Source organism: Phaethon aethereus (assembly GCF_964289735.1).
Source record: "Phaethon aethereus genome assembly, chromosome: 1".
Taxonomy (NCBI): Eukaryota; Metazoa; Chordata; class Aves; order Phaethontiformes; family Phaethontidae; genus Phaethon; species Phaethon aethereus.
In genome coordinates, this window is record NC_138575.1 from 7,013,257 (window position 1) to 7,135,349 (window position 122,093).

At 39.6% G+C, this 122,093-nt stretch overlaps 3 protein-coding genes across 4 annotated transcripts; 2 read left to right on the top strand and 1 right to left on the bottom strand.

The window, feature by feature from the left end:
- Positions 1-16,296: 16,296 nt before the first annotated feature.
- On the bottom strand, positions 16,297-70,101 carry UPF2 (UPF2 regulator of nonsense mediated mRNA decay; the record flags this gene model as incomplete). Its single annotated transcript, XM_082014146.1, has 20 exons — positions 69,461-70,101; positions 67,618-68,397; positions 63,931-64,091; positions 62,740-62,937; positions 60,726-60,875; positions 54,013-54,116; positions 53,413-53,498; positions 46,958-47,066; positions 45,545-45,658; positions 44,230-44,346; positions 38,241-38,426; positions 37,505-37,708; positions 36,600-36,875; positions 34,603-34,786; positions 30,709-30,848; positions 27,075-27,179; positions 26,044-26,142; positions 25,143-25,310; positions 20,108-20,249; positions 16,297-16,421 (listed from the first exon to the last, which is right to left on the bottom strand). Exons 1-20 carry the CDS (start codon positions 69,820-69,822, stop codon positions 16,297-16,299), a joined length of 3,810 nt encoding a protein of 1,269 aa, XP_081870272.1. The 5' UTR covers positions 69,823-70,101.
- Positions 70,102-81,051: 10,950 nt separating this feature from the next.
- DHTKD1 (dehydrogenase E1 and transketolase domain containing 1) lies at positions 81,052-101,144 on the top strand (the record flags this gene model as incomplete). Of its 2 annotated transcripts, none has more annotated exons than XM_082009250.1 (17): positions 81,052-81,274; positions 83,103-83,258; positions 84,004-84,215; positions 86,015-86,209; positions 86,530-86,799; positions 89,925-90,096; positions 91,665-91,863; positions 92,708-93,020; positions 94,108-94,192; positions 95,081-95,220; positions 95,472-95,622; positions 96,845-96,951; positions 98,041-98,205; positions 98,590-98,672; positions 99,799-99,968; positions 100,488-100,573; positions 101,043-101,144. In XM_082009250.1, exons 1-17 carry the CDS (start codon positions 81,109-81,111, stop codon positions 101,142-101,144), a joined length of 2,772 nt encoding a protein of 923 aa, XP_081865376.1. In that variant the 5' UTR covers positions 81,052-81,108. The 2 variants fall into 2 exon arrangements, with proteins under 2 accessions (XP_081865376.1, XP_081865377.1); XM_082009251.1 differs by having other exon boundaries at positions 81,052-81,265.
- A 4,652-nt stretch (positions 101,145-105,796) lies between these two features.
- Positions 105,797-120,121, top strand: SEC61A2 (SEC61 translocon subunit alpha 2; the record flags this gene model as incomplete). The annotated part of the gene is given in 11 exon segments (XM_081997562.1): positions 105,797-105,859; positions 109,556-109,621; positions 111,008-111,086; positions 114,456-114,587; positions 114,733-114,842; positions 115,478-115,636; positions 117,204-117,356; positions 118,394-118,591; positions 118,812-119,003; positions 119,154-119,230; positions 119,935-120,121. Coding segments are annotated over 9 exon segments (1,269 nt in total). The 5' UTR covers positions 105,797-105,859; positions 109,556-109,621; positions 111,008-111,025.
- Positions 120,122-122,093: the final 1,972 nt, after the last annotated feature.

The following is a 122,093-nucleotide window of genomic DNA, read 5'->3' on the forward strand; positions in this document are numbered from 1 at the left end:
CAACGTGTCATGATCAGATACCATGTTGTGTGGACACACCACAGAAATGATCTGAGGGCTGGGACACCTCTCTTCTGAGGACAGGCTGAGAGAGTTGGCATTGTTCAAGCCTGGAGAAGAGAAGGCTCCGGGGAGATCTTATTACAGCCTGCCAGGACTTAAAGGGGGCTTACGAGAATCACAGAACTCAGCAGGAGTTGGAAGGGACAAGAATATCATCTGGTTCAACCCCCCTGCCCAGGTAGGATCACCCAGGGCAGGTTGCACAGGAACACGTCCAGTCGGGTTTGGAAGGTCTCCAGAGAAGGAGACTCCACAACCTCTCTGGGCAGCCTCTTCCAGTGCTCCATCACCCTCACAATAAAGAAGTTTCTCCTCATCTTGAGGTGGAACTTCCTGTGCTGCAGTTTGTGCCCATTGCCCCTCGTCCTACCACTGGGCACTACTGAAGAGACGGGCTCCATCCTCCTGACAGCCACCCTTCAGATATTTATAGGCATTGATGAGGTCCCCTCTCAGCCTTCTCCAGACTAAGCAGCCCCAGCTCTCTCAGCCTTTCCTCATACAAGAGACATTCCAGTCCTTAATCATGCTCGTAGCCCTCCCTTGGACTCTCTCCCAAAGTTTTCTGCCTCTCTTGAACTGGGGAGCCCGGAACTGGACACAGTACTCCAGATGAGACCTCACCAGCGCAGAATAGAGGGGGACGATAACGTTTCTCGACCTGCTGGTCACACTCTTCTTAATGCACCCCAGGATACCATTGGCCCTTTTGGCCTTCAGGGCACATTGCTGTCCCATGGAGAACTTACTGTCTACCAAGAAAAAGAGAAAGAAAGAAGAAAAGAAAAAGAGAGAAAGATGGGGACAGACATTTTAGCAGGGCCTGTTGCCATAGGACAAGGGATAATTGTTTTAAACTAGAAGAGGCAAGATTTAGACTAGATAGAAGGAAGAAATTTTTCACAATGAGGGTGGTGAAACCCTGGCCCAGGTTGCCCAGAGAGGTGGTAGATGCCCCATCCCTGGGGACATCCCAGGTCAGGCTGGACGGGGCTCTGAGCAACCTGCTCTAGTTGCAGATGTCCCTGCTCATTGCGGGGGGCGGGGGGGTGTTGGACTAGATGACCCTTGAAGGTCCCTTCCAACCCAAACAGTTCTGTGATTCTATGATTCTATCACTCTTCACAGCATCACTCCCTTTGGTGGTGGTTCCATATAGCTTCTTGCATTTTAAGGTCTTCTTCCAGTTCGGATTCCTATTTTGAGGAAGAGCGGTACACAGGGGGAGTCCCCTCCTGCGCGTAAAGCTCAAATTCCCACATCTGGGAGAAGAATCTGCTGTCTGGAATAAACAAGTGAGATGCAAACTCCTACAATAAGCTCTGTCTACCCCGAAATGAGGCTCCTCACTGTATCACTGCAGGATGCCGATACCGAGAGAGGAGTGGGGACGGCCGAACAGCCACCGGGTGAGACGGGGCTTGCCTAGCGCCGGGCAGCACTGACAGCTTTAGCAACGCCGCTTCCTCGATGCGAAGCCAACACCCTGCAGCAGCGCCTGGACGGCGAGCGATAAAAATGCGTTCAGGAGATCAGCACACTGGAACGGCGCTTGGCCGCGCAGAGAAGCGACGGTCCGTTGGGACAAGCTGCCTCAAAAATTGTTGCCGTGTTATCAGGGGGCTCCAGTAGCAAGAGGAAAACTGTCCAGAAGTATTTTCTGCAAATAGAGCCGAGTGATGTAACCAGCCTTAAAGTACTGGATAATTTATCAAGAGCAGGCCAGTGGTGTTATTCCTCAGGGACAAATGTAGCCCCAAGGATTTCACACCATGTAGATAAACTCAAAGTTAGTATTTTCCCCAAAATTTCAATAACTTACATCAAACGGATGGAGCAGAGCACGCAGCCAGGTACCCACCACAATCACGCGACCCAAAATACAGACGCCCGCTGACTTTCTCATCGCGCCGCCAGCTCCAGAGCTGGAGCATCAGCGGCATCCGAGATCACTTCCCAGCTCCCACTCGCGCTAAGGGCTGTTAGAAGACATTAATGAGTGTGACAGGAGTGACCTCGCCAAGGCAACCCTGAAGTACTACCAAAAAAATTGCAAAAAGAAAAAAAATAAAGAAGTAAATACAACAAAGTTTTCAAGTTTTTGGGCTGTCAACCATGACTTGTTTCCAGCAGAAAAGGTTGCTGCCCTTTATCCCATGGACAGCAGAAACTTTTTTCCCCTGCAGGTAAATGTCAAAGAACAAATAAACATCAACAAAATCCAAATTTCTTCCTCCTTTTTAAGTGTCTCGACCATTTTTTTTATTTGCCCGATGGCTTGGATCCAGGTAATGGAGGGAAGGGAGGAAGGAGTCTTTTTAACAAAACACTGTTTGTTCTTCTAACAACAATCATAAACACCAAGTGTTTTAATGGCACAATCATACCCTGACAACAATAACTTAAAAGCGAAGTTTGTAATTCAAACAATACAAGTAAATGTTTTGACATTTACTCATTTGTTTGATTCCTTCCCAAATAGTTTCCTACTCCCAGTACGCTTAGAGTGGTTGGAAAAAAACTATTTATAGTTGAGTTCTGAGAAGAGACAGCAAAGCGTCGTCTCAGACGAGCATCTTCAGCGGGGCAGAATGGCACGCGGCCGAGGAAAAACCTTGGTGCGGAAAAAATTAGTGAAGCTCAAAAAAAAAAGGGAAAAAAAATTAATGTATTTATCAGGGAACAACAGCATGCTCATGGTGTCATTATTATTGTGCTTATTTTGAAAACATTTGCTTACCTGGCTGGAATAAATGGTCTTAATACGACAGCACCGCTTTTTGGGGATAGTAACGATTAGCAAGTTTGTTTACTTGCTTTTTCATTTGTCTCTATTTATACCTCCCGACAGAAAAGCGCGATGACCGTTGCGGTGACGGGGCCGTAGCCGACAGCGGTTCAGTGACCCTGCTGGGGCAGCGCGGTGCCTCCGGCAGCACCGGCACCGCTGCCGGTCCCGCCAGCGTCGGACGTCCTCCAGGTCGAACGCGCATGGACTATTAACTGCGGCCGTTCCGAGTCGGCGCTGATGCGTGGGACGGGCTGGAGAAGCCGCGCTGCCAGCCCGCGACGGCCCTCCTGGGTTATTTCCCTGAGTCAGCACTTTTCAACAGCGTTCCCCGAAGTCGAAGGCATTCCCGTGCGAAGTCAAGAGACGGCGGCATCAGCAAACTGCCGGAGCCCAACGCTCCCGGCGGCTCCCGCCGTGCTGCCCTGCCAAGCGCCCAGTGACTGCTTTGCCACGAAGGGCAAATAAAAAAACCCCACAAAACCTGAAAATGTGAGCAAATCAGGCAGCCTCCACGACACGAGGTGGTTTTCTATGCATTTTTCTAAGCGCTATGTATACATTTTTAATGTATATGTAAAATTACATTATGTGGGTGTGCTGCAGTGTATGTGCATCGATGTGTTTGTATACAGTATTTTTATCTCCTTAACAGAAACGGAACAACGGACTTTTTTCTCTGGAGGCCTGGAAAGTTAATAAAATTATAGCAAGCCTGAAAACTCAGCAATTCATGAAAAAAGAGATTTATACCTTTTCTTAATTTTATCACATTACAGCATTGCAGGGCAGCGAAAGAGGGCCGGTACCACCGCCTGGAGTTCCAGGTGTTGCCTGTGAGCCCCAGCATTCCTGGGTGAACCCGGCACTTCCGATTTCAGAGCTTCCCAGCCACCTTGGCTCCATCCTGGAGCAAGGACTCACACAGCACCTCACCTCAGACAGGCTTTCAAGTGATGTGCCATAAATCGTAGAATCATGGAACAGTTTGAGCTGGAAAGGACCTTTAAAGGCCATCCAGTCCAACCCCCTGCCATGAGCAGGGACATCTTAAACTAGAGCAGGTTGCTCAGAGCCCCGTCCAGCCTGACCTGGGATGTTCCCAGGGATGGGGCATCTACCACCTCTCTGGGCAACCTGGGCCAGGGTTTCACCGCCCTCATGGTGAAGCATTTCTTCCTTATCTCTAGTCTAAATCTCCCCTCTTCTAGTTTAAAACCATCACCCCTTGTCCTATGGCAACAGGCCCTGCTAAAAAGTCTGTCCCCATCTTTCTCACAAGCCCCTTTCAGTCCTGGCAGCTGCAGTAAGGTCTCCCTGGAGCCTTCTCTGCTCCAGGCTGAACCCCCCCAGCTCTCCCAGCCTGTCCTCCCAGCAGAGGGGTTCCACCCCTCTGATACCCTTGGGTGCATCTTACCAGGTCCTATGGACTTATCTATGTTCAGGTTCCTCAGGTGGTCACAAACCCGGTCTCCTACAACAGGAAGGACTTCATTCCTCCAGTCCCTGCCTTGAGTTTTGGGGGCTTGAGAAGTGGGAAGAGAGATTACTATTGAAAACGGAGGCAAAAGAATTGTTGAGTACAATCATGCAGTGCATTTTGGGGCTGCCAGCAAGCCAGCTCAATGAGCCTCACATCACAGTGAAGACGCAACGTCAAATGCCTGGACCTGACCCGAGTCCAAATTCTTTCCAAAGAACGATAAGATAACAGAAATCTTTTACGCAATCAAGGACGTGAAACAATTTCTCCTTCATCTATGTAGGTTTTCCCAGATTTAACCTCTTCCACGCACGCTCAGGAACACTGCTTTAGAAACACCCTTCACAAGAGCACCTTCGACCTGCACCCCTTGAGACACGCTCCCAGAGGAACACCCTCTCTCCCATGAAACGCTGCTGTGGCTTGAATTTGGCGTGATCTCCCCAGTGACCTGTCACACCCGTGGGTCGCTGTGCTGTAGGAAAAGAGGAGCAATGATATTAGACATAACTTGATTAATAAACATCCTGAATCTGGGTAAAGCAGCAATATCCATAGGTAACAGACCAGGCTGCTCACCTGACTATTGTAATTAAATACTCTTTAGGATGCTTCGTCTTCCTTTAACGACACAAACGGAAAGGAAGCCGCACACAATCCCTATAGCAACAAACTGTACATGCATCAGTCGTCAAAACTGCTCCGCAAGCAGCAGGACGGCAGCCAGGCACTCCCCGAGGCCGGGGGGGCTGGCAAACAGAAAAACAAAGGAAAAACAGGATGCGAACATTTTTTCGCTGTATACGTTCAACCCCGATTGTTTCGCTCGTGATAATTTTTGACATCAGATTTCTATTCAGCATAGCACTAAAATAATTTATTTTAAAGTTAAATCTCAAAAGGTTTCTCTGAATTGTGGTTTTTTTAATCTCAGCCTGAAGTCAGAGTAATCCCCAGCTGACCCCAAACTATTTTCAGCAAATAATTTTATAAAGAAATTTCCATTGATCCAAATTCCATCCGAGGCATTAGATCAACACATGCAAAATAGAGCAAATGTGAATTCACATTTTATTTTCATGCAGTTATTCAATTTGGAGAAATTAAATGCTTTTGAAACTACGCAGCATGTTGAGAAAAGGAAGCTGACTTTAGTTTGAACCACAATTAGATGTTTAATTTGCTATTAGGAATTGGCAGGCATTTTTCATCAGGGAAGTGGAAATTAGATTTGACCAATGGACAGGGTCATGTTGCTGTAGAAGACATTCCTGGAAGAGCTCAGAGTTACAAATGTGATTAATAAACGTACCCATAATTTATGGGGGGGGGGGAGGAATCAGTCTGAAAAGAATCTCAAGACTTGAAATGAAAACCTGGTCTTCCTACAACATCCTCCTCCTTACAGAACACGTACAGCCCACAGCTGCGTGGAAACCCACATGGAAAGTGCCACCTCCGAGCGTGGAGATGGCCATGGAATCGTGGGGTTTTGCGGCGACAGCACTCTTTCAGGATGCTTGCCTCCTTACAAAGCGAGATCTGGCAGAAATTTAGAGAAATGCATCTACATGTGATGTTATAAAAACTTGAAGCCACATTCTGCAAGTTGGAAGTTGTCTACCACCACCCTGAGCAGCGACGTCCTCGGGGAAAAGGTGCCCTCATCATCGCAGCACTTCAACCCCCAAACCGCTGTTACCGCGCGTGCGTGCAAAGGAGCGGCAGACCTAAAGCCGCGCTTGCAGTTTTTCCACTCTCGATGCTCGACTCTGTGACTAAAGAATGTAACTTTTAAGTAGGTTTATTTTAAAAACCTTGATTTCTTCTCACCAAAGCACCACTGGCAAATGTACACATTTCAAAATTCACCGTAGCTGCTTCAGCTAACAGTGTAACGAGCCAAAGGAGAAGGCTGCCGTCTTTATTTCAGGACTGCCTGCTGACAGCAACAGAAACACTATTCATCCACAATTTCACTTATGTTTTCAAGCAAATTATCACCAAGAGGAGTTCTGCTCCCCTCTTGTGTTGGTCCATGTATGGTCCACCACAGTGTTCCACCCTTTCATCTGACAGCACATGGATTCAGATGCCAATGCAACGAGCCACAAGAAGGAATTTCATTATTATTAATCCAGCCAAAACCACCTTAATTTAACTCAGTTTAAATTAAATGCTTATGACACCTTATGTGAAATGATCTCTGTTTCATAACCCCTTGCTAAGAAAATCTTGCATTTTACTAAGTGTGATTCAAGTAAGTTTCTTGAGGCAGGAATCCTCCTGCTTTGGTAATTTACGTTGCTTGTATGAAGCACTGCCCGAGTCCCATGATATACACCAAACCCTTCAAAACATTATTTCAGGAGAAGCAAAGTCAATGTAAGGAGACAGACATCAATTCTAAATTACAACACTTTATTGCAGCATTGGCAAAGGTCAGATTTCTGAAGCTGGTGAAGATCGGGCGGCATTTCGGTATGAAATGTTACAATTTTACAAGTCTCTCTTCCTACATGCAGAAACCAAAAACAGTGGTAAAAAGGATTTTTAAAAGAGCTAGAAAAAAGAATTAGTAGTAACGTACAGATGAGCTCCTTAACTCAATTAACTACCTCTACCTGAAAGCAAACAAAAACTATGCTAATAAATAACAGATTGTCAGAAACAGACCAAGAAACCTCATTTCTACCTAGAAAAAAAATAAAAATTCTACTTGTTTCCAGACTTAATTTTTTTTTTTTAAACTTTTTTTTGTTTGTTTCAATAGACACAGAGGCTTATCAACCCATGAAAAATCAACAAAATATTTGGATCCACTCCTTGACATCCTCCTGTTACGCTGACTGGCACATTTTGGTTTTCAATGATACATACAATGGGCTCAACTACATCCCCGTCCTTAGGCTGGTGTCAGGCTGTTCCAAGCAGTACGAGTCAACACCCCGTCTTAATCAACTTCACATTATATTTTAAACCCTAACAGACATTTTACCTCCTTGGCTTTTATGTATTTCACCCCTCCCCACTCCCCACCCCCTCCTCCTCCTCACTCCTCTGGCAGTAAAAGGCTATTCCTTAAGCAGAAACTTTCTCCCTGAGGAGTGTTTGATAACAAGTTATCCTACTTGTCAGGGTTTTCTTTCAGATTTCACCATTTGCTCTACATTTTTCTACTGTAGGTTTGCAGCCCCCAAAGAATATTCTTCCAACACAAAGCGCTCCATTCGGAGACATCGCAACTTGCGTCACATTTACAACTTTGTTCTCCCACATACTGAGCTGCCAAAGACCTTTTCCGTTCCAGTGTAATCCATCTGAATTTCAGGTTGATCTTTGTTTTCACAGAGCTGCTCACTGGTCAAGTTAACCATCTTATCCATTTACTTCTGCTCTTATGAGAAAATTAACCCTCAATGTGGTTCCCATAACAAAAAGCTTTTTTTTTTCTTTTTTTTTTTTCTTTTTTTTTGGTAGGCCATGACTGGAAGCTTCCACTTGTTCTGTGTGGGGTTGGGGGGAAGAGGGGAGGCTGTTGTTTCTGCCCCACGGCCCCAGCCTGTCCCAGGTTTTGATTCTGAACGCTCTAGACTGACATGCTGAGATGTGTCCACTGCTCTCATTTAATCGCTGGAGGACTCCACTATCCACAACATCAGAGATACAGGACCTAATGAAATGACACTTGCTGCTGGATCAACGTCTCCTAAGAAAAGAAAGAAAAAAATTATTTAATATGAGATATCCAATACTTGTATGGGTTAGCAACCAGTGGAATCAACTGCTAGTGATTCTGATATTATTTTAGCCTCTATGTATTAAAGTTACATACTTCTATCATCTGCACAAATTTCTCAAAAGACCACATCAGACAAGAGAAGGCAGATAACTTGTATTGGGGAAAAAAAAAGTCCCCTACACAATTTCAGCAGACAAGACTAAAATTAGTCAGAAGCAAACAGCTGCCTTATCCTCCCAGATGAGACACTAAACTACTGAAGTGCACAGCTGATTTGTGAGTTTGTTGAAATACAAGTTATTTTAAATAGTTTTCATCTTTTTGTGCACTTTCTTGAAGTTTAGAAGTACTGCAGAAGTGTTGAGAGGTCTTTCTAGAGTCAAATAATTGTTTAGAACATTTTTAGAGAGACAATAGTTATATTAAAAAATCATCCTGTCTTCATGAAAAACATGTCCCTACCCAGAAAAAGTCATATTTAATTCCCTCAAGAACGTAAATATGCACTGAAAAGTTATGCCAGTTGGCAGGCATGTGATACAAGACGACCAGAGTAGCCTAGCAGTAACACTAATCTAGTATCACCATCTTCAGCACAACCGTCAGTTACGGTATCTGGGCTGGTTGTTAGTTGACTTCTAGACTGTAAATTAAAATTTAGCAGTACAAAGCAAACTAAAAATAGACATTTACAATTACAAAAAAGCTCCAGGGCTACACACCAAAGTCTTTTACTTTTATGACAACAAAAAAGTTCACGTTCTTCACAGCAGTGCGTAAGCCTCAGGCATTTGTTGAACAGTAAATTAATCTTAATCTAGTTTTTACTGAAAAACTTGCAAGAAAAATGCCACAAGTATGTTTAACTGGCCATAGTAACTTCTGCATTTCTCATAACAGACAAAGCTTTCACAGTAATTCAGTATTCTTACACATTGCTTTATTATGATTTCAGTTACTCGGTATTGGTGTGTTTTATTTAAACATGCTGTTTATTTTTTACACACATTTAAACTATGTGTGTAAAATCAATGAATTTTTTGCAACCTACTCCCCCAACTCCCTTCCCTGCTACCAAAACAGTTATTAATTTGTATAAAAATCATACAGCCATCTTTTCAACACCACTGCGTAAGTATTAGTACTGCCCAAATACTCCACATAAGAGAAGCACACAGATACACTTCTACCTAACCCCTGCTGGAGTAGAAAACCAGAGCTTGTAAAAAGGCACAGAAGCATTACACCACAGTATAGGCTAGGAAATAATCACAAATACGTTGCACATGTGAAGTTGGCAGAATTTTAAGTCAGCAAGACAACATTATGGCTTAAGTTGAAACGTGCCCAGGAAAATATATGCAACTTATGAAATCAAGTCATTTTTGCAGACATCACAAGATCACAAAAAATTCTTGTTATTTCTTAACATGTGAGAACTTTGAGATGGAGTTGCACACTTGTCCCTTCCTGTCCTACATCAGCCCACAACGTTTTATGCATTTCCAGAGTACTGTATGTATTCGCAGATTTGAGGCGCCTTCCTTCTCCTCCAAACACCTCGTCTCAAACCTCACTTGCTGCTTTGCTTTTCACGACTAATCTCAGCTTTGGTGCTCTGTGTTTTCTCTCCCCCCTAATCACATTAGCCAAAACCAGGAACACACAATGAATGCCTGAAATGTATTTCTCCGTTTTAAACATAACGCTCTTTCATGAATGGTTCTTTTCTTTGTGTGCCTTATTCTGCTGAACACATTTTCTTGCTTTCAGATGCATGAGCTTTAGAAAGAAGGACAGTTGTTAAAGAGGGAAACGGCACCTGAAGTTCAGACTCCTGCTCTGGACTGTGGCCTGTATGGACAGCAGAGATAACTTATGGAGACTGATCTTTGCTTTCAGCTCTCCTCCCACAAAACTGGCCTTTGAGAATAAACAGTATGTGCACATTCCTGTATTCTGGCAAGAGAAGAAAACTACTGAAGGGTACTAACTTAAGTCCTGGGAAACTTAAATTCAAGTACCTATCATGCCGCAGTCAGCTTCTTTCCTGTCTCACAGATCTCTGGAACTGCACAAAACACCATCTGTCTTCCACATGGGAGTGTGTGTGTTCACACATCAGACCGTGAGGTGACTTGATTCCACAGGAATGAATGCAGTAACAGAGATTACAGACATATTGTACCTTCATATGGGCTGGAGAGAAGTTTTGGCAAAAGTAAAGGTGTTTAGACTCATTCTAAACACATTACTACTGCTGGTGTGACTAAGTTCTCAACAGCAAAATTGGAAATTACATGCTGTAGAATGTTAACTAGCAATTTTGTACTGAAAAAATTGAGCACTGGATTTTAAATAATGTATCAATTTAGCTGTGCAAGAATATGTTCTCTGGAACAACCATATTTCAGAGTGTGTGTTTCTGGACTAATAAAAAAATACTAAGGTGCACTGGTCATTTCCTACCAAATCTGAGTTACCAACTTCCTCACTGTAAACATCACAGATTCAAATAATCCACAGAAGCTAGACTCAAGTAAGTAAGAGAATCTTAAGCTGTGCAAGTTATTTTATATTCTTATCTGTTCAACAAAAATAAAATACTGTGACAAAATAACTCAAAGTCATAGTATGCAGAGCAGGCTATTATCAGGGAGGTGTTTTGAGGATTGGTAATTAGTTTCCAGAAGGCCACAAAGCTGCGGGGTTTTTTGCTTAGTTTGTTATTAATTTATATTGAAACATCTTTTTTTAAAACAAAGACTTTAAAATAAATGAGTATGTTAAGAAATAAAATCTTGCCTTCCTTTCCCTCTAAACTATAGTTGTGATCAGGTCTCTCTTAACCTTTACTATATGGATTAAACATTTGCAGAGCCCACCAAGCACAACATTGTGAAAACAAAAACCTCGCTTTTCTTATTTTTTCCCGTTCAAGACCAGTGCAGTCCACCAAAAAATGCTGCAGGATTTGGAAACCTGGGCTTTCCTCCCATAAACAGCTGAAAAAGGAGGTAGGAATTTCTCTGCTGAGTTTGAAGGCTTTCATGGAAAGCTACAGCAGCCTGCGTATGTATTAGGGAAAAGGATGTAGTACAGGATCAAGAATGGTAACTGAGAAAAGGAGAGGATTAAAATACTGGTGAAAAAGAAGGCAAAGAATAAGGTGAACTGAGCTAGCACACAAGTAAATAGAGTACTGAATTTTTTAGAATTTATGATATCTATAATGTGAAAGTGGGAGCCATTTCATCATTAAAATCTCTGAAACGAGCAAAATACTACTGCTAGAGTGATTACCTCTTTCTTTTTTTAAAGAATACAAGAGATCATTCAAAATGACAACTAAAGATTTCAAAAGCAGCGTGATATACCAAGGGACAGATGTGTTAGTTCAAGACAACACCCAAGAGTTTGTCTAGTTTGAGATGATGACAGTCTGTGACAATTAGCTATACTGAAGCTAACAGAGAAATTGGATTTAGGCTGCCCAAGACTTGTGGTATATGTCAATAAAGTGAATTCAAAGGTTTGAAACGCAATATTGGTCAATACATCAACTACACAGTGGGTGAGGTATGAAGCATGTTTGTTTAGTAGCTGAAACAGGAAATTACATTAAATTCACATTTTTCCTTATTATGTACACTCTGATTTTTCAGCATTAATGAAATATTCTTTAATACAAGAATACTTAGCTAATAAAATCTTAGCATCCTGTTGTTACCGTTATGCTTCATTTTTCTTTATTTAAATGGGTTAAAGAGAAATAAGAGTCAGATGCAAATAAGAGTCCTGAAATTACCAATTAACTTGAATATGATTTAGTTTGGTCACCTTACACCTGCAACCTAATGGACCTTTTGACACAGGTCCTCTTTCTTTACTATACTTTCAAAACAGTAGTGAGTTTTGAGATTACTGCTTTTAATAAGGAGAGGTTTAGCAAGTTTAAAAACTTCTTGGTAAGGCTCACTTTATAGTGAAATTTGTCACTGCAATTCTGTTTTTCTTTCTTGGTAATCAATATTTTTTAATAGATTTCATAAAATGTGGTTATTTACATTTCACTTTAAGCAAGCCATTTTATGGATCTCAAGCCTCTTTAAACAAAGGAAAAATACTTTTTTGAAGTGAGAGGCTGTTCTCCAGAACTGTAAAGAGTATTTTCATTATAATCCCATCACTGAAAAAAAAACACTTTTGTAAATTTTATGTTTCCTGAAGGTATCAGTTTAACAGCTTGATAGCCAAAGTTTTCTTTTAATACACAAATGCTACAGAACTGGAAGCCAAGAGTGAAAATTGTTGTCTTCAGAGTTCTGCTGAAGCAAGTCAAGGAACTATACTTTTAATGGAGTCACAGTAAGTTATCTTCAAAGCCAGCCACCCTTAAATGTACAAGTCCCAGAAAGAATCTCCTCCTTACAGGATTAGTAAGTCTTAAAACCTGAGGCTACAGAAGCAGGTGATTACAAATAAACAGCAATAAACTATCACAAAGGAGGTGTCACATTTATGGGTGGTTTTGGGGTTTTTTTTGGTTTAGCACCACACTAAACCGTAAGAGAAGCAAATTTAGGTTCCAAGGGCCCTCTGGAGGTCATCTAGTCCAAATCCTGCTGTCACAGCAAGGCTAATTGCAAAGCTAGATCCAGTTGTTCAAGGTCAAAAACATGTGAGAGAACCCAGTGCTGCCCTCATTAGTTTTTGAATCACCTATTATGATAAGTAGATTTGGATTTAACTTACTAAAAGATGTTTGAAACATGGTGCTTAGACCCTATTTAGCAACACAGAAGTTAAGGTAAACACCAATCAGTTTCTCTACTCTTAGCACTACTTGAAATGCAAGAAAGCCCTCATCCCAACCTTAGCCAGCACAACCTGTCGGATTGTGCATTACAATGGAACCAAGCAGGAGATTTAATTGTTCAGACTATCCCTAACCTCAGGAAATCTAAAATAAAAAGTTGGATACCTTAAAGAAAGTAACATGTTATTTCCAATAAATTTGAGTTACTATGCAAGAAAATATATCAGTCTTCATATACGAAGAAGAAACAACCCAACACAGCTCACGCAGCATGACAGTGATAACATCTTTAATTGTACAAATTGGTCCTATCACGTAGGAAAGCGAGAACTTCTCCAAACAGATACTAAAATTAATAGCTTAGTTCCTATTTGCTCTCAGCAGCTTTTTAACTAAAACTAGATAACTTCTTAACTAAAACATGAGGGTAGTCTGGACAAAGAGATTGCAGTTCACCCTTCAAAGTCTGAAGACAATCTTCCATATATGCTGTAAATCAGAAGCTTTAAAAAGGTAGGCAACAGGCAGTCGATACTAGGAGTGGTAAACCATCGGAGGACCCACAGCCTCCAATAAATCCTGCTTACGTATCTTTCCATGGGGGTTAAGAAAGGTAGCGCTCCCTTACTACAAACTAAGATGGTTCAACTGATGCATGACTGCAAGCCTGAGCATTGCACTATACAACAAATAAAATACGCCTGCTAAAACAAACTTCCTGGTCCCTGCTTTAAGGAGCTTACAGATTAAAAGGAACAAAGAGTAAGTTACATAATACAAAACTACATCAGAATTGCAAGCGCATGGCACAGCTATTTGAACAAGCAAACGCTACTTAAACTGTTTGCTGGATGATGCCTGACCTAGTTTACAGTGAAGTCCTAAACTGTATTTTCCCCAGAACATTTGAAAACAAAAAGCCTTCAGAGGAACCACATTAAAAAAATCTGCACATTTCACATTTACTCGTCTGGCTGCTTTATTTAAAGAATAAACACATTGTGCTCCTCATAGGTTGCGAGGCATTCGGGAGAGATCACCAAAAGAAGAAAATACTGCACAGTTATTTATAAAACACCTGCAAGTATTATGGCAATTCAGTGTAACCAAATAGCTTGTATTTCTATGACAGTATTAGTTCATACTGATATGAAAAAGCTAAATAGACAGCACTGCTCATTTTAAAGGGTTAAATCTGGTTCATTTTTTAAAAAATATGTATTTTAAATCAGTCTGTTTTCAAAAGAGAGTAGGGGTTTGGTTTTGTGTTGTTTTTAATACAAGCAGTATCTATATAGGGTCTCGGTGGATAAGTGATCATCAAGAAGTCATAAAATGCTGGTAAAACATACTGGAAAGAAGTTAGCAATGTTGCTGTAAAGTAGGATTACTACATTACATTACCCTATTTGTAGTTCACAAAGACAGAGCCACTAGTAGGTAAACTCTCCCCTCTCACTTGCTTCTCCCATCTATCCACCTCCAAAATTTACTTGCAGAGAGAAGAGAAACACGAAAGCAGTCTGTGTTTCACCTGAAACTCTGTCTATTCAAATCTGTGCTGCAGGGTTAATTTAATGGTTTATTCTCAAGCTTACTCCGAGTGAGAAGAGACATACGGAGATATATTAGAGATGTAGAATGACTATTAGGCAATCCAGAAGAGCTCTTTTCATGTTAATACTGTTCTCAGTATGCTTTTGCACACCGTAAATCAAAGGTTCTGCCCCGCTTCCTGCCTTTATTATATTTTCTTTCCATTCAGGGCTGAGAGATATAGCTCACAAATTCACAGAATTGAAAAAGCACAACAGGAATTCCTCTATATATTTTTGAGCAGTCTTTTCCTCCCGCTCACTGAGAGAGCAGACTTGCATCTTAGGACAACCAAGGGATCAGGCCCAGCCAGCACATGTTCATGAAAGGCAGGTCCTGCTTAACCAACCTGATCTCCTTCTACGACCAGGTCACCCACCTAGTGGATGAGGGAAAGGCTGTGGATGTTGTCTACCTGGACTTTAGCAAAGCCTTTGACACAGCATTCTCCTACAGAAATTGGCAGCTCATGGCTTAGGCAGGTGCACTTTTCACCTTCTTCTTTACTCAGGTAAAGAACTGGCTGGCTGGCCGAGCCCAGAGAGTTGTAGTAAACGGTGTTAAATCCAGTTGGCGGCCGGTCACAAGTGGTGTTCCCAGGACTCGGTTCTGGGGCCGGTCTTGTTCAATATCTTTATAGATGATCTAGATGAGGGGATCAAGTGCTCCCTCAGTAAGTTTGCAGATGACACCAAGTTGGGTGGGAGTGTTGATCTGCTGGAGGGCAGGAGGGCTCTGCAGAGGGATGCGGACAGGCTGGATCGATGGGCAGAGGTCAGCTGTATGAGGTTTAATAAGGCCAAGTGCTGGGTCCTGCACTTTGGCCACAACAACCCCATGCAATGCTACATGCTTGGGGAGGAGTGGCTGAAGAGCTGCCTGGTGGAAAAGCACCTGGGGGTGCTGGTTGACAGCCGGCTGAACATGAGCCAGCAGTGTGCCCAGGTGGCCAAGAAGGCCAACAGCGTCCTGGCCTGTATCAGGAATAGTGTGGCCAGCAGGAGTAGGGAAGTGATCGTGCCCCTGTACTCGGCACTGGTGAGGCCGCACCTTGAATCCTGTGTTCAGTTTTGGGCCCCTCACTACAAGAAGGATGTTGAGGTGCTGGAGCGTGTCTAGAGAAGGGCAACGAAGCTGGTGAGGGGTCTGGAGCACAAGTCTTATGGGGAGCGGCTGAGGGAACTGGGGTTGTTTAGTCTGGAGAAGAGGAGGCTGGGGGGAGACCTTATCACTCTCTACAACTACCTGAAAGGGGGTTGTGGTGAGGTGGGTGTTGGTCTCTTCTCCCAAGTAACCAGTGATAGGACGAGAGGAAATGGCCTCAAGTTGTGCCAGGGGAGGTTTAGATTGGATATGAGGAAAAATTTCTTCACCGAGAGAGTGATCAAGCATTGGAACAGGCTGCCGAGGGAGGTGGTTCACCATCACTGGGAGTGTTCAAAAAACATGTGGATGTGGCACTTTGGGATATGGTTTAGTGGGTATGGTGGTGGACTTGATGATCTTGAAGGTCCTTTCCAACCTTAATGATTTTGTGATTCTGTGATCTTTTCCCCTATAAAAAGAGGCTCAGGTTCTACCAGCCATTTCACAACTGAAAAATAATCCTCTGGTTTCCAAACCTCTGTCAAGGACATATTTACAGACAGTGTTAGAAGCACAGAATGCTGCTCAGTATTTTAACAATGCTTTAGAATGTAAACAGCTAACAAATGCACTTGAACTGCACAGATTATTATCTGTTTCAATTATGGAAGTAATTATTTGCCTAGAACCAGAGTTACCACATTTAAAGGAAGACCGTCCTACCTCCCACCAGTTTTAAAGATTAGATCTGCATTAGGTGCTCCCTTCGGATGCTGGTAACGAGGCCGCCGTTCACGATTAGTATTTGCTGGAGCTGGACGCTGTGCCAGAGACTGCAACATTTCTGCAATTTCATACAGAAGAAAGTTAAATACATTTTCTATGCATCTTTTTAGAGAGGAATTTACACAAGCACATTTCACTGCCATGTAGTAAAAAAAGACACCTTATTTACGCTTTGCTATACTTTAGAGTTAACACTACTCATGTTATACCACAACAGCTAATTTTTTTAAAAAAATTATGAAAATTGCATAGACAGCTTTGACAAACCCAAGCTATCCCATAATATGAACTTGCATTTCCAGATGTTATTACAGAAGGAACTGCCAGCAATGGTTTTTATCACAGGTGCTTAAGAAAGGGGCTGTGATCCTTCCTTTCTAAACATATCAGCCACCACTTCATCAATGATCAGGGACTGAGGTTCACAGCAGTATGAGAAACCACAACATTAAACTACCCTGAAATAGTAACAACTGGACAATGTTCTGCCAATTAAAGACTCAGCAAGAAACCTGTCCTAAAATTAGGCATTGTGAAGTCAGGTATTTAAGTCTAAGCTAGCCATAATAGGATCCTTTTACAGAGAAGCCAGGCACCTGAAGAGGGTGACTCAGCTGACCTATATTACACCAGCTGTCCCACGGATGGAGTTTGTCACTTTATGATCAGTGGGAAGAAATAGGCAGGTGCAGAAAGAAACCCACACTACCCAGTTTTAGCCTGGGGCATCCAATCTTTGGGCAGTTTAAGCTAGCTAAGTACTGTGTTTTAGTATTTGGTAAAACTTAATTTCTAAAATTTCATTTCGTATTTTTTTAATGATTAAAAAAGCCTCTTTACCAGGCTAAGTTAGTGTTATTAAGTACCTAATATAATTATGAATACATCACAGGAATCTTCACTTAACCTCTGCCTATATGTTAGTGCATCTAATGGAAAGTATTTCTGACAGTCTACCTGTGCAAGAATCTACATTGCTCAGCAAATAGACAGATGGAATAAATGAAGGGGAAAAGTGGAATAAGCTGTTAAACAGATTATGTTTGAAAAATCTGCTGTCTGGTTCTCTAATCTCCAGTAATCTCATTGGAGACACATACCCATCACCTGCTAGAAAAAAAGACTACTCTCATGATGACTTGCACAGGGCAAAACTGGAGATTGAGATTCTCTTGCCATTTACAAAATGCACACAAAACTTTCAGTATGTTATCTACCCAGTCTCTGAGAAACTAGGACACTATGAATGATTTAATATACAATATTGGTGTCAACAGTCAGTAAGCCATGTATTCACATTCTGTATACTTCCCTATAAACACCTGGAAAAGGCAAAGAAAGCCATTCAACACACTGACAGTCCATTTTTGTAAGCATCATGAAATAACATCCTTCAAAGCAATTCAGTATGCCAGGAGAGATCCCTGTTGGCAATGATGAGACCCAGGAAGAAAATAAGATATTATGGTACACTGCCAGCCAAGTGCTAGAAGCAATGAACGAGCAAGTGTGTGCATGCCTGTCTTCTGTTTTCTACACTGTAGGTGAAAGAAAATATCGGGGTTTGTGGAACGTCAGTAACTGAGAAGTCAAGTAATTGAGAAGATAACAGAAGGAAGAAATGGCAAAGGAGCACAATGTATTAGCTAGGCTGAAGGCATTTCACCCATCTTTGGGTTTAGTGAAGGAAAAAAAAATCTACACAGAAAAACACTAGTCTAAAATAGAGAGTCACCCAGTTCCTAATAACTATTACAAATATTTTTAATTTAAAGAAACATTGCTGGAGTATTAATTATCTGATGCTACTCTGAAGCACATTGGTGAATTTTCACCTGTTCACTACCCTGTGCGGATTAAAAAAAAAAACAAAACCAGAACAAATGTATGTGCAAATGTCAGGACACCCCTCAGGCATTCTTCCAGAAATTTTGAGATTTCTTCCTCCCTTGGTAACTTCAAAGCTTGAAACAGAAATTTAAAACCAACTCTTTCAATGTATATGTAACAACTTGTTACAGGCAAGCCGACTCTTCAGAAGTAACAATCAACTGCACAAAATCTCAATAAAAAAACAGTTCCAAAGCGGAATGTAATTTGGCCTGTTTAATTCAAACTGATTAAAATGTCCCTTTTAGTTTGGTTTTATTGTATTACCCAGGTTAATAAAAAAGAAACAAACAGTAGTTTTCAAAAATTTATGTCAATTATGAAAAATTCTATTTCTTCTATGCTGATTTCCCTCCTATATTAAATGCTTTATACAGGGCACCTAGAAAATCTATGAGAAAGTTGAAAAAATGCCTATTACTGGTTATCAACTGTTATCAGTTGTCTGATTGACTTCTCGGACAAAAATCAATGTGGTCCTTTTTTGGATAACAAGCACAGTTGCTCACAATAAAATCCTAGATTAAACAGACTGATTTTAAAGATACCAACAAAGTCATACGACAAGGCATAAAAACCCAAATGCCCTGACCAGTAAAAAAATATCGGAAGTGTCATTGAGGAAATGCCCACAAAAAGTTTGAGAAAAGTACTTAAATGTCTAATTCTAGAGTCTACTGTTTCTCTTCCTTTTTCAGGAGTGGGCTTTGTAAGAAGTGAGCGTCTCAGAAAAGAGGTTTTTAAGCTGATTACAGTGTTTAATACTAAGAATATATTGTGTTACCATTTGAGCTCTGTAGACATTCACTTTGGGGAAAAAATACTCCTCCTTATGGTTACAAGTTTAGTCCTTGTACTATCAAAGTTCTGAAAAGTGTTAGATTCCATAGTGTTTTTACAGTTAGAGATGCTTTAATTTACACTTCCCATTTCTTGATGAATAATGACCTTTCACGACATACCTTAAATATTTCCTGCTAATTAACTACTTCCACTGTGATTACCACCAACCTGCAACACCTTTACAAAAAGGTAGAGCAAGAACTTTGGAGATGTTAAATGGAAACACTGGCATAAGAACTAAACACCATTGGTATTGTTGGTCTGGCTTTGTTTACTGAGTAAGCCAAGGAAAGTTGAGTCTGAAAAAACCCAAAACAAACCACCCAATAAGCAAACACATCAAGTGCACCAGTTTAGGGCCTATATGATCTGCTGTAGTAACTGTTTGCTTCAATCTGTCCAGGTTCCAAAATGCCTGATGTACCTATCTTCAAAAAAAACAAATCAGATCATATAATTTGTATGAAACCTTCATTCTGTTAACATATTCTTATATTTGACATCTGTAGCACTTCCAGAACCTTTAGCAATATGAAGACACAGCGGGTTTTTTTTCCTCAGGTGAAGGCTACCTCTTAGTATTTGCAGGTCTTAGCAAGAGTAATGAGGATTCTAAATGCCTTGGCCTATCGACATCTAAAAGCAGAGTTTAAGTTGCAGAGATTTAATTCCTTTTGTATCGAACTCAATTGTCTTACAGTAATGGAGACAATGCCACAAACAGATTAATTTATGTTACCTTTTCTGAATCTCAGTTCTTCGCCTTTCCCAAAATAAACTGAAATCCTGAGATTTATTGAAAACTCCCGTTCATGGAAGAGCTAGAAAAATTTCTTCAAGCACTGAGGCCAGGGAGTAAGTAATGCATGACTGGAACTAAAATATGGGTTTCCCATTAAGTATTACAAATTAATATTCAGAACTTAAGTTGCTAATTATAACAAACAATAATTTCTGTAGATCCATTAAAGTTCCTTTGAAATTAAGAATTAAATACTTGTGATTTCTTACCCTGGTAGTCCTCTTGTTCTTGCCGTTCATTGATATCCAAAGTGAGTTTTTTCATCCTCATTCTTTCCTCCTGTTCAGCTTGCTGTTGGTTCCAATGGTTTGCAGCAAGTTGGGAAGACATTGGTACATTTAGGATCTTGAACTGCAAAAGAAAATAAGTTTTTAAGTCCCTATCACAGGAAAAAAAACCCACACCACAAAACAATCCAAAATATAGAAGGGTTTTGGTTATTTCCAGGTTATTGTGATGAGATAATTTCCACAGAAGCTTCTACTGGAAAGTGTGTTGTTTGTTACTTGGATTTTTTTAAACTCTACTTCACATAAGGAAGCATGAGAAAATAGAAGGTATTCAGACCCCCTTAAGACACACAGAATGTATGAAAAAGGCTGATACACTGCTAAGGCAAAAGACTACTACACACGGTATTTTTGGGAACAAAATTGATTAACTTTCACCAGGAACAGACAGCTATATGCTTTATTTCTTATTTTCATACAAGCTGATACCCCCCCAATGAATTAAACTGGCCTTGAAATAAAGCCACCACAGCTAGCTCAGAAAGCTGCATCTCCCTCCAGATGTCTCTGCCTTCCAAAGAAATGAAGCCCCCGAGCAGAATTTCTACTGTTATCCCTTGTGGTAACAGAAGAGAAAGGCTCTAAGGGTTTCAGATATCTGCTGGCATTCTTGACTGGTACTTTTCCTTTTACAAATGACTCTAGCTTCACAGTGCTTCTTGTAAGTCTGGAAACAACTGTGGTATCAAATTTAACCTTTCCCCCCTCTCCTGTACACAAACATCCACACTATACATTCAACACATTATCTGTTTTGCCATAAGCTACATTAAAGGTAAGCTTGGTACTACTCCTACAGAAGTACCCTCTCTCTGAAAAATACAGCTGAGATTTTTAGAGATACATAGGGAAGATGCTTTTTCCCCAGACTCAGAAAATCCAAGATTTTATTCCCACAATTTTTTACAGTTGTTTCAAAACAGAGAAGTGATTCTTAATCTGATCTACAACTGAAACAACAGTTTTCATAAATCCCTTAATGCTAAAGTTTGTCAACATATTTGGAAAAAATTCACTTCCCCCTTCAACTGCATGTCCATTAGAAATAAATACTTCTGTGCTGTAAGTAGGGTAACGCATTTAAGGATAACCACTCTCAGTATTCCAGGAACTATTCTGAATCTTGCTGCTTGTTCTTGTCATCTGAGATCTATTTCCACAGAAACAGAAGCAGGGGCAAATTTCTAGTGTTTCTAGTGTTCTTTCCTACTACACTGTCAAAAACTGCAGACAGAAAGATACGTTATAAAGACATCTGTTGAGAAGGTATGTAGTAAAAGCAAAATCCTCACTGCATATGGTTAGCATTTAATGCAATAATTACTACGAAATCTCAAGGTATCTATTAAATGGTAGTGCCCCACTAACAGTAGATAAATTATGAGTGTGAAAAGACACCAAGTACTCAGATGCAGTGTTTGAAAAGAAACTGTTTGAAACCGTTAAGACAGACTCTTGCAAAGACTTGAGAAAACCCTGGGTACAGTGAAACCCTACCAAACAGAAGATTTATTTATTTGAGACAAGTCAAGCAAAAGATCTTTCCTGGGAGGGAAGGGTAATAGCATATTATGTTTAACATAAATACAAGCTGCTTGTTAAGGTGCGCAAGAAACATAAAAATGAAAGTTCTTGAAATTCCAACAGAAAAGTAAGCTTTGGTTAATTATTGCTGAGCAGACTATGCATGTTCCCAGATATTGTCAAATGAGCTTTACGCAAACTATACAAATAACTAACCCATTAGCAGCACTTCATGATAAAAATCGTTCCTTAGCTTCACCATTAAGCTCCTCATCCATCTCAGTATGTCCTTTATATTTTGTCTGTTCTATGGATCTATCAGCCTAATGGGATTGGTAAGTGTTTTCAGACAGGATGCTTCAAGTAGAAAAAAGAGAACTGAAATATTGAAGAGTGCAAATCAAAGAAACGGATATAAAAAACCCAACAGACTGGTAATTAACAAAATATCACCGAGTCAGCATCTCGAGGCAATCAGATGGTTGCCATCTGAAATCAAATCACTGACGACAATTACTAAAGGATACAATGATTACTGAGCAAATGAAACATTTCCGATTTGCGAACACTGAAGAGGTATATTGAAAACCTCTTATAAAATCTGTGAGATGGGGACAGATGTAAGGATTTCGAAGATGGCAAACTGAAGACAGACCTGAAAAATCATCATTCAGCATACTAGATTACAGATTTGATAAAAATGTCATTGAGATAAAGGACTTCACATTCAAAGACAGGCTTGACGATTCTATGGATATTACAATTCTTTTATGCAATCCTACTAAAAATTTTTCAGATGAAGGGAAATATTTTGTTTTAGGAATTAACCAAATTTCTTTCTACTATGTGACTTTCTTTTTACTATCTAAATCTCACCTTGGTTCACACCCACCTGGTACAAAACTTCTCAGACAATTTCAAAAACATCAAACAGTATTAGACAGATCTCAGATCTGATGTCTTGTGATGACGTCAGTATTTCTTTATCTACCCTTGTTCCCCCATGGCTTGTGAATAAATCATGATGCCATAGTCTGATTTCCAACAACCATGTTCAGTTCTACTGCTCCTAGTTTTGTAAGTTTTGTCAAGCAACTTCTTTGCTACAACTGACAGGTGAAAAAAACATCCAGTCATCTGTTGCAAGACATTGGTCTATCTGATATCCTTGCTATTGCCTGCTTTTGTAAATCAGTGTGACAAAAAGGATACTATCAGCCTAAAGTGACTATTCAGTTGTTTATGCACTGTTTAAAAAAAGAAAAATAATAGTTGCCAACACCCCACTAAAATCTGGCTGAACACTGGCATGTGAACTGAGCATTAAGCGACTGGACCTTGACTACCAAATATTAACCCCTGGAAGGAAGCACAGCACATTCAGTTTTCATCAGTAAGCACTTTCTTGCACAGAAGATTTCTGGTTTCAGCAGCACTGTTGACAAAGAGCACAGAGACCAAACCAACTGCTAATGTAGCAAGCGATTAGGTCGGTGTCGTAGTGAGGTGGCAATGCTTATCGTCCCAGTGACTGTACGGATGAGAAGTTACTTAGAGCCTTCCAGGTCACCTGCAAGCTCCTTTTGACTGTTTTTTTTTTAAAAGTTGAAAAGTTTACGGCTATAACTTAATAGTAAAGTATGCTTCAAAATACTCTTCATCACTTCAAAACATGGTACACATTCTGCTAATGCACATTTAAAATAAAGTACTCTAAGAAGGAATAATTATTTTCTTTTCAACTCCACCTCTTCTTTCCTGCTTATTTTCCTATTAAAACTGACTACTAAGCCTTTTTTTTGTTTTCTGAATACAGAACTATGGACAAAGACGCCTTTCATTAACTCAAGAACTGAAGTAGTCTATAAAGCAACTGTTTTCTACATTTCTAGAAACATTGAGAGGAGTTTTGGCAGGAAGAGCCTACTCCCAAAAGCAAATATTGGGGGAAGAGCAGGGAAAGCTCCTGAACAAGTTCTGCTTTCTTTTTCAAGCCACACGTCGGCGATATTTTCCCCTCGCACAGAATATGAAGATCCTAAAATTCTTCGTAACTACAGATAATTCCAGTAAGTTATCCTGAAAAAAATTAAACACAACTTTTTTAATAGAGTTCCCTTAAATCACTCTCAGCCCAATGACAACAGTTACAATCCCCACTGAAAACTTCTGTAGAACATTGTTTACAACATTCAAGGTCCAGGAAAACAGAATAACCAAATGTAGGAATGAAATCAGTTAATCATCACTATTAAATGCAAGCATTTATGTGCCCACTCAAATAGGTATCACCACTTACATTTTCAGTGTGCTTACATAGCACAGCATTTTCTTAACGGACTAACAAGGCTTAAACAGAATTGGAATCATATGCTCATTAGAACTAGTGTTTTATGAAAACAGACCTCACGTTCTACACAATTTTTAAACTTTCACATGGAGAATGAAAAAGATTCTACTGCAGCTTTATACACCTCAACTGTTATACTACTGTCACAATTCAGGTAACAGAAATCAAAACAAAGTAATGGCATGGATGATATAGATCTGAATACTTGAAAGGTACAGATGCATTGAATAAAACAATGCTTTTGTTTTGCTTTCCACAAAGTCAAGAGTCATTCACTTTCAATCATCAATTTATACAACCAAAATGAAAGGGTTTCTTTAAAGGATCTAAACCATAATGAGAAATGTATGTGGAATGTGTTAGGTATCGATTTGTATACTATGCATTCGCTGACCCATGAAAATTCAAACATATACTGGAGAACAGAACCAAGACAAATGTATAGCTTGGCTGCATGAAGCAAGGGGTTTATTTGTTTTATCAACATGATTTCCATTTAAGTTTCTGTCAGAGATTCACTCAGCACATTCTGGAAGAGTCTCCTAAAAAGCCTTTCGAGATAATGACTTTTTTCCAAGTGGAACAAATTCAACCAAGTGACAGTTACTTAGGAAATGGAATTCAGCAAACACAATATATCTTGATTTGAAGCAGAATGTTTTCAGAAAAGTCTGTGTAGAATCATGAATATTCTGGAATATTCTTGCTCGTTTTCTTTTCCATTCCTTTTAACTTCCAGTGGCAGTCTACCAACCACAGACATTCATCTTCAACAACTACGTTTAAAATACACATAAAACATTCACCTGTCCCACTGGTATGATCACAAAACATAATTAGTAATGGTATAATTTAACCACAGAATTTTCCTACATGATTTCTATTAACAACCAAGAATTCCAAGAAACTACATACGGTATTTTCTATTTATCAAACTTAAGATGCCTGCATCCTAATCTGGTAAAAGGATGAAGAAACAAGAAATTCTGTGACTTGAAGTCACAGAGTGTGACTTCCAGAAAAGTAAAAGGAATTTATTTAAGTATTTCAGCAATATCTATGCCTTATGTGAACTCTCACCTGCTGTTTGTTGCCTTTTCGTGTTAACATGACAAATGGCATCGTGTCTCCAGACTCTGACTCTCCTTCTCCACCTCCAAGCGGGGGACCCTTCTTGAGCTGACTTTTGAGATGTAGAGGAATAGCAACATCCAACTGATGTACTTTAACAGATTCTCCACTCCGTTGCTATTTAAAAAAAAGGAAATTCTATAAATGATCAGATGCTAAACATGTCAGTCAGTCTGGCAACGTTCATATTTTCATGACTGAGAAAAGTTTTAACCTTCCAAGAAAACAGAGTAATATATAAATAAATGTATTAAGCTTTATTACATTTTCCTTTGATTTCCTTACTGATGAAGAAGAAAGTTACAGGGACGGAATACTTCAAATTTCAAAGGAATTTTAGATAACTTTTAGATAACTATTTTAGATAACCTTGTAAGGAAAGAAATCTAGAGATTTTATTAACTACACTTCAGAATGGACATTCTACATTCAAGATTTTTTTGTAGGATGTTATTAATGTATTCCTCACACAGGGCTTGCAATACTCAATACTTAAATGTGACTGAAAAAATTTGACTTAGAAATTATGTAAATTTAAATGTAGCTGCACTTTTAACATATTAAAACCTAGGCTTGGATAGTCTAGGATAAAGTCAGAAGCATTGCATAGTATCCGATGCAAAGTATCTGTCAGCACGTCATATTCACTGGGCAAACAATAAAGTTAACAGCTATTTTACTAAAAGTTACTTATCCAAACATGTCAATTGCAGAAATGAGGCCACAACTAAGAAAAAAATCCACATTCTTTAGTATGGTAAGCTATGGATTAATCTTTTATTTACTTTAAAAAAAAATACAGTTAGCTGTACAGCAAATTACATTAATTTAAGAAAATAAATATTTATACCTGAAGATTCTCCAGCATCATTTTATCCAATGCCTGAATGAAGTCCTCATCTTCTGCACAAGGGACATGCTTAAGTCCTCCTCCTTTAATCATTACTTCCTATTGCAATGGGAAAAAACCCCTTCTATTACATTAGATTCAGAAATATGAGTACTCAGTCTAGAAATAAGGGGGAAAATTATCCTTATTGCTTCCGTATCACAGATAATCAAAAGCCTAAAAAATAAATTGTTAAAAGTTTTCAGGATTATTTTCTTGAAGAAGTATTTACTGACATTTATTGAACCAATTGTTATGAAGGTTGGCCACTCATAATATTCTGACATAGTAGCATATGTGTACAGATGCATACATACACATTCTAGACATGGAAACACCACAAAGAAAAGTCTCTATCCCTACCACATCTAATTTAACTAAATTTTCCATTAAGACCACAAAGTTAAATGGTCTTTTCAAGAGCAATACTATCTTTCAGTGTTTGTAAAGCACAACATGACAACAGAAATGCTGGAAGTCAGCACCCCAACACATTGTTGTATAATGATCACTACTTTCCTTACTACATAAGTGTAACTCAGGCTCAACCAGATGGGTTCTTCTGCTACAGGTGTTATAATCTGCCAGTCTCAAATCTGTATTTTAGGAATTTTGAACTTCTTTGTTTGCCTCCTTTTCAGTTTTGAGATCTAGTGAAGATTAACTAGTTTACCTTGTACATGGTATCAGTTTGCTACCATTGCTGGCATTGCAAAACCATCACTTACACAATCTTTTCCAGTCTAGCTACCTGTGAAAGTGCACAGTCCTGTGAAAACATGTTGTAGTAAAGTTGACAGCACAAATATTTTCAGAAGGTAATAACAGAAGTTTGCAAACACAAAAGTAAGCTCTAAAATGTATTTGAAAGAATAGCAAAGAGCGTTCTTGCCATGTTTCCCCAGATACGTTATGAGCAGTATTGGCAAAAAAACCCCAGTGAGAAAACCAAAGATGCAAAAGTCAATTCACTTTGAAGTAACAATACATACTGTATTCTCCTCATCGGTTTCATTTTCTTTATTGGAGTCTGTAAGATAATCTGTGTTTTCTTCCTCCTCTTCTTCACCTTCTTCTTCCTCATTGTCAGAGCCCTCCTGAAATATTCAGTTTTAAAATTTGAGAATAGAGTAACTTCTGACTGTTTTAAATCAAAAAAAGACCACTTGCACTTGATTCCTCATACATATTTTCTGTACCTTTCCTACTCTCTCCCCACCCAAACACCTTGTTTACAGAATCACAGAATCACTAGATTGGAAAGGATCTTCAAGATCATCAAGTCCAACCATTAATCCAGCACCACCATGTCCCCTAAACCATGTCCTGAAGTGCCACATCCACGCGTTTTTTGAACACTTCCAGAGATGGCGACTCCACCACCTCCCTGGGCAGCCTGTTCCAATGCCTGACCACTCTCTCAGTGAAGAAATTTTTCCTAATATCTAATCTAAACCTCCCCTGGCGCAACTTGAGGCCATTTCCTCTTGTCCTATCACTAGTTACTTGGGAGAAGAGGCCAACACCCTCATCGCCACAACCCCCTTTCAAGTAGTTGTAGAGAGCAATAAGGTCTCCCCTCAGCCTCCTCTTCTCCAGACTAAACAACCCCAGTTCCCTCAGCCGCTCCCCATAAGACTTGTGCTCCAGACCCTTCACCAGCTTCGTTGCCCTTCTCTGGACACGCTCCAGCACCTCAGCGTCCTTCTTGTAGTGAGGGGCCCAAAACTGAACACAGGATTCAAGGTGCGGCCTCACCAGTGCCGAGTACAGGGGCACGATCACTTCCCTACTCCTGCTGGCCACACTATTCCTGATACAGGCCAGGATGCTGTTGGCCTTCTTGGCCACCTGGGCACACTGCTGGCTCATGTTCAGCCAGCTGTCAACCAGCACCCCCAGGTGCTTTTCCACCAGGCAGCTCTTCAGCCACTCCTCCCCAAGCCTGTAGCATTGCATGGGGTTGTTGTGACCGAACTGCAGGACCCAGCACTTGGCCTTATTAAACCTCATACAGTTGACCTCTGCCCATCGACCCAGCCTGTCCAAATCCCTCTGCAGAGCCCTCCTACCCTCCAGCAGATCAACACTCCCACCCAACTTGGTGTCATCTGCAAACTTACTGAGGGAGCACTCGATTCCCTCATCCAGATCATCTATAAAGATATTGAACAAGACCGGCCCCAGAACCGAGCCCTGGGAACACCACTTGTGACCGGCCGTCAGCCGGATTTAACACCGTTCACCACAACTCTCTGGGCTCGGCCATCCAGCCAGTTCCTCACCCAGCAAAGAGTAAACCTGTCTAAGCCACAAGCCGCCAGTTTCTCCAGGAGAATGCTGTGGGAGACGCTGTCAAAGGCTTTGCTAAAGTCCAGGTAGACAACATCCACAGCCTTTCCTTCATCCACTAGGCGGGTCACCTGGTCATAGAAGGAGATCAGGTTGGTCAAGCAGGACCTGCCCTTCATGAACCCATGCTGGCTGGGCCTGATCCCCTGGTTGTCCTGCAGATGCCTTGTGAGCACTCTCAAGACCAACCGCTCCATAATCTTCCCCCATACAGAGGTCAGGCTGACAGGCCTGTAGTTCCCAGGATCCTCCTTCTGGCCTTTCTTGTAGACGGGTGTCACATTGGCAAGCCTCCAGTCTTCTGGGACCTCCCCTGTTAACCAGGACTGCTGATAAATGATGAAGAGTGGCTTGGCAAGCTCCTCCGCCAGCTCTCTCAGTACTCTAACTCTACTGTTTACTGCAGTTGAGTCTCAGTAAATTTGTTTACATTCTGTATTTAATGTTTCAGTCTGAACTCACTCACTTTATTTGACATTTTCAGAAACGTACAGCAGAAAACTGGGAGTAGCAGCTGGTATATGAGGTGGCTGTGCTGCCACTCCAAGGGAACTCAACAAGCTGGAGGAATGCACTGACAAGAACTCATAAAGTTCAACAAAGTGAAATGCAAAGTCCTGCACCTGAGGAGCAAGAACCTCATTCACTCAGGCTGGAGGCTGCCCATCTGGAAAGCAGCTCAGCAGAGAAGGACCCAGGGTCCTGGTAGACAAACTGACCAAGAACCAGCAATGCACCCTTGCAGCAAAGCCAGCTGGCTGCACTAGGAAACGGTGTTGTCAACAAGTCAAAGCACGTGATCCTGCCTGCCTACTCAGCACTGGTAAGATATCTGGAGTGCTGCTGGGTTCTCCAGTACAAGAGAGACATGGACATACTGCAGGAAGTCCAGCAATAGGCTGTGAAGATGATTAAGGGATTGGAGCACCTGTCATAGGAGGGGAAGCTGAGAGAGTTAGCATTTAGTCTGGGGAACTGGTGGGAGATCTTCTCATTGTGTACAAATACCTGAAGAGAGGGAGCAAATAAGCGAGTCAGACTCTTCTTAGTGGCGCCCAGTGACAGACCTGGACGCAATGGGCCCAAGTTGAAAGATTTAATTTAAACGTAAGAAAAAAAGTCTTCTTTACTGTGGTGGTGTATAAACACTAGAACAGATTGCCCAAAGAGGTTGTGGAGCCTTTCTCCTTGGAGATATTCAAACCTGACTGGACATTGCCTCAGGCAACCTGCTGTAAGTGACCCTGCTTTGAGCAAGGGAGGCTGGACAAGAACATCTCCAGAGGTCCTTTCCCCAACCCTCCAACCATTTATGACTCTAATAATATTATTAATTCGTGGGTAAAGGCACAAACCCAGCCAAATTTCAGGAATTTTAATGCTGAGAGGCACAGCCTGGAAGAATCATAAAGGTTGGAAAAGACCTCTAAGATAATCAAATCCAACCGTCAACTTGACATCACCATGCCCACTAAACCATGTCCTGAAGTGACACGTCTACACATTTTTTGAACACCTCCAGGGATGGTGACTCCAACACCTCACTGGGCAGCCTGCTCCAGTGTTTGACCACACTCTCAGTGAAGAAATTTTTCCTAATATCCAGTCTGCACCTGCCTTGGAGGTAAGAAATCTTGCTAGTAAACCAACCAAGCCAAGCATAAGGACAAAAAGTGTTTATTTCCTTGATGAACTCATTTTCCCAGAACACTACCATCATCATGTCAACTTTACTGTGTCATAGTGACAAATCAGAATTTCTATGTACACATCTGATTTTTTTATTGGCTCCGCCATTTTTGTTTCAAAAGATTACCAGCACAGTAAACAAGGAAGGTTGTTATGCTCCATAAATCTTTCATTTATTCATATTATACAGACATACTCTGAACACCTGTTATTTTTCCTACATGACTGCTTTGACATCTAGTCAATACATTTGCTTCTACACCAGCTAAAAAAAATTATCTGAAAGTGTTTTCATGCCAAAAATCTAACGGCATCTTTTTGCTGAGAAGCAGCACACACCCTGAGCAAAGTTGTCAGGTTCAAGTTTCTGTGATAATTTCTCTGGAATAAGCCTCAGAGTCTGTATTCAGCTTTCCACATGTACAAAACTGGGATGGAAATACTCTCAGGGTACCGACTGGGTTGTGCATACCCACATTTCACCTGCTACGTCTGTGACACAGAAAGGTTTCAGAAGATAATGAGTAATCAAAATATCGATTACTCATTCTGTTTATGCAAGGCAAGGTAAATTATTAACTTCACCTCTTCTTCTGGCTCATTTACTTCACTTTCATTTCCAGATTGTTCCTCTGTCTCTGCTCCACCTTCCTCCTCTTCTTCATCCTCTTCTAGGTTCTCTCCTTCCGTAATGGAATCTTTGGAATCTTTGTCATTCACAATTCCTCAAATTTGGAAAAAGAGAAATAATTAGAACAAGGTACTAGAACAGAATTAGAACATTAGAACACAGATAACCACTCAAGTTACATGTGATAGATCACTTCAATAATCCATTGTTACTGAATACTAAAACTTCCAGTGGTTCATGCATATTCAACTTCCGAATGAAACATTTTCTATATACAGTTGCCTTACTCATAAAGGGTAACAATTTCCCTATCAGAAAAGGAGGAAAACGTGGAGCATGTTTAAAATCTCCCACAGAACAGCAATCAAGAAGCTGCACTGTGCAAACTACTTCAGAATATCCTCAAACTAAACATGCAACCTTACTGAAACATGCACTGAAATATGAGGCCTAAATTACAGATGTTCTGGGTTCTGCTGGTTTTTTAGAAGACATCAAGCCTCTGGAGTCTTAGTTCCAATACTTCACACTGCTGTCAATCAATAGTTTTGAAAAAACGATTTTCTCAGCCTGTAATAAATCTTTCTGACTATTTGCTAATGCTCTGAGGCTACACTTGAACCTATGAAGATATAACAGCCTATATGAAGTCTGGAAGAGACTGATTTCCGAAAGAAGTATTATCTAGTGTGCTCATCCTACCTGCAGACAGGACTGACAGTTCTTTCACTGTGTTTTAGCTCATCTTGCAGTTTTCTTTACTGACTTGATTGCCACCTCTAGCCCTCAAGACACTTTAGTTTGTGTGTAAGGTATCAAGCATAGCTCCCTAAACCTCTGCTTTCTTTCAATAAGGTATCTTTCCATGCAATACCCTCATCTATACCATCCCCACAGTAGTGAAAAACAAGTTTTAGCTTCTTCCAGTGCTTCAGTGCCCAATTTAGTCTTAGTTATAGTTTTTAATCAGGATTGTTTTCAGACAAAATATTTGAGAATTGAGCATGGTTCTGATTCAGGAGAAAATGAAGATCTGTTTTTAGAGAACAGCTATTGCAAAAATTAAATCATTAAATGCAAAAAAGAACAAACTTCCAGCATACACTATTGTTCTTATACATTCCTTTGAATTTTTTCCATTAATTTACTAAGCCACTTAATCCTCCAGAAGATCGTGGTTTGAGCTAGCAGAAAGCAACACTGATGCCAGCCTTCTGCAACACAGCAGATCTAAGCCAGTAATTTTTCAAAGATTTTTACTAATGGGTCAATACAGTTACTGTGCAGTTTGTCATTTATGTTTTGACATTATACCAACCATACTTCGGGTCAGCCGCTATCTTAAAGTCTTCTGGACAGCAAATGAACACATCAGTTCTGTGCTTGCGGCACTCCTTGTTTGCTCTTTGCCGTATGCAAAAGACCAAAGGCAGAAGTACGCAATTCTTAAGCAGAAGTCTAGATTCTCAATATACAAGTGGTTTGGGGCACCTGAGATCTATTTTTGTTTTTCCTCCACCTCCAGATACCTTTAATACGTGCAATATGCAGACACACGCAGCCAGATCTCTACAAAAATTTAAATAAGACCACAAAGATCAGCTTTAGGAGGAAGAGAATTTAGAGCCATGCTTAAATTACACAAAGCTCAGAAATAAAATAAATGGTATATATGGTTGTACGGTAGTTATGGTAGTATGGTAGGGGATTCCAGTTCTGTGTGAACACACACACTTCCTCCTTCATATTCCAGAGGTTTAAAGCATTCTCCCCCACCCCCCGCCCCATTTGTAAACACTGTGCTCTTCAAAATACGTGCTGCTCTGTAATGATGCAAGCATTTCTTTTGAATCACTCCATATTCCCACCAGCACAAAATCACCAGCGCAGCACAGGAACCAAATCAGTCCCCAACTCAAGGTCTGCAGGCAACAAGACACCCCACTCTTCTGCCTACACTGCAGACTGACAAAGAGCAAAGGACGTCACCGTCTTTAGCATGGTACCTTCTCGGTGGTTTTGTCCATTGGCCGAGGAACTATGGGGACTAATTGATCAAGAACGACAGTTTTACTAGAGCTTTTGTTAAAGTAGCAAACAACTCGTTTTCTTCAGATATGCTGGCACCTATCATCATAACCTACAAAGATCAGAAAGGCAGACGACAACCATCCTGAGATCACCTTCAAACAGTCCTAATAGGAGGACTGGGAACTATCGCACCCTATACTCATGTTTAATTTAACAGCAAAGCAAAGAAATATCGGTATCAAGAAAGGCAACACAGTTGGCAGGGACATACAACACAACACCCTTTTTAAAGGATGGGCTTTACTGCTGCCAAAACACACACAATAAAGTGTCTCCAACACTTGCTCATATTCAGTGACCACCTATCCCCCCTTAACCACACCGAATCCAACTGTTTATAGTGGTGGTGATTCAGAGAACAGAAGTTCTTATGATTTGTAGGAAGGAAGTGCCAAGTACCTTTCAAACACATATTACAGTTTATGTAAGTAGTTGTAAATTACTTCTCAGTTATCATTTTGAGAGCATAAAAGCTAGTAAGTTTAGATCATGCCATAAGGAAATTTTTGTCTGCATTTCAGTTACTACATAGGTAACTTTACGGCATGTCAATTAAATGAACAGCATATTTAAAATACAAATTCCTCCCAAAACATAAGTTGCAACATTTTACCTGGCAATTACACATACTGATCCCACTGGATTAAAGGACTATTATTAAAAATTGAACTTGTCTAACTAGATGAAGTGCTATTAAGGCTACAATTAACAGTTAGAAAGTGTAAAATTTACATATAAAAGCTTTTCATGAACAAACTTGTCTTCAAATAAAAATGGAAGATTAGAAGACAACTCAATTTAATAAGAAATGAGCACAGTAGTATCCAATAACTAGCAAGAACGGATATGTACAAAAGGTTTAAAGGTTAACATGTTGATAGCAGTTTTAGATACATGCTAACCAATATTTTGTCAACTGAGCTGTGCTGCAAGACCAACTTTTTCTACTGAAATTAATTTTTTTTTAACACATCAAGATTTATAAATATATGTCACTGCAGTCTTAGCAGGAACTACAAGGTAGCACACAACCCAGCCAAAAGATACAGTTTAAGAAAAAACCTTTAATAATCCAACCAAAGCTCTAACAGAGGATGAAAAGGAAATAATCTTCTGGCCTCTACCAAAATGTAAAGCCCATTCAAAATTATTCCAAAGGAAGGGTAAGATTCAAAGTACCTGACAGTGTGTTAAAAGCAAAATGTGTTCTTTTTTTGTAGTCTTACACTAATGCTTATTTTGACACAGCAGCTCTAGTCAACTCCAGAACTGGGGAATGAACAGAGCTGCAAGCAACCAATCTACCAAAATGACAAAGCTGGTTTTCATCAGTGCTCACCAACCAACAAGCTGCACTAATTGAGTGCACAGGTACTCCTTGCTTTTTGTAGTAGTGTGCTTCCTAAATTTTTCTGATTGAATTCATAGTTTGCTTCCTCATCATTTGCACCATAGTACTCCATATACTCATATATATACACACACACTCCCTCTCTCCAAATACTACTGTATTAATAGTATTCATATTGACCTTTTTCTTTTAAACACTCAACCACTTTAGAGTTATGGAGAGTCTATATAATCTCTACAGTGATCACAAAAACGCAGAGAAATTACAAAAATATTTCTATCATGAGAATAAAAAGATCATATAATAAGGACAGCAATAGTTACCTATCATTTTCATACACAAAAGAAAATTTTAAGAAATACAGGAACTGTCAAGACAACCCCATTTCCCTTGCACATTTTCTTACCTAATTTTATTAAGAATTCTCGTTCCAAGTCTTGCACCTGTCTGATAGCTTCTTCCAGAGAATTGCAGAGTTTTATCTTTGGTCTCAGCAGTTCCAGTGTATCACTGATCATATAGTCTATGTCTATAGGAAATGGGTGGTCTTTTGTCCAAACATCCAGACTTTTTTTCCACCAAACATACCTCTAGAATACAAAAATATTTGAATAAATTATATGCACACTGGCATTTATAAACTATTTAACTTACGAAGTTTGTAATGCCTAGACTTGTTTGTACAGTAGAAAGTACAAAAGATTTCATATCACTACTCTCTTATTTCACATGACTATTAGATATTCTGATGTCACTAAACATTGTTGGTAACCATGGATACCATCACAAACATTAAGAATATGCTCCTTTTAGTGTAACAACTGTTAAAAGTATGAAGACCAAGCAAAAAAGTACTGGAAAGAAAGTGCCTTCTAAGGGTAGATTCTTTCAATAAGAGATGAGCAACATCTCAGCCAGCTTTCAATTCCTTCCAGATATCTTCAACAAAAGTACTTCCCCCAAAGGCATATTATGTGGAGAAAGGGGGAAAAGTCACAAAAAGTTTTAAGACTGCAGCAAGCATGGTGACTTACTTACCCAGTTTGCTTTATAACAAATTAGCATACATCCTTCACAATAAATCTGTAAAAAATAAATGCTGATCTTAAGTGAACCTAACAGCAGAATCTGAGAAAAAAGGTGTTGCAAAAATTGCATCTGAAAATGAAGTATGAGTAACAATGTTTATCTAAAAGGTGACATGGTCAAAGGAACACTTGTTGAAATTGTAAGGTGTAACAAAAGCATGCCTTCTTCACTGACAAGTTTATTTTGGATTTAAAAATAGGACCATGCTGTACTTCAAAAAAAATCATTTTACATGTCAGATACAGATGCAGGATATGCATCCTGAAGGCTTGAAGTAAGTTGTTAACACTTTAATTTTTAATATCCTTGTTTTAGTACAATTTAAAGAGAGAACCAGAAAGAAAAAAGAAATTAAGTCCAAAGAGTTTTAGCATGAATTCCATGGACTGGAATTCCACATTTGCTCAGAGGAACCCATTTCAGTGTTTAAACACTGCCGTTATGAAATCTTCCCCCCACCCTCCTTACATCTACTGAATCAGAACTTTCCTTGCTGCAACTTGTGACCATTACTTCTCATCCTTTCACTGTGCACACCTGGTAAGTATCTGACTCCTCCTCTACAAACACTATTAGCCAAGGACAGCAACCTAATTAGCATTCTCCTCCCCAAGCTGAGCAAACCCACAATGTGAGAACTGAAAGCTTCCTCATCATTTTGGTGACCCTCCTCTGGACTCAGCCCAGTTTGCTGATGTCTCTCATCTGCCAGGGAGCCCTGAACTGGAAACAGCGCTCCAGATGTGGCCTCGTAAGTGCCAAGCAGGAGAGAAGTGAGAAAAAAAAATAGTAAAAAAGAAATCACTTTCCTCAAATACACTGGCTACATCCTTGCCAATACAACATCATATGCTTTTGGCCTTCATCACCCTAACAGTGCAGAACTTAATGTCATGTTCATATAGCCCAGGAGTCCCAGCTCTGCTCCTGCAAAGCTGCCTTCTAGATAGGCAGTGCCAGGCTGTATTGTTGCATGGAGCTATTCCATCCCAACCGGAAAACTTGATACTTACCTTTGCTGGAATTCACAAAGTTTCTGTCAGCCCATTTTTCCACTTGCCAAAACCCCCTAAAGGAGGGAACCTAAACCCTTCACTGAATCAACCGCTACCTCAGTGTTCTGCAAGTTTGTTGGAACAGTAATATCTACATATAACTGAACATACATGTCACTTCTAAATAAAACTGCTATCAGGCAGACAGAATTCTAAAAATTACAGTGCTAGAGAAGAACGAGAGAAACACGTAACAGACTGACCTACATTCGCTTGTTAAAGATACCTACAAAGCTATACAAAATTTAGTTTACAATACCTGAAAATATACAAGGAAGCAATCAAGTTTCCGTTTGCTGGATCCTCTGTCAAAATACTGCCCACAGGTATCAAGGATTGTACAGACTAGTCTGATTCTGAAAAGATGCTCTGGAGGGTCCAGGGGACTAGGACTGCCATCAGGGTTCACACCAAATGATGTGAAAGAATACAGAGTTCGAAATATTACAGCTGATTCCACCATTCGATAATTGTAAAGTTCCCCCAAAAACTTGGCACTGCTGATGCGCCGCTGGTTAAACTTTGGTTGGTTAACCTTTATCAAAGAACAACAGCAACAAAAAAAGAATCACTTAATCACGCAGATACAATAGAATCTTTGTTAAAGGTTGTGGGTTTGGGGGCTTTTTTTTTTTATTTAAATTGAACAAATTCATTACAATAAAAGATGGTTATTTATGGTTACGTACATTACACAAAATTAAACATTTAAAAGTACTGAAGGTATTTATGAAAGCTAGTCAACTAGTAATTATTATAAAGTTCAAATACATTTAACAAACTCTCTCTTCAATCTAGGATGATTTTTCATTGCCCAGAGAATTCTTTTAACTATAACCCCTATGAAAATACGGGCTAGTCTCCGAAGTTACTTGAAGTTTCATGAATCTGGCTACACTGTGCTAGAATAAATTGTATCCCCTTCCTATAATAAGGGGGCCAAAATAACTGTCCTACTTTTACAGTTTGTTCATTTTCTGGGGGGAAGTTCATTTTTTAAATTCAAATATACCTACATAAAGCAAACAACTGAGACTTTTCTAACAAAGTCGTCAGACAAAAATCCAGAATCCAAGGATTCTTTTCTTTAAGCATGATTATTTTATTGTTTTCCTTTCAACATAAGTGGAAGAGTACAGCTTAATAAAAACGTTGGCTGTTTACCTCCATTCCCAGTCGAATATCCTCTAGCACTCCATCCACAACATGGATTCCGACATCTTCCTGGTAAAGGACCAACCCTGCTAAGAGGTTGGCTACGCAGTGAATACTATTATATTTCACATTCCAGATGTTGATCATACAGCATATAACATAGTCTTTTACTTCTGCATCCTGCCAAGGCAGCTTGCGCATCTGTCTCAGGACCTAAACCAAGTTTTAAGATAAGCTTAACATTTTAGCAGGCAAAATATCAAGATATTCACTATCATGTCCTCTGTCTCACACTGGGATGAAATCCCTGAAAGCAACTGCAAGCAATCTCACTCTTTTTCAAGCATCCTGCAGATCTGCAGTAGTTACAGAAAAGTTTACAGATGTAACCCAACTGCTGTCCTCTAACTATTAATCAAGCTGTCCAAACCTGTTCCATAATTTCCTTGCTCTTAAAGTCTGTATTTAACTTTAGTCTTCTACTCTGAATGTTAGATATTTTGTACAAAGATTCTTATTTCATTCTCTATTTGTTCAGCACTTAATGACTGTGGAGAATGAAGGTCTGTGATTGGAGCTTCCATGCATTACAATAAAAGAAATTAAACTATCTTAATCAGGGATAGAAACACAATCCCTCTTCCTTGCAATTAAAAAAAAAATTATAACCCTCCCCAAGCTCTTTGAAAGTTAATACTGCATCACTTCCAGTAAAATCTATATAAAAGATTTCAAAAGGATTTACCTTCTCTGTGGTGACCTTGGACAGATCCTTGTAGAGAAGCTTACGAATATATTCCTGCAAAGGGGGACGTTTCTTCTTCACAGTTTTTTCAGCTGGAGGAGGATTACAGTAGTAATAGGCATTTTCTACCATTGTAACATAGCGTGCATCTAGATGCATTGCTTGTTTTTTTCTCATCATTTGTTCCTGCAAACAAATGCAAGTAATCAGTGAAAGATGTTGACATACTACATTTTCAAGCCAAAGGCTTTTACAGTTAAGTCTGGTATAAAAGAAACATGAAAGTTTGCAGAAAAGGAAGTTAAAAGCTTGCGTACAGACAAGAAAGGACAAAGCATACAGATGGCTCTGTGTTGCTGTTTCCAAGGTAATTTTTCTTTATAATCCCAATTTTTATAATGGTTCAACTGGGGTGAAAAAAAAAAAGTTTCAGAAAAGTATTTGAAGTTTAACTTGAAGTCTAAATGTTACTGTTCAGATAAATGGTTAATAAGATTATTAGCCACTCTACTAAAAACATGATTTTATTTAACTAAAGTAGCTGAAATACCGATTTCTTGACATAACCATAGTGAATCATTGTAAGAGTGGCAATCTGATTTTTACATCAATATGCAACTCCAGAAAGTTTATATTCCTGGTTTCACATGAATGTTCAGTGGTTTAGGCAATGGCATTTTTCTTATTACATGCTCCATTGTTGTTGCTTACCCAAGCAGAATAGACTGCAAGGAAAACAGTATCTACCATAAAGGATTATTTCAGGAAAAATCAGATAAGTTGAATGTTAATACATCAACAGTAATCACTGTGCTTAATTGTGAGGACTGTGCTAATTTTCTTCACAGAATACAATCTCTTCTCCATACTTAATTTTGATATGTACTTTAAGATTTATTTTGTGGGTTTTAAAAATTTCTTGGATCTAAAAATTCAATACAAGTACAAAAGTAGTAGTTCTAAGCTGCTGATTTCTAGAGTTAGAGATGAGGATGAGCTTAATTCCAGTATAAAATATTTTATATGTCTACACATGTATAATTCTAAAAATTGTGTGTAATTCTGTAAGTTGCATTAAATTTTTTATGTACATATGATCCCATCTATTCTAAATCACTCTAAGGTGGTTCAACAGGAAAAGAAAATGCATTGGTTTAAATAGAGGTTGGCTACAGAGTAATTTACCGCATCAAACAGATAAACAAAACTAACGTGCAAGTACTGTTTTATCACCACATGCAAATACTAGTGCATATTAGTCCAGTAAACTAATGAAAAGAGTTTAAACCTTCTTTGATCCTTGGCAAAGCAGCACAATTTTTCATGCTGGTGGACTTTCCACTAAACTTGAATAAGTTTCTTTTATAAGGCAGTGGTTCAGTTCAACTGAAATGTAAATGTACTCAAACAGCTCCTTAACCTTGAGTTTCAGCTGCTAATTCAGTGAGGAAGAGTAGCTTTGTGTAACATAGTAACCCAACAAATAACATAATTTTGCTCCTAGGTTGTATGCATCTGTTGCCAGGATGGTCTCAATCTGACAGCAGCCCTGAAGCATTTCATTTTTAACCTTTCCCATGACACAAATGGCCTCCCCTTTGACTCCCTGAGACCGTTCTTTTCCAAATAGGAAATTTCTATCAAGTAGTAGCAAATTTACCTACAGGTGCTTAGAAGATGCACAGCACTTTTAACAATTGAGTACATAAATTGTTTTATGTGGGGGGAAAAAAAAACAGTATAAAGTTCCAAAACCTTACTGTATTATATATGATAATATTGCCTTTGTACACTTTTCACCATTTCTAGATGCATCAGGAGAAAACATCTTTGCTGCCTGAATGACATTTATCATGTTTTACTATAAACTGAAAAACTAAGTAGGGCAAAGTAAAGCATAACAGAGAAAATGGCCGAAGGGCTTGCAAATAAAACCTAAAAACCCCTAAAACTACATAATTTGTATATTTTCGTGTTATAAAAAGTTGCACATTATACCTGTAAATAATAGGTTACAATTAAAATGTTTCTTCCCAGGAGAGATGATATGCACTAGCCCAAGTCTTAAATTCACTGTAATTTATCATTTTTTTGAGCAATCTCAAGCATGTATTCTAACTCTAGGCAGATGGTCTTAGTCTTAATCTCTATTAAAAGTCATCACCATTTTAAGCAACAGTGTGTTTCAATCCTTTTTCACTGGAGGCATCAAGTCAGCTGGACAGGCAGGAAAGAGACCATAGCAATACACTGCTGACAATAACAACCACCTTGACACATTTCAGAAGGAAAAAGCAAGATACGCAGTCTAAAGTGCTTTAAGCTAATTAACTACTTTGGGTCTTCATTTTATTAGGCTAAAATGAAGAACTACAAAGGTAAAGCACTACATTTGAAGATTAGGTTTCTGTTTTTCCTTTGATAAAAAGGGATCACAAACAACATTAAAATGTTCAAGTTAAAACAGTAAAAGCGTTTGTTTGGGGTTTTTTTTCTTGACAAGTAACAAAACCTCTCTGCATGTAACATTATATGGCAGACCCATTTCAAATGAAAATCTGGTGAGAATTAGGAGGTGCTTCTCTGGTTAATAGCCTTGCCCCTAGCCCCAACCTGGTAATACCAGTTTGCATTGCAAGAAACAGAATGAATTTTTGCAAAGCAGCATGCAAAAAAAAGAGAAGTCACCAAATAAAACCTAAGCAGCAGGAAAAGCCCAATTCAGAAAGCATTTCAACATGACTGACAGTTAAATGATCGCATTGTAGTAAGATACTGAAACTGCTTAGCTCCTCCTTCCCTTTACTACCTACACTGCTCTGCCCTGGTACTTGTTCAAACAGTTCAAAACCAACATTTTAAATTTCCTGGAAGCGCACTATAGTTACAATGAATTAGCAGAGTCTGATTCTAACTGCAATTACTTTGTCACAGCCTCTGTCTGTACAATGTTCTTCCAGTTTCAACTCCATCTGTAAAAAGTCACCCCAAGAAACAAGCCACCATGTAGCTTAACATCTGTATGTTTATAAATACAAGTGACCTTGCTCTAAAGCTTAAAAAGACCATTTAACACAATTGTCTAAGTTAAAAGTTTAAAAATACATCAGAAGGCTTTTAATACCAAAACTTCACATTTTCTTTTAACAAGGCCACAACAGCATAACACAAGAATTTGACATTTCAACATGATTACATTACAGAAATAGATCAAGATAATGCTGATCTTCCTTCCAAAGCACCAATTCAAATAATCCAATTCAAATAATCCATTTATCAACAGACCAATCCTAAAGCCAAGTTAGTTTTACATTAATATTTTGAATTACATAAAAGGACATTGAATTTGAAAGACTTGCCAAGAATAATAATTAAGAGGAATAAACACAGCCCTGATAAAAAAAGAAGATTCTTTAAATAATTTGTAAAACGTGACAGTAGTTCCACAAAACCAGAATGTGATCATTAAATGTTTCTATAGAATAAGTCACATAGTGCTGCTTAAGTTTGCGGCACTTATGTAACACTTTACTTTAAAAGTAATTAAGGGAAAATTAAGGAATAACCCCCCCCCCCCCCCCTCTTAACTATGACTTTCTTCCACACCAGGACAACGCAATATCATTTTTAACAGGAGACATACAGCCTGTTTGGCATCTTATTACATAATACATCATCAGCAGTAAAGATTAAGACCAATAAATGCTGGAAAGATCAACAGGCCTTAATTCTATCCATAAGAGTCATTGATAAGATCAGCTTTACATTTATTTAGACTTTTACCATAAGGTCCTAATTAGCTTGCTTTGGGAATAATCTTTTCTGTAGTTCAGACTAACTGGTACCATAAGACTATGACCCAATTTGCATAATACCATTTAAGTCAAAATTAATCTCTATAGTTTCTATAGGGCAACATTAAAAGATGCAGCTATTAAGATGATTGTAGAACAGAAGTCTATTTAGCCTATTTTACATCTCAACCAATGGATATTCCAAACTTATTTGCCATCTCTCTCTTCTCCTGGTTCCTAAATGCATAAGAAAAGACAACTTAACTGAAACCTTGTGAGGCTTTAAGCCTCAGTGACTGAGAAACAGTGTTTGTGGTTTGTCCTACACTTCAGTTAAGTCATGCTTCGCATTCATCCAGCTCATTTCAGCAATACAGCTAACAATCAGTAGTTCTTTTCGCACTTTGTGATGCGTTAAGACTAAAAGCAGACAGTTACAGAAAGTAGCTCTGGGAAAGCTATCTAATTTTTCCTGACTTCTAAAATTTTTAACTACAAAAAAAAAATAGTAGCAGTGAGTAAAGCGTCTTTTAAAAATAACGGAACATCATTTCCAGGGGAAAAATACTTCATTATGGAAATGAATATATTTAGCAATAAAACACATCGGCTGGCAAACCTTTAGAAAATTGAGATATTCAAACCTTTCAAGATAAAATACACTCGGCAACAAAAGGCCTGAGCCAAGAACTTGCAGATAATTTGTCCATCTCTTTCCTCTTGTGACTACACCACTACAACAAATGCTATGACAGTCAAAGAACTTCAGAAACAGCATTTTGTGGAAACAAAATTGTACAACAATATACCCACATATGCAACAACTGCTCCTACATTAACTCTACAGACTAAGAAAAGAGGCTATAGATTCAAGAGAAAGACCTGTCAAGTGCAAGCCTGTGCTTTGATAAGAAAGGAGATAGATACAGAAGACACAGTGGTATTTCACAGCTTAAGAACTGTATCTCTAGAAAGACATTCCAAACACTTATACTGCTGCCTTCCCAATGGGTAAACTATGTACACCTTCTCCCCCAAACGCAGCAAGTACTTTCTTTACTGCAGATACATGTCTATATTCTTCCTGAAGTGCATGGATTTGAAGTGAACATTAAAACATCCTGTCATGCTTCTAATACAACATGGTCTATTAGTTGGTCTGTATCTGCTTAAGCTGCTTTTAACTTAATGCAATTTGCTATTGCCAGTATCCATCTTCGAAGGACTTTTTCAACCATGTTTGACTTGGTCTCTTGCCTTGGACACAGTTTTAGGATTGTCTCAAGCCAGTAACACATTATTCAGGGCTCAAAATTCATACACTAAAAAAGAACCAAAGCTAATCCTTGTTATTTTTAAATCTTTGCCAGTACCTAGCCAGACTTACAGATACCACTTCTACTCTTAATTATCAATTTCTGCTTCTAAAACTCCTTCCTCTAGTGTCTTCATAAACTTGTTCTTCAAACTGAGAACCTCAGATTGCTACACAGGGCACATATACCACCTCTTTCACAACTGTCTTCACCTCCAGTTGGAATATCTTATCTCCAGTTCTGTTCATTACCATTTTTCCTCTCAAATAGAATCTCAGACATGTTCAGGTACAGCCTCTCTATTCTTTCAACCTCACTCTGTTTTTGCCCTACCTCTGAATTATTTGCAGTTCAAAAGCAATAGCTTTTTGCTTCAGAAGTTTAAGTCTTAATTGACATTTAAATCATTAACAGATTTATAAGTCAACTGGAGTTCTCCACAACACTTTCAGAAAGCTATTCTCACAGGAAGTGCAATCTCAGAGCTGAAACTACACTGGGCAGGCTATAAATAACAAGATCATAAAAGTCCATAGGACCACAAAAAAAGGCTGACAGTGCCAAAGCAGCCTAGGACTTGAAAATATCTAACACCAGTCCATCTCAACCTCATTCCACAATGAGGAGATTTCAGGAAAACAGATTCATTCTCCCTCCATACCCATCTCTGTTTCTATTAAAGAATCAAGAAAGTTATTCCCCTGTTATTCAAGACAAGTCTTCACTTACTAGTGCTTGAACATTGTAACTGATAATTAACATATTAATCACAATCATCATTATGGTCAGACTGCATCACAAAGTCAGAAAATAAAAGAAGTCATTAGTTTAATTCAGTACATGACACCCTTCACCATAAAACAATGAGTTTTCTCTTACCAAAAGAACACTGGTTCTTAAGTGAGATTCTGGTGATCTAAACAGGAATCTTCCACAGGTTTCCAGCAGAGTACATGCCATTTCAATATGGTGATGAGAAAAGTCTGACAGAAGCATCTGATATATATTTACATAAAAACACAACCACGTTAAACATCATCTTCAACTGCAGAAGACAGTAAGTTATATCTACTAGACTTTACACTATTGTGGTGGTCCATATTCTTTAAGAAAGAAAAAGCAAACTGATTTCACTGATTATCAGTGAATGAGATCAAAATATTCATCTCATTTAAAAAGTATTTAAGAACAGCCTAGACTCCATATTTAGACTACAGAAAGCTAAAAACAGGATACTTCCTAAGCCTAGCATAAAAAGACTAAAATATTAAAACAAGCACTATAATTTCTCCCATACCCCTTCCAGCTCTGTTCCATCTGCTTTAAAATTCCTGCTGCTAGACTGGAAAACCACCAAATAACCTTGCACAGGGATGCAATAACTTCAAAGCACATAAAATTTAATTGTATTGTGTAAGTTAAGCAACAACTAAAAATTAATAGAGCTTTGCATTCTACAGTATTTTATAGATGAGAGAGGAAAAATGATGAGCAAGTATAACTTTTTAAGAATTGACCTTCAATACCTCATGAGTCATGAACAGAAACTATTCCTAGAGGAAGCGATCTTAACCCATGTGAGTCTTCAACCACCTTTATAAAGGCACTTTTATTTGTAAAATCCATTTTCAATTTGGGACTTGACATCAAAGATAAGTTTGAATGTTTATCAGCATGCAAATTGAGATAATATGGCCAGAGATTAATGCTTTCCAAAGATTTATTTTTGTTCCTCAATAAACAAAAGCATGCTAAAATGGCATATAAGTCTCTTCTTGCATCATTGAGAAGCTATCTGCCTCTAACCACTCTCCCTTACTGTTATTTTATCTGTAAAAACATTAAAAACATTAATTGAAATCAACATAATAGAAAGAAAAGCTCACTTTGTTTTGCAAGACACAGCAAATGAGTAAGTAGTTATGTCTACCATTCCTTTACAAAGAAAATTATTAGTAATTTGGTTATGTCCAAAGGTGAAAGTTTAATATACTCCTACCATCAGAAAAATTAAGACATTCTAACTTCTAGAACAGCTATAAAAGTCTCCTCATACACAGGAGCAACAGCCATCAGGGTTTAAGACATTGTATGCAATGAATTAATGGGTAACATCAGCAATAGATATGAAGGGGAATAGCATGGGGATACATTATCAGCAAATGCAGTAGTACAGGACTATCACAACGCTAACCTTTAAACAGTGAAGAGTATCATTTTTGGAGAACATCTTAAACTTGGTAAGCTCACCAATAAACCTCACAGTTTTATTCTTTGTTTCAATGTTGATCTGGTCCTTTTTTCTTACCTGAAGAAGAAACACATTTTATTTTAGGCCCTCAAAAATACTTACCTCTTACAAATTACTTTGACCCAAGTGTGCTTAATAAGCTTGAGAATTCAGAAGTATTTGACACTTGTTCGGTTACTTATGCTCTACCTTTATCTATCACAGTTTCCTAAAAGCCCTTCTACAATCTTGTTCCTTCAGGAGCTTTTGAATTTTCACCCACACCCCTGCCCCCTCAAAAAATAAAGTCCTCTAATATACCTACAGTTATAGACACACATCAACCTGGCCACCCTGTTTTGCTGTGGTGAAGTAGTGGTTTAGAATTCTAGAGTCTATGTTTTTAGAATCAATAAGTAGTGTTTATATGACTAGGACCACTGGTATAGTCCCTCAGGAAATAATAAATATTGATAGCTTTTTCAAATCAGGTTTAACAGAGTGCAGACTTTTTTCTTTTCTTTTTCTCTTTTCAAAAATCACTGACATCCAGCATAATTGTATTGACAAACTACAAATTTAACTCTGTTTCTAAACATATGCATGTTCAGCAAAATACAGAATTTTATTTCTCCACAACAGAAATAACTTCTTCTGACAGTTAATTTCAGATAGTTAAGACTTAATTTAAGTCTGAGTAATTAATACACATTTTTAGTGTTGATAATGGGAAAAAAAATTTTTTAATACCTGTGCCATAAAATTCAGAAAACAGTGAAGGAGTCATCACTGTACACCACAACCAATTCTACTACAAAACTTTAGAACAAAGTGAAAGAAACACCACTGAAAAAAAATTTGAGGTATTGAAAATTTTGATTGATGAAAACTGCAAAGAATACTATTTTTTAGAATCAAGCACTACATTACAATAGTAACCACTGTATTACAATAGTAACCTTGTAGTAGGGATCTGCTATTAGAATAGGTGAGTTCTTGTTTTAAATGTAAGTTATTAATTAACAGAACACTCTAACACTTACAGTTGGCGCACAGTTTCTCATTTTTGCAACTTTTGTTGCAACTGTTAAACAGTGATTAAAGTGAACTGTGTAACACTGGAAATTAAGGATGACACCACAAACAATACAACTTACCATACCTGTCTACATAAAGAATTTTTTTTTTAACATATAAAAACATACAAACCTAGTATTACAGAACAAATCTGCTCAGATGACAGAAAAATATTCCAAATTGAGTCACTAGATTTTATAATTATCATCTGCATAATATCAAACATTATTTTTTCTCCAAAAGATGACAATTATCAGATTGGCTAATTGGAATGCAAAAAACTAAACCAACAGAACATACATGAAACCTGAAATCCCCTTTCAGCATGGAACAAAGATCCTCTGCTACATCAGACATACAGGGATGCAATGTGGCAACCAGCCTTGCATAAAATGGTAGCAAATCCAACCTGCAAACAAAGGACATGATAAAATAGACAACTAATTTACAATATAGTCAAAAACGTATTTATGTCTACACTTACGAATACCATTTTGCTTGTGAAAAGAATTGATGTACATGTACTCACAGAACTACGTACATGCAATTTTATGGGCTCACACTTCAGATTGCAATGTCATCTAAAAATAACGATACAAAAAGGTATACTACCACCTCCTATTGGAATTCTTCACAGTTAACTTCCTTTCAAAACTGCTGCCTTAGCTGAAATGCCAAACACAATCGTAACTACAGAATTCGACCTTTAAGAAATTACCAGACACAAACAAAATTCAGATCCACCTCAATAAGGAAAACAAAAACTTCTTACAGACAACTCCATTTGTTATTGCAATTTTTTTTTTTTTTAGAGTAGCAGCAGACATAATCAGAAAGAACATCTTTATTTTTAAGGCAGTGAACTTCTAAATGAAGGTAGTAGTGTTACTCCGTAAAATAAAGCTCAGCAGATGTGATGTGGTAACCCTTTTCCCCAAAACTCTGCTAGTACTGCCATAAATGGTAATACTTCAAAAGTTTCAATAGAACTTTCCTTATTTTCTTTTATGTTTCCTTGATTACATGCCTTCATACCCATTTCTTAGTATCACGTTTCCCATAGGGAATTTTGGAGGGCAATCTGTGTTATCTTTAGTTTGTACTTTGTTTCTTTCCATCAAAGACTATCTGGTTGTAAAAATGGGATAAATGCCCTTAAGCCTGGTTTGTGGCATCGTGCAACAGGACACAGAACATAACACAGCTGTTCTGCACAAAAGTGCATGTATGATTTAAACGCAGAGAAACCAACTGCACTCTGAGGCCTCATAATATCATTTAACAAGCTGAAGAAAGAAATTTTATTTCCAGAACCCAAGGTAATGCTGTAAAGAGATGAACTGTAGAACAAGCACACTGTTTTAAGTGGAGAGAAACATCTTAAATTTGCATGCTTCAAGTGAGAATTGCCTGTAAGGGAAAAATGGATCTTGAGTTTACACTTTATGAAGGATTAAGGTTTTCCCTACTCCTATGCCAAAAATATCTAAAAGCACAGTCGATACATAGAGCTTGCCCTGGCACAAAGTAAAACTGGAAGAGCGTCAAGACAAAAAACCCAAAACAAAGCACACATGACTGCCTCCCCTCTCCTTTCTACTGCTATGTCACTAGACCACATTTCCAAGACCTTTAATATCCACACAGAAAAAGACGGGTATGTATTTAAATCGTGGACTAGAAGCATCAGAATATACTACCTGAAAGAGGCATAGGTAAGCAGCCTCCTGATAATACATACTCCTGGTGAAACATTGCAGGTATCCCAGTTACCTATTTAACAGTTTTTATGCTCTCTTGTTAATCAATAACTGAAGCAGTATTTACAGTTTTCAAGCTTGTTTGAACACACAGTCAAGGATGACTAGCCACAGCAAATTACTATGATGTTATTAAGCATTTAGCCATTAACTCTCAGAGAAGTAAAAGTCTCCTTACTTCACACACAAATAAACACACAAGCTAAACTAAAAAAGGACGTGAATTGAGGGGGTGTGTTTTAACTTAAAAGAGATGCTGTACAGAAATCCCCTAAGACAAACAGCAGAAAGTTTTATTCCGCTCTGAACAATTACCTGCCTGCTGAGAGCTAATAATTTCATCTCTGTAAACTAAACATACCTTGGGGAAAATTAAAGTCTTAGAGCACACTGTTGTTATTCCCTCACAGAACACAAAAGGTTTCTTCACGGGGAAGAATACCAAGACTGGGTATTTCTAAATAGGTGAAATATAATAAGGAAAAGCCTTGGGTCAATTACTGTGAATTGGCAATCAGAGATTGAATCTGTTCCCTTTCTCACAGGGGAGACAAAAATTAATGTTCAGAAGTGGAGAGACTGCGGTATCAGTGGCACCATCTACTGGTACCTGCACTAACGCTAGTCTAACTAGGTTTTTTGTTCTCTCCGAAAGCATCTTCTTCTTGACAAGGGGGCAGATAACTAAAAACCCACAGTATTGATTTTGCTTCCTGCTCTTCTACATTATGAAGCAAGATCGTCAGGGATGACTCAGTTACTCTCTGAAGTTAAGCACCCTGAATATAAACTACCGTAGTAAAAAACCCACTACTTCTTACCACTGTCATTTTGATCACATATCTTGGATTGAAATTTAGTCAGCTCTGGATCTCTGGATCACATGGACTGCACTTCAGTGAACTATCTAAGAGCACATCTTCATTTGTAGCATTTCAAATGTTAGTTTATTAAAAAAAGAATTTGCTCAATTAAAGTCCTAATTACAATCTCTCTGGAACAGATGCAACCCAAATTTTAGACCCAGAAAGAGTGAAGGAGGCATTTTGTACCTTTATTAACTGGGATTCTACCAGAAAGACAGCTTAAAGAATGAAGCAACAGAGCAATAAAACTCTGCCTCACAACCATAATCATAATCCAGATAAATGCAGTGTATTCACAGGACCTGAATAGGAACAAACTGCCACCCACACTGCTTGGTGGGACGAGAATGATGCTGTGGAATTTGCATGCTATCAGATAGCATGCAAATGCAGATTTTTGCTTTGGTTTCTTAGCTGTGGCATAAACTCCTTATCTCGATTTTATCCTCAAATGAGGGAGGCCACTGAAACACTGATAACAAATAGGACCTTGCTACTGAGGATTCTCAGGATAAGAAGCTGAAAGAAGGTATATATACAGGAGGTTTACATCTTTCGAGTTAAAATGCTCAGAACTATTTAACACAAAAGCAGCAACTACCTTCTGAATTAAGAATAGCCAATGACAATGCTAAAAATTTCCATATGCTGAACAACAGATCTCTTGCTTAGTAAACTTGCAACTTCATAGATCACCACAGATGAGAATGGAAAAAACCCCTATAAAATCAGAAGCCGCAACGGCCCCTATTTATTATTTAGCATTTACCTAGAATAATTTAGAATTTAAGGCCTAAAAAGAGCTTTTAAGCTTCTCATATTGAACAAATTCAACAAAATTGCAGTATGCAATTAAACATAAATAATTATGTGTATCTGTACAGGAAGAGAATTCATTTAAACAGTGAAGTATTACACATAAATGCCTTAAAGCTGCGAGCAGTATGGGTTAAATCACTGTGCTGTCACTTTACTGCAAACTACATAGTCCTAAATTAAAAGGCTGTTTAGTTTTAAACCAATCCTCCAATGCAAATCTGAAAGTCGCTTGTATACTAGCATTGAAAAATCTTTTTAAAAGGCTTTCTATTCAGTTAGGTTGGAGGTTCAAATCACAGTTGAAAATGTAAATGTGATCCATTCATAAGTATTCAACAGAGCAGTGCAATGATGTTGTGTTCTAACACTAATCTACTGTTAGTTGAGGGAAAACTGTCCTTTTTTGTCAAATTAAGTTTTCTGTCTTAAAGAATTCTGCATTTGTCCCAATCTACCCAATCCTAGTGGGAGCAAGAAAGCTCCCTGGCAATACTGCATAGTGACTTTGACTCTACAGTGTCTGCATTACCCCTCAAACACGAAACCAGTTTTGTACTTTCTTGGCAAAGTTGTTGTGTCTGCACATTTTCTAAAAATGACCTCTCAAGAGAAAAAAACAGAACTTATTCTGTTATTGAAATATCTTATTATGGCTGCCAACATAATAACTACACTTAGACAACATTATCTGGTAAGCTTGGAGACTAAACAATTTTGGAAAATATACTGCTTTATCTACATCCTATAAAGGACACTGCTCCTCTGAACCTTTCACAAAAAAACAAAAAGTACTCCTCAGGAACATAACCACAACAAGCTTCCTTCTCCTATGGAGAGAAATTTCAGAAACTCCAGGAATTAGTAAAAACTAGTATGCAACAACAGTAACAGAAGGTAAAGATATATCATTATGGGTCAGCAAAGAGATACGCAAAGCAAAAACACTGTTAACTGTGTCCTGTTTCTGCTGCTTAGTAGTCCAGAGGTGGGCATTGCTAGTGCAGGCAAAAGAACAGACAGATATATACAACTGAACTTAACATCTTAAAATTGGAAGCTGCAGTATTCATTAGTCCAGTAGGTCTCGGAACAGAAGCAGAAAGTTATTAAAAAAGGACTGTACATGCAATATTAGTATTTTTCGACATTAATCATAAAAATCAATTATTCTTAAAGAACAACATGGATCAGCTGAGACATTCGCTTCAGTACTAGTTCCAACTATTAGAGAACAGAACTGTCACAAAGCTCCTTAAGCCACCCACATCATCTACACTAGTCTATTGAGTTCCTACAGAAAAATGAATCTTTCAAAAATGGTAGTTATTTTTATAACAAATTTGTGGGATAATGGAACTACCATTGCGATGAGAATGAATCAGTGGCAGTGTGGAGACTTCCTACATTTCCAGCAATTTACCAGCTTCCTAATACAGCCTGAGATCAAAACCACATCTCCTTTTTTTTTAATGTCACAATACACTAGGAACTCAACTTTTGCTTTCATGGTATCTATGAAACCACATCACTGAATTTACAAGCCATCATATTGTTTTGTCTGAAACTATCTCTTTTGCTTTGCATAATATCAACAAGTTCTTTCAGGTCATTATCATCTAGCACACTTTGGTGTATTATGCAAAGAAAATCATGCATCTTCAAAGAGGTTCCAAGAGTTAATGATTAATTTGAGCAATCTGGAATCTACAGCACCAGGAGGAAATACAGGACAGTGGTACAAATATTGCTGTATGTTCACAGATGAGCAAACCACCCACTTCCATTTTGCAAACATGCAAAATTCTCTATTACGGTACAGCTGAAGACAGAAGTCTAAGTCATCCCGCAGATTTACATAGCTGTAGATGTTCCAGGCCATGAAAAAGTTCTGCTCCACTTGAGTTTTGATGCATTTCATGATCACCCACAGGCTGATAAATAGAAATGTTATTTCCTCTACATCATAAATTTGGGCTGAATAGCACCTCGTTACATCTAACATGGAAGATATTCAACTGCCTGCCGACTCTGTCAGTAATTCATATTTCAGGCACAATCAGGGCTCTCTATCAAAGTCTCCAAAGACTGAGGTGTCAAAACCATAATTTTTAGAGAGAAGAATACATAACAGAATGAAAGATTATGTGCACTTCTAATTGCAAAAACTAGTATCAACATAGTCAGGTCAGTGCATACAGTCAGCAAACAAACCATTGGTTTGTATACGGCTAGGAGAGTAGTGTTAGCACAGAAGATGCTTATTAGAGATGGGATGTAGAAATAGGCTCAAATTAAGGTTGAAAACATAGTGCAAGAAGTGATTAAAAGCAAGGAAAAGAAAACACCAAAGTTTGTTTATCCAAAGCAGTAGCCTACATAAGTCTTGAGACAAAATGGACACTGGAACCATGTTTTTTCCCCCCAGTGTTTAAAGGGAATGGAATCAAAGTGGTGTGAACTCTAACATGAAATCCAAGATGATGATGAAACATCTAAAACTAAAAGCAGCATCAAAACAACCTCTCAGGACAAACAGGGCAAGGTGGAGCAAGAAAAGTGACTCCTTCACAACTGCACCTCTTTAAGGTACAAGTTCACCAGAGGGCAGAGAAATATCTTATTCTTCCAGTGAGTTTAACATTTTTATTATAATATTTGCAATCATTTCTGTACGCAAGGCTCTTCCTGTAAGTGCAGGGACCTTGCTTACACAGCAAGAACGAGAAATAGCAAAACTCTACATGGACAGAAGAGGCCAGGCTCACACTCTTATACTTGCTTTCTCCAAACTGGCCAGCCTAGAACCAGCTCTCTTCCAGAAGATACAAGGCTATTATAATGGCTATGTACTGTATCAGAATTAACATATCACAAGAAATTCTCCTTCCTAAACTACATTATGCTCTAACTATTCACAGGTTTTTAGATAAAGTTAAGTTTAGGTAAGTACAAGTTCTCCTGAATGAAATATATCCTCCTTTTTTGATAGACGGTAAGTTCTGCTGTTGTTCTCATGATTAAAGAAAGTCATTAAAAGATCCACTATAAACACACAAGTACCAGAAAAGAGAAATTAGTTATTAAAAACTTTACACTGCTAAAGGAAAATATTGTGGTGAATTGCTTGACCATTAATCCTAAATATTTCTTTGATGCTCTAACATAAATCACTTAAGTGTGCATCAGGAATAAACAAATGCAACTTGGAATACGCACTGGTTTTCAGTAATTTAAACAGTTTAAAAAAATATACACATGTTAAGTTAAATAACCAAAGGGTGGATCCAGCTTGGTCCCCTTCAGTTCTTACCTTTGTCTAGGAACTATGAAAAGTGCTCGCACTAGTTTTCTTCTGTTGGCTTTAGTATTCATATTCATGCAAAAATCCATGGCTGCCTATAAAGAGAAAATTCAATACAATACTTCACCTTTAATGCAGCAGTTTTGTATCTAAAGCAATATAGCATACTTTTCAAAAGCATGTTTTACAGAGCTATTTTTTTTTAAAGCAGCTGCATGTAACAGAAAGTAGGGAAAAATCCTTTTTGTCTAGAACTGACATAGTTGGAAAACATGTCCTTTTACAGGAATACAGACTGATTCTTTGGATCAACACAAGGAAGAAAGCAGCTTTAGGTAGACAGGGAGTAATTTGTCAGGGTGTGATGGGAGGAAAAAATGAAAGTCAAGTCTACTTCTAAAACAACTATGTAAGAAAACATGCAGACGAAACCAGTATCACATGGTATTTGGGCAAGGGATGACTAAGTGAGAAAAAAAAATATTTCCTCCAGGTTAAAAATTAATTCAGCTACTGCTAGACTCCAGAGCTTCAAATCTTTATTTCCGATCTATTTGATCCAGCGTTATAGCTTTTAAGAGTGGAAAAAAATGAAAACCATCACTATACCTTGTCTATGAGGTCTCTGTTGACACAATTCGGAAGCTGCTGAAGAAAAGCATCTACTATAAGTTTTAAATGAGATCCAGTACTGGCTTCTTCATCCTCTTGTTCTAACAGAGTAAAATAAACAAGCAGCACACATCTTTAAGCTACAAAATATAATGATTTACTATCACATTCCCCAAACACAGTGCATTTGTAATGTTTAGTTGCTAAATACTCATCTACAGAGTCAAAAAAATAACAAAGATAAAAATAAAATTTCATTTTTTAAACGCAAAAAAAATCCACTTATTGTCTATGCTGACGGAAGTCAAAAGTATCACCTTTAAAATTTATCGTCCTATTCATGAAGTTCCCTACCTCCTAATTTATACTGTCAGGAGCAACAAGAAATATATATTCCTAGAAAACTATGGGAATTTCTTTAGGTGATAAAAGGAGGACCACAAGAAGGTCCAAACATGGGAGAAAACAATATGGAAAAAAAAAAACCCACACAAAACACCTTAATGCAATTGTGGATTCTACGTTATGTATGTTCGTCCTGCAGGAGAAATAGAATTTTTGATAAAAAAATGTCCATTAAGGCCATTCTTTCATCCGGTATGTTCTTGACATCTTTTCACTTGAGGCTCTAAAAGCTAGAGGCCAACTTAGTGCCTTCAACTGTACAGAAACCAGAGTACAGAACCATAAAGCAACAAGGATGAAGGGTTGATCACACAGCAATTGCGAGGCAAGTGACAACTTGTTTTTCAAGCAAATGGTTCTGTGTAATTTGCAACATAGGAAAAAAGTGACAGTGACCTCTATCTATGAATCAAGTCAATAACACTACTCAAGTAGAAGACTGTGGGACAACTGTACCACTGAAATTCAGATTTTTTGACATCAGCTATGAAAATCTCACCAGACCACTCCCCCTACAGTTACCCTCTAATTGCAAAATTTGGGTATGCTTCAAAAAATTTCCAGATTTTACTCAGTCCTAGAGAAGAGTTTAGTTTGCTCTACAGCACAACATGAGCCAAAACAGTGAGTTATAACACAAACACTTGGAAAGAACCCTTCCTTGGCCAAAGCAACACAAAAGAACACTGCTTCCTGAAAAAGGAACATGAGGAAGCTTGGTTTTCTTTCAGTTCAAGGATGTTCAATGGTAACAAGAATGCCTAAGAGGTATTTGAAAGGAAAACAGAGATAGACAGACTTCAAAGAAGAGAATATGGTGATGGAAGTCACACCCAAGTAAACTACAAAATGCCCAACAACTGGTAAAGTGACTATGTCTTTACAGGCTACATGGTAAGATAAATCAACATGGAAGACTCAAGTTCCTTTTTCAAGTTACTGAAAGGCAAAGAGATAAAAAAGATGCTACATTGTAGGACTTCTTTTTCTTGTTTTTGAAAACTGCTAGGGGCAGGGGTTGAACTTAGGTAGAGAAACACTAAGAATTGCTCCAAGGAACACTGTGAGCTACCCAGTCTTGAAGGTGCTAAAGATTAAAGCAGATGACATCACCTCCTCTCTTGCACAGGCAACTAATAGTCAGAAGAACAAAAGAGAAGGGTTCATTAAGAAAAGAGAAAGAAGAAAAGGAAGATGTTCCAGATGCTCAGACAAGGGAGGACCATAAAGTTTTAAATGCTTAATGGAACACTGACTCCCTCATCACCCATATATTCAGAGTCAGAGTTCACTAGGATGCACACAATAGCCTTAAACCAGACAATTTTTACTAGCAAATAATGTTTTAATGCATTTTTCCATTTAGATATGTACAGCCACACCTTCCTGTCTCTCCTTCTGATGTTCTTTTATCTTCCTCTTTTTCCCTTACAGCAATTAGTTGTATTACCTCAGTCTTCTATTCAAACTGACTCAATGCTCGTGAAATAAATTTTAAAAAGTAAGTCTTTCACAGTTCAGTCACTTTTCAAGAGGCCCTGGTATCACATTCAATTTCAACAGTTCCCAAAAATATCTCTCTTCTTTCACTTGTCCTCTCCTTCACTGGAGGGCTACAGATATTCTCACACTGTATTTCTAGGTACTTTTTTCTCATCACAGTATGTGGATCCTTTCTAAGTGGAACGGTTCTTTTGTAGTACCTGAAGCAAGTTTGGGACTTAAGACAGAAAATTAAGAATTTTACAGTGACAGGAATTGAAACAGTCAGAGCTTCTTTCTCTAAGGCAAACAACAACTCCAAGTATGCAATATATGCGAAAACTAAGTTCACTTCTTGCTTTTCACTTTGATCCTCTTGAGTCCCAGTCTTCAACCATCACCATATTTTAAAACGGCATTACCTGTTTTAAAAAATTTATTAGGAGTAGCAATGTATAACAATTACGGCTAGACTATTTGTAATAGTATATCTGGGTGTAGATCAAATCACGCCATATGATCGTTGTAGAGACTGAAAGAAAAACTATTTTTTTCTTTTTAAACACCTTTATATTTAACCAGAAATGCATGCAATCGTGAAATTTTCAGGGAGTAGAACTGAGAAAGCATGAGAAGACACTAAGGACTTAAAGTCATTCTTCTGCAACAATTGGTGCCAAACAATCTTCTACTTGAGCAACAAGAGTTATTTGCCTTCCCCTCTCCCTACATACTTTCTGAGAAAGTCCTTATTGTCAACACCTTTTTCAATTTTTACAAAACCAGAACCTTACAGAGGGCTCTCTCCTAAAAACTCTACTCTGCCTGAAAGCTTCAGTATGCATTGTATAGCATCATGCAGACAGTGGAAGTAACAAAATTGCTTTTGTAATGCTAGCAGCTACTCCTGTGAGACAAGTTTCTGTAATTAATTTGATCATGCAGGAGACCTTACATTCAGATGGTATGTATCAGTATCATCAGCAAATTGTTGGCTGGATCCCTGTCTCTGCATATCACTTAGGCATAAGCATCACGTTAAGCATCTTGCTGAATCAAAGCAAGGAGGAACACGTTCGCCGAAGAATGTGTTCACAACCTAATCTCACAAGTTATCGAAGTCCAAAAAAATGTTTCTTAATAAATATTTTTAGATCTTTTTAAAATTCCTGCTCTTCTGATAGGAACTTTGCTAGCTCTTTAAACAGTGCATCAAAATTAACAGGGTTGACTTAATACTCACTTCTAGACATCATCTCTGCTGCTGACCAACCTTACAAAAACTGGCCCTAGATATATATTAACATCATACTCTTCCTGCCCCCAGTACCCTTGATGGCTTCCACCCTGGCCATTCCTTATTTAACGCCTTTGTCTCCATTCATGCAGCTCCATTTTTAACATTTTATCTTCTCTTTTATAAACAACCTCAAAACTCACTTCTTTCAGCATGTTTTCCGTCACTATTTTCAGCTCCGGTGCTATCTGCTCCCTTTCTCTTGCCTGAGCATATTGAAAATAAGAAAATTAAGATTCACTCAAAGTTAACACAATAGAGAAACAAAATAAATTAGCTGATTTCCTGGTAAACAAATCTCTTCAACTAACTGCATCAACTTTCCTTTCGTATGTTGTATCTTAAACTTAGCTGACTATAGACTCCAACCTTTAGGAAAAAGGTGCAGAAGCAGGCACTGCAATGCTGTGAAGGATGCTATACCAGGGCAGGTCTGCTTTAAAAACACACACTTTGGAAAACTGCCTTGTCTCCTTCGTATTTGGACAGGAGAGAAAAGACTGAAGAGAAGTGACAGAAGGAGATGCAGAAGTAACAAAAGATATGCAGTACGCACCGTCTGACTGGGCTGTCTACCCTGTTTATCCTGTTTTCCCCTCTATAATTTACTTATTCCCTCTGCCAGTGAAATCCACCCCCCAGAGTATCACAATGACTAAAACTACTTTTCTTCTTCATCTTGGACTGTAACATCTAAGACTCTGCTATACCTCATGCATTCTCCCTTTGTATATTAAAGGGCCATAAAAGAGAGTATTCCTAGGTTATGTTTATAATTGCGTCATAAAACAGTGGTTTCATTCTTTGCTGGGTTTGTACAAAACATTGCTACTAACTTACCTCCAGTACAGATGCACAAAAATTCAGTACATACGAAGAAAAGTTAAAGCTTTATTTTGCAGCTGAAGGACACCTGATTTTCCTAACTTCATATCTAATTGAATTTTACTTAAGAGAAAGGCTGAAAAAAATCTGCCAGTTCACTAGATGGAAATACATCACAAAAATTAAAACATCTAAATTCAGATTTTGGTTAACTCTGTATATTTGGTGCTACTAACTGAGTGTGTTCAGAATTCCACATCACACCCCCCCAAAAACAAACCAAATCATTGTGTTTCTCTATACAGTTCAAGTAAAGTAACACTTACATGCTGCTAATTTACAGCTCAGTTTTCTAGCAGAACAAGGATTTGTCAATCATATATATTTTAATTTCCATCATTAATTTACAAAGCTATTTGTCAGTGTCAAAGAAATTTGACAAAGGTATAGAATTTGCAAAGACACTAAGTTTCTGCATGTTTTGCAAAAAATAAACTAATGAGCAAAGACAATCATGAAGTGATAGTTCTTCACTAAGAAAAAGCCTACACAGTAAGCCAAATGACATTACCTTCACAAGGTAGAAATTAAAAGGCTTTCTTTAAAGGCTGGGTATTTAATGATAAAAACAAAACCCATTCTGACACATTTTAGATTAGCCTTTCAGATGGGAATATGTTTAATGCTCAGTCAACAGCTCTTCAAAAACAAACTAGTATTGATGGTTAATATTTTATATTATAAAACATGCATCACCTTCCTCTTACAATCAAAAGCATGATCATCAATCCCTTCTGTGCCATTGTACATGCTCAACCTGGCATTGCCTCCCAGTGAGCTAGAACTACACAGAGACTGCATCTTCTATTTCTGATCTCATCTCCTTTTATTCCTTCCTCACTTCAACAGGATCTCACTCATGTTATTTGGCTTTGTCTTTATATTTGGAGTAATGCTCATCCTTCTATCAAGTCATGAATCCCTTCAAAAAAAGACAAGAAGGAAAGGTCTACATTCCTTTAGACATCTATTGACAAAGTATTTTGGGCCTACCTAGTAGGCTGACCAATCCAGAACAAACCGCTCTTTTTCCTTTTGATTCCAAGAGAATACGTATGCATACCTCCCTTATAGATAGCTGGAACCAAGCTCGTCACTATTTTGTTTGAGATCTGACTAGAGGATAACAACTCACTAAAGGTGAACATTCTGCAATTAAAACTTATTAAAAGTTACTTAAAATTAAACTTACTAAAACTTAACATCTTAACCAGCTTCATGAGCTGATGAGTACTCAGAAGAAAATAAATAAAAGAGTAAATTTATTCAAAAGAGGGTATGGCTTTTTCCAACTTGTCTGGGTAAGGAAAAACCTAAGGAAATATTACACAGAATTCTCCTGACAGGTTTCCTTTCAGGAGGGGTCTGAAACAGTCTGACTCTGGAGCTGTCCAATTTCTTTGAATTTACGAGGTGTCACAGACCAGCATAGTCCCAAGATTAGTTTCAGCTCAACTGGCTTTAGGTACACAGAGAGTCATCCAGTTTAAAGATCCATACGCCATAACCCATCCCTACTGTCAGCTCAGAGTGACTGGCACTTTGAGGAGTTGTTCAAGGTACTAAATACCCAAACCTATAGATCCATGCATCAGCCTGGTTACATGAACCTAAGCTTTAAGCACCAATACAGTCTTTGCCAGGGCCTGAACTTTTTTGCGTTGATGTCAACTCCACAGCTTGAAGTTTTGGCTTTAACTCCTTAGCTTTTAAAGCCTAATGCAGTTTCAAGCAAGAGGATGATTAGATTATAAATTCACTAAATCAGGTAGGATTTTTACTTTTAAGCCACAGAATCTCCAGCCAATGTACTTTAGATATGATTTCCCCTCTGCACCTCCCCACCGCCCCGCTTCTAGACACAGAGTAATTTTTCTGCTTCAGAAATTAAAGAAAAGAATCTGCATTGGTCCTTGAAAACCCAAAGCAGCAAGACTGATGTGTCTGACAAACCGGACTCAAAGAAAACACCTGACTTGCTCCTCTATGAATTTGACTCTTAATAACTAAGGTAGCTTTTCCCACTGTTCAGTACCACTGAAAGAACAACCTGTAACTCATAATAAAAATTCTTAAGAAACATTTTGATGCTGTTTCCCCTAGCAAAAGTAACACAGATTTTCACAGGTGCTATTTGCAGCCCTTTACCCATAATTAGAAGTTAGAATTCTTAAATCCTGCTATGTTAAGCCATAACATCAAAAGAAAAGTCTTTAATGATTAACAAGACTGAAATGCAGAGCTGAATCTTAGATGTCAACTGAAGTTTAAAAAACAAAATATTTTATTAGGACTCTAAGCCCATGTGATGAGAAAAGTAATTTATGCACTAAAGTCTACATACTTTTCTAGTCACTTCAAGAGAACTGCCTTCACATTTGATTATTTTTAAAAGCTGTATGAAGGAATCGGTAACTTTCACTACATAAACCTCTATATAATACTTTTCATTTGTATCTGAATGTCTTGTTATGAATGCATTTTTTACCACAACCCTAACAGTTTCTAGCTACTAAAGTTTAATAAATACAGAAATAAATAGTTCTCCCTGAAGTCACTCTGTCTAAAAACCATTAGGCTCAAAAAAAAAAAAAAAAAAATCAGGAAAAAACAAAGAATTCCTAAAACCAATTCTTTTTACCTTGCTCATCAAGAAGCTTTTTTGTAAGATCTTCTGCCTCATCTCCACAGTCTAATTCCAGAGGATCATCATTAATATCCAGGTTTTCCAGTTCCAACTCCAAATCCTCACTCCCAGGTGCTTCCTTATTATCTTTGGCATCTTTTGAATCTATTTAAAAGTTAAGTAGCAATATTAAATACACACAGTCATGATTAGAATATAGTAAGACTCATGTTGCTAAACCTATGTCTCTAGCATCTTAGTCTTGTTAAAAGGGAATGAGGAAAAGAGTAGCTACTTCTTGAGATTATACTGCCTCATCTGTTAGGTCTCAGCAGTTTGTTATCCTTCATATAGCTTTACCCATATGCCTGAGAACTGCAAACATTTACCTACATTGGGGTCTGCTAAGGATTGCCAACAGTTTTTAGTGCTTTGGTTTGTTCTGAACTATACCTGGTACACCTTCATCAGAAGACATGCATACATTCAAACGGAACAAAATATTCAGAAATATAGTAATCTAAGGTCAGAAGTGCCTAAATGGATTACCAAGCCAACATGTGGAAAGTGCAAGCAAAAAAAACTTGCATACTGGGAAGGTCAGGTAGAAAAACAGTATCCTCCAAAACCCCAGTGAATGAGTATCACAAACATTTTTCAAAAAGACGCAGATTCAAAAGTACAAATTCTAAGTTAATGTTTACACAGCATATTCTTCCTACTTCAACTGATAACAAAATTGACAAAGCAAGGTAAAGTATTTTAGACAAGACCAAGAAAAAAAAAAAGGGCAAAAACCAGAACAGGAGGAAGATACTGAAGAAATAGTACGCTATGTAGAAGGTCAAATAAAAATTGTATTTCCCTTGAAAACAAGTAATCTATCAGTCTCTAGATGAAGATTCAGAAATGAATAGCTAATATTTTTCTTGGACAACTACACTGGTCCAGCATAGAGCATTTTTCTAAGAGGTTACTATTTTCAACATTTTCCTATGCTTTTAGGCCTCCTTCAAGCCTCATTTGCAGACTATGCTTCATTAAAAATAATTCAAGGCAAATAACCTTATTAAAATACTTACATTTTTTCAAACAAAAATGTGACAACCAAACAGTGTACATGTCAAATGGAAAACAGACTTGCAAAGCAAGCAAACTGTTTAAAATCACATACTAATTTAGTCTGGAATGGACCTTGGTGAGGTCTTTACCTCAACCTTCTGGTCAAAATTGATGAGTACTGTATTCAGACCAGATTTCTCAGGGCCTTTTTCCAGTTGTCCTGAAAAATCTCTTAAAGCAGAGGTTCCAGTCTCCCTGGGCAAGCTGATCCAATACCTAATTATCCTCACTGGGGAATTTCAGAATTTAGAAATCAGCTCATGGCCTTCTTTCTATAAAGTTGACATGCCATTAATATTCAACACTGACTTACTGCATGTGTATTAGAAAATCATGTAGTCCATGTCTTTGTTGGCATTTCCTCAATGCCATAACACTGCTCTTACCCAAAGAGGCATCTTCTGTTACACTTTGGGCCCATGATGGTGAATGCCATTTTTAAAACATTGTAATTAAAAGTCTACCAATGCCTGGTTGTGAACCTAGGGCTGCCTCATAAGTGAGGAACCATCCAGTTGTTTTAATCTGCTGGAATTTTATACCAAGACAGTTAGCTATCATTGACAATTTAGTGGAAAAAAACAGAACAAACACTAACATCTTTCAAAGAAGGTAAACTTATGTTTGTCACAGAAAAGCTAACATTTACTCACATTGGTTAATCTCCAATTATTTTAAACTTGAAATTCTATCAATATTAAAATGCACTTTTTTTCTTCCTTAAATGCCATTCCCAGATACAATCCCCTTCCCACATAGTTTCTTCCCTAAAAATTCATCCAAACTGGTGTACTATTCTGATCACCACAAATTATTTTGGTAGAGACTCATTACTTCCCTCAAATTTGCCTATATATTTGCCTATTGGACAAAATATGTTAAGAAAATACTCATCTAAGCATTCTACCTCTTGATTCATCTTTGCTGGAATCCTTGTTCTGGGAACATTTTTCATTATCTTTAAACAAAATTGCTGGCACAAAAGCCTTTAAGTCAATGAGATTCTCATAGAAGTTTCTAGCATCTTCATCTTCCCAGATACCCCCCTCCAGGTCATATTCTCCAGGCTTTCCTGGTGTGAAAATATCAATACCAGGTCCATGTTCTGCAAAAATAGTGAAACCACAAGAAAGTTATTCACACAGATGTTTCACCTTCTAAATGGAGGCATCTTTAAAGACTAAAAAAATACTTTTAGAAACGTGTTAACCTATTTATTACTACCACTGTTTTCACTTAAATATTGCACCATATAAAGTGCTTTTAACAATCCAATCTTAGTAATAGATATATCAATAAACTACATGAAAATTGTAAATTTGGCATTGATGGAAAACAGACAGTATCAAGAGTGAAAGTCAATCAAATAAAATCAAGCAGCACATTATGCGGTATTAGAAAGAAAGCTGTAACAGACTTTAACCACATTAGCATAAAAAGTAATTGCTTCGAGCATGATGAACTGTACTTCACTGTATTTTAAGAATAGAAGTTTAAAGAATAATTTTAAACTTAGGGGTATTAAAAAAATACAGCTTTTTTAAGCTCAAGATCACTTCAGACAAAAAGTACAGTCATGATTTCAACATCTTGAAACCTAAAATTAGAGATTCATTAAGGCATTGAACAGCTCTGCGAGTAAAATGATGACTTCTCAGGAGGTCAGAGAGCCATCTAGTGACTTACCTGGCTTAAGAATATGTTCCTGCTCATAACATCATAACCCAAAATATACTTCAAATTTGTTTTTTAACAATGTCAGCTTTTAAAACTCTAACATATACAGTTTTTTAAATATGAAAAAAAATGCATTACATTGATTAGGTTAAACACATTTTTAATTCTCCATTTACTCCTGTATTACCTGAAACAGGTCTAAATAGGTATTCTTAAGTTACTGTAACTACACAGCATATACAATAGTTACAGTTACATGAATTACTTTAATAAAAACCTATGTATTATTCATTCTTTGATATCCTTAAGGGGGAAAGCATAAAAAACCCAAAATCAATGGGAAGAATGCATCAGTAAGAGGGTTTGGAACACATCCAAGCCAAGTCCAGCATACTGTTTACTTGCTTTAGAAGATGCCTACCCTCAGGTGTTGGTTTCTCTTGGGGAAGGTCAGGCATATTTTCATCCAAAAGATCAGCAAGAGATTGAGAATTTGCCAACAACTTCTGATAGGACATTGCAAATTCCTCATATTGCTTGTGTCGATCTTCACTCAGTTCTCCTTTGGAGTGAAGAATGCGCCTACAAAAAACAAAGTTACAGTAAGACGACCTTTTTTCCTTAAAATATATTTGAGCTGTGCTGAACCACTACCAATTTCTCTGAGCAAAGCTAACCTTCCCACTTTGAGGGAACTGTGACAATTCTAGTTTAGACTGCAATAGCAAAAATTTGAACAATGCTATTTTTTTTCCAAACAACCGTACTGAATTACCAACTTCAGTATCATTGCAGGTAGTACAGTCACAAAAACTTCCATGTCCAAAGAAAAAGGACAACTTTTTTTGCCATGATTATCTTGTAACAGTCCTGCACTATGAAAAGACTTTTGTAGTAAATTCAAACATTCAACTTACATGTAAGTTGGATAAAAGTTGCTTTGCATCTGTAACAGTACATTTCCATGGTGTTCAAAATGATTAAATGGGCAATCATCACCCGGAGACTCAAAAAAAAGTTGCACAATAAGACCAGACCATTAATTATCCAAACCAAGTTATTTCAAGGCTATCAGCGCAAATTAAGAGCTGTTATATTTGGGGCTTTTTCCACTTGCTCTTTGTTTTCTTTTATGAAACTATCCATACTTATTTTAAATTCTCATTTTAGAAACTGAAATCCATTGTCAAAAGTGACTTGCATTTGAAGGAACCTAATCACCGCTTACAAGTGTGCAGTAAAGCAGTTTCAGGATTACATGCAGAACAGTACAATCCAATTTTTTTACCAAACTACAATTAAGGCCATCTTGGATTTTAGACAGAAGAATTTCAAGAACTTTCAGTAGTTTCAACCAAACATACAGAAAAAGGTAATCTCTGCTAGTACAAAGATTGCCACAGAAGACTGATGAAAGACTGTCATCCTTGATTTTGGGTTAACTGAGAGTGAGCTGGTTGCTCATTAGCAATGTTCTAGTTTGCCCTCAACTAGGGCTCCCAAGAAGTATATTTTCCTATCCATGGTATGATCTACTCTGCATGAGCAGTTCTTACATGGATGAGGCACAATCAGTTCAGTTCTTTACTACTAAAGGACACTGTGGGCTGGCTGAGCTGTCTGGGGGCCTACTACAGCAGAAGTACAAATGGGCTTAGATCAAACACAGACTTTTCAAAGGGAAGCTGACAGAATGAGCTTGCCTAGCAAGTTTCCAATTTGTTTTACAGTACCTTGAATAATGCTAGTAACATTGGACTAACTAGCTGTAATCACTGACAATGCATCCTGCACCAAGATGAAAGCATTCAGAAGATAAAGTTTGAAATAAGGTATGGATGCCGTCATTCCTAAAGCAGGTCGCATAATTACATTATCATTATGCTTTTTTTAACCAGTAAGTATACAATCACATTCTTGCCAGAAGACCCAAACATTTTACAAAAATACACTTATAGGATGTGTTACCTGCTCCTGCAAAGCAGAGCAAGAAAAATTAACAAATTAGATAACCATTGACAATTTCTGAAGTGCAGTAGTTCAGCTTGCATTCAGGAAATATGTTAAGTGCCAATTCATAGCCTTTCCAAGGAGACAGGTACCCATTAGGTACATATTTTAAGTTTAAAATATACCAGCAGCCTCATAAGCGTGAACACTGAAGCTCTGTGTGATTATTAAAAAAAGCAAAACAGCAAAACACTGTAACAACAGTATAAGAGTTTCAGTTCTCAGTTTCTGTTCCCAAAAGACAAGTGTTAACAAACTCAAGCAAGCTCAAGCAAACTAAAAAGCACAATTCATTTCTGAATACAATTAAAACTGAAGCATACAGTACTTATCTTACTTTGTCTCTTCAGAATTTCACTAAGTTCCACAAAACAGGTTCAGCTGATCTTAAAAATGTCCTTAATTTAGACAAAAGAAGTTTCTTCCATAGCTAACACTGATTTTTGGAAACTTGCACCAGAATCTGGGAATCAAGCTGTTTCCTTCCAGCGGCACAGCCTGCACAGATTTTGCTGTGCCCTTAGCTGCATAACTGAACCACCATGAGGTTCTACTGTCAAAGCATAACTCAAGGTACTTTTCCTAATTATCCACTTGCAGAAACCCTTGTGCCTAATAATGCTTTAATTTTCCCTAAATGATTCAGCAGGTAACACAGTATTAAAGCATTGTTAAGGTTAGCATATTAATTTTCAATTAACTCAGGGATAATTCAGATAAGGTGCATAAAGAGGTCTCTAGTCTGATCTACTCAAAGCAGGCTCAATGATGAGATCAGACCAGGCTGCTCAAGGCTCTATCCAGTCATTTTTGCAAGTTGTGCAAGCAAACATTAAAGTATACCTCCCTCTCACAGATCACTTATGTTCTTTCTTCTTCGTGGTTTCTTAACATTCTTCATATCTCTTGGAAAATGTTTTCCATTTCATTTCCTATCATACAGACTTGTATAACACTCACTCATTGAAATCTCAGCCTGAACCAATGTGCCCAGAACCAATTATAATTGTGAAAGTGTAAACGTTTATATTTATTAACTTAAAAAAAATGACAACTAAGTCAATAACACACTCTATAGGTTGTTGTTATTATTATTATTTCTCCAAGTAGCTTATTATAAGCAATAATAAGTAATAAGCTACTCGGAGGAATAATCCTAGCTCAGAAGTCAGTTTATGGTCCTCTGAAATACAACATTTAGCTAACTGAGACCAGAGAGGACTGCAGTGCAATACCCACCAGCACAATGGATCCAAGTTTAAAGCCTTGGTTTGGGAACATCAAACTTTAATGTATTCCAAGCATACATTTGGCTCTGGACTGATGTTCAGCTTTTTGACTAAAGCCTGTGCCTACACACAGTAACGCATTCATTTCTGTCTGCCTGGGATGCTTCCAAAAGGATTTAAGAATGACCATGTTTTAAGACCAGCAGTTAGGTTTAGGCTGGCTCCAATAATGACAATTCAGGATGCTTTAAAGAAAAGCAAACAATTATTAAACAACATGGTCATGGCAGAAATTATTCAGATTGCAAAGGTGTATATATTCATAATCTTCAATATTAGTATTTTACACAGACATCTAAGAGGCTTTGAATCAAAATGTCTATACTCTCCAACATTTTAATATATAAAATTTGCCCCCATTAAAGTGTAAAGTATACCTCGCTAATCTAACCTAATTTTTCCTCCATACTGGCATGCTAAAAAAAGGTAAACAAGCCAAAGCCATTGTGGCATATGCTCTGTTAGCTACGTGTGGGTGAAAGGGAGAAATCACACTATGCCAACTGGAAAAGGACAGTACCAGCTGGGAAAGAAGCATTACTCTCAAACTGCTACGGGAGCAGCATCAAACTAATAGAGTTAAGGAATTAAAGCTAAGGGTCAACCTCCGTTTTCTTTAAAGATATTTAAAGAGTCTGTTTTTTTGCTTTAAGTATTCAGAGTAAATTTATAAATTTTTTTGGATATATTGCAGAATACACTTATCTTCTACACACCGCTAAGACTTTGCTTACAAATATCGCAACAAATCTAGGCATTTCATAACCTATTTTTTTCTCCATTAAAAAAAAGCAACATTCAAGTGTCACCTGTTTTGTCTTTCAATATTTTGTAGCTCCCTGTGGTCCCTTTTCAGGTGTTTGGTCAAAGACGTAAAGTATTCCTTCAACAAATTCTGGAAGGGCTGTTGTTTCTCTGGGCTAATTATTTCACTAGGAGGAAAGCTCAAGTTAAACTTCTCTGCAACAGTTTTTACTTTCCTTGGTACCAAACCAGCAATGTCATCTCCACAGTGCCGACAAAAGCTGATAACCACAGAAACATGAGTGTGGGATTCTCGATCAGCATTAATAATATTTTTAAGCTGCTCATAGATTAAAGACAGACCTTCCTTGTCAGTGAAAATCCCAACTATTGTCAATTCTGCAATGAAACGCAAATCAGTTCTTAACTTGGTAATGTTCGGAGTCTTCTCTTCTTTCCTTGCTTCAAAATGTTTTTTCCAAGCCTGAAGTAACGAAGGAGCAAAATCAGCATAGCGCTGGTGAAAGAGGGAACACAAGTGCACAGCGCAGTTCACATCTGATATTTTGAGTTTGGCTTCCACAATAGAAGCTACTGCTTCTGCAATGTATTTGCTTAAGTTCAGACTATTAAAGTCATGGGACAAGGAGTCCCTTTGTTGCTCTGTAATGGTTTTTAGCTTCTTAACAAAAGCTGTGTTCTTCTTCAGACTGGAATCTAGTCTGCTGAAGAAGTTTTCCTCAGGGCGATTGTCCGGTGCATTCTGGTTTTTGCTGCGAAGTTCTTTTCTTGCCTGATGGCGCTCCCAAGCCTCCTGATGGAGCTGATGTGCTTCCTCTTTTTCTCTAAGAGAAATAAAAATTTGTCATTTTCATTACAGAACCTTACTTTCAGGATAACAGTTCAAAGGAAAAAAAAAGCCATAGTTGGAAACCCTCCTATAGCTCTAAACATTATTTCCCCTTAATATTTTTTTTAAATATTTAGAAGTTAATTCTAGAAAGCTAAAGCATCTGCTTCATAAACTACTCCGTTCAATTTTTTGCTGCAAAAGGTAAGCACTACTTGTTAAAAAATGGAATTTCTCAAATATTTCTATGCAGAACATATTAATCCCAACAGACTTAGAAAATATGAACATAAGACTCCATTTACTCCAGACAGAGATGAAGTTCCTACAGAAGAGGGCAACAACTTTTCAACAGGTTACTGTATTACACGGTTAAGGCAAGTCTTTTATTCCCAGGCTACTGAAATCACATAGAAAATTTTAAATAGGTGAAGTACACCCGTCCCAGCTAGAATTCAGCTATGATATTGCCTCAGTTTTAGAAAGTGACATATTCCAAACACACAAATGTCTGAAATCTTGGCTTTATTGGTCTAAAGATGCTACCTTCAACACTGTAGTATCTTCTGATAACAAACTAAGAAACGCTGCCTTGGTAATATCACATATCAAACTGCCAGGTTACACTCCGTGTTTGCCATCCAAGTATCAATTGTCTGGTTGATTAAAAGAAATGACAGCCATCCCTCACAGTAGATTTGCTCCTACTATGGTCTGTGGACCTGTTAGAGCCTGTATTCCCAATTTTATGGCACTAACACTTCTCCATCTTACAAGAAACTGTACTTCTTAATTCAAGCATAATTGTGCATTATGTGGTCATCACATGGAGAAGAGTATCAAAACCCCATATTAGACTAAAGTACCAGAGGTTAGAGGTGAGAACTCAAAACCATGTACAAGTCATAAAACACACTATGAATTTTATATGGCTGGTTGGCTGCGTTGTATGTAGTGTTATAAGTAACTCAAACAGTTCATCTTTTATAATTCTGCTCACAATCCTGACTGCAAGACTACAGCATTTGGCACAATTAAACCATCAAAAGACAACCTACTTCAGTTGAGCAGCTGCTTCTTCTTGTTTCTTTTTCTCTTCCTCCTCTTGTTTCTTTTTCTCCTCTTCTTCAAGTTTCTTTTTTTCCTCCTCTTCTTTCTTCTTTTGCTCTTCTTCTGCCTTTACTTTATCCTCTTCTTTTTTCTTCCGCTCCTTGTCTTCCTTTTTTCTTTTATCCTCTTCCAGTTTTTTCTTTTTATCATCAGGAACCTTTAAAGTCTCTCTCTTCATGCCAACCTTGACATCTTCTTTTGGCTTGTCCCTGGTGCTCACAGGTCGCCTTTCACTAAGTTCTTTTTCTTTATTATTTAACGGAGATTCTTTTTCTTCCATATTTGCTGGCTTTTTGCGCTCAGCTGGCATTGTGTTACCCAGGCAAGTCTGCAGAATCACAGGAAAATAAGTACTTTTAACTTGTTAATATATTAAAGTCACTTTCATAGCTCACCCATATTTACTTAGTTCTTAACTAAGTAAGATAATTCACAGATGCCTGACTCATCAGAATAAAATAGAGGTTTAAGGTAAGCTTCCTTGAACTAAAGAATGGACTTAACAACAGGTTAAAAACTAATCATTTTGTTGTATAGCGTTAAACTGCAAAGTTGTCTTCAGCATGAATGGTGAAATAAAAGCATTTCATGTTTCTACAACTTGAGGAATACACGTTCTTGGAATATAAACAGAAGTCCATCTAAATCCAAGATTGATGAAAGCAGAGTAGCCCCAACTTAAAGATTAATAAAAGTATTCGATTCATCAGCATGCACCTGTACCGCACTGACCTTTCCATACATCATCTAATAATACTCCCCCTTCCACTACCTCTGCTTAGGATCATAGGATAATGCAGGTTAGACAGGACCTCCAGGGGTTCAACCTCCTGCTCAAAGCAGGGTCAACTATGAGGCAGCCTAGACCACCCTAGACTCCAGTCTTGAAAGCTGCTCAGGAAGGAGACTGCACAGCCTCTCCAGCCACCCTGCTCCAATGCCCAACTGTCATTGTTAAAAGGCAGCATCTTGCTCCCATCTTTCCTTACCCCTCCCAGTATCTCCCCAGTTATCTCAAGGACTCTTCTGTATAGCACAAGTACCAGCTGGAAAAGCGTGCTGTGCTGACTGAGATGTATGCACAAACTTCCCTGCCACCAGAACAAATGGAAATGATAGCGGAAACGCTTAGATTATCAAGACTTATCAAAGGCTCCAATTTCTATCTCTTTCTACTCAACCAATGTTTTTCTGGTGACTTGTAAGAGCTTTAGCATCTTTGGGGTTTTCAGCTCTTGAAGGGGTTCATTTGGCTAAGGATCAACCTTCATTTGGCTAAGGATCCAAAAGATAACAAATATTAAAAAAAAAAAGGATAGAATCACAGAATAATTTAAATTGGAAGGAAACTCTGGAGGTCATTCCCTTGCTCAAAGCAGGTTAAATCAGATGAGGAACTTGGCTAGCTAAGTTTTGAGTATCTCTAAGGATGGAGATGTAACAGTCCCCTCCAGGCCCCCGTTCCACTACCTGAATAACCACACTCTGAAAAAGCTTTTCCTAATATCATCCTAGAACTTGCTATGCCTCATCATCTTCTGTCCACTTCTTCTCATCCTATCCCTGTACAGTTTTGAGAAGAACCCAGTTCCGTCTTCTCTACACTCTCTTGTTAGGTTGTTGCAGACAGTAGTAAGACCTCACCTTCTCACAGATGAAGAAACCCAGTTCTCTCGGCCTCTCTTCAGATATCATGTCCTCCGGCCTCCTAATGATCTTGGTGGCCCTGCACTGGACTTGCTCCAGCATGTCAATGCCTTTCTTTCTAACTGGATGTGGTATCTAGATGTGGTCTTGTAAGTACCAAATAGAGGGGAAGACTCACCTTCCTCAACCTGCCAGATAACTGTTGTTACTACTGTGTAGAATGCAGCTGGCCTTAATGCAGGGGCATTCTGCCAACTCACATTTGGGATGAGAGAGGGCCAGACAGGACTGAAAGAGGCAATTAGGACCACCTAAGACTTATTTACTTCAGGCTAAATTGACTTCTTAAAACAAACAAAAAAAATTTCACATATTCATGTGCTTCAAATTAAATTAATATAGAGGTGGGACTGATGAAACATGATGGTATGTGATGCCTCCTAAAGAACAGTCACTTGGTTTTTATTAGTAACACCAGTTTGATTCCCAATTATGGAATTTTTTTTTTTTTGCCTTTCTAACATTTCACTCAGGCTGTATGATGAAAATATGCTAGATTCACATATTTCCTACATCTACCCAACAAAATGGATGAGACACTTGCATTCCAACCTGATGTAGAGTGCTTCTAGTATCATTTTAAACAATTTTGAAAGATATTTATAAATAAGACATCACCCTAAAGAAAATTTCTGTTTCTAACTAAGTATTCCACATTCCCTTCCCCATTTCCCAAACAGTAAGATGACAGACTCAGATAGTGACTATCCCATATGGAATTGTTTGCAAAAATTCACAGTATATTCAGATATGGGCAGAGACAACCTACCAGTGGAGAACCTATTCAGGACTTGGCCTCCGATAGCAACTGGCAACAGCACAAATGAAAAAATGTTTCTGACACTGATTTATGGAAGTGAGACCAATCAAATCAGCATTGCTTAAATGAGTACTAGCAAATTTGGCTCCCTAATGCATGTCTACAACTAAATGGTTTCGAAGCTCAACATCTCAGAACTACTTGGATCTTAAAACACTGATCTACATCATATTAAAACAATATTACTATTAAATCAGTACTTAACCATAGGGGAGAAAACAAAACAAAACCAAACCCAAACAACTAAGCAGCCCCCCAAACGCCTTCATATTAAAGGTCTGAACTAATTTTTCCATCTCTGTGGGCTGGTTAAGTAGGACCTGTTGTTCACAGATCCATCTGGAAGGTGCAAATCCTCTATGTCTATGTCTGTTTCAAATGCAACAATAACAGTTTATTAATCAAAATTTTCTCACTACAAATCCACATTGGAAATTCCATCAGAGACAGATAAACTCTCCCACCATTTCTAACAAAAGGGGTTTAAAAAGGAAGCTTTTAGCATTTAAACATCACTGTAATATCTTACTAGTAAGATTAGGTCCATTAGAACATTGCATGAAACTCTCCAATAATTGTATTAAAAAATGTTTTTCAGTCTATTAAACAAAAAAATAGAGTAACAAATTCATTAAAAAGAAGTGTTAGATTCTGAAAGATAATAAATTGGGAGCTAAGTTTAAAAGGAAAACATTGGGAAAAAAAGGGTTGTTTGATTAAAGAAATGCTGGAAAGACATGTCACATTTCCAGTACTCCAGCTTTTATCTTTGTCCCCCCACCTGTTGTTAGTAGGGTAACCAATTACAACTGGAAGACAAACCCCAGCAAAATAAAATATCCAGCTACACATGTAGCTCTCAACAACACGGTCACTTACCAAAATCATTACAGTACTCAAACTTTTATTCAATTTAGGAACTCAGAATTCTGTTTTAAAGACTTATCTGACATTTGCTTTTAGAAAAGCAAAATAGAGAAGATGGGATAAAAAGAAAGGGGATGGAGCATAATTGGGTACATTGTGATTTTGACCACAAGGCAGTATTATCCACTTTTTCCCCATGAACACTGGTGACAAACCACCCACCCCATCTCATTTATAATAGATTTCTGTGCTGGATGACAGAACAAGTATGTTACAATACCCCTCACTACCTGCTACATATACAGCTCCTTATCTCACGAACCCTTCTGATCCCACTGCCAGCTCGTTTATGCCTACCAGCCACTGATGGCAGGAGGCAGACAGCATGGTCACTGCCTCCAAGCTATACACAGCCTGATTCATCAGTCGGCACTGGAGCGTCAGCTAACAGCACAGACAAAACAGAACTGAGCAGACACTACAGCCCTTCCCTCAGCAAGAATGTTTAAGCCTTGTTACTTTTCCTCAGCTGCCAGTTATCACAAGATCTGTAGAAAGTTTATACCTTCAAACATCTGCCTAAATTTGATGAAAACTGGCAGAAAGGTTCAAAAGCTGTGGGAGGCAGAGAAAAATGGAAATGGGCAGCAGGCTTGCTGGTCTCATTTCCATAGAAGTAGGGCTGAAGATACACAGTTTGGTCCAGATTAAGGGAATGGTAACAAAACATTAAGAGAAGCTTAATGATGAAGAGACCTTCTAATTAATACCTAATGTTTATACTTGATGAAAAGGCAAAATAATGACATGAACTTCATAAGCCAATAGACAGGAAGAACTGGCACTCACCACTGAAAATTAGAAAGGACAGAGAAAACAGATACAAGACAAGCATTCCATACACTTGTGGACTCTTGGCAGTACATTTCTATAGTGACAATTACATGCTTTAACACTCTATCTTCTTAGTTTTATCACTTACAGATGCTATTTTTACAGAGAAAACTATTTCTCTTAATTTTTCCACTATTTGACGTACCTTAACTCAACCTTGGTTAAGAAATTTTTTATTGTACCTGAATTTCTACTTTTTTTTTTCCCCTGTACCAATCTCAGAATTTGAAAAACTGATGGGATTAGGTTCATGATACACTAGGCTCAGAAACTGAAGAAACAGGTCTTGAAATACAGAGGCAACATTTAAGAAAAAGCATCCATGTACTTACTCTCAAGGAAACCAAAGAATCATAAAAGGTATTCACCATCATTACTCTAGTCACCATTCAGAATAAAACGATAAACATCAACACCTTGGTCTCTATGCTTGAATCGTCCAAGTCAATAAAAACAGCTGATTGTCAGAAACTGCAATACCATGAACCAGAATCTCAATCCTTGCAAACACAAGTATGGGGGGGGGAAGAAGTATGGCTTTATTAAACTAAGAATACTGACATTTCTCACAGTCTTTTTTACCGCTACTGGAAATTAAATTGATCACATAAAACAATCCTTTATGCAACTCTATTAAAAAAGAGGTAAGTGAGATAAAGAATGTGTGCAAGATGTCCCACTTCTGCTGAAAAACCTCAAAGAGCAAGCAACAAACTTCTTCATGATTAGAAGTCACACCACTAGATCAAAAGTTTCAAGAACTGAAATGCAACTAAGGTTTCTCTTAAAGTAAGGGAAGGTACATAAGAAAAATACCACAGTCAATCAGAAAAAAATAAACTTAGCCGCAAGTTTTGAAAGACGAGACACAGAGCAGACAGGAAATTATAGCACAGAGAAAGAAGCCCCCTCTACACACTGGCAGGGAAGGCAGGCCTGCCTAACCAGCCGGGCACTTTTACTTTCGATTCCATACGTCTCGGAGAAAATGTTTTGCTGTCAGCTCTGCAGGAATACGCTTTTCACTGGCAAAAACAGGCCTACAGCCGAGTCACTAAATATAATGCGGGACAAAAGACTTCTTAGCTAGCAACCCTCCGCGCTTCCCCCAGGACACATGTCAGTCCACGCAAGCAGGCTCTCCACCCGCCTGCCCGGGCTCTGCCTTCCCCGCTCACTCCGCATCCTGAGGAAAGCGGGCACCTGCCCGCTGCCTGCCGCCACCTCCCCATGCCCTGCAGGCACCCTGCCCCTAGCCCTTCCTTGTCCTCACCCCCCACGGCCCCCTCTGTCCCGGGACACCTCAGCCCCGACGAACCCTCTCCCTGCTCCGCCTCACGGCCCCCGCGCCCTCCCACCGCCTCCCGCGGGCCCTCTCCCTCCCAGACACACACACACCCCTCCCCTCCCCTCCCCCCGCCCCCCCCAACGACGGCGCGGCGCCACGCCACCCTCCAGGCAGCCCGGCCCTCCCCAAACACTTGGCGCCCTCCACAGCCCCCCGCCTCAGGCCCGCTACCTCCGCCCGGTGCAGACATCGGCCCGGGAAACACCAACTCCTCTACCCGCCGCAGCCCCCTCCTCGCCACGCGAGGCCCCCTCGCTCTTCTCCCCTCACGACGCCCGCCGCGCTCCCTGCCGGGGCGCCCGCAGTGCTGCCTGACCGACAGCACCGCCCCGCCCGAGGCCGCGACGCCCGCCCCGCGACGCTCGAGCGCGAAAGGAAGGGCAGCACCGCATAAACCCGCCGTCGCCGCGGCTCCGGCCGGCTCGGCGAGCGGCGCTTCCGGAAGAGTGGGGGTCAGGCAGCGCGGCGGGCAGCCCCGGGCGGGGTCCTGGCGGCGGGCGGCCCTGCTCGGGTTACCGGCAGGCTGCGGAGGCGGAAGTGCCTGAGGGAGAGGGTGGGGGCTCGGTGGCGTCGTCTCTCGCTGCGGGAGGGAGATTGGCGGGGGGGGAAATGGGCTCTGAACGGCCCTTCCTTGGTGGCCCCAGTGCACGATTCGCCTTGTCGCCCCGCGTGACGTCGCTGTCGTGACGTGACTTTGCTCCTGACGCGTCACTTCGCGTCACGCTAGTCGTCATGTTGAGGGTGGCCTTTCAGAGGGGAGCGCGCGACGGCTGTACCGCGTGGGTGGGCACCCGGCACGCGATGCTGCTTGATTGTTCAGCTGTCACCATGATAAATTGCTAGAAATAACAGTGGCATAATACCAAGTTATTACATAACTGATGATTTAATGGATGTCATCTGTGTTTTGTAGTCTGTATCTGGTATTTCCACTTCGTCTCCTGTTGTGTCAGTATTCTTGTCTGGGCGTCCCTAGGCATTTTACAACGGTACATTTAGTTGCACAAAATTTCCCAATTTATTTGAAACAGTCTGTGCGTCTGGGCATGGTGGCGGCTGTTGGGCAACTCCCCCAAGCCGGAAAAAGCTGGTGCAATGCTGAAATTCAGAGTGAGAATCTGGTATTTATTTTACATTTAGAATCCAGATTCTGACGGAAGTTTTTTCTTACGTATGGAAAAGTGTTTGCACTCCTCTAGACTTAGACCAAGCAGACACAAATATTTGACCGTGACAGCAGGCGCAGGCCTGGGTGTGCATAATGAGATTATTCAGCTGTTAAAGCCACCTTTTATTCAGAGGCAAGAGTCAGCCCAAATGCAAGACTGTGTTTACTGATGCAGTTTTAGGTGTACTCTGCCAATGGGTACAGGACTAGACAGGTTTTTTTTTTCCCAGGAAAGAGCTTTGCTCCCTGTTGTTTAACTCCATGGCTTGTTTTGCAGACACATCTAAAAATCTCTTTCTGGAAAAGTTTGAAAGGACAAAGCCATGCTTGTTATTTACACAGACCATTCAAGTGTCACTGCTACATGAAGATTTCATTTACTTGCCAAAATATCTTGAGTTACCAGGCTGATTAAAATGATCGCTAGAGTGGAGAAGATCCATGTGCTAAACAGGGGAAAAAAGGGATTAAATGGGGAGAGTAACTCCCATGTTTGTGTTGGCACTTCATTTTCCCAAGGCACCAATCCTGTAGCCTGTCAGTGGATGTCTCCAAATTACTCTTTTTCAGGTCTTGTTTGAAAAGGCAGACTCAGTATTATATTAGGCTTAAGTATCAGTTTCAGTGGCATTACGTCAAGAAATGTTGGCTTACTTTCTTTTGAATCATGATATTGCTGCCTTTTCTAACATGAATAAAATGCACTATCACTACAATTTTGAAAGGAAACAAAAGCTCCTTCTGTATTTATACCACATCCCCACACAGCTACAAATATGCTGGAACTGTCTTTTGTAAAGACCATGCAAGTAAATCTTGGTTTACCTTTGCTCGGAAAGCTTTTCCTTATAAAGTACCTGTTTCATTTGTGCACATGCTGATCAAGTTTTCCTACTAACTTGCCATAAGAAAACCAGGTACATCTCATTTCCTGAATCTCAAATATAAAGCATGTCTTTCATTTTTTCTTAATTCCTGAAGCTCTTCCTCCCCACTTTTTCAATGTTTCCTCAGTTACTGGCACCAAACATGCACACGGTATTCAGAGAGGAATCACAGTTGTGCCAAATACTGGCCTAATGTAAAATCTGTAGGTGTACTGAGTATTTCCTTGCAGCCAAACCCAGAAAATGATCTTTTTTGCCAAGTGAGCCGATACTCACATGACTTTTTTAGACCCATCTGTTTTATTCCCATGATTTTTGGAGATTATAATCACTGTTTCCTAGAAAGGAGCCACATTTTAGTGTATATACTCTTCCAAGGTGTACAAGCTTGCATCTCATCCTGTTAAAATAAATCACATTTGCTTATGTCCAGTTGTGCTGGTTTTGGCTGGGATAGAGTTAATTTCCTTCCTGATAGATGGCATAGTGCTGTGTTTTGAATTTGGGATGAAAATAGTGTTGGTAACACACTGATGGTTTTAATTGTTGCTAAGCAGTTGAGGACTGTCCAGCTTCTCATGCTGGCCTGCCAGCAAGAAGGCCGGGGGTGCCTGGGAAGCTGGGAGGGGACACAGCCAGGACAGCAGACCCAAACCAGCCAAAGGGATATTCCATACCATACGACGTCATGTTCAGTATATAAACTGGGGGAGTTGGCTGAGGAGGAGCTGCAGCTCGGGAACTAACTGGGCATTGGTCAGCGGGTGGTGAGCAATTGTGCTGTGCATCACTTGTATATTCTTTTATCATTATTATTATTATTATATTTTTTAATGTACTATTAAAGTCTCTTTATCTCAACCCGCAAGTTCTACATTTTTTTCCGATTCTCTCCCACATCCTGCTGGGGGTGGGGGAGTGAGCCAACGGCTGTGTGCTTGTTTTAGTTACCTGCCAGGCTAAACCACACCACCAGTCCATCTTGACACTCAGATCCAAGATAACCTCTCTTCACCACATACCTCCAGCTGGCAACCTTTGTCAGGACTTCATGGCCAGTTTTGTCGGGTTGATACAACTACTAAAGTGGCAAGGACTGTAATCCCTTTAGAAATACTCCCAGATGATGATGATTTTGTATTCAAAATATTGCAAGTTTAGATCTGCTAAGTAGTCAGCCACATACTATTTAGTATATACAACCTTGATTTTGAAGTGTTTCTTGTTTTAACTAGAACATCAGGTAGTAATGAACCTCACACAGGAATCTTCTCTAGGACAAGCTCTCTGTGCCAGAAGAGTCAGGCCAGGAGAGTCCCCTTGCAGACCCAGAGCATATGCCCTTAGCAGCAGTGTTTCTGCTGGCACAGGTACCACTTTCTCACATTTTGTCATGAACCAAAGTCAACAAAACCTGTTGTTGACCTAGATATAGTTGCAGCACGGCTTTTGCCATATGTAATCATGTCCTACACCAGATGACTATGCTGGCAAAAGTCTGTAAAGTACTTTAAATCTTTATTAACTGAATTTTGAATCACAGAAAAAAACCCAACAAGTTGACTTGATGAGATATATATTCCACAAACCCATGCTTGGACTTGATTAAACCGGTCAGTGAAGCCATATATACAAATATTCCATTACTTCTCTGAGATCCACATTGTGTGACTGAATCATCTCATTTAGTTCTTTTTTAACTTTGGAAGATTTTTAATGTTCAAACCTATTCCTCCTATCAGTGTTAATTGGGAAATACTCAACTAGATCTCTGTCTGCTTTAAAGCAAAACCACATTGATATCTGCCATTTGCTTAAGAGCTCTGGAAGAGTATTGCATCATCATGCAATCTGCCTGCAACATTTGTCTTTTTCCCCAAGTACAGAACAGAAATACTTAACTATATCAACCTTTTCTGCCTCTACTGTGAACTCCACAAAATCATATAATGTTGCAACATTATTTTCAATGTTCTTTTGTTCTGACATACATTGAAAAAATCAAAGCCACATTTTTACTATGCTTTACTGTTGACCACCTGTCAACTGTCCTTCTATAGCTGTATCCTTTTGCCACCTTTGCAGCTCCAAAGGTTATCCAGCGGGACCGCCAGGTCCTTTTAAGCTGAACAGCTTTCCAGCTGGGCAGCCCCCAGAACGTACTGGTGCTCCTCCTTGGGTACAGGGTTTCGCACTTTGAAAGTGCTGTTGAACTTTGGCAGGTTTGTATCAGCACATTTCTCCAGCCTGTTGAGGTCCCTCTGGATGGCAGCACGACCCTCTCATGTATCAGCCACTCCTCCCAGTTTTGTTTCACCTGCAAACTTGCTGAGGGTTACACTTTACCCCATCATCCAGATCATTAATGATGATGTTCAACAGGACTGGACCCACTACAGATCCTTGGGGTACACTGCTAGTTACCAGCCTCCAACTAGACGTTGTGCCACTGACCACCACCCCCTGGACCCAGCCATTCAGACAGTTTTCAACCCACCTTTGTCTGCTCATCCAGCCCACACATCACCAGCTTGTCTGTGGGAGACAGTGTCAAAGGCTCTACTGAAGTCCAGGCAGACAATATGCACTGCGTTCCCCTCATCTACCAGGACAGGCCCTTCATCATAGAAGTTTATCAAGTTGGTCAAGCATGGTGAAGCCATGTTGACTACTCCTGATGACTTTCTTGTCCTTCTTGTGTTTGAAAATCATGACTTGGGGGAAGAGTGGCTGGAAAGCTGCCTGGCAGAAAAGGACCTGGAGGTGCTGGTTGACAGCTGGCTGAACATGAGCCGGCAGTGTGACCAGGTGGCCAAGAAGGCCAACAGCGTCCTGGCCTGTATCAGCACTAGTGTGGCCAGCAGGAGTAGGGAAGTGATCGTGCCCCTGTACTCGGCACTGGTGAGGCCGCACCTTGAATCCTGTGTTCAGTTTTGGGCCCCTCACTACAAGAAGGACGTTGAGGTGCTGGAGCGTGTCCAGAGAAGGGCAATGAAGCTGGTGAGGGATCTGGAGCACAAGTCTTATGGGGAGCGGCTGAGGGAACTGGGGTTGTTTAGTCTGGAGGAGGCTGAGGGGAGACCTTATCGCTCTCCACACTACCTGAAAACGGGTTGTGGTGAGGTGGGTGTTGATCTCTTCTCTCAACTAAGTAGTGATAAGACAAGAGGGAATGGCTTCAAGTTGCGCCAGGGGAGTTTTAGTCTGGATAGTAGGAAAAATTTCTTTACTGAGAGAGTGGTCAAGCATTGGAACAGGCTGCCCAGCGAGGTGATGGAGTCACCATCACTGGAGGTGTTCAAGAAATGTGTGGATGTGGTGCTTTGGGACATGGTTTAGGGGGCATGGTGGTGGTCTGTTGACGGTTGGACCTGATGATCTTAAAGGTCTTTTCCAACCTCAATGATTCTGTGATTCTTTGAAATGGTTCACAGGCACCTGAAAACTTTAGATGAAGCTTTCAGATTTTGTGAAAACTTTGTTTTTCTGTAACTCATGTCTTTTTCTGGTAGGTTTTCCAGAGCTGATGAGGTGACTATGTCTCTTTCCAGCCTAACCACAGTCCCCCATACCATCTACACAACATTAAGCTTCGATACGTTTCGGGAGAGGCTGTTCAATAGGAAATTTAATCAGCCTTTTAACAGGAAAGACCCGGGTACACGAATGTACCTCTGAAGTCGCTGGAGGGATCAGAGAAGTACTCGGGGCATTCAGATTTAAAGGCCGTACACCGGGCCGAGCCCCTGACCGACCCCCGCCCCCCTCGCCCAGGCGCCAGTTCGCCCGCGGCCGCCAAGGCCGCCTCAGCGCTCCGGGAGCGCGGCGGGAGGTGGCGGCCCCGCCCCGCGCGGGGGCGGTGGCGGCGGCGGGGCCGGTGGTTGGCGGGCGGCAGCGCGGCGGCCATGGCGGCGGCGGCGGCGGCGGCGAGAGCTGTGCGCTGCGCTCTGTGGTGGGGCGGCTTGAGGCGTTGGTATCGTACCGAGCGCGGCGTGTACGGCTACAAGCCACGGAAGGCGGCGATCGGGCGACCGGCGGAGCCGCGCGGTGCCGGAGCGAGCGGCAAGGCAGGTCGGACAGCCGCCTCAGGGAGGCTGCGGTGGGTTGAGGGGAGGGCGGCGGGGACGCCCCGGAGGCATGTGGGGGCTGCTCGTCCCGCCGCAGCGAGGGGCAGGCTGAGTCTCCGCCGCGGCGGCTCGGACTGCGCTGGGCAGCCCCGCGCTCGCCTCAAGGGGGGCGACGGTCCCGCGAGCGCTGAGGGGCCCAAAGTCCGGCGGCGCCGAGGCGTCGATCTGAGGCGCTTTATGTGTTCTCGTCGCCTTCCCGAGCGCCGCCCGGAGCCGCTGCGTCTCCCCGGGGCCTCCGGCGGGTTTTCGCTTGCCGTAAGGCAGAGTTTGGCCTCCGCTCGGCCGAGGGCTGAGCGCGGTGCCGGTCCGTTCCGCGAGGACGTTCGCTTTGGTTCCCCGGCACGCCGGGGGACACTTTGCCCAGCTCCGCGGGCAGAGCTGGCGGCGAGTGGCTGAAATCACTTTGGTAACGTGCTCTTGTAGAGCTTTACTGCTCATAAAGGCTCCTGTGCCATGCGCCTGGGATTCCTCTTTTTTGTATTCTTGCAACTTGAGCTATCTACGTACAGACAACTCCGCTGCAGCAGTAACTGTGATGCTTTCAGCTCAGTTTTGTAGTGCACAAAAATAATTTCAAGCGGAAAACTCTCTGGGGTAGGAGTGTCGTCCTTTGCATTGACACCTGAGGAAACGCCAGTAGGAATTAAGCCCGTTGCGCAGAAGCAGGAGTGAAGCCGGTTTGTTAGCTCCTGCATGCCGAGTCCCATCCCTAAGTAGCCTCCTTGTTAAGCAAGGGTAGTGTTAATATATACTTATGTTCATTTTAATACTTGTTTTTTAAAGGGTTTCTTGCTGAGAGTGCTGTGGGAGGCATTAGGGTCATGTTCTTTTGCTGTAGTACCCGTTAGAGAAAAGCACCTGTTTGAACGAGCCGACTGCGTGAATGTTAATAGCTGGAGCAGAGTGCTGGCGATGGAAATATGAATGTCAGAGAAATAACTTTGTGAAATGGTCTCAGAAGCTGTGTTGTTTTGGAAAATCAAAGTCTTAAGACCTGAGTACTGTCAGCACTGTGTCTTTATCAGGGCAGACCACACACACATTAGAAACGCATTATAAACTGGTTCATATCATTAATTTATAGCAGAGTCTGCTTGCAATATATTTTATTAGTTTACAGTTTATTGACCTGGTCTGTGGCTTGTGTGCAATGACACTAAAGTTGTGCGCGTGATCTTTCAGCTGGTCAAGTTTTGCTTATGTCGATAATTTTTTGACCTCAATGCAAAATGCCTACAACAGTGTGTTGCTGGTGTCTGTTGAAAAAAGAGTTCACATACTTGAATTTTGAGTATGTCTGGCTCAGCTCGTGCACATGCTAGTGGCTCCTGCAGACAGAGACTTTTTTTTAAGTCATGGGACCTAAATTATTGTTAAGACTCCATCCTCCTGTTAGAAGGGAACTAAGTGATATGATTGGGTTGGCTGATGAAGTAAGACTTTACACACTGGTAATGTGCCATTCTTGAGTTGGACATATCTGTTGTAAAGAGACTTGAAGCAAAATGGTGTAGCTTTTTATATGTTTACAGGAGCCTAACTATGAAGGGAGTTGTGGGGGAAATCTGTAGTGTACTTGCTTGAAAATTGGATGGGTGAGCAGATTTAGCAGTTTAATGATGGAGCTGTTGTGGGGTGATAAGGTGAAAACTACTGCTTAGAAAAACTGTATTTCCAACCAGAACCTGGACAAAATACTCCTGTGTTGGTTCTGTACATGGATTAAATGTGAGCATGTGTGTGATACTGTTCTGCTTGCTTTCTGTTTTCAGTTGACCATGCTCTTGCTCGTTTAGTAACTGCATACGCTGAACATGGCCACAAAGCAGCCAAAATAAACCCACTGTTTGCTGGCCAGGCTGTTATGAACATGGTACCCGAAATCCAAGAGTTGGCTGAAGTTCTTCAAGGGCCCCTCATTACTACAGGTGAGTCCACAGCCTTATCACAGCGAATTCTCTTCATGAGTGATTTACTGAAACGCTGTGGCCTTTGTGGAAGAGCCAAATATTGAATGGTGGTTCAATCAGTAATGAAAAGTTGGATGGAAAATTGTTAGCTGCAGCCCACTTACATGTTTGTTGCAGAAATCATTGTGTAATGAGTGGCTACCTTCTAGCATCTTTCAAAACCATGGCAATTTTTACTTGGTCTTCCAATTACTGAGGTTGTACATTAATTTCTTGTGTTGCTGTAAAATTCTATGATTTAGCATAATACTTAATACTGTAGTGAAGCTGCCAGGGCACTGGGGCAGAGGTCAAGACTTGTCTTTTCTTGGATCTCTTAGACTCTCGCTGTGACCTTAAAGCATGGAGAAGGCCCTCCTTTGTTCATTTTCCCCACCTGCAAAACAGGTGCTTATTTACTTGGGATGGAGCTGGGATTGCAGCTCATTTCTCTGAGCCACAAGATACAGAATGCTATGCTGAGTCACAAAAACAGTGACTTTGTGTCATTCATGGTAAACTCTTTCAGAAAGGCATTTTGAGCACCTTACAAATAAGCAAGAGACCCTCATTAGTAACACTGAAGTGCACTTATAAAATAACTTCCTGCGTTTTGATGTTAATTTGTATACTCGAAATGTTAATGTAATTGCAAGACAACAGTTTAGGTCTTAGTGCTTCCCCTCCTTCCCCAAAGTGGCTAATAACATTTATTTCTCACCAGGGCTTCTAAACATGGGAAAAGAAGAGGCTTCCCTAGAAGATGTGTTGGCTTACCTTGACCATATATACTGTGGGCATATTTCCATAGAAACAAGCCAGCTTCCAACTTTGGAGGAGAGAGAATGGTTTGCTAAAAGGTTTGAAGAGCTAAAACAAGAAGCGTTTACACCTGAAGAGAAAAAGCACTTGTGCAAACTGATGTTGGAGTCCCAGGTACCTTGTTCACTATTATTGGATTGTAACAGAGTCATCATGGAGTCCGTCATGAACCCTTTACTGCTCCAGACATTTGTGCAGAAAAAGAACAATTGCTATCCTGAAAGGCTTTGGCAATGTGCAAGAGGAAGGAGTAAAAGGTTTTGCCTGAAAAAGTGCAGTACACAAACGCAGGAATCTTACCGGAGGTGGTTGTTGAATTTACTTTGCAGCCATTATTGAAACAAATAGTGATACCTTTTGATTTGTATTGATTACTTTGGAAACTATTTCTAGGAAATTTTTTCCAGCCACTTCCAAACTCAAAAGGTTTTTAGAACTAATTAGAACATATATTGTGTGTAACATATTTGTTTATTGTCTGGAGACACAAATAATGACCCTACAAACTCATGAGTAATCAGTCTTCAAAAGTGAGATCCTCTTAGGCTAATGGTATGGAAGCTTATATGAAATGTAACTGATGGGAATGTAAGGTTGGGCAGACCTCTGAAATTTTGTGCTCTGGTATAGCTGTTCTTGGTTTTCTTTTCACCCTCATGCTGGTCTTTTTTACTAGCTTTAAAGTATGATGTCTTTCAAGGCTTTGGAAGAACAAAACAGATTTGGACTGAGGTGTTAGCCACGTAGCACTGGTAAATTTGCTGCTTTTCAGTAAAGGAACTTTTGTTCAATGCACTCTGTAAGGAAGTGAAAGATGTATGTACTTGCAAAATGTATAGACAAAATTTATTCCAGTACTTCTGTACTGTGAAAAATTTTCTTTTTTTCTCCCTTTTCTCCCTGTGTTATCCAGAACGATGGAAAGGTAGAAGAGCAGGGTGTGTGAAGGTGTCCCTGTTTCCAGTATTCCAAGTGGAAGGAGGGTTAAATGTAATATTTACCAGTGACTGAACAGAACAGAAGTATATGGCACATTTCCTATTTTTCTCGCCTCTTTGGCAGTTAAAGGATTTGATAGTGACGCAGAAGGGTGAAATGAGGACCCTGATAAATGTGCTATTGACTTCAGTATGACCAGAACTGTACTTAGAGTGTAGAATTTGACAGGAAAAAAACCTGCTGCTATGTGTGATTAGTTTTGTGTACATCATTCCTCAGAACTAAATGTTGCATATCTAGGAGGTGTTCAGCAGTTGGCTCGGATCTTTGGCTATGGCTCAGTCTTCCCTTCTCAGTTACAGACTTCGTTTATTTTCTCTCTTCAGTTGTAAAACACTACAAACACTTCCACTGCCTCCAAAACTTTGTCACTTGTGAGAGCTGTCTAGGAGTAGATGAATGGAGTGAAGTGGGAGGAGTGAGAGGGAAATGAAGTAAATATAGATTCATTTATTTTCCTTCTCTCAAGCATTCTTCTACCTATGTATTAAGGACTGGGCCTAATAGTAATCAAAATGAAACACTTTCTTCTTTGTCACTTTGCATCTTGGGATAGTTAAGGTTTATACTATAAAAGAACACCATTCCTTCATTTCCACCTCAAATAGGTATACTGTCAAGGAATCTGTAAATTGCTCTGGTGGTATATTTCTTCTGCATCTCCTTCCATGTTAGATAGAGATGGTTTGGTCCTTGATCCAATACTTTTCTGCTTAAGAGGAGATAAGAGCTGATTTCTTGTCATCATAGCTTCTGGTCTCAGACTGTGTGGGTGGAGAATGAACTGAGACTTTCAAGGGTGATGCTTAGGTTTGTATGCCTTAAAGGAATAAACGTAAATGATACTACAATTTTATGAACAGAAGACTGCTGCTTAAAATAGCCTAATACTGAAGTTCTCTTGTTTTTAATAGGAGTTTGATCACTTCTTAGCCACGAAGTTTGCCACAGTGAAGCGATATGGTGGTGAAGGAGCAGAGAGTATGATGGGTTTCTTCCATGAGTTGTTCAAGATGTGTGCGTACAGTGGTGTGACAGACATCATTCTTGGAATGCCTCATCGTGGAAGACTTAATCTTCTCACGGGTTTACTTCAGCTTCCACCTGAGGTAGGAGATTCATAATCTCTCTGTCAGTTTCTCTATGACTGGTTTATTTGCAATAAAATAATACCCCAAAAGTTGATCATGTTGCAAATGCTGGAGCAATAAAAAAGTTACGGGTGTGAGAGTGTTCTCCCCTCCTGTCAGCACTTTAGCCAAATGTCCACGGGAGACTCTTAAAAGAACTCTAATTAAGGGATTTATGTGCTGTTATCTGAAGCATCCTTGCAATTTTAGGAGCAGGAGGGCCTACAGTTCTGTAAACATTCTTCTTTCAATGTTCAATGACTTGGAAAGGGGTTTTAATCAAATTTATCTCCATGCAGCTCATGTTCCGTAAGATGCGTGGTTTGAGTGAGTTTCCAGAGAATTCAGCAGCCATTGGAGATGTTCTCTCCCACCTGATGTCTTCTGTAGATCTTGACTTCGGTACCCACAGGCCTGTGCACGTCACCTTGCTGCCTAACCCTTCACACTTAGAAGCAATCAATCCAGTGGCTGTGGGCAAGACACGAGGAAGGCAACAGACTCTGCTCGATGGAGATTACTCCCCAGAGAGCTCCGCACAGCCTGGAGACAAAGTTATTTGCCTGCAGGTATTTTGCTCACAATTTCTAACTGATCTTTGTAAGACTTTCTGGACTAGCACGTGAACAGAAGTGGTGTGTGCAGAAATATCAAACAAAACTGAATTAATGAAGAATATCAAGAACTGGGATCCTCTTTATCCTCAAGAAAGAGGAGGGCAAGGAAGATTTCCAGGTGACGTATGTGATGATACTGGCATTTAAACAATTCCACTTCTAAGATTTCTGAAGAACCGATTCTGATACTTTCCTTTATTTTGATAATACTCTGCACTGAGAGCCATGTGTGCCTTTCCTCACAGAGCACTTCTGCACTTAAACCACCACTGTTAACCTTCTTACAAGTTAAATGGATTTGCAAAAGAGCTATCAACAAGGTTGCAAAATATACAGGAGGAGTTAGAATTTTGTCATTTTATCATGATGCTGTTGAAGAGCTGCTGGAATTGGGTTTTAATCCTTGAACTGTTTTTTATAACTGTGGAGGCAGACCTAAATAGTTCCGTGACAGATTTTCTTTTCTTGCATTGTATTCAACTTGAAAATACAAGTGAGTTGATCGCTTAAACATTTTTAAAGCTGGGCGTAAAAATGAGTTGGGGCAGAACTGTTCTCCTGTGAAATACAATAAACATGGAGGAAGTTACAGGTAGAAGTGAAAACATATTTCAGTTAAATAAACGTTTTTCTTCCTTCTGGAAGGATGTGAATACTGAGAAAAAGCAGAAAGGAGAATATGAAATATTGAGAAAACTGGAGGCAAGTTGGGTGTTTTGTGTTTTTTTTTTAAATAAAAAGAGACTTTGGGACATGCAAGTGCAGGAGGAAAGGTTTGTTGCCTGGTGCATCTTCTCCTCATCTTTCAGTGCAGTTATGTCTGTTAATTTGATAAGATACTACTGCTTCTTAGATTCTGTCTGTCTCATAATGTTAGATCTTCACCGTGTAGTGATGAAGCTGCTATGACTCTTTAAATAAAGATTCTTCAGGATAAATGGACCCTCCCTATGCAAGAAAAAATTAACTTTTTTGTTTTCGAAGGGGTAGGTGGTAGGGAGGGTTGCATAGTGGAGAAGAACAACATTTAACTCCGAGCTAGCCACCTCTGTGTTAGTAAACTGACTCAAAGTATTCCCAAAAGAAAGAAAACGTTTCATGTAATGTGAGCATCAGTACTCACAATTGTGTCTTTAAGAAGTCCAAGAGTTGGATTTAAAAAAAAAAAAAGGCACATTTTTACAGTTGTGGCTGTTAACTGCTCTCATTCACTTAATCGGGAAGAATGAGATGAAAGCAGGCACCTCCTCTTTCAGAATCTTGGTTTGCAAATTTCTCTTTGGGCTTTGTTTTCATAGCGCTGTCTCTCCAGAAATGTAAGCTTAGGAACTCTGAATTGAGGTTTACTCTGGCATTTGTTCTATTCTTCCACTAGCCTGAGCGCCAGAGCTTGAGGGTAAAAGAGTAAAGATCAGCTCAGGTGCCAATGTCAGTGGTGAGCCTAGTTGTCCAAGGTCTGATGATCTTCTTTTCTGGAACATCACTGTGCTCAGCATATATGAAGACTATAAAACTCTTCTTGGTTAAGTACTGTGGACACTTCTTGCAGTGTTTAATTGTTCATCTCTGCTGAAGAGTAGCTTAATTTCCACCTTCTTCTCACATACCTTAACTCCACTTCCTGGACATCAGGCAACTACTGGTGTTTGTGATTTGAATGGAAATCTGAGAATAAGGTCTCCCTGAAATGAAGTTTACTTTTGATGTTCCACTGTCAGTATCATTGTTTGGTGAATTAAACTTGATGGTCACCTTGCTTTTATGTTCTTTGCTAATGCTGCCCAGAAAAAACATGTGCTAGCAAAAACTGTTTCCAGCTTTCTGCTAGAATGAGTAAAATCCTACCTGCACCACAGGAATTGAATTCTCTGGGGTTTGAGATGTGCATGAAGAGTCTTGTGTAGTTGGATAGTTACACTGTCTGTAGGCTTTAATGCTTTGGGAAGTACTGAAGGCCATAAAGTTCTTTCACATGTTGTAGGGTCTTTGCTCATATGGTATCACCGAGATACATAGCCTTCTTAGGCAGCAGAAGAAACCAGAAGGGAAAAGTGAAAACCCAGCACTTCGGGAACAAGCGTAGCATGATAAGAGAGAGAGTGGGGATGCTGTGTTGTCTCTCTTGCAGTAGTTAACTTTGGTTTTCTGTAATGCCTTTAAAAAAAGTATCTCTATTAGAACTGTATAAAGCCTGGTGCTGCCATTTCACTGGTTGATTGCACCTCTACTCTCTTTCAGGTGTACTGGCACCTGCAAAAGTTTCTTAAGGCTTGAAACCATTATCCTGTAACTGGAAAGTAGAACTGTCATCTGGTTTCAGTAAGAAACTGCATCAATCTGTGTAGTGAATTTGATCTGCAAAGGATGGAATCTGCGTTCTGAGGAAGCTATTCATCAGTGGAGAACTTTCTCTAGTTTCAACATATTGAAATGCTAGATGATACCCATTCTAGTATTTCTAACCCTTTTGGAAACCTGGGTTGGATATCACAGTAGTCTCCCCTCCCCTTCCAAACCCTTTTTTTTTTTTTTTGGTGCAACATTTATTGCGAATTTGAAATTTAACTAAACTTAAATTTTATTTCCTTCTGAAAGCTTTTATGTGCTCGTAAGTGCATCCATTCAGTTCCTTTTCCACTTTTTTCCCCTCTCGTGTCTGTTCATCAGCATTTAACTTCCAGCAAAGTGTGTAGCGAATGCTGTGGTGACTGGCTTCCTTCTGTTCAGTGGTCAGTGACTTGCTACTGACTGCTGCAGCTTTGCTATAGCCATGATACTTGCAGTCATTTGTACACTGCTTGGTCAATTTTAAGAGGTTATAGGTCAGTTCCAAGTAGGGATTACATCAGGCAGTCACGTACAGATGTTGGCTGTTACGACCTTGTGTTAGTGGTAAGACTATATGTACTCTCAAATCATGAAAACAGTAGTCTGAAAGCGGTTAAGTGGATTCAGCTGAAACTATATCTGTTCTACCTACTCAATTTAAAAGGTCTTGCTTAATGAGTTATGGTTTTGATTTTGCTGTTCCTTCAGAGTTTTCTAATAAGACTTTTCCATCTTCTTCCCTAACATAGGTTCATGGCGATGCTGCTTTCTCTGGGCAAGGGATTGTTCCTGAAACACTGACGCTCTCTAATCTACCACATTTCAGAGTTGGTGGGAGCATCCATTTGATTGTTAATAACCAGCTGGGCTATACCACTCCTCCAGAGCGAGGAAGATCATCTTTGTACTGTAGTGATATTGGTATGTATAGTTGAATCAGAAGGAAGATTGCCTGTTGTGTCAGAAAGGATTTTTAACTCCAGTGTGAATATATGCTATGCGCTTTTTATAGCGAGTGCCTATCAACTCTAGGAGTTAGATTAATATATCTCCATGATAGAGTAGAAATTAAAATTATTATTATTACCTCCTGCTAGCAAAAATTCGGATGCTAAAAATACACCTTTCCCTGTGTGCTTTATGGCAAAGACTAAATATCAAGGGAAAATCTTGTCATACTTTTACAGGATGTTATAAAATATTTGCAAGATTACTGTCAAGTCTTTAACTCATTTAATTTCTGCCATGTCAGTGACAACTTCTAAAAATGTATTGTGATCGAGTGTATAATACATGTAGTTTAAATATATCTTGCTAAATTTAATCAAAATCATTCCAGTGTGTTTTCAGAGCAAGATCTATAAGTCAGATACCCCTTCATTTTTCTGTTTTGTTTGTTGTCAGGTGAACTTGTTGAGCTTTTAATTGAAAGATGAGGCTCATGCCATTTCTAACCTTAAAATAGAAGTCTTGTTTTGGACTGCTCTTTCTTAGTGATAAACAGATGTACTATAACCAGCAAGATCAGAGACATAGTAGGTAGTTCCCTTGTGTGATCCTATAACTAAAAATATACTAAGGTATATTTTTAAACCTTAACATCAAGTGTCTGCATTTGTCTCTTACGGTTTCATCAAACCAAACAGGTAGATTCATTAAATCTGATAAGGTAGATAACGTATGTTGTTACTACTTTTTCCCTGGGCTGGTTTTGTGTTGTGTGTATGGGGAGGGTTTGTTTGTTTGTTTGTTTTTGTCCATCCTTAGTTTTCCTTTCTTCTTATCTGGTCAGGGAGGAGGGGGTGTTACCCATTTGAGCTTCAGGATTTTACTAGGGAGGGAAACCTGACATGCATCAGGAATGGCTGAATCATCTTAATTTCCCAGAATTTAGGGAGATAAAGTACAAGAGGAGCACTCTGCTGCTGGGAAGATTTACAGCCAAATTGTCATACAGGAGAGAGTGTTAAGACATTTGAATTTTGCAGTATTCTGTTTAATGAAGAGACCTTTCTACCTAGAGGAGCAGTGGATAGAATGACTACTAACAAGAGAGAAGATTGTTTCTGGGCCCATATGAATTCATAGTAGTGATAGCTTAGGATAAGAAGGAAACAAAACTCAGTTTTTGTTCGAAAGCGAAACAATCAAATAGTTCTCTCCCATTCCCTGCAGACATGCACCCATTTTAAGACAATGCAGGAACTGTGTACAGAAAGTCCTCTGGGAATTTAGTGCTGGTAAAGAACTTTTGCTCAAACTGTGGCGAATACAACAGGTTGGGCTAATTGGACTGTCTCTTGGGGAAGACTCCTACTCCTTACCCCAGCTGTCATCACAAAGAGCATCATTTGTGGATTTGTTTTTGTTAAATACACTTCACATGAGTTCTCTGTAGTTCTCTACTCAGCAGAGAGTAGGTGTGTGTTCGCTTTCTTTGGAAGGGGTTCGGTGTGATTATTGTTGTTATGTTTTTAATCCCTTGGCAGGTAAAATTGTTGGATGTGCAGTAATCCATGTGAATGGGGATGATCCTGAAGAAGTTGTCCGTGCCACTCGACTGGCTGTTGAGTACCAACGCCAGTTCCGGAGGGATGTGATAGTAGACTTGCTGTGTTACAGGCAATGGGGCCACAATGAACTTGATGAGCCATTCTTCACCAACCCCAGCATGTACAAAATCATTAGGTAAGGGTAGCACACCTGACGGGGGAACCCAAGATGTACTTGTGTCTACACCAACGCAGTATTGCCTGCTACTGTCATAGAGGTCTCTGTCTAATGAAGATCCTTTGCCATACCAACAAGCCTTTATGTAAGTGTAGCTACACTGTCAGCAGCTCTTGACTGAGTTGTGAGTCTGGCAATGATGTGTTAACGAAGGTAACCACTAGTGTTGGTTCTTGAATATACAGCTTGATGCCTCTTGGAGAACAATCTTGCACATGGCCCTTGGATTTCAAATTCATGATGGCTAGTAATCAGAAGGCAAAGTTGTCATCTATGTGCCAGAGGGAGGTGCAGATAATGTGGGAGCATGGGCAGGAAGCCAGTATGATGTTTGTCTCATCTTTGCCCGATCCTGCTGCTTCCAATGGGGACTCATCTTTATGAGCATTTAAATGTATTTAGATTCCATCCTTATCCCCAAAGAAAAATACACATAAAAATCTACTGGCCAATGAATTCTGTTGTTTTAGGTGAACCATTTATGGAATGCATGGCCTGATTCTCAGCTAATACTGAAATCCCACTGTAAATTTGTCTGAAGAAAATATGCATGATTGCACAGAGTCAGTCTAGTTGGGAGGTTTTTTTACTTGAAAGACTGTAAAACACATACCCAAGAGAATTGTTATCTTTCTGGAAATGCCAGGCAAGCAAACTTGATGCAAATGAGTATAATGCACCAGGACATGATTGATTTTAGTTTTCCATGGTACCTGACAGCAGTAAGGTGGCATTTCCTTCTTCTGCAGCGACACTGTTCTCAGGCTTAATGTCTATGGGGTTTTGATTCCCTCCCTGACAGATCCCGTAAGAGTATCCCAGACACATATGCAGAATACCTAATAGCTGCTGGGCTCATGACTGAAGTTGAAGTATCTGAGATAAAGACGACATACTATTCTAAACTGAACGATCATCTTGCCAACATGACTTTGTATAGTCCACCTCCTACCAACCTGCAGGCTCACTGGAAAGGCTTTGTTGAGCCTTCTGCTAAAATTACCACTTGGGACACAGGTATGCCTGTACCGCTTCTGCAGTTTATTGGAGTCAAGTCTGTAGAGGTGCCTGAAGAACTCCAGATGCACAGCCATCTTCTGAAGACCTACGCACAGGTCAGTAGGGCATAATGCTGCTTCTAGTCCCATTGCTTAAAGATGTGACCCATTACAGGAAAAACTCTAAACACAGCAAGATTGCCAGTTAGAGAATAGCATAGTATTCTCTAGGAAAAACAGCACTCTGTCTTTTTTGAGGCTGAAATTATGCCATTTTTTCTCCAGTTTTGAAGACAGACACGTCCTCTCTCCCAAATCTAACCATATACTTAATTTTGTTATTTCAACAATATTTTGTTGCAATGAAGAAAAAAGTGTATATAAAATACAGTTTATTTTTCATACAAGTAATAGAAGCTATTATGATAAATTACTATCATTTATATACTTTATGATTATAATGTGTACTTTGTGAGAGAATGAATCAGGAACTTGATAATAGTGTACACGGTTTCTAAAGCCAGTAGTGAGTGTTTATGTTAAATATATATAAATAAGCATATAATACACATGTAGCCAAGTTTGACAGTTTTTGATAGCTCATAAGTTTGTGTGCAATAATTGGATTGCTTTGGGTTTGTGAACGTTCCCCTTTGAATGATGACCATGCACAGGTGTCTAGTTGGCACCTCATGTCTAGAGAGGACATGAGTTGAATATTTCAGAAGGCTGATGTTCTTGCCTTCCCAGCCCAAGGCAAGAACACCACAGCTGGGTATGATGGTTTGTCTGCAGTTCTGCAGGCCACAACAGGGGAGAATTCTGGAGACTGAAATACTTACACCTGGTACCTTTCATCACTGCTGACCAGACAAAGCAAAAGTCTGTCAAGAGCACACTCTGTGCTGTGCTAAGATTTTAATACTTTTAGACTAAGATCTAATTTGTCGGTCCACAGTTCGCTGACTGGTAAGTGAACATGTGGGTCATCCATGGTTCTGTGGTCTTCAGGGAAACCTTTTTTAGGATGTGCTGAAATAAGAGTACGTGTATTCCAAACCAACCTCAGCTGACTGCAGGAATATAGCAATTCTCTCTGCAGTGGTTTTGTTTTCCTAGCTTCTAATATTGATCTGTGCCACAAAAAGAGGTATAGATGGGAAAAGGCAAAGTAGTAACTTTTCCTTCTTGTTTACTGGTTTAGTCAAGAGTTCAAAAAATGGAGGAAGGAAAAAAGCTGGACTGGGCAACAGCTGAAACTTTAGCGTTTGGTTCCCTCCTGAGCCAAGGTAAGAGGGAAATAGACAGCAGATGATAAAACATTTTTGCTTTGATGACAATAAAGTATTAACATTAGACTACTTAGGTGTTTCTAGGTCCAAAGATTGATGTGAAGTATAAATTTGACAGTTTGCATTTGCATGGTACTAACAGAAGGTAAATGAGTCCTGTATGTCACTTCCCCAGTTGCACCAGGGGAGGTTTAAATTGGATATTGGGAAGAATTTCTTCACCAAAAGGGTTGTCAAGCACTGGAATAGGCTGCCCAAGGAAGTGATGGAGTCACCATCCCTGGAGGTATTTAAGAGGTGTAGATGTGGTGCTTAGGGACATGGTTTGATGGTGGACTTGGCAGTGCTAGGTTAACTTCGATGATCTTAAAGGTCTTTTCCAACCTAAACGATACTATGATTCTAATATTTGTAGATTGGGTACTAAATTTCTTCAAAGAACTGTTGCTCCCTCTCACCCCCCCAAAAAAGTTGGTGCATAGTAGTAAAACGTGAGCAATGCAGCTGACGTTAGTGAAGTCTCCCATGCGCTTATCTTTTAGAGTGTTTCATGCTGCAGTTTCTTCCCCGCCCCCCCCCCCCCCATTTACATATGATACAGAATGCACATATTTTGCAGTTTGCTTCAGGAGATTGAACCATTTACCACAAAATAATTACTGGCTGCAGAGAGGAGAAAAGAGAAATGTCTGAGCATCTCTGTGCTTGTGAGTTGGAGCTGCAGCTGGTTAAGAATTCCATCTCAGGTTTGATGTTGCTGATGAGGGGAAATCCAAGAAGAGACGTAACAAGAGAAGTAATATTTTAGGAGTGGGGAGTTGTTGTCCTGCATGTTTTCTTTTTACATGAGTTGCTAATCAAGTGTTTTGTTTATTGCTTGGCAAGGGTTTAATATCAGACTAAGTGGACAAGATGTTGGCAGAGGAACCTTTAGCCAACGACACGCGATGTTGGTTTGCCAAGAGACAGATGATACCTACATTCCTCTGAATCATATGTCCCCAGAGCAGAAGGGTTTCCTAGAGGTAGGTTCTGTGGTCCACAAGACAACTTTCTTCAAGTTGTGCTGAAATGGAATATATATTTTAAAGCTACTGAGACATATGCAGGTAGCCTGTGTGTTCTGGCAAACCCCGGATAGACATAAAACCTGTTAGAGCACCCCCATTCTTTGTAGTTACCCTCTTCACAAATTTAACGAGGTCCAGTTCCAAAGGTTCTTAACCCTGGGTTGTCTCTTCTTCACCCACCCCTCCCAACGTTTTCCCTTTGTTAGGTGAGTAACAGTCCCTTGTCTGAAGAAGCTGTGCTTGGTTTTGAATATGGAATGAGTATCGAGAGCCCTAAGTTACTGCCAATTTGGGAAGCTCAATTTGGAGACTTCTTTAATGGAGCCCAGATAATATTTGACACTTTCATCTCTGGAGGTGAGTTTACAAGGAGCTAATATATTTAAAAATGAAGCATTTGTACTAAGCACATTTTCAGGAAATCCTTCATCTTTAAAGTAAAAGGGCAGCATGTTGAGGAAAGAATTCTGTTTTCTCAAGAAGTCTTGTGAGCTCGTTTGTGTGGTCTTGACTTCCCTGCAGCTTTTCTCTGAAGACAATCCATCTAAAATGAAAGACACCCCATCCTTGGCAGAAGACAGTTATTGCAAAAGGACAGTTGATTATATTAATGGCCTTTCTTCTGCCACCCCTCCCCATGTTTTAGTGTGTGTATATATATTTGATAGCTTTTTAGGCTGTACCTTTCCTGCTTGAGGCATATGAAAAATTCCTGAAGCAATACAGAAGGAAAATAGTGATTATTTAAAACTAACAAAAAAACCCACCACAACACCTTACAACCAACTCCTCATTTTGACTCTGGCATGTTTTCTGAGTGCTCAGATACTGCAAAAAGACCTCGCTGGGCTGGCACATGCTGAGAAAATGCTAAGATGGATTTCTAGAGTGGGATTCCTTGTATGTAAGTGTCCAGGGTTTTGGCATCTAGCCTCAGTTAGGCCTCTGTGCTCCCTCTATAATCATAGATGGAAATTCAGAGGCGCTCAACCACCCATCCCAATATCTATTTGAGGCTGGGATGAATTATCTTCTGGGTTTAACTGTAATCCCTTAAATAGCACAGGAGGTTTGATGGAGCCCAGGGGAACTAGCCTGTGGCTAGTACTGCTGTGTTAGCTAGGACTGGCTCATGGGATGCTGCCTGGGTTATACCTGCAGAGGACCAAATGACCAAGGTATGCAGAAAATATGCAATGAATTATGGTTAGAAGTTTTCTTACTGAAGAGAGTTATCTTTGAGGACCCCTGTTAGTCAGGAGGACAATTCCATTAAGAGGATTCTTGCATACTGTGGTGATGTTTTAGACTAAGTTTTAAAATCTTCACTGTGTCATGTGCTTCACGTGGAGACTTAAGTCTTCAGGAAGCCCAAAGTACATGCTAATTTCAGAAACTTCAGATATCTTATGTGTGCTGTTCACTGTTGTGAATTGCAAAATGCCAGCAGCATGTTTCAGGCTTGTATTTAATGATGTGGAAATTAGCTGTTCTTTTTTTCTGCAAAGTAATATGTGTTTTTGTAGATTTATGTTCTGTGGGAATCATTCTTTCCTTCCTTCTCCTTGTATGTTTCTAGGTGAAGCCAAATGGCTTCTGCAGAGTGGGATAGTAATTCTTCTTCCCCATGGCTATGATGGTGCAGGCCCTGAGCACTCGTCCTGCCGGATGGAACGGTTCTTACAGGTACCCCGCCACACCTCTCAGATTCACATATCCCCTATCACAGCATTGGCAAACCATGCTCTGGGAGTCTTGCTGCAAAATGCCACATTCCTGGTGTACCTGCTAGTGACAGCAGAAGCTGGAGACTTAGCAGGATCATAACTGTCATGATGAGATAGAAATGGGCTGGGCTGGAAGTGGAGGAAGAAAGGGGACTGTGATGAGAAGGTCTGGAAGTGGTGAAGAAGCAGTTTTGGTTTAAATGCTGCCACAACAGCTCTGATTCCAAGACTTTGAACCTTGTAATAAATGCTTGCTGTTCCTGTTGCATCTCTGTCACCTGCCCAAGTGTGTGTGGCAACATGAAATTTTGTAACGTGGGATTTGCATAGTGTTTGCAGAGGCCCTGTGCCCTCTGCAAACAGCCCTAGTGGGACATGCTTCAGTACTGCCTGCTGTCTTTTTTTTTTTTGATTGCTGCTCTTCAGCAATGTCACTGTACCACAGAGTGAGTCCAGTAGCAAGACAACTGCTGAATTGCAAATAGCAGACCTCTAATGAGCACTTCTTTTAGAAAACATTTTGGGGATTGAAATCAGAAGCAGGCAGCCACCCCCTTGAGCAAACCACTTACTTATCTGTCCACTGGGCACAGATCATACAAACAGAATGCTGGACACTCTAAATATCAGTTAGTAAATCTGTGGAATGTTTTTACAAAAAAAAAATTAAAATCCAGTGTTGTGCCCTTGTGACTGTAGTAAGTAAATGAATACTTTTTCAGCTGAGTAATGGCTTAAAGGATGGGTTTGCAGCATGTTTAGAGAGACACTGCCACTCTGATGGAGAAGACCTCTCCTCTGTTAGAAAAACTGTCATGCCCTGGTTACAGTGTGCTAGAAGGAGGCAGTTCAGATATAGTCTTACCAGTTAAATGCTAAAGCCATTTCTTCTCTGAAGTTGCTTTTTCCTGCAGTCAGTGTCTGAACTGGGATATTTGCTCCTCTATGCTTACACTAGTCAGTGTGCCTTATGTGCCTGGATTCTTGTTGGCATGTTTGACTCATGGCTTGCTTCTCTACAAGGTATTGCTGTGTTCCCCTTACGCAGATGTGTGACAGCTCAGAAGAGGGAGTTGATGGGGACCAGGTGAACATGTCAATTGTGCATCCCACCACCCCAGCACAGTATTTCCATTTACTCCGGCGGCAAATGGTCCGAAACTTCAGGAAACCTCTCATTGTTGCTTCTCCCAAAGTGCTACTCAGGCTCCCTGTAAGCTGAAAAACTTTCTTCTCCTTTTTCTTATTTTTCTCCTCTTCTGTGTTCTCTTCCCCTTTCTCTTTGTTCTTCTTCTGTGTTCTCCTCTCTCTGTTTTTCTTTTTGGGTCAAATCGATGGGGTTTTGCCTGTTCGGGGCAAGATAGGTTGAGGATTAAAGCTGGGTGGAGGTGAACTGGAAGTAGGGTTGATTCTAGGTCTGGTGGTGTTCTTGAGAATCTTACCATGCCACCTTTCGACTGTGGGAGTGGGAGCAGAAGGGAGTAGGAAGGTTGTGTCTTTTGTACTTACCAAAACCCTGTCTCTGTATCCTCTCCCCCACTCTGGCCTGAGGGAAAAAGCAGCAAGATTTGGTAACTTCCAGCTCTCCCCCATGTAGGCTGCTGTATCAAGTTTTGAAGAAATGGCTCCAAGAACAACATTCAAGCCTGTTATTGGTGACTTCTCCGTAGATCCTAAAAGGTAGCTCTGCTTTCTTGGAGGGAAAGCTCAGACAGGAAGTCCTGTCCCTTCTACCTAACAGCTCAAGTTTGAGGTCGTATGGAAGAGGTGAAAAATGGGGGAAAATGTTACTTTATGGTGGGTGTTTTAGAGTTTTATTTGGTTCTCTTTTCTTCTGCTTACTTACTGGTAGTTATCATATCTGCCTGCATAACTGTTCATTGTTCAGGCTTTCAGCCCTTGCCCCCACGGGGAGGCTGTGACCATAGTTGCTAATCTGATGAGTGCCATTGTGCACCATGCCCATTATCTAACAGTCACCGGGAGCAGCTGTTATGTGAAGAGATGCCAAATTTTTGCTCTGGTGTTTGAACACCTGAGCTGATGAAGTGAAGTTAGGCCAATAATAAATTGTGTCTGTATATCTTCCTCCCTTCAGATACGATTACAGAGAATCCTCTTCACAATGGGCAATTCTGGCCGCCTTTTTTTTTCCCCCGCTCCTAAGGTTCTTGTCTGGTCCTTGTCCCAGTAATACCAGAGTCTGACAGCATCCCTGATGTTTGCATCCTCACCCACAATCAAAAGGCTGAAATTATTTTAGCATCTTGTTTTGGGTTTTTTTAGTGGGATGGTGAGGCACAGAGGGTGAGGTTTATCTCCTTGCCTTTGTCCAGAAGGTTAGGCAGCCAAGACCTCTCTGATTGCTGGAGGGTATTGCATATCTCCAGCAAGCAGTTCCTCTTTGGCATGGGAGGGAATTTTCCTCTGGAGGTACTTCTCTCCCTCTCTGGTTTATTCTCTAGAGAGAGCGCATAGATGACTAGCTTCGACTAGGTGTTTAATTTTTAGATATTTAAAGCTAAGAGACATGAATCCCATTGTAAGGTAACTTTCCCAGGATTACTGAAGAAGCAGTACCTCTGGGCTTGGGCATACTGTGCCCAGAGGTTAGTTGGACACCTGTTGGAAGGGATTGGGAGGGAAGGGACAGCAAAGAGAAAAGATGGTCTATGGTAGCAATTTGGCTTCATAAAGTTGTCTTTTAAAGCTTGGCTGTTTTTTTTTTTTTTCCGAAAGTGTGAAAATGTTCTGGATGGAGTTTCAGTGAAACACTAAACTTTGAAACATCCCTGTTTTTCTCTAGTGTCACCCAAGTGGTGCTCTGTTCTGGTAAGCATTACTATGCTTTGGTGAAGCAGAGAGAGAGACTAGGAGAGAAACAGCATAACACAGCTATTTTGAGACTTGAAGAACTGTGTCCTTTCCCCCTGGAAGCTCTACAGCAAGAGTTGAGCAAATACAGCCGTGTGAAAGGTCAGCCAGATTTTTACCTTTGTGTTTCTGGACCCTTTGAAGTACTGAACTAAATCTGTTGCCTTGTCTTTTAGGATGAAGAGTTGTAGTGGCTCTTTCCTCTTTGCTCTTCCCCTCATACATCCAGTGTTTCTGGAGTGGGATAATACAAATGTTTACCACTTGTGCTGAAAGAACCTGTCTCTCTGCTATTGTTAGCTTCCATAAAGCACTATTAAAAATTGGAGTGAACCATTTGGGGCATTTTTTACATTGGTCTTTGCAGCCCAGTCCGTTAAGTGGCTTTTGAAAATGTTGGTAGAAAAGCAGAATATACCCACAGTATACCCTACTAGTGGACATACTTTTGGTTTGACTTTGCAAGCTGTGACATGCAAGGGAATTCAATCTGGCAAGCCTTCATTTAACAGATGCCAAGACAAAAAAGGCAGAGGTGCTACAAAAGAAAAAAACATTCTTTCTTGAGCTGCTGAAAAGATAAATATGTGTATTTGTAATGTACCCTTATCCTTCCTTTAGCCTTCATCTGGAGTCAGGAAGAACCACAGAACATGGGTCCATGGTCCTTTGTGTCACCACGGTTTGAAAAGCAGCTGGGAGTTAAGGTAAGATGTCCCCATGGTGTTTTAGCCTTTAAAATTAAGTTTGAAGTTCTCCTTGAATGCAAAATTCTGTAATGCTGACACAAAAACCTAATCCTGATGCCTAAACCAAATGCATGTTCTAATTTAAGCTACTTAAGCTCTTTATAGCACCATTTAGTGGTGATGAGCAGGAGTGGAACTTTCTTTTTACCAGGCATTTAGTCTAAGTAGACAGGATGATGAAAGATCCCAGGAAGGAAACAACATGCTTCAAGTGAGTAGGAGCAGAATCCAAAGCTGCTCTTTGCTCTGGCAGATCATGCACTGCAATGTTCTTGGAGCCATGGTCGTTGGAAGATAACTTCCTGTATTACTTCCAGCTGGCACTGCCCAATGTCTGACAGTAGATACCACTATGGCATCAGAGGACCTCAAGATGCAATCCTATGCTTGTGCTTCATTAATCTTTTCCTCCTGACTCAAATTTCAGCTCCGTCTTGTGAGTAGACCTCCTTTACCAGCCCCAGCAGTTGGCATTGGAACCCTACACCACCAGCAGCAGGAAGATGTTCTTACCAACACATTCATCTAAGTTTTCAATGGACAGACCACTCCTGCTGCCAGTCCTGTTTGGTGCCGACTCCTATGAAGAACAAAAGCCAGACCCTTCAGACTCTTAGTTCTCCAAAATGGGGAAAAAGAATGGCACAAGTTCTGTAATGATGAAGCAATTTTTTTCATGTAGGGCATCTCACCAAGATGAGAGGTGATGCCTGTTACTCTAGATACTTACTGTTCTCTTATATTTTCTGTAAAACATCTTTTTAAAGTTAAAAAACAATTTAAAAAATTCAGTCTGGGGGGCATATGGGTGAGGTGGCTATAAAATGCCTTGTTTCACCTTCCTTATCTGCACTTGATAGTTCCCTGGAACGGTGCATGTCTGAAAAAAGTTTCTGTTTCCACAGAAGTGTTAGTGCTCTTTGGTTGAATAAATGCTTCCCCATGCCTGGGAATGAGCCATTTCTATAGAAGAGTGTTGTGGGTTTTCTCATTTCTTTTTCTATGGGCCAGGGATGAAATCTGTTGCAGCTGTTGGTGCTCTTCTCAAGGCATAGGTTGTTAAAGCAGGATTCCTGGGGGGCTCTTTTGCAGGATGGCTCCTGAAGGCTTCAGCCACCACTGCTTCTCTTGCTTGGAGAAGCAGTGCTTTCACATCAAGCTTGCAGGGTGGAAGGCATGCTGCAGGGATTGTGCCATATTTTAGGACTGTATTTTGTAGAAGCAAAACCAGTTTCTAGAGGCTAGCCTGAAGGCTGACAGTACCTCCTACCTGGGAAATTCTTCTCAGTGTCCTCCTTCTGGTTTGTTGTTGGATTTTTGGGGTTTTTTTAACCCCAAGATTGTACTATTAAATTGGCCCATTTGTGTTGATAAGGAACATGTAACTTCTCACTAGTAAAGCTATAGGGAAGTGCATTTAAGAAACTTATATTTTTTCCAGTCCCAGGCTGCTGTGCTGTTTACCAGTTCTCATGAATGTGGCCTGTTTTCGAGGGCTCACTTCTGCTCATTTTCTTCCTTCAGTGGTCCTTAGTTCCCACAGAAAATCTTGCTTGAGCTGGAAGAAGGCTGAAGTTGTGACCAAGTAAGAGCAACAGAAAAGAGTCCAAAACTGGCAAGCTAAACAGAAAAGTGCTGTAAGGCAGGCTGCAAAGAGTTTGAGGGACAACTTGCTGAAAGGTGTAATAGTGAGGCCTCTTGCAAATACACCAGAAGCTGGAAGGGTGAGAGGTGGGAGAATGAGGAGGTCGAAGGGACTTCCCAAAAAAATCTGCTGTAGCAAAAATAACAAAGTATCTTGTTTTTTTCTGGTTTTGTTTTTTCATTGAGGGAGGTCCTCGTCTGGAGGCCTGTTGAAAGGTTCCTGAGTAAAACCTTTGCAGTGTAGGTATCGGAGACACTGTCTTGAAAAGATGTGTTAATGAAACAGGTTATAGAAGAAATTAACGGAAGGAACAACAGCAAATGACAAAACAGGTTTTCAGTCAGGTTTTCTGAAGGAGCTCAAACATACAGGTATTCAAGCCATTTGGGTTCTTTTGGGTTTCGGGTTTTTTTTGCATTTTGTTCCCAAAATGCACCTTTGGTCTAGCAACAAGACAAGGTGAGCAAGAGAGGATGGTGATGAAAAGGAGTTCAGCTTTAGCCCTCACAGGCAAGAAATAACGACAGGTCTTCCCCTTCTCCCTGCTTCTCCTGAGAGCCCTGAGGGGGCTTCTCCTAAATACCATCTTCTCCTTCTACTAGGAGCTATTCTTTTTTCCTCCATGGTGTGTCCATTTAGAGGACTAGTGTAAGTGCCAGCTAGAGCTCCACAAGGGATCTGTTAGGGCTCCCTTAAGGCTCTGTTATACCGCTGCTCTCACCCTTGTGCTTGTGTGACTTTTTCAACTTAATGTGTTTAGAAGAAATGTGTAAAAAAGCCCTTTGCCCTCCACTCCCAACTGCTGAGTCGTTGACTCTGTACTCCAGCAGTCAGTCTCCAGCTCCTGGCTGGAAGCCCTAGTAGTCCCTGAGGGAGGGTTTCAGCACAACTATCATCTGGGGAAAGGAAAGAAATCAGTCTGTATTGGGAAGCAAAGGATAAATGACCAAAACATTGAGGTTTAAACAGATTAATAAAGCCAGATGATAGAGAGGTAGAAGCTGCCCAGGCAGACCCTGGTGTTGATTGCCCTCCTGCTACCCCACTGCAGCTCTGCCATCACCACAGGCTTTTTCCCCAGCATTTTTTCTTTTCTGGTCTAGTTGTCAGTGTGAAGTTGGCACCTCCCTACCCCTTTCAAAGTTATCTGGGGGTGCATGACTGAATGAACTCACCATGAGCCAAAGACCTTTTTTAAAAGAAACAAGTGGGGTTTAACCAAATCTAGCACTTCCAGGTGGAAACTCCTGGTAGCTGAGGAAGGGCACATCACAGGCAGGGTGTGCATTCACCTGGGGAAACGACTCCCAAAGGTGGCTCTGAAGTATACTTTGGTATCACACATTCATTCATTAACTCTATATGACCCAGAAGTAACCTCTATAGTCTGTTTTAAATGACTACTTTAGCACATCTATCAGTGCAACGTGAAATTGTGTTTCTTCACTTTGCTCTAGCAAACTTCACAACTCCTTACGCCTTCTGAACAGCTTCACCTAATCAAGATATACTCCAGTTTAAATTTCTGCTCTGAAATTTCTAAGGATTACTTTGCCATAGGCCCTGGGCTGTAGACTCTTCTAGGTAGAAATCACCTTTCTTGGGAATGGCTGGAGGTCTGCTTGTCTTTTACTTCTTGCTGGTTTTAACCATGAATGTTATCTAGTAACAGCAGCTGCTCTTTCACAGGGATATGGTTACATTTTGTTTGGGTGTATATTTCAGTTTGTCCGACCTTTGCCCAAACAGTCCCTTTGTGTCATGCTCGCTACTTTCTGTACAATTTCTCTCCCGCTGCTCTGCTTATACGGAACCTCTACATCGATAGCTAGAAAAGGGAGGCGAAGAGTAACAGTGCCCTGGCTGCAGCCCGAGGCGCCGCAGAGCCGCTCCTCCGCGGGCCCGCGGGCGGGAACTGCTCCCTCACAGCGCGCAGAGCATTCTGGGCCCCGCACGTCTCGCGGGTCCTCCGCTGTTGTGGCTGTCCGCTGACAGCCTGATCCGCCCCGTAGCGACGACTATTCTCCCGCCGCGGATGCCGTTCCCCTCGCCTCGGCGCAGGGAGCGGGGCGAGGGTCACTGAGCCGTTAGCGGGGACGCTAACGCTTTTCCCCGCCGCGTCGGTAGCCGCCGTTCCCTCAGAGCGACGATAGTCGTCCGGAGCAGTGCCTGATCGCAAGGAGGTGGGGCCTAGCGGCCTGTGTCACGTGACGGCGCCGGCCGGCGGCGGCGGAGGGGAGCGGCGGTGACAGCGGAGGAGGCAGGCGGCCGGCCCCCCCCCCCGCCGCTATGGGCAGTGAGTACGGACAGCGCCGTTCCGCGGGCGGGGGACGGCCTGGGGAGCGGGCCCAGGCCAGGGGATCAATGGCCCTGGGGAGCGGGGTCGCTGTCTGTGTGAGGGAAGGACGTGGCCGGTCGCTAGCCCGGCGGGCTGAGGTGGCGGCGTGTGAAGCGCCCGCCTCAGGCAGGCCGGAGAGGCGGTGGCAGCGGGGCACCCGCCTACCGAGCAGGTTTCCTTGCCGCCGGACAGGGAGTGAGACGGGTCACCGCTTGGCACTGCTTTCGGCTGGGTTATTTTTTTCTCCCCACTGGCCTTAATATTTTAACGTGGGAGCTGTGCCGCCTGCTGTGGAACAAGATGCGTCTGCCGATGAGCTGTCTGAGGGCTTTGAATAAATAACGGAGAAATATGTCACAGCAAAGTGTGAAAGCAAACACGGCATTTCGAGCAAAATGTTCCTTAACTTGGCTTGCAGTGTAGTAAATAGTTTTTTTTTTTTTTAAGAGGTACTGATGATTGTTTTCTGTGGCTATCCAAATGTGCTGGGGCTGGGAATAACGTACAAGTTTGGGAAGACAAATAACCCACCAAACACATGTGCTTTGAAAACATTTATTTATTTATTTCCTAGAAGAAGAGCTCAAACTGTTGAGCTTCTTTTCAATGTTTTTAAAGGAGAGACTGTGAAGAGAAATGTATCAAAAATCAAAATTTCCCAAAGTTCTGATCAGAATACGTGTTGCAGTGATTAAAATTATGATTTCTAAACACATTTTAGTGATCAAATTATTTTCTCAGATAAATACTTATGTAAAACACAAGATACTGATCTCTACATGGATACTTTTTGATGTCAGTATCCTTTGCTTCTGTGTTTAACTAGTACAGGCTGATACTAGGTCATTTATTTTTAGATGGAATACAATTCAGTTCACTTCTGGTGATACATACAGTGCTGCGCTTCTCATCTTATTTTATTCCAGCTGTGGAGAAAAGAATGGGCCAAATCTGGTTAGAACAAGAATTCTCTTTCATATTTTTCCCCGTTTTCAACTCTTTTAAGAAGAGGACATTAGTTTTCAGACATTGAATTACAGTGTGTGTTGATGAAATTACTCACTTCTAAGGTGTTACTTACACTTTTTCCTGCTAGAAGTTAAATAAAGTTATATTAAGTTTTATAAATTCGTAAAGGTTCATTAATATATTTTCTCTCTTCTTTTGTGTGTGTGTGTGTTTTTCTGGAACAGTAAAATTTTTAGAAGTTATTAAGCCATTCTGTGCAGTGTTACCTGAAATCCAGAAACCGGAAAGAAAAGTGAGTGCCACATATTTTTACTGGTTCACAGATAGGAGTATATTGTGATATTCAGGTCCATGCTCTAATATAAATATAGACAGTGGGCCCTAAAGTAGGACGTATTCTTTGGAGGAGGGGGAATCCATGATAGGGTAAAAGATTACCGTGCCAATGAATTCTTCACAGCCTTCTGATAAGTTTTTCCACTTAGTAGTTATGCTAACTATTTTTTTTGTTTTAATCTCATCTCTAGACTAAGTTTATTTAGTTTCAGCTCCATATGATTTGATCTATTTTAATAGACTAGAACAGAGTTTTCAAGCTTTTTTTTTTTTTTTTCCTGTGGATACCACTGTTGACTTAAGTACTGGTCACAGCTCTGGGCTTTGAGCTGGCACATATACATTACTTTGAAAAGACTTGCGCTGTAATTCAGGAGCCACAAATTTAGTTCTTCCTTTCCCACAAAATATTTTCTACTCCCATAGCTGTGATTCACCTTCATGAAGTGGGAAAGTGATCTGTGATATATTTCAGGTAAATGCTCCCTGTTCACCTACTGGATGTGACTTTTCTTTGTTCTGTAATCAGTGAACAAAGTTCATTTACAGCTGATCTCTGTATTCCTCTAGCCCTAGAAACTCCTCCCATTTCTTGGCACATTTTCTAGATTAAAATTAGTTAATTTCTACAGATCAGAAAGAGAGGTGCCTTGTAAAAAAAAAAAGAACCCCCCTATTTTACTTTCAAAACTCAAGCAAGCACGTATCGCCTAGGTGACAGAGTTTCTAATTAGAGTAACAAATTTACCTAATATTCATTGTCATAACTGGCATGAAAATTCCTTAAGAGCAAAATAGTGGGTTTTGTGTTCTTAAAAGGAAATGTATAGCTGGGAACATGCCACCGTCAGAGAATCCTCTTTTGTTGATGAGAGACTCCTGAAGGTTAGGACTGGATGCAGAGATGTTTGTGCCAGTAACCGTAGCTGAGCCTGCTGGATTGAATGGAGAAAATACAATTAAAACTGCTAATTATTCCCCTCTGGAATGGATTTTTAAAAAGACTGGGACTTATCCCCTGGCTCTTCAATCGATCTGTCTTTCCTTCTTGCTTTCCAGCATCTTTCCCTCTTGGGACAGGTTTCCAAACAAATTATTTAGATCGGACAAAAGCATCTTTGGAACTGCGGTGGTGAACCTTAGTGCAATCTTCTGGTGAAAATTTAGGGCATCTCTGTGGTTAGTTGGCTACATCCATCCCATTTTTATCTAGTGAAGATAGGTAAAAGAGGAAGAGGAAGCTAAGACAAATCTACAGATACTGATGTTTTTGTAAAGCTCATTGACAGTTGTGATTTTTCTCTTGTTTCTTTTCCTCCTCCCTTTCTGTTTGCAAGAAAGTAATTGGTGCTTCTTCTGTCCATGTCCTCCATCATCAGGTGAAGGTGCTGAGATTCCTGTCCTCGCTATTTAGGTCACATTATCTTTATTACTGTCTAGGTCGCTGTCTAGGCCATGACTGCCAGTTGCCAGCTTTGTACAAATTTGAAGTGAAAATATAATTTGGAACATCTTTCCGAGACTGAAGAGCCCTTTGACCATTTCAAGTTACGTTCCTCGCTTGCGTGTGGTTCATCAAGTGACATAGGTCATTCTATATAACTGTAATTCTTTGTTACTTACTGTTGCAAGCAGTCACTGGCAGACATCGTTAGTAATGGGTTTAGTGGGTTGGTTAAGGCCAGGACAAGAAATGAAGATGACAAAATAGAAAAAGAAATCTATTTTCTCTAAACTTGTATTGATTGTTAAGCAAAGATGAAGTTTTGATTCAGTTGGGCTCTCACTGAATCATTTTGCCGTTATTGATGATGAGGGAAGTGGGCTGCTCCTGTCACTAGGGGGTATTGCTTTTGTGTTTTGGCCAACTTGATTAACAGAAGCAACTGCTACTTTTGTAGTTAGTAGTATCAGATCATATTTCCCTCATACGCATAGATTTTGCTAAGTAGAACACACTGTTCAGAACACCAAGAAGATGATGCGTAAGTCACTTCATTTTGACAAGTATTAAGAAAAATGTCAAAGGAATAAAATGTCCAATTCAATCTGATCAGATGATGAAATGTACCGTCCCTGTCCTTGTTATCATTTGTGGTTGGAATATTTTGATACCAGTCTGTATTTTGCTGTTCCTGGCATATGGATTCAGATGCCTTCTTTCTCTTTTTTGTCTTTTTGAATCATAGAGACTTTTCCTTGTGAATAACTGTGATTTGGGTGATGCAGAATTTCTCTAATGCTCATATTGACCACAGTTACAGAGAGCGCCAGAGCAGTTGTAGAGCTTGACTGATGCCTCAGAAGCTAAGGTTAACTGTTGGTCTGCAGAGATAACTTGGTTAAGGATTTTTATTTTTAGAAGTCTGTACTTAAAATCCAAATATGTAGAATTCAAACAGCACTTGGTAAAGTGGGTCAGCACTGCATAAAGTCTAAGACAAGATACTGTTTGGATTTATTTGCTGCTGTCACTATTTTTCTTTTTTTAACTTTGCCCTGTAAGTATTTTTAGCATCTGGCCTCTTTTAAGAGAGTGAGGCAGTATCAGCAAATAAATTAAATTAGTGGTCTTATTTTGCTTCTAAATAAGTGCATGATTTCACTTATAAAGATCTAATCCTTTTTCTTGTTACTTCTCTACAGGCAGATTCAGTGGTCGGAGGCAGAAAGCTAGTATTTCTGATCTATCTATCTTACATGTTAGTTCATGTCATGTTTTAGTAGCTGCTGTGCTCTTGCCTACAGTGAACACACTTATCCTAATCTTTACTGTCCATGGAGGAGAGGTGGGAACTTGAACATAACACTGCATCTTAGCCCTCTGTGGTCTCTCTGAGTGCGTTTCTTTCTATATCATGCTTTGAGTAATCCTCTGGTTCAAACTTAAATCTTGTGATTCTTCCCTTCTTGCACATGGCACTAGTTACAGTTGCCTCAAATGTTCTAATCCTGAGATTCTCTTCAATGTACTAGTGACTAATGATCATTGATCTGACATTCTTTTTAAATTCATGTATAATCTACATCAATACAATTTTTTTCCCCTCCAAAATAGAGTCTTCAAAAATTATTTTGTAGTGTGTGTCCATGAACACAATGGTGAATTTAAGCTTCCTCTAAGACCCTTTGAAGAACTTAATTCTAAGTATTTTGAATTGCTGTCTAAAGCTGATGGTTCTTCTGGTTTTTATCACTTGTTTTCACAGCAGTTAAATCTCTTTATAGTGCTTTAGTTTAATAACTTCCAGCCTTACAAAACAGTGCCTGCAATCTGTTGAAGCCTAGAGCAGGAATCACTGCAGATAAGTTTTTTTAGCATTAATCTTTCATGTTTGTTCTGATATGTCCGTGTTTTTAGCCATGCTATTGCTTTTCTGTAAATATATAAAATATATCCTACTCACTGAATGTTGGCCATGATGTCTGCCAGATACCATACAAGTTTTCTTTGGTGGCACAGAAGCCCATGACTATCTCTCTCTATAAAATCTGAAATCATATTAAAAATAAATTCTAATGAGAAGTAATGCCTTGTGGTTAAATATCTTTGCATTTAATTCTGAATTATACAGCATTTAGTACTAATGTGACAGTGCAGTGAAAAGTCTACATAAAATGAATACGTTAATCTCTACAATCTGTTCTGTAGATCCAGTTCAGAGAGAAGGTGCTATGGACGGCTATCACGCTCTTCATTTTCTTAGTATGCTGCCAGGTAGGTGTTGATGTTTTCTGTGTTTCAGAAAATGTGAGTTCTGTACATAGAAAATAGAGTGCTAAAAATGTGAGAAGTTGTTTCATGTTGACCTACCAGTTTCAGTTATTAGTACTGGTATTAGTATTATACTAATACTAAAATACTAAAAGTATTAGTTATTAGTACTATTAGTATTTTTATGATTAAGTATTTAAAGCTCAGTTAAAGAAACCTGATTCTCTGAAATGGTCTTTATTATTGATTATATATGTTTTCAGAAATTAATCCTTTCTATTTAGTATAAAATACATAATGTTTTTTCTTGTTATATGGAAGGTCCTATCAAATGATGATACTGGCTGCAGTGTAAAAGGCCCAGCTTATTATACACTGAGTAGTCTAAATAAACTGAGCAGTATTATGCATTCTTTACCCCATTCATAGCTGAATTTAAATTTTAGCAGTCACCAGATTGAAAGTGAAATAAAGTGACTTGTTTTTACCTGATTCCTCTTGATGGGTTGTAAAGATTGCAGAAAAATGTTTCTGAGATGTTTAAGTTGACATTGGGTTTTTTTGTGAATATACAGACAAAAGTGTTAGCTAAAACCCCTCCAAAACAGTTTCTTTGTAAACATTTACGTGATCTTTATTACTCACAGTTGCAGAAGTTCCTAAAACCTGTACTTGGATTGTAAATAGATAGTGTTGTTTGTTTTGGTTTTTTTTAAAGAATACTTCGATATTGCAAAAAAATAAGAAGCCATGAATTACTTGATATATATTTTTTAGAACCTGTAGACCTCTTAGAAGATTTAAAATTAATCATATATCTTCAGAATCAGGCTTTTTAGGTTATATTTATTAATGTACCCATTCCAGGCTCTGGAGCAGTAGTTTAGTAATTTTTGTTTACAATTCTGAAGGACTCTTGAAAGGCTAAAACGAAGCTCTTGTACCTACCTGTTGTTTTGGAAGGAAGAGACAGGAATGATAGTAGAGCTGGAAGAACATGTAGTTTATTTGTGTTTCCTAGCTGCTGGATATATGCATAATTAAACTTTTTGAATCTATATAAAAGATTATGGTAGCTGAATAAAGAAATCAGATGGTACAGACTAGAGCTTTCAGGAATTAATCTATAAGATTACCTGGATTCCTAGTCTACTGTTTTTGTGTATGGTCTTAGTTTACATAGGTTAGTCCTCCGAGTCATACCGCAGTTGGAGGATTAAAATAGATGGTGCCAGTATCTATGTTACTGCATTCTCTGGTTTAATTAAAAAAAAGGTTGGAATAAATTATATTAAACAGTGTAACACTAGAATCATTACACATTAAGATTTTTAGATTAATGCAAGCTTTCTTTGTATATCTGCTTAATACCGCTGTGTGCTTTGACAGATACCCTTGTTTGGAATCATGTCATCAGATTCTGCAGATCCGTTCTATTGGATGCGGGTCATTCTTGCATCAAACAGAGGTTAGTAGATTATTCCTTTCTCTCTGTTTTGTAGCGATATAAACAGACCAGGAGCAAAATGGTTGACTGTTAAATTTCATACAACCCAGATGTCATGTTGAAACACTTTGTAAAGTTCTTCACACAGGTGTAAGTTGACTGATAGTGCTTCATCTTGACATGCTGACTGAGGAGTACTTCGTCTTAGGAATGGGGTTTCCTTTGACGTGCAGATGAGATTAATCTTGATTCTTAAGTTTTGGGATGATTCTGTTTTGAATTGTAGAACAGTCTCTTTCTTATTAGTGTAAGGAACAGGCAATCTTCTGCCCTACCACTTAGGAACAGCACTACGTTAGTATTGCTGTATGAGAGTGTTGACTAGAAAATACCTTACGTGTGCAAGTCAGTTATGCCTCATAATATTCTGGCAACGTTATGGATGAGTAATTTTATAGGTGGGAAAGCTAAGGGCAGAGATGATTAGATTTATAGTTTGATAAAGCCAAGCTGACTTATTTTAGAATAGACAAGTGGATCCCAACCAAATGTATAAGAAGACTTAAACTAATGCTAGAATTCTAAAACTTAAGATGAGTGACGTGACTCTAAATGAGGACACTGACTTCATCTGTATCTTGGAAAATTGGCTGGAAGTAGGAAAATCAGTGGAACCCTCTAAAGTGAAGGTACAAATTATTTAGGAATGGCAAATTTTGTTACAGCAGTGAAGATAATAAATTAAGGTAAATAAGTTATCGGTTTCAAACTACTGCACAATTTGCATATAAAATTCAGTGTCTCACTAGCAGCATATGATACCAAATATCCTATCCACTACAGAGACAGAATGGTAACAGTGGCCAAGAAAAGACTAGACATACCGTGAAGGCAATAAAAAGCAGGAGTGGGAATGTTAATTTTCACCTAAGTCAGCTGACTAGATGTCATTGGAGGATGTGAGGTAAAGGCTAAAGTTTTTGACATCCTAATTTTCTTGCTGTTGGAGAAGTAGAGATTTCTATGAGAGGATGTAATATTTAACATGGTACTGAACAGTATGTAGACTCTAGGATACAAGTATGACAGGTCCACATTATAATAATGACTTTAATGCTTTCACATTTTACATTTTGGTAGCAGGGAAAGCACTAAAAAAAGCAAAATGGAAAAACTAATCATTCAATAATGCTTAAAATTTAAAAAAAAATTAGAACTGAAATGAGGACTCTGGTAGTTAGGCAGAAATGAAAAGAAGACTACAGACAATAAGGGAGGTGCTCAGAAACTCTTTTTTTAAATTCAGATTACTTATTAAAGACTGTTCAGGAAATTAAGCTATTGCAGGATAAGAGGGAAGACCTAATGGCTTAAGAGCTGGTTGAAAAGATTGGAAGAAATGTGTACAAATCTGTAAGGTGCCACAAATTGAATATTGGCCAGAGCTCTAATCTACCATGCCACACAGGATATAGTGGAACTAAAAAAAACTCAGGAAAAGGCACCAGGGAGAATCTAAGGTAGATACTAATCTGTAGAAAGAGATCCTAAAAAAATAAAGATTCTTTGCCATGAAATGAGCATATCCCAAATGCCTTTTAAGTCTTCATCTGTGGAAAAAAGTGGATAGGGAATGGGTAGTCACTTTTTCCTTCTACTGTAAGAGGGAAAGCACAGCACATGTAACTTAAAAGTTCCTGAATAGATTACTGTCAGAAGTTGCCAGAAGCAGTTTCTGAATAAATGACTGATATATGGGAAAAGGGAAATACAGAATGATACTTCCCCCAAAGAAGAGGCCTCTTGCAGAGGTAGGGTGTGAGGATAGATAAGCTTCTAGGCTGACCAGCTGTGGATATACTGTTTCTACTTCTTTTCATCTTCCATATGACCATTACAGATCATGCTTCCCCTGTCACTGGTTCTTGTTGAGACTTTATAAGTCTGCAGTTGCTAAATAGTTTATTAATGATTTTCTTGGTAAATTTATGATGGAACACTACCGTACTACACGTGAGAACAGAATTACACTTAAATGTACAGAATGGAAAAGAATTGCAAGCTGATTCTCTTTTGAATCTCCCTGGTGGATATTGTGACTTAATGTCAGAGAAAATGTGCATTATTTATGTCCCTTGGGTGACCATGTAAAAGATGGTGACAAAGTGATTTGATCTGGCTTAACTGAATATTAAGCTTGTAAAATGTGTCCTTACCCAAACTTTTTTTCTTTAAGGTTCCACCTTGGGAAAGCTGGGAAGTCTGATCGCTTGGTAGTTTCTTAATTTTCGTCCCAATTTTCAACATTTTGGGTTTTTTAAGCTTTCAGTGTCATCTGATCAGGGAAAATTTTCTGGTATTAGCTGAAGGACAACTTAAATTTCAAAAAGTAATCTCTTTATAATGCTGTTGCTCCAAAAAGGTGATGTGGAAGAATGATTCTGTACTGAGATGGGAGACTATATTGTACAGGCAAGAGGTGGACTATTTTCCTGAGTTTAATTGCTTTGTGTACATTCAGTTCTGCTCCCATACTGCATTATAATACAACTCAAGCAGGTATCAGTACTTGAACAAGACCTTGCTGAGAATAGTTCTAAATTAGAGTATCAGGTGGTAGTTCTAGTGTTGCAGGTGCATCAGTCTGAGGATGCAAAGTGCGTGGTGCCCCAGTTTTTATTACACCAGATGAAGTGACTGGGAGGGAAAACCAGGCAGGTATTCTGGAATATACACCTGTGTGCTGCCGCAGTAGTGTTTTATGAAATCAAGTTGCCCTGTTCAAGTTGTATACAGTTGGAAGTTGATACTTAGTGACATCGCACCAGTAGGTGACTTGGCAGAGTAGAGCATCTTAATGACATGTGTTTGTTTTGTTAAGAACTTCTGTGCTCTTAACTAGAGTCAGTGATTCCAAGAGCGGCGTTATCAGCCACTGTGGATCTGCAGCATCTTTCTTGTGGTCTTCAAAATTAAACTTTTGGAAAATGTGACAGTTGAAGCACTGACAGGGTAAACAACTAGGGACAAGATGCTTTCCAGTGAAAGGTTCCTTGACATGATATGCCAAAAAGCTGAGCGTCACTGTGTATTGACCTTTAATTAACACTAAGCATGGTTTCACAAAAATATTTCAAGTGAAAAGCTACATAGGTTTTTCATGCTGCCTTCAAAATTACAGATTTTAACACAGCAGCCTTCTTTTGTGCAGAGATAACAGCCTTTGTTTTGATTATACCTGTACTGGAATATACATGTTTGAAGCGTTTGAAATATTGAAAAATGTTCCTTATAGGTCAGAAACCTTTCAACAGACCTAATATCCTCTGAGTGTAATTCTTCAGGAGAGATGCTTGAATGGCAATTGTATTAATTTTTCTTCCTGTATAGGTACTTTGATGGAATTAGGTATCTCACCCATTGTGACATCTGGTTTGATCATGCAGCTGCTAGCAGGAGCGAAGATCATTGAAGTTGGTGATACTCCAAAAGACAGAGCCTTGTTCAATGGAGCTCAGAAATGTAAGCACTGTTCCAATTAAAATTAATAAGCTTATTTTTATCCTTGGGAAAGCAGCCTGCCTAAGTGATACTAGATGTGAGATATCTTTGGTAGGTGATTTCAACAGATTTTTTTTTAAAGGATTTGCTTTCTCTCTTGTTTTAGTATTTGGGATGATTATTACCATTGGGCAAGCCATTGTGTATGTTATGACTGGAATGTATGGAGACCCTGCTGAAATGGGTGCTGGAATTTGTCTTCTTATTATAATTCAGGTTTGTAATGAGCTATTTTGTGTGTAACTGAGACTGGTTGGATACAGTATAGCTGGAAGGAAAAATCTTTCTGTGTCTGGTTGCCTTTTATTTATTTATTTTTAATGCTATAAAGCATCATCCTTTGTATCTGTCTGTCTGTATATGAGAAATTCTAAATATTCCATAAAGGAGGAGAAAGTTGGGATAGTTAATATCAGAAATGTTTCAGATAGGAGTGGATGTTTGATTCAAAATACACGAATTAGTAGACTTTGAAAGCAGTAGACTTTGAAAGCAGCAGCTGCTGTTCAGTACCATGGAGGGCTTCTCACTAAATGGCACAGATGCAACTTTGAGACATTATCCTGTAGAGCAAAGCAGTAGATGCATAAACTTAAACACTTTTTTGAAAAAAGTGCTTACTGAGTAGTCTGTTTGCTAGCATTAGTGTTGAAAAGTCACAGAGATCATTGCCAGGTGAGATGCGCAGGCATTTGTACGTGAGAAGGCAGAAGTACTGCATGAATGATACTGAGATGAAAACCTTAATGATCGCTCTCCAACATGACGAAAATACTGAAGCAGGGAATTAATACATAATTCTTGACTTGATTTATTCTTGTTTCTGCTCAGTTTTGTTTCTTTTTCCACAGCTGTTTGTTGCTGGTTTGATTGTGCTGCTGTTAGATGAGTTGCTACAGAAAGGTTATGGCTTGGGGTCTGGTATTTCCCTGTTTATTGCTACCAATATATGTGAAACGATTGTCTGGAAGGCTTTTAGTCCCACTACCATCAACACTGGCAGAGGTATGTGTGCTATTACAATTTGTTATAACCTGTTTCAGTGGATCTATACTATACATAAACTGTCAGGTGTTTACCAGATGGCTATTTAAAAAAAAAGTTTTAATATATGATGATCAGCTTCTGAAGTCAGTTGTCTAACATTGAAGATGAAAATGTTGTCTGACTTACATGAAGATTAATAACCTACAAGTTTGCCTTTGCTGATTTGAATTGCAGTAGTTAAAATGGGACTTGGAGCCCCTTAACTGAAGAATTTCAAACTGAAATAGTCTTGGTTTAGCATTATTTAATCCACTCTCGTGGTTTAACCCCAGCCAGCAACTGAGCACCGCACAGCTGCTTGCTTATTCCCCCACAGGACGGGGGAGAGAATCACAAGAGTAAAAGTGAGGAAACTCGTGGGTTGAGATAAAGATGGTTTAAAAGGTAAAGCAAAAGCCGTGCACACAAGCAAAGCAAAACAAGGAATCCATTCCCCACTCCCCATGGGCAGGCAGGGGTTCAGCCATGTCCAGGGAAGCAGGGCTCCATCATGCATAACGGTTACTTGGGAAGACAAACACCATCACTCCAAACGTCCCCCCTCTTCCTTCTGCTTCCCCCAGCTTTATATACCGGGCATGACATCGTATGGTGTGGGATATCCCTTTGGTCAGTTGGGGTCAGCTGTCCCGGCTGTGTCCCCTCCCAGCTTCTTGTACACCCCCAGCCTGCTTGCTGGTGGGGTGGGGTGAGAAACAGAAAAGGCCTTGACTCTGTGTAAGCACTGCTCAGAAATAACAAAAACATCCCTGTGTTACCAACACTGTTTTCAGCACAAATCCAAAACAGCCCCATACTAGCTACTGTGAAGAAAATTAACTCTATCCCGGCCAAAACCAACACATCCACAGAAACAGAGAAGATCAGAAATTCTGTATGTTCAGAGGAGTTGTTTATGATCCAGGTGGTGTTTGTGGCTATAGGGTATTTTTGTAGTTGGTGCCTCCAAATTACTTAAAGCTGGTTTGAGTCTTCAGAGGCTACCATCTCTTCATTCTTCAGCCAATCTTTGACAACATCTGGTTGTCCTGAGACCCTGGAAGAATACCAAGTTAAGATACAGCCTGTTTGCATCAAGAAGTTAACTAGTTCAATGCATATATTCGAAATCCTGAGCCATGTTTTTAGTTTGCTTTCATTTTCACTTGATTTTCAGTAATCCTGTCTATTGCAGTTTATTACTGCTTTTCTAAAGCTATTTTTTTCCTTGTTTACTATTCCTTCTTTCCAATAATCCTACTGCCCCCAGAAAAGAATATAGAGTATTCTTTGATGTGTGTGACTTGGTTGTTTTTTTGGTTTTTGGTTTTTTTTTACCAGGAGTGATGTTTGGTAGATTATTCTACATTCTATAAGCTAAAACAGAAGCCTGCATTGCGATATACTTGTTGTAACAGGATTTATGTCTTACTGTATCTGATTTTATATGTATAATTTTTAAAATTTTCAGAAGAAAGATACTATTTTTTAAATGTTTTTAATGTACAATTTAAATTTTCTTTTCCTTTTTTGCTTCATGCAGGAACAGAGTTTGAGGGTGCTGTGATTGCATTATTTCATCTTCTGGCTACACGAACCGACAAAGTCCGGGCTTTGCGGGAGGCTTTTTATCGACAGAATTTGCCCAATCTCATGAATCTGATTGCTACAGTATTTGTATTTGCTGTAGTTATATATTTTCAGGTAAAATGAGAAATTCCTGTGCAGCTGCGTAGGTAGAAGTGCATGGACCCTAGACACTGCAGTCACTGGTGAAAAATTGCGAAAGTTAAACTAGAGTAACTGAAGTATCTTAGCTTTGAGTAAGGAACCCTTTTTGTTTCAATATTGTTATTTCAGTAACATAACTCTGTGACAGTACAGCTGTTAAATTTTACAGTCAGACGTGCTTGGACAGTGATGTAATCTTACATACCGTTAAGCGGCATACAGACTATGAGAGTGTTTTTACTAAAAATGGATTCTGGAACTGCAGCGGTTGTATCACACAAGTAATATACTTGATATTCATAGATGACTTAAAAGAATACCTTTGGACAGAGCTGAAGAACCTTGCTTCTTTGGGGTGTGCATGACACAGATCTGTTCTAGAAAATAACTGTTTAATTAATGCATAACTTACTGGTTTTCCCCTAATTTTCTTGAAATACTTAGCTAGTATTTTTCAATTTAAGTATTTACTAAAATGGACACTAAAGGAGCTCCATATGGTAATTTGGCGGGGAGCGTGTCTAAAATGTGATTTGTTTGTTTGTTTGGTTTTTAAGCTGTTGAGTCAGAGTGCTGGCAAAAAAATGAATTACCTGGTTTTCAAATCCATGTGGCTTTTCGTGAGTCTGCTCTGATGGGAGCCTACCCCAGAAAACAGAAGGCCAGGCTTACTACACAAAAGTCTGCTGTTAACTGTCTGGTTAAGTTAAAAGCCATTAAAGGCTTTTATGAAACCCTATTCTATAAAATGAATTTTAGAGGAGTATGATTTAGAAGATGAGAGATAATGTTTATGTAAAAAGAATGTAATACAACCAAGCAGTAACACTTATAAATCCTTAAAATTTGTAATCTGGACTGTAGCAGAATGCCTTTGGCTTTTGTTGTCTCAGACCTTGCACTCCTTGTTTATCTGGCAAAATCTCTATGGTCAGGAATAGCTTTTAGACATACTGGGAATGCCTTCAGTCTTGGAAATAAACATGGTGCATTTGTATTCTTTCCCACAGGGATTTCGTGTTGATTTACCCATCAAGTCTGCACGGTATCGTGGACAGTACAGTAGCTATCCTATCAAGCTCTTCTATACCTCCAACATTCCCATCATTCTGCAGTCTGCCTTAGTTTCGAACCTCTATGTCATTTCCCAGATGTTGTCTGTTCGTTTTAGTGGCAACTTCTTGGTGAACTTATTAGGACAGTGGGCAGTAAGTATTTTACCACTTTTTTTAACTGCATAAAATTATTTGTATGTATTACTTCATTGTGAAACTTTGGTATTTAACCAGCAGAAAACTGGAATACTTACTTTTTAACATTCGTATATAAAAGCTGTTTTAAGCATTAAAGAGGAATTCCTCTATAAATACAGGATAGGAATGCGAGAGATCTGTGAGAAGTAACTGCCTTTTTGTTCCCCTCTCGTAGGACGTCAGTGGCGGTGGCCCTGCTCGCTCTTACCCTGTTGGTGGCCTGTGCTACTACTTGTCCCCGCCAGAATCCATGAGTGCAATATTTGAGGATCCTGTCCATGTAATAGTTTATATAATATTTATGTTGGGATCCTGTGCGTTCTTCTCAAAGACTTGGATTGAGGTGTCTGGCTCATCTGCGAAAGATGTAGGTGTTCTGATAAGCATGCCTAAATGTTTTCAAACAATGCCTCTAATTTAGAACTGACTCATTCCTAACTGATCAGTTACTACTCTGACTAAGTATCAGGTCACTATGAAACACTGCAGCAGTTTCATAAAATTATGTTTTTTGCAGGTTGCCAAGCAACTCAAAGAACAGCAAATGGTGATGAGAGGCCACAGGGATACTTCAATGGTTCACGAGCTTAACAGGTAAGGAAAGGCTGACTTCCAACAGTGCTGCTGTACTGGGCGGTTAAGAGTGCTGGGGAGGTGTCAACTAGAGCAGGTATTCTTGGAAAAATCTGAGACCCGTTTCCACTGCAAACGTCAAGATTCTTCCCATTCAGCTGTTGCCTTTCCAGGTAACACAGAAGGTGTTCATAGCAGTAGGTAAGAGATTAACCTGTAGTGTCTTTTGTTTAAGTGGCATAATGAGGGAATTTGGGTTGAATCTCTTCCATGTTTGTAAAAGGAAGATACCTTGATTTTTGCAGGTGTTTAATTTACCATTACTGAACTAAGATGACACTACGAAAGTGATATTTTATGCAGTATGCAAAGCCTGCAGATCTATATTGAAAGGTAGACTTATCCCTCCATATTTAAGTCGAAGCAGTTATTCTTGGTCCTGTGAAGGTTATATAGCAATACATATACATAAAATTGTTATACTGTTAATTTAAAAGCTTTGCCAGTGTTCAATTAGTGACACAGCCTTCCTATCAGTGAACACTTATTTTAGCTTCTACTTTGTGCAAATACAGAAGACAGTAAGAGCTAATGGCAGAGTTGCATTTGCAACACTACATTTATTGCTCAATATTCTAGTTGGTTGTTTTAGTAGTGGATGTATTATTAGAATCCTTGGATGGCAATTCATGATTATGAATTTTTTTTTTCCCCCGTTGGTACAGGTATATCCCTACAGCAGCTGCATTTGGTGGTTTGTGCATCGGTGCCCTTTCAGTGTTGGCTGACTTTCTAGGAGCCATTGGGTCCGGCACTGGCATTCTGCTTGCAGTCACTATTATTTATCAGTATTTTGAAATATTTGTAAAAGAACAGGCTGAAGTTGGAGGAGTAGGTGCATTATTTTTCTAGGTGGCCAAATATTTCATGGTTTGTGTGAAAGGGAAAGTATTTTGACAACATGCATCATAGTCCAATAATGCTATTTTCTTTTTACTTGTTTTAAAGTGCTACGTGTCCCATTACTGTAATGGGCATTGAGCAATGCCTGTGTGCAGCATTAGTACCAGCTGCCTTAAGAATAAAGTTTACATTATCTTGTTTAAGTATTATCTAGTGTTGCCTGTAATGCTGGAAACCAATTCATCTACCTTGCTGTTCAAACACTACAGTGAGATGGTAAAATGTATCAGTTTGATATCGGTAAACGATTTTGCACACAGCATCAAAATGTTAATTTTATTTCCCTGTCCTTAATAGGAAAAAGTAAAAATCTGAGTCCAGATTGTCATGTGCCAGTATTCTTGGGAAAATTTATTTGTAGCCTGTATTTTACATTGATTTTTTGTACTTTTTTAACTTGCATTTCCCCGTCATTGAACTCGGCATTCCTTTGTGGTGTCTCCACCCAGGCACCTTTCTCTTAGCTCCAAGGGTGGACAAGCAAACATTTTGTCGGAGACTGATACTCATCTCACCTGTGAGCTGGTTCTGTGGTGGATTTGCTGCATCGCAGGGCCGGGGGCATTTGGGCTTCTTGCCCTGAGCCTCCTGTGAGACAGTGTGGTAGCTGCTGTTGTGCGAGCAAGTCAGCCCAGTAGTTTTGTTGAAACGTGTACTTGTGAAAACCGTGCCACTGAAACTTCGTGTCCACTTTGCTTTTGTGAGGCTGAAGAACATAGACTGGCTCCCAAAGCAGTGTTCATAGAAGGGAAAGGGGGGGGAACGAGGAGTTCCTTCTGAAAAATTATGTTGTCGCACTTTACAGCGGCAATGGAACAACTGTAAACGTTAGACAATAAACTTATTTAATTAAGCTCTCTCCTGTGTCTTCTCTGTGCAAGACATAATTTGAATCCAGTTTTTGATGATTTCTAACATGCTTTGTTAGTGAGGTAGATCTGGGAGGCTCCTCTCTTTATCCTTTCTCCTCCTAGAATATAATTATGATCAGTTTTTAGCAGCCTTAATTAAAAAAATAAATCTCAAGATTCCTCCCTTTAAAATCATTGAGCTTTTCTGCTCAGCTGTGATGACTTCTTCCTTTCGGTTTCACATCTTGATCACTTCTGTCTTCTCTCACACTTAACTTGAAAGTAACTTTGCGTTGTTTGTGAAAGTAAGAAAATCTTAAGCTAAGTTTTCTGCTTCATTTCTGAGCTAGGGCGGTCCTCCTTACTATGCGTGCTCATCCAAATTTATTTCAGAGGCAAGACTTTAATATTAGCACACGTTTATTACGACTCTTGGATCCTAACCTGTAAGCAGGGGTGGTTCTTTACATAATTAGCAGCAGCCGACTGTGTGCAGACGCACTGAAGGTTTCATTTACCCAGAAGTGATTAGGCTGAACTAAGGTGCTGCCTTGGTATGTGGATGTGTCCTAGGGAGGGAGAGAACTGCAAGGCTGGGTTATTGGGGCAAGCCCATACCTTAAACAGAATCCCACCCTTCTGGTTTGCACCACTGGCTGTTCTGTTGTTACTGTTGTCATCAGAGTCATTATTTTTTTAGATCAAAAAAATCAAATTTCTCTTTCTCCCAGCCCTACGTAAACTATTCAGAAGGAAGCAACATCTTCAAGTCTAAATAAAAGGAAGTTCCTGAGACACTGCAGCTAGAGCACGCACACTGTGTCCCTGTGCAGCTGTTGCTGCTCCTGTTGCAGACCACCACCCACAGCTGATGAAATAAGGCTGCTTGTGGACCAGGGAGAAGCGTGCTCTTCCTGCTGCCTGCCTTGTTTTGAGCAAGTGGTGTTACACCACCAGCTACAGTTACTGAAGCATCTTCCTTGTACTCAAAGGAAGTGCAATGATGAATATAGTGAGAAATCATAGAATAGTTTGGGTTGGAAGGGACCTTTCAAGGCCATCTAGTCCTG